This window comes from Carassius auratus, chromosome 23 (genome assembly GCF_003368295.1).
Source record: "Carassius auratus strain Wakin chromosome 23, ASM336829v1, whole genome shotgun sequence".
Classification (NCBI taxonomy): Eukaryota; Metazoa; Chordata; class Actinopteri; order Cypriniformes; family Cyprinidae; genus Carassius; species Carassius auratus.
In genome coordinates, this window is record NC_039265.1 from 13,123,753 (window position 1) to 13,263,950 (window position 140,198).

Genomic DNA, 140,198 nt, shown 5'->3' on the forward strand with positions numbered 1-140,198 from the left:
ACAACTGCACCACTCCTCCTCCTCCTACTGTGTTTTTATATAAATAAATAATTCTCTCTATTACTCTGTAGTACTCTCTAGTAGTTCATTACATGCAATCAGTCATCCTTTTAAGTGCAGACGTAGTAAGCCACTAAATGTAATGTCTTCTTTAATACTAACCAATGAATACAATGATGAAGTGTTTTTTTCTTCTTCTTAACACAGCAGGTTTAATGGAGATGACGTGTTTTTAATTCTGTATCAGAAGAGCTGGTATTATAATTTGAGGGGTGATCAGCACAGCAATCCTGTGTAATTTACATTTATGGAAAAAAATCTAATTTACACAAGGACACATGTACATTTGATTATCATTAAGAAGACTTAAAGGAAGCAGAAAGGTAAAACAGAGACCCAAGGACAAGTGTGAGACAGAGTCCCATTACTGACGTCACGGTGTCCCTTGACTCACCAGTGATTCAGAGCTGCTGCAGATTGGCTCTAATGGCTTCATTTGGCTTTCAGAGCATAATTGGTGTTCACGGTCACATATAGTCAAAAAGCTTCATACAGTTTAACAAGCAGAGACCCTGTATGATTATGATCATAACCCTAAATCTGATCTAGGGATAACTAGAATGAAAGGAAACAGGAAGTACATCAGAGGGCTGCTGAACATCTGTTTAAGCTCTTGTTTATTATATAATTTTGTATTATTGCTATATACGTGAACTCTAAAATAAAAGAACATAGTAGTTTGTATGGCATAAATGTATGGTCATAGTATGGCATAAATATATATATATATATCCATCCATACATCTTTTATTTTGTATTATTTAACAGGGACATTGCTCATTAATCAACAGTAAAATACTGTAAATAAGCCAATGTTAGCCCCAATTTTCATCTGTTGCCAGATTTTAAAAAACAGTAAATTATCACATAAATATACAATTACATCTGCTATTACATACAGTGGGGGAAGTCATGGCCTAATGGTTAGAGGGTTGGACTCCCAATCGAAGGGTTGTGGGTTCTAGTCTCAGCCGGACGGAATTGTAGCTGGGGGTAGTGCATGAACAGCTCTCTCTCCACCTTCAATACCACGACTTAGGTGCCCTTGAGCAAGGCATCGAACCCCCAACTGCTCCCCGGGCGCCGCAGCATAAAAAATGGCTGCCCACTGCTCTGGGTGTGCGCTCACAGTGTGTGTGTGTGTGTGTGTGTTCACTGCTCTGTGTGTGTGCATTTCGGATGGGTTAAATGCAGAGCACAAATTCTGAGTATGGGTCACCATACTTGGCTGAATGTCACTTCACTTTAGCACTAAGGGTAATAATGTCAGTATCATAAAGAGAGAGAAAAAAAGGAATTTAAACATGATTACAAATATGACTTCCTTTGAACAATTTCTTTAATTTATATTTAAATATTGAATTATTTGTAGAGTATTCCAATAATTAATGGCTCTAATTGAAAAGACTGACCGTACAAATGTTGTATGCTTAAACTGTACAGCACAGTCTCCTCTACTAGTTGCTCTTGTTCTGCATTATAAACTGGCATAGTGGGGGAGGTGCATAACCATTTAAAGATTCAGCTGATATTAAAACCGTTCTGCTTGCTTGTGACCAACTAGTAAAACAATATGTAATATTAGAAAAAAATCATAGAGTGCATAAAAGGTTTTGCTGCTTCTACTGTAAAGCATGGTCTTATATGCCTGAAGTTAGCCAAATTGAATTTAATAATTGTGGCTGCCTTTTTGGAATGCTTTTCAAATGTCAATTAGGAATCTAAAATTACTTTTAATTATTTAGAATCTGAAACAACTTTGAGCTTTTCTCCTTTAACAAATACATCAGGAGGAGGAGTCACTGTTGGGTTTTGTGAGAAATAAATACACATACAAACGGTTTTATTTACATTCAAATGTAAACTCAGCCAATCTGAAACCTGGATCAAAACCTCAGTTAGAATGCTCAGTACTCGTTTGTTTTTAGCATGCACATATAAAACTGTGTCATCAGCATACATTTGAATACTAATAGATGAACACACTAGCGGCATGTCATTAATATACAAAATAAAAAAGATAGGGCCCAGAATTGATCCCTGAGGAACTCCAATATTACAATTTCAGTACATTGATTGACTGTTACCAAGACACACACTCTGCTTCCTATTTGCTAAATAATAAGTCATCCATTTAATAGTTTCAACGGAAACATTTAAAAGTGTGAGCTTTGAAAGAAGTACCTCATGGTTCACAGTGTTGAATGCCTTCTTTAGATCCAAAAACACTGCTCCTACTACACCACCAAGTTTAGATAGCAATGAGCAGTTTCATTGAAATGCTTAGAGCCAAATCCAAATTGCATTGAATATAAAGTGGTATGTCCCTCATTTAAGTGAGAAATCATGTTTTGCTATCCATTTCTCAGCAACTTTGGTAACTGTAGGCAATATACAAATATTGCTACAAGTGTGATTGCATCATATAATAATTACTGTTAATAATGTTCATCGTCTGGTTGACAACGTCTTGTATTAATTTTTCTGAAAAATCCTGTCATATGCACACAAACTGACAGTTACCACTTATAAGCTTCTACTAAACATTGTAGAAACATAATTTTCTGTAAAGTTGTTTCTTAATGATTTGTATTGTAAAAAGCACTATACAAATAAACTTGAATTGAATTGAATATACTAATCAGTCTAGAGTTTACTACATTTGTTTGGTCACCACCCTTAAAAATTGGCATCACTATGGCTGACTTCCAAGCATCTGGGTAAATACCTTGCATAATCGAGAGGTTAATTAAATGAGTAATAGGAGAGGCTAAAATATCCTTATGTCTTTAAAAATGCCGTATCTAATCCTTATGCATCCTTCGCTTTTGAGGCTCTAATAACTTATAATATTTATTTCAGATATTTCACATTTTACACGCATATTGCACACAATATCTTTAGATGAAAAGCTTTTAGACAGTTCCAAAGAAAAATTTAATTAATTATATATATATATATATTTACTAACCTTTCCTGATCCTGAATTGAAAATTCTATTTATTTTAAGTTCTATTTCACTTTGTTTGTGGTCACCATTTCTTCCAATCAATTAAGATTTTTCCAAATCATCTTCCCATCACCCCTCAACATCATCAGTTATTCTAATAATCTATCTATCCATCCATCCATCCATCCATCGTCATATATAGTGTATGATGTTCTTGATGTTACTGTGCTGTGTTTGTAGGTATCACTGGTAGTGAATGTGGCCAGCGAGTGCGGTTACACTGACGAGCATTACAAAGACCTTCAGCAGCTGCAAAAAGACTTTGGTCCATTTCATTTTAATGTTCTGGCCTTCCCCTGCAACCAGTTTGGCCAGCAGGAGCCCGGCAGCGATAAAGAGATCGACAGCTTTGTACGCCGGGTCTACGGGGTTTCCTTTCCCATCTTCAGCAAGATCGCTGTGGTTGGAATAGGGGCCAATAATGCTTACAAATACCTCGTGGGTGAGTGGAATAAGCTTGTTCGTGAGATCCCAGCTAACAAAAATAATATGTCCTTTTAATGAAGGCCCTGTTTACACTAGTGAATTTTTGTTTTAAAACGCTTAACTTTTTGCTACTGTTAGGCCTATTGTTTACACTACTCTGGCTTTCCAACACTTGAAAACTGAGACTTTTGAAAATGCTACAGTTTTTCCTTCTTCCGTTAAAAAAAAAAATAATGTCCACATGACAATGCAAAAGCATGCTATGAAGCACTGTCAAGAGCATGCCAAGCCAACAGATGGCGATATAATCTCAACCGTAAAGCCATGTTGGCCAATCAGAAGCCTGATTTTTTTTTTTATGATGTTTGGAGAATGTTATTAAAGACCAGATTAAACGAACATTCTATTAACAAAAACCTGAAGAACATTAATTCATAACTTTGACAGAACCTTGCCAGGACGTTTCCTGTTTGCTAGGGTTACAGCGGTATCAAAAACTATTTAAACATTTAAATCACGCTTCAAAATGTCTGAATGTCATTGCATTAGATACAAAATATCAAATCAAGTGTTTCCACTCAAGTATCCACAAATGGTTCATCTGCAATGTCTCGTCCTTTCGTGATGTAAAAACAAAGTGCTTGACGAGGCATTTCATTTCCACACAAGGTCACAGTCTAGTGGCTAATTAACTTGACATGTTGCCGTCTCATCTATCACACTCTCTTCTAATTTCAGAGGCGTCTAAGAAAGAGCCGACCTGGAACTTCTGGAAGTACCTCATCGACACTGATGGCAAAGTTGTAGACGCGTGGGGTCCTGACGTCTCCGTCAAAGAAATTCGCCCACGGATAGCGGATATGGTTCGGAAGCTGATCATTAAGAGGAAAGAGGAGCTTTAGTCCTTTGAATCATCTTCAGCTCTGAAAACTGTAGACACTCAGACCTCAGAAACAGATCTCTTTGAAGAAACACATGCTAATTTAGGCCTATTCAAAGCACGAAGTGTGGGATTACACCAGCGCAACCCACTCTAAATGATCATATAGTCTCTCATCCGCTTCTTCAACTTCGTTGCATAAGTTTGTTTTCTTTCCACGTTTGTAAAGAGAAGCACTGAGAACTTGAGTAATAAAAGACCACTTTTATTAATATACACCATAATAAACACTTCATGCTTAATAACATAGCATATGCCATATGATATAGAGCTACACAAAATAATGCAACATGAGCAATGTGAACTGGTTCTGGAGTTGAAATGTTTTTATACTCCTGCTACCATTTTTGTTTCTGTGATCTGTCTAAAATCTGCTTTAACCTTCTCATGTTTTCGTTTGGTGGCTCCATTAAAAGGTTTTTCCCAAATATTTTTGTTTGTTTGTTTATTCAATGAAAACTTTAAAAAAAAAAAGGAATTCAGAAAAAAAAAACATGAGTGGTGGTGATCATGTTTGAGCACATTGGTGTGTTGTAAAACTAATTATCACATAAAAAAATGTTTATATATTAAAAAACCATAATAAAATTAATATATCTTTTTTTTTCTGAAGAAAATATGAGTGGTCCTTACACATGTAAAAAATGTTTTAATAAAATAAATGTTTTAATGTAAAGAATTATATAATTATATATAATATATATATATATATATATATATATATATATATATATATATATATACTGTATATCTGAAGAAGATGCAAGTAGTGTTATTAAAGTTATTGTTTAAAAGTATAAATTAATAATTACAAATGAATATACATATTTTTCTGAAGAAAACCTGAGTGGTGGCACTTGCCCATGTAAATCTTTAATTAAAAAAACATTGTTTTAATATTACAAATTTATAAGAAAAAATTATTCTTAAGAAAAATATTAAAGTTTGACTTGACCTCATGGTGCTTTTAAAACATTGAGCATAATCTTGGGTGTTTTAATCATATCACTAAAATATAAAACAGGGTCTAATGAGTGCACATTTCAATCCAAAACGGCTGCACCTTCGTTCTTTTATAGTCAGAATGTACATTCAAGAGCAAAATATTATAAGGCATGTCCTTCAATCATTTTTCTGCAGAGGTTTGAAGGACAAAACTTCTTTACAATTCCTATTTACACATTCATGGCATCCTCTAAATTAAGTTATCACCGTGACTCAGTAGCTGCATTAGCTTTCAGACATTTCATTAAAATGTCCTCGTGTGTGGAAACCAAATAAAGAACAGCAAAAGAATATAATTATGGAGATATAATTTGCAAAACACAGTTACATTTGTAAATACTTTTTTGCTTATAACTTCTAACATATAACATTTAAGAGGATATAAATAACCTTTTAACATATTTGAGTTATTTAGTATCTGAGATAATTAGTGTTGCTTGTTAATTCAAGAACAATTACTGTTACAAATAATCAAGTTGAGTGACAGATTAAAATGTGTAAAAATATTATAAAAGGAAACCAAATTAAGATTAAAGGTTTGATGAAATAGAATAGAATGAAACTCAGGGTCATGATGTGCTGTACTTTCTTTAGAATAAGCTAAACACTCAATGTACAGGCTATTGCGGACTTGGTTATAATGGCAGACAAATTATATCAAAGTTAGCAAGATCTCACATTTTTCAAATGTAGGTGTTTAACCACAATCAGATAGCTTTTATTTCCATGGCTGTTTCCAAACGATCAATTGCGCAACTGATGCATGTTAATCTCTAGAATATCTGTATACGTTTACTGTTCGTGTTTACTGCTATTCAACGTTTTTTTCTTGCGTGAACTTCAATATGATTTGGGAATATTCCGATTTCTTCACACCAATTTCGCTTCTTGTGCAAATTGTTCACATGACGTCACCACGCTAACAGAAAGCTGCTTGGTTTGAAGCGACTTGTGCGTGAGCTGAGCTTCATAAAACCTTACAGTAAGTCTCTATAATATTCTGGTCTCAAAATACGTCACTACGTCCTTTTTTCCTCGGACATAACTGTGATGTCTAAACAGTTTTCATACTTCCAGCAGATAATGACTGAAAAGCAGGCTGACCAATAGCGAGCAGGCATTTTACCTAACTGACCAATCGTGGTGTGCAAGAAGGTGGAGAGAACAGTCATATGTTAGCATGAGGACTCTGAGGCTAAACCTGGACATTTCACTCAATTTAGAAATCCCTGCCGGGAAATGTCTGAAAAATAAAATAAAATGTTGATTTTATATAGAATGTAGAATATAGATATAGAATGTAGTCATCAACGTCTGAACATTTATAAAAGTTATAGCTACACTGTTTGATATATTATTCATGCATTATATTAGTTTAACTCAAATCTAAGTAGAATAGTTGCTACTGATTTCTCATTTCTAATAATTTTTGCTCAAAGTAAAGTTAAACCTGGGTAGAAATAATCATATTTATTAGAAGGGAGATCAGTTTGGGAATTAAACAAATGCAATCATTCAAAGTGCTTACAAATGAATTTTTCTGGCACAAAGTAAGCTTTTCAAAAGCTTTTTCTGCTTGTTAAGAGACAGGTTACGTGTATTTTAAAATTTGAATGTGAAATTGACAGTGTTTCACCATTTTATTTTCTTGGTTCCATTGACAATGTCTGTCAAGGGTTATTTAATTCATGCTTGTGTGTTTTAAAATATGCCATGTCGAGATGATTTTAAGCTTTTTTATAACTTATTTGAGTCACACAGAAGAAAACATAAAGGGTTTTGAAGGGGAGTTTGAATGTTGTTGTTTTTTTTTTCATCAGTTTCTTTCCTTGTAAAAGATCAAGGCTGAGTGATTTCTTACAGACAATTAAATAAAGTAGTTTCTCATCGGATGCCATGACCTAATAATCAATGCATATCATAATTAACGTTATTAAGTTTTTCCAAATGCCTACACCAAAGGTTATCTCGAAAGATTGTATTATTTTCTCCTGGCTGGGACAGAGCAATATGCCTCTAAGACTTTATCTACTCACACTAAATTATTTTCTTTCTTCCGCAACTTTAGTTCACATGACCTCCTCAGCAGGTTACACGACCATCTCATATTCATATTTTCTTCTGAAAAAATATATGACCAGTGGATGCTCTGCAATGAATGGGTGCCATCATAAAGAGTTTGGACTCTCTTTATGATGGCACCCATTCACTGCAGAGGATACACTGTTGAGCAGGTGATGTAATGCTCTCCAAATCTGTTCCAATGAAGAAACAAACTCATCTTGAATGGTCTGAGGATGAGTAAATGTTTAGCAAATGTTCATTTTGGCTGAACCATTCTTTTAAAAACAATATATAAAAGCACCCTCAACACCATAGCAAATACAATGTAATTTATGTAAGAAATGACCTAAAAATCACATGCATACATTCATGTAAGTACATTCTACATGAAACACAAACCTGCAGAAGCGACAGCAGGGGAAACTCGCTGTCTGTTGAACTAAATGCATCTGCCAGAAGGTTTATCAACAGCGGAGCAGAAGAGGACATGGATGGAATATCTGAAAAGGTATCACTCTGATCATTAGTCAGAACAAAGCGTTTAAAGGTTAAAACACTCATTCAGAATGAAGCAGGAATTTTAATTTCCCTGATCAGCAAACATGACGTAGCCGCTGTCTTGTTATGCACTATTCAAGACCTTTCTGATTTACCAACGGCACTCAGAATATCAACTAGCACAGACTTTTATTTGTTTTACAGATACTGGCACACCATGCTACTGTAGGAAATAAAACTTCTCAAAACACATTTATCACTCGTTTATTTCATTTGTCTACCAACAAAATTCAGCAGTTAGCAAACATGCATCACATTTCAAATGATGTACTCTGTTTACTAGTATAATGACGATGATGGAAATGGTGTTTGGAAAACACTTGATATAAAAAAAAATAATAATTGTTACTTGATTGGAAATAACAGTATAAAAAATATTCTGTTAACATATTTAGCTTGGTTTTTCTTCTGTTTTCTCCACACAGCACATACATTTTTTATTAAACTCTATTAAAACAGGGTTAAAACAGGGTTATTATCCTTTATACTTAAAACTCAAAACATAAAAAACCACTAACTGAGATAAATAAATAAAAAAAAACCTTAAAAAATGTTTTGAGCTAGCTGCCAATGTAATATTTCAAATTTTTGTTTAGTTTAATATAAAGTACTGCAATAACTAAAATGAAGTTAAAAATAATAAATTAAATAAATCACAAAAATATAAATCATATATTATAATAATAAACAATACAAAAATAATAATAATAGAAATGACAGTAATATACAGCTAAATTACTAAAACTATAAAATTAAAATAGAAAATAAATTATATAATATTATACTAACGATACTAAAATAAAACGGTTTCAAAAATAATTTCAATGGTTTATACTTCACTTCTCTTTTCAATTATATTTTTAATATATAATGTCATATATTTTCAGCTTCAAGGTCTGGGGAAAGCAATACAATCTATACATTAAGTAAGTTAAACTGTCGAAAAACAAAAACTCGAATGCACTATAAGTTTGGCAAAGCAATGTCAATTTTAAAACCTGTTTTTGGCGATGACTTCTGTGAAGTCTTGACAGTGCAGTTCTGGTTTTTCTTGATTCCATGAGCAACTTTGAACAATACTGGTCTCATTTGCATCTATTTTTACCTAAATCAGTTCAGTTTGTCTTATGAAAGAGCAAATTCTGAGCAATGGAAGCTTCCTGTAGGAACTTATCTCAACCTGTTCATAAGTCAGCAGGTCTAACTCAAGCTAACTAACTGGGTTAAATTGTGCAGAATAAGATCAGAGCTTGTAATGATAGATCAGTCTTGACTTATTCAGGAAACTGCACATGACTCCACTGAGCAAAATCAATGGATTATTCAAAAATGTGAGTCATGTGACATCAGGAGCAGCAGCTCACAGTGAAATCAGAAGACAGTGCTGAAGGGTTTGAGCATCACTGAGCTGCAGCGTTTCAGTCTTCAGGAAAGTAGAGCTGACTTACCGTGTCTGCATATTAACCTGAGATCCCAGAAAACATCTTGAATCGAACAGAACTGAATGTGCTCTGTTGTTCCACTAAGGGGAAGTTTTATACTGTAGAAACATAAAACACAGACATAGAGTATACAGAATTCAAAACACAGTCTAATAATCTAATGAGACCGATTTTTACAACTGTTGAAAAAAAAGAACTAAAATGAATAAACGATGTAAAATACAGCAACAATATATACAACAATCATAATATAAACTGTAGTAAATAATAATAATAAAATAGACATGCACAAAAATATAGTTAAAAATGCATAAATAAATCTCAAGTACTCTTATTTAAAAGTCTTATCGAGGTCGGCACAAATGAGTTTCTGAAGTGCCTCAGTTCGCTGAATCTGGCTCATCTCCCAGAGAGCAACTCATTTTCTTAATGCAGAATATGAGACTGATTATATATAATTTTATGGGCTTGTCTGCTCATCTTATTTAATCTCACCCTATGTCCTCCATCTCATCTCATATCTCATGTCTCCTCCTCAGCAACAGCGAGCTGAAGAACATCAGATGAATCACGGTGCCCGAGGTGATCTTGAGGCGTCTGTCTCAAACAGCGTCAAAGAAAAACACATACAGAGAATACAATACAGCATTTCCTGACATAAACAGAGGAAACAATGTGCTTGATGCTTGAAAACCGCCTGTACTAGGTATTATCTGAGCAGCAGCTTCATATGATGACACAGAAATACAAAATACTAAAGAAGGTGTCATTAACCATTTAAAATGGGCAGCTATATTAAACACATCAGGCTTGTATACTGGATATTTGTCAAACGCTTCTGTGTGGAAAGTGCAGTAAAGTGCTGAGGAAAGTTTGAGACGTGTTTTATCACAGCAGACAGTGAGCTGCACATCCATAACCGGATTACGACGACTTCTCGCTGTCAGACGATTGTGAAACTGCTTTCATTTCCAAACCTTCAAAGCAAATGCTTCACAACCTGCTAAACGGATCAGACTGAAGAAGGCTATTTTATAAACGATTCAAAGAAAAGCATTATATTACCTCTTCGACTTTCAAGGTAGACTCAAGAGAGACTGTTTGTGTTCTTTTTTATCTAGCATTCGTACTACACAATATCTATTTAATTTCAGATTTATTTACTGAAGTAGTTTAAGTCTTTGGTTCTTTTAATTGTGATGATTTTGGATCACATTTAACAAAAACCCACCAATTCACTATCTCAACAAATTAGAATACTTCAGAAGACCAATAAAAAATTAAAAAATAAAAACATTTGAACTGTTGAATTGTTGGCCTTCTGGAAAGTATGTTAATTTACTGTACATGTATTCAATACTTGGCAGTAGCTCATTTTGCTTTAATTACTGCCTCAATTCGGCGCGGCATGGAGGTGATCAGTTTGTGGCACTGCTGAGGTGGTCTGGAAGCACAGGTTTCTGTGACAGTGGCCTTCAGCTCATCTGCATTGTTTGGTCTCTTGTTTCTCATCTTCCTCTTGACAATAGCCATAGATTCTCTTTGGGGTTCAGGTCTGGTGAGTTTGCTGACCAGTCAAGCACACAAACAACATGGTTATTTAACCAACTTTTGGTGTGGGCAGGTGCCAAATCCTTCTGGAAAATGAATTCAGCATCTTCAAAAAGCTGCTCAGCAGAAGGAAGCACGAAGTGCTCCAACATTTACGACAGGAATACAACAACTGTAGCCAAATTCTTTGACACGTCTGCCTTGACCCCAGCCTCAGTCCATTCCTTGTGAAGTTCACTCAAATTCTTGAATCAATTTTGCTTGACAATCGTCGTAAGTCTGCGGTTCTTTCGGTTGGTTGTGCATCTTTTTCTTCCACACTTTCTCCTTCCTTTCAACTTTCTGTTAACATGCTTGGATACAGCACTCTGTGAACAGCCAGCTTCTTTGGCAATGAATGTTTGTGACTTACCCTCCTTGTGAAGTGTGTCAGTGATTGTCTACTGGACAACTGTCAGATCAGCAGTCTTCCCCATGATTGTGTAGCCTAGTGAACCAAACTGAGAAACCATTTTGAAGGCTCAGGAAACCTTTGCAGGGGTTTTGAGTTGATTAGCTGATTGGCATGTCACCGTACTCTAATTTGTTGAGATAGTGAATTGGTGGGTTTTTGTTAAATGTGAGCCAAAATCATCACAATTAAAAGAACCAAAGACTTAAACTACTTCAGTCTGTGTGCATTTAATTAATTTAATACATGAGCTTCATAATTTGAGTTGAATTACTGACATGAATGACCTTTTCCACAACACTCTAATAAATAGAGATGCACCTATATATATATATATATATATATATATATATATATATATATATGTGTGTGTGTGTGTGTGTGTGTGTGTGTATGTGTGTGTATGTGTGTGTAAACCTTAGTTCACAAGTTCAAATAATATCTTACTTAATCAGTCTGGCTTAATTAAACATCCTCAAATCTGTTTATTTTTAGCACTAGAGGCTGTGATATACACCTCATACCTTCTGGCTGAATGAAATTATTCTGATATTCTGAGTGTGCTGCACAGATGGTCTTCTTCTAGTAATTAATATGCTAATAAGCACTGGATCCTGCTAATGTTCGTACCTCATGTGTGCTAGTCATTAACAAACGCCCAATGTTGATCACATGTTGACATGCATCTCAATCTCAGTCAGACTGTTAAACCATCAATATTAAATTTATATCCTTAAATGATTGCCAGATACCCCTACATTTGTAACTTCCTGCATAAGCCAGTGAAATTAAATGTGAGTGCATATGTGAAGAGAAAATGATGCATTTAAATGTGCTAGTCCTCAGAATAGCTGTTGAATTAAAATGTCAGTAATGATTACAGTCTGAAGTGTGATTTTGTGTAGTGCCAGCAGAGCCTATCACAGACAGAAATTAATCACTGACAAGATCAGTATGAATGAACTGTTCAGTAAATTAAATATCAGGGGTGACTCACCTGTGAAGTGGCTTTCATTAGAGCGCTTCTGAAAAAAGAAAAAAAAAAAAGAAAGAAACCCAAACCTCCGTGATGAGGATCAGTCAGCAACAAGAACTATACATGTACAAGTGTGAGGTGTGAGGTTCAATCCAAAGGTCCATTACACCTGACAACAGTGTTGGGGAAAGTTAATTTTAATAGTAATGCATTACAATGTTGCATTACTTTCTAAAAAGTAACTAATTATGTCACTTAGTTACTTTTTATTGAAATTATGTTACTTTTGTGTTACATTTAAGTGCTGTGTTTGCTTGTTTGCTATTCTATTTTTAAAAGCCTTTTGCAGCAAAATCCTCAGGCAGAAGGAAATGGAAATTCACGTCTGTACAGTAGAACGAAGAAGAAGAAAGTTCAACACCCTTCAGCCATAAAAAAAGAAGAATACATTTTAGTTTATAGTGTCATTTTTGCTTATTAATATGGATGAATTGGATCATTGAAGGTCAGCAGCAAATTGGTTAATTAAATGGAATTAAAAAATACATAAAGTATATTTGTATTATTTAACATTTAATTATTGCAACTTTGAGTCATATTCTGAGTTGCTTTGAACTGTTTTCATAAATTTTTTGGAAAAATCTGATTTATTTATTTATTTATTTATCTATTTTGTTTGTGAGTGAGATAAATTAATGCATGTTGACATTTATTCTTGATCATCTTACTCCCAATTTCTCTCAACAAGGGGACAGGAGAGCTTTCAATCGATAGATGGGTTAACAAGTAACTGGCATTACTTCTTTGAAAAAGTAACTCAGATATTTTCAAATGTAAAAAAAAATAATACTTACTTTACTAATTACTTGAAAAAAGTAATCTGATTACGTAACTCGCGTTACTAAAAAAAAAAGTGTGTGGCCATTTGTAAATTCACAAATCTGCTTCAAAGTTCCGATCTAAAACTAATGATTCATTGAACACGCCCTGAAGTTCTGATATGTATCAAAGAATTCACAAACCCACGATCTTAATGAAATGATTCACGATCCACACTCCGAAGTCCAGATCTGAATAATCATTTTAGATTGAAACTTACTTACTTACTGGAGTTCAACAACTATTGGCTTTTTCGCGCCTTCAGCCATATTTATACTAAACTGTCCTATTACTAGTCTCAGCCTCTGACATCATGGCCACGAACCGTTGGCAGAATGTCTAAGTAATGCATATGGCACACAAAAGTGGAAACACTTTAGGACTTTCAAAGTCATCTGTTGAATTATACAGGATTTCAGGGAGAAGTGCGTGTCGTGTTCTTTAACGTTTCGCCTGGAAACAAAGGGATGGCGCCAATGGCTCCAAACCCCCTCACGAAAGAAGAAAGCCATCGTGTTAACAACTGTAACGACGAGTGCTTATCAGGATAAACTAAATGCTGAATTCTCAAAAGTATGTAAAATATTTAAAATTCGCGGCATATAGATTTTGAGTTTTACAAACCAGTCTGTTATTGTGGCGACATTTCCACGCCCTGAAACGTGATGCTGAAACGAAACAAACTGTGATTGGTTGTTTGACATGTCTGTCAAATTGCCTTATGGGCGGGCCTTGGCCATTGAAAGCTGCCATGGATTCCAGACCTTCAGCTACGTGAGACTATTACTCGCTAGATTGCTGGTTTTATCACATTACCTGAAATAATCAAAAAGTATGATGTTTACAAATAAAATATCCACATCCAAATATCCATTTATTGCTAGTAAAAACTCCATTAATATTACGAGCTGCACCTCAAAATACATGTTAGATGGAAATATTGTGCAATATGATCAAAGCTTAATTCCCTATATTTTAAATAGTTTAACCACTGCAATTCTGTTGGTGACCGTTCAGTTGGACCAGTTAGCGTACCATTGAAGTTAATTTATCTGCATATTTAAGAAATTGTTGTACATGATTGTATTAGTCTATAAATTGTGATGGTCAATGTCAAAATAGCAAATAGGAGAAGCAGATGAACACCAAATTGTGCAATAAATTGTAAAAGAAAAAAATTAAATTGTAAAAAATAAATAAATAAAATTGAAAATGCTTGCGCAGTTCACTCCTAATGAGCTGCAGCATGTAAGACATCAACATCGAATGAGATCTGAGAGGTGACAGCTGAAGTGTCATTTTGTTAAATCAATAAAACTAAGCTGATAATTAAGCTGATAAACTACACGGTTGCACTTTATTTTACAGTACGTGTACTAACATGTACTTATAGTGTACTTACAGCGTATTTATCTAAGAAAGTTCTTGTAATACAAGGTAACTACGTGGGGTAGGGTTAGAATTAGGGGTAGGTTCAGGGTTAGTACCTAGTTATTACATAGTTATTGAAATTACTATAATAAGTACATAGTATGTACATGAGGAACAGGACTGTAAAATAAAGTGCTACCAACTACACACTAACAATTGCTGTAACAGCTACAACAGCCACATTCTGACATGCTGTTTTCAGTTAAAACTAACTGTAGAAAACAAAAATCCACTGTGGGCAATATTAGACTGCATGTGTTGTATCTTTAAAGTTTAATCTTTCTATCTAGCAGTCAGTGCATTAAATAAAGCAGCAGCCAGAGATAATTCTTTTCAAAATGTAAAACGAGACAAAAATAGGAACTTTTCACTGCTATAAAGCCAAGTCAACTGTTTATTTCAAGTCTTTCTAAACCAAACACCTTGACCTGCATCAGTTGCACTTCTCAAGTTTAGATTTCCAGAGCCGGTAAGAATTCAGTGGAGCTTGACAGACGATCACGCCTGGTCTGTTTGGATATAATATCCTGTCTGCCATCAGACCTCCTCTCAAACACTGGATGTTTCATCTGCTCGCTTCACACACACTTCCAGTTTCACAGAGCCACGTGCTTGACATGTTAAATATACTATATGTATGAGAGGAGAAAACTGACTGGGTAATACAGCTATTAGAAATTCATGATATGAATTGATATGACACGATATGCATTCATAAAATGTGCTTTGACCTTTTGAATTCAGCAAGCAATAGTTTTAACATTTTCACAACACACCTCTCAATGTTGTGTCTTTTTTTTTTGAGGTGTAAAGTATAATCAAAGTTGCTATTTTAAATTGGAAAAAAAATCTCTAGGTTTCAACACTTTTTTTACTCAGAAATTGCTAGCAAATATAAAATATATAAATAATAATAATTTCAAAGGAACAGCAAGCAACATGATTAGATTTTGACTGAAATGTGTGTGTGTGTGTGTGTGTGTGTGTGTAACATACTTAATAATTTAGTGTTATTTTAGTCCAATTTAATTATTATATTTGTATTAGTAGTTGCAATTAGTTTTAATTTTATATTTCCTCTTTTAATTTGATTTGAAACCTTTAGTGCGTTTGTTGTGTTTTAATGTGTTTGTGTTTTTTGTATGTTTTGTGTTTCATTTTTAGCCGTTTTTGATGTCTGCATAATTTATATACAATAAATATTTTAAATATATATAATTATAATGTATCATATATAATTGGAATAAATATCTTAATATTATACATTTCCATATATATACACAAATGTTTAAGTTTTGTTATTTTACACCAATATACACATTCACATACAAACTAAATGACAAGGCAAGAAACCTTCACTAACATTATAAGTGGAGTGCATGGGAACAAATAAGCTACTTCAAGTGTGCAATACGAGTCTCTTGAGCATCCCTTAACTGCTAATTAAACCTGTTTGAGCATGTATGTGGAGGAGGTGTTAAAAGAGACTCAATGCAGTATGCTGGCTTGAAATGACCATCAAATTCAAACAAGATGGGTTATAAAGATTATATCTTTAATGGTTTGTTCGAGGATTTCTCAGGATGCGTTAACTGGTGTTGAACCTGGGCGTGCTCTTGAATGAGCAGTCTTTGATCAAATGAAAAACACAGAAGAAAAGTTAATAGTCAAGCTCAGAGATGAAAAATATTTTCAAACTTGCATGGCATCTTGATGTCCTGCGGTAAAAGTTGAGTCGTTGTTGAAACAGATGCAATTTCTTAATTAATCGTGCTGAGAGGCAAAAGTTCTCATTTTGGAGCTGACGAGAAAGATATTATCAAAACACAAAGAGCATCATGAAGCATTACAGGCGAAAGCATCATAAAACAAACAAAGCCACCAACATCTCTGAAAAAAAATCATCTTGAATTGTCCATCAATGTGTCAAGCAGCTCTTTGGAAATGCAGCAATCTAAAACGGTACATCAATAGACAACTTTTTTCATCACAGCATATTAAAATCGAATCAATACAGCTCAAGGTTGCAAACCCTGACGAACTGAAGTAAATGATAAAGAAAACTAACCGGCTTACAAAGTAGACTTCAGTGCAGCTTTGGCCTTCAGCAGAACACAATAGATAATTCTCCCATGACAACGAATAGAAAGTCAAGAATTTCCAAACATTTCCTAGCCACACACAATCAAAAAAGAGGTACACGCCGTCACCGGGACAGTACCTTTTCGATAGACACCATATGTACCATTAAGGTTCTTGCACTCTTTAGAGGAAAATATGCACTCTTTAGGAATAAATAAGGTACAAAATGTGTACCTTTGGAAAGGATATTGCCCCAGTGACCGCTTTTGTACCTTTTTTTTCTCACTCTCAGAAAAAAAAAAAAGTGTAAAAGCTGTTACTGGGACGGTATCTTTTCAAAAGGTACTAAAATGTACCATTTAGGTATATGCACTCATAAGGGGTAAATAAGGTATAAAGGTGTATTTTTTTTAAAGGCACCCCTCTAGTGACAGCTTTTGTGCTTTTTTCTTAGCATGTAGAGTATAAAAGCTAAAAAGTAAATTTACTGTAACTTTGCCTAAAATGGTAAAATGTATTAGTTTAAAAGTACATTACCATTTTAGGGAGTTCCTTATAGGGCCGTTTGCACTGAATGCGTCCTGGCATCTAGACATCAGGAATGATTTTTAGAAAATGCACATAATTTCCTACAGTTTCCATGCCAACTTGCTACTGTAAACAAAAGCTTGCAATGCTTGCCCCACCTCTAGGGTCGTCTGATTGGTCCCCTCCTTAGGAACTGATATTAATGAGCGGCACATGTAAAAGTAGTTAGTTCAACTTGACACTGTGTCTTAAAAACATGGTGCTCATGTCCAACAGACGCAACATTCATCCACAAAAAACAATGGCAAAGTGGCACATTGCAATGGAAAAACGAGTTCTGTGTGAACAGCCCCTTATACCTTCATGCCATGTTACTTTTGGGTTAGATAACATTTTATAGTTCTCTCTCTACACATAGTGAGTTATTGGCTTAAAAGTATTGGGACTCCAACTTGTAGCTTGTTTAAGAAAAGTTCTTTTTAACACAATGTGATATAGTACGCTCAAAACCGGCAAACGAAAGCGTAAAAGCAAATTAAAAACGTGATTCTTGCAGTACGTGAATCGCTTGATGGTTCAAATGGTGCTCAAAGCTGTTTTAAAGGCATCGACGACTAGTGTCGGTGTAATCGCTTGGTAAACTTTGTTTGAGAGAAAGTTGAATATTGTAATTCTCGGGATTTGGAAACAACAATCTCTACGATTGAGTTCAATTCCGTCTTTGGTTCAATCTACAGACTCTCAAAGAGCTGAAATCTTGATGAATGTAAACCGTTAAATGTTTCTTGCGCCATGTAAAAAAAAGACCCTGTGTTTGATGATGTATGAAACTTTTTCTCAGTTTGTTACACTGATTTCAGTGACAGTCTGTTGAGGCCAAAATATTAGAGACCTTCAAGTGGTTCAAAATGTTACTTAAGTCACATGATGGTTGGGTAAAGCCGTTGAAAAGACTCCAGGGCTTTATGAAGGTCCTTCAACGTTGATGGTGGTGACCGTAGCCATGAAGCAGCGCTGGAACAGGCGGTCTGGGTCGGGCGGCTGGTTGTCACAGTCCAGTTTGCCCCGTAAGAAATGCTTGCGGAAACCCTGCGGTCCCTGTGCGGTGCTCGGCTGACTCAGACCCTCTTGAGGACTGGGCCCAGATCCTGAGAAACACATGACAGGAAACTTTAGACATTTGTCAGAAGAGTTTTCAGCAGCTTGCTGGTGTAACACTCCTTGGTAAGTCTACAGTCTATAAGTCCTTAAATATTGTCAGTGTGTTCTTCAAGACTTGCCAGTGAGTTTTGATATAAGTGACACTGGAGAACAAGTCGCTGGGGTATATTTTTAGAAATAGACAATTATTATATAGGATATTAAGTAAAGATCATGCTCCATGAAGATATTTTGTAAATGTCCTATCATACATATATCAAAACGTAATTCTTGTCTAGTGATATGCATTGCTAAGAACTTAATTTGGATAAATTTAAAGGCGATTTTCTCAATATTTTTTTATGTTTTTTGCACCCTCTGATTCCAGATTTTCAAATATACTTCAGATGAAGTATAAATCTCAATTTTCTCAATTTTTTTGTGACCTAAGACTGGTTTTGTGGTCCAGGGTCACATATATAAAAATAGCAAGCAAAGAGTGCTACATGAGTATCTCTGTTAATACATCCTGGTTATAAGGGATATTTAATTAAAGACAATTCAATTCAATTTGATTTCAGCATTAATTATTACCAAAACACCATTTAATAATATTAGATTTTATTTTATATTTTCAGTTTTTATTTTAGTTTTACATTTTAACAATTACATGATTTGTTTGCATTTGTATTATTTTTTGTTTATCTTTAATATTTCTATTTAGGCTTTTATTTATTTTTTACTTTAGTTTTAGCAATTTTATTGTCTTTTTACATTTCAGTTAGGCAACATTCAAATTTTGTGTCCGTTTTTAAAAGTATTTATAGATTATTATAATCTACATATGTAATATATAATATCACAAGTATTTAATAATGTCTTTATTATGTTTTTATTTTTTAGTTTAAAGGAACACTACACTACTTTGGGAAATAGGCCCATTTTCCAGCTCCCTAAGAGTTAAACAGTTGAGTTTTACCATTTTCGAATCCATTCAGCTGATCTCCAGGTCTGGCAGTAGCACGTTTAGCTTAGCTTAGCATAGATCATTGAATCTGATTAGACTGTTAGCATCTCACTTCTGCTGACTGTCATACATGCAAAGTCGTTCCGGCGGATGACGTAGAATGTATACTTCACTAACATGCTTGTGAGAAGTGATGAATGCAGAGGCACAAAGCAGGAGAGAGCAAAACAAAATGCTGGCCAAAGATAATATTTTCTATAACTCAGATTTGATTCATCTGAAAGAAGTAAGTCATACACCTATGATGCTTTGAAGGTGAGTAAAACAAGGGCTAATTTTCATTTTTGGGTGAACCAACCCTTTAAGTTTGAATAATTATGTGCTTTTGTAATTTTAAATACAAAAGAGAGTTTATATATACAGTACTGTGCAAAAGTCTTAGGCCAGTAGTATTTTCACCAACAAAAAATAGTTTTAAGTCAGTAATTTTTATGTTTTGCTGTAGTGTGTCAGTAGTAAATATCAGTTTACATTTCCAAACATTATATTTGCCATTAATTGTAATAATGCAGTGAGATTTGTGTTTGCACGAGGAGCAGCCAGTGACAGCAGCCAGTGCTCCACACAGAGATCTGATCTGATCATCATCAGTCTGTCTGAATAACATGAAGAAACAGAACAAACTGAGACAGACTCAATCCAGAAAAACTGTGGCAATGTCTCCAAGAAACCTCAAGAAGCCTGCAAAGCTACATTACTGTGCAAAGTTTTAGGCACTTGTGTAAAAATGCTGTAAAGTGAGGATGCCATCAAAAATAATGCCAATAGATTTTATTAATTAACTTCTATTAATTTAACTTAATTAAATAAACATTTGGTGTGACCACACTATGCGTTAAAAAAAGCTTTTGTCCTAGGTGCACTTGTGCATTGTTTTTCAGGTAGCTTTGCAGTTAGGTTTCTTGAAGTTTCACTGGTCACTTTTTTAGGTACATCTTGCTAGTACCGGGTCGGACCCCCTTTTGCCTTCAGAACTGCCTCAGTTCTTCATGGCATAGATTCAACAAGGTGCTGAAAGCATTCCTCAGAGGTTTTGGCCCATATTGACATGATAGCATCAAGCAGTTGCTGCAGATTTGTTGGCTGCAGATCCATGATACGAAGCTCCCATTCCAGCACATCCCAAGGATGCTCTATTGGGTTGAGATCTGGTGACTGTGGGGGCCATTTGAGTAGAGTGAACTCATTGTCATGTTCAAGAAACCAGTCTAAGATAATTTGAGCTTTGCGACATGGTACATTATCCTGCTCATCAGAAGATTGGTACACCTTGGTCATAAAGGGATGGACATGGTAAGGTAACAATGCTCAGGTAGGCCGTGACATTTAAACGATGCTCAATTGGTACTAAGGGGCCGAAAGTGTGCCAAGAAAACATCCCCCACACCATTACCCCAGCACCACCAGCCTGAACCGCTGAGACAAGGCAGGATGGATCCATGCTTTCATGTTCTTTATGCCAAATTCGGACTCTACCATCTGGATGTCGCAGCAGAAATCCAGACTCATCAGACCAGGCAACGTTTTTCAACATTCTTTTATTGTCCAATTTTGGTGAGCCTGTGTGAATTGTAGCCTCTGTTTCCTGTTCTTAGCTGACAGGAAACTTTTGAACATGATGAAGATGGCCAAATTTGTCTTATTTTGTTGAAATCTTTTTTTTTCCATTTAGTTCTGCCCTTCGTAAGCAACAGAAGATACTTGTATGCAGGACCTTAAAGATTTTTCTGAAGAACGCTGCTCAGTTTAACTGTTCAGAACAAACAAGGGACTCATGCACAACCATCACAAAACAGAAAGACAGTCGAGGATCATCAGGTAACAGAACACAGTATTAAGAACCAAGGGTTCCCAAACTTCTGAGGGGGTTATTTTAATAATTTCAGCAATTTTTTTGTCTTGTGGACTAAATGTTAATATCTTTTATGTACAATATCTTACTCAGGACAGTACTAAATAAAAAATAACATGCATCTAGTATGATCTCTCTTATTATTTGAAAATGACTCATATTTTCACAGATTCTGCAAGGGGTGCTCAAACTTTCGAGCCCCACTGTGTGTGTATATATATATATATATATATATATATATATATATATATATGTGTGTGTGTGTGTGTGTGTGTGTGTGTGTGTGTGTGTGCGTGTGTGTGTGTGTGTGTACACTAACTACAAACTTAATATATACTAATAAAAAACTTTATATATTAAACAATATTATGTCATTCATTATAATTTGACTGCCAAAACTTTGACATTAGAATACACATTCAAATTTATTATTCAAAATAAGGATGACATGTTCTGATGATACCGTTTGCTTTCTTGGATACATCCCTTCTTTTTGTTTTAGAGTAATTTGAGAGTTGCTTTGCATAAAGTCATCTGCTAAAAAGAAGAGATGCAAATAGTGTGCAGTTTTTGCAGTTGAGTCATTCTCTGGAGAAACAGGCTGTCAGGTCTCAGGTGTTCTGCTCGTCTCTGTAGTGTTACGTAAAGACTCCTGTTTCAGCAAAATTGATCGCTCTGCACTGCAGACTCTCAGAAATGACTGGGACGACCGTCTTTGGTGTTCACTATCTTTAACCTTCAGTTCTTTATGTTGAAAAGAAAATCTTGTAAATGACATACTTCACTACCTTGAAACGTTAAGGGTTTGCTTTAGAAAAAAACAAAAAGTGCTATGAATGCACACTGTTAAGCAATGAAATGTCACTTTGCTTTAAGAGACTGCAAAAAAAAGGGGAAACAATGAGGCATTTTAGCCACCTCCTTTTGAAATGGCAGCAACACTAGATGGAAGATAAATACCACACAACATTTTTTTAAAAGGTACATATTTTTATCTAAATGGTACATTTTAGTACCTAGATGGAGCAATTTATTACCTTTTAATAGGGTATCAACCAGCTTTTATCTTTTTTTTAAGAGAGTGCATATAGACAGAAGATAAAAAGGAGTAGAGTTGTGTAAGTTAATGACAGAATGAATGTAATTCTTCTAAACAAACTTGAATTAAATGTGCTGTGTAGATAAGGTGAAAGGGCCATTCTCTAAATGGAAACAGATGATAAAAAAAAAACAGCTATTAACCTTGATACCATATTTTATGTAATAAAATGCAAGAAATCGCATTATCCGCTTAATGAATCTCAAGTTTTTGTGGAAGACAAAAAAGGTCAGAGGATGGCAGTGAGATGAAAAGAAAAGAAAAACAACGTCTTGATTGAACAACACATTGATTTCTAGATCTCCTGTGAATCTGTTTCATACTGAAAACAAAAAACATAATTGGTCACTTTAAAATAACAAAAATCGATGTCACTTTGGTCTTTTTGCAGAGTTAGAGAAGAAGAAAACACGAGACGCTAAAGGCCACGGGAAGAGGTGCACTGCAGGTGAAATGATATCAATTATTTGTGTCCCAGACAGAATGGGGTGGGAATGACAATGATAAATGGAGGCGGTGGGACGGCAGACCGTCCTCATCCTCAAATCCTCCAGCTGAATGAGAAATTATATTGCGGAGGGTGTTTTAAAAGTTCATTTGTAATGGGTTGAGGTTTAGGTTTTGGATTTATATGTTCTGTGTGTCCAAAACACATCCAAAAGAAGAAATTTGACTTGGAAGGGCGGAAAATTCAGGAGAAATGGCAAGAAAGGTATTTGATCAATGAGGTGAACGCCCACTGTTTGATCACAACCCATGGCTGTGGTAAAAGTGGCTTCAGCGACACTGAGACACACTTGGGTGGAAAAAGTAAATGTGCGAGGAGTGTGTGATATTTATCGTCTACTATAATATAGTGATTGCTGTTTTAATGATGTGCGAGCTTGCAAAACAAACAAACAAAAACATGTCTTAAGAGTTTGCTGTGGGACAAAGGATATAAGAATGCTGTTATAAGATACGAAGGCAAAAAATGGCCTGTAAGAGTTTCTTGTTTTTATATTCATGCCATGATACTGTTAAGTAATATCAGCAAGAGTGCTGTTTTCCCGAATATCAGCGCGACTGCAGATGAATTGATTTTATATAACAACCAAGACATTAGTATTAAGTTAGTCACAATGATGTGTGTATTTCTAACATTTTATATGGTCTAAGGCAAAATAAAGTCATCATAATGTCACTGCAATGCAAGTTTTTATTGTCCACCTGGCCAAACTGGCCTTAAAGACAAAAAAGTCTAATCACTGATTTTTGCCTTAGCAATGTAAACACTTTCACTAGCACAGATAAGCAGGTCAAATATATTGATCCCTTTGTGATTCAGCACAGGGAAAAACATATTTTTGTTTTGCCACATCTCTGTAATTTATGTGAACTTAAATGTCAGCTTCATTGTGTGAACCAACTCTTAGCAATTCCCAATATTTGAGACTCATCACATCTGACCCAAAAGAAAAGACATTATCTTTTTTAAGTAGCCTATTATATTCGGTAGGCTATTCATCTTATTTCTCTGTTTGGATCAGAAGAAATGCTTCTTAGTTATTTGTAAGCTGTTGTTGCGTGAACAAATGACACACACAGAGACATGCACACTTAGGCACTGCCAGCAGTGAACTAATGATTTCTGAACAAAACGTGCTCAACGGTAGGTGAGGTACATTTGTTTGGTATCCAAAACTTTTGCTTCCCTTTGTCTACTTTGTCACAGTTTGCCAACTGCAGGTTATGCATCTCTGGATCTATAAAACAAGAAAGTGCTTGCCGTCACAAAAGTACAAACGCATTTTGCCAACTAATTTCAAAATGTGCTTATATGATCAAGATGCAACCAAAATTGAGATGCTTTGCAACAAACAGTGAGGTTACAGTTCGTATTTGTAGTGTATACTATTCATTGTATCATTTTGATGTTTTTTATTATTTTCATGACAATTAAGCATATTTTCCAGATGCATCTTTTTTTTATCCTTTGCTTTTGTGTTGTTGCATGTTATTTTTTTCTTAGGCATATGCAATGCACTATATACATAATCTTGCCTTGCCAATTCGCCTTACTTTTTCTCATTAGTGCAGATAAGGAGTCTCAATAGATTCTTCTTTTACAGTATCTAAATATATAACTGATTTGAAGTAATACAAATTAAAATTCAAGTCAGTACAACACATACTACCATGCTGTTTATACCATTTTAAGACATAATTATTATATAATGTTAGGGGCAAATTGAACTGAAATAAAATTAGCTGTCTGGATGCCAAAATGAAAAGAAATAATAATAATAATAATAAATAAATAAATAAAAAGAATAAAAGAGAATAAAATCCTTCATTATCTCTCACTCTTATAATTTTTTATAGTCATCACATAATTTAAACAGAGTAGCGAAACATTCTCAAGCATGTGTTAATGAGTTAACAGGAGTAATTATGACCCTTCAGCACATTTAATTGTGTTGCAATCATATTTTTGTTCAGCTCTGCTGTTTTTAAATGTGCTATATAAGTACATTTTCCTTCCTTACTCAGGATCTTAAGAAAACATTACTGCTCAACACAAAGAACTGAATGTCATCTAAACGTCTCATTAAATCCGTCCGTCTCCAAATCGTTTAATTTTCTCTCTCAAATCTCTACCCTTTTGCCAATGACTCATTATAGTGCATATTGTTAATAGACCTGCATTAAGTGCATGGATCTGAGCTCTCTATATTAGTGTGAGGACAAGATGGGTCACATTTAACCTCAAGATCAAAAGAAATATGCATTATGAACATTAAGTCTGGTTTCTGAACCATTAAGAATTTTTTTTTTCTGCACTGTAACATTTTCATGACATGGCATATAAGGTCGTTGAAAGCACTTAAGCAGCAAGTGCAGCAAATATATTAAAATGTAATTATGCAGAACTAAATTTGTCATCTATTTAATGATCTGTTATTAAGTCATATAATGGAGTTTTATTTTATTTAAAAAAAAGCAATGGTAAAGTATTACAGGAAAATGACTACTGGAGGTTCTTGAATCTGGTTGGGGGGGGTGTCATGGTTTTAATGATGCATTTCTGTAATACAAAGAGAACTGAGGCAAATCTACTAAACTCACTTTATGTAATTTGCTTTTAATATCCTATGCTATATTATAACAAAATGTTGTATTATATACAGCGGTGTTTTAATGACGTGTCTGTAAATGAAGATATGCACAAAGTTTTGTTGTTATTATGTCTGTATACAAAAAAAAGTAGACCCTTTACAGATTCGATTGATGTATTGCTCTTATCTGTACGATCAAAACTGAAAGTGTAATTTAAGTTCTTTCAGGGTTATCAGGAGAAAATCCCTCATAATGCGTATACGCATTAATCGACTTCAGAGGGTTAAGGTCATGCCACAGCATCTCAAGTCCGGACTTTGACTTGGTCACTCCAAAGCCATCATTTTGTTTTTTTTGAGCCATTCAGAGGTAAACTTATTGCTTTCTTTGGGATCATTGTCCTGCTGCATAACCCAAGTGCACTTGAGCTTGAGATCACAAACTAACATCCGGATAATCAAGATATTTTTTGGCAAATGTGAGACGAGTCTTTGTGTTCTTTTTGGTTAGTAGTGGCTTTTGCCTTAGAACTCGCTCGTGGATGTCGTTTTTCCGTCTCTTTCTTATTGTTGAATCATGATCAATGACATAATTGAGGCGAGTGAGGCCTGCAGTTCTTTATATGTTGTTCTTGGTTCTTCTATGACCTCCTGGATGAGTTGTCATTGTGCTCTTGGAGTAATTTTGGTAGGCCAGTCTCTCCTGGGAAGGTTTGCCACTGTTCCAAGTTTTCTCCATTTGTGGATAATGGCTCTGACCATGCTTCGCTGGAGTCCCAAAGCCTTAGAGATGGCTTTATATGAGATGTATCTCATCTGTTCTTGAATTTCTTTAGATTGTGGCATGCTGCGTTGCTCTTTAAGTATCCTTCACTTTGTCAGACAGGTTTTATTTAAGTGATTTCAAAAATGTTGGCCTACCAAAACTCCCCCAAGAGCGCAACAATGACTCATTCAGGATCCACCACTAATATAATTGCCACAAAGTAAACAACAACAGCTAATAATTTTTATGCAAAATATGAATAAACTTTTCATTAGATTTTGGGTGAAATATCACCTGGACAAGTACAGCATCAGTGCATGCTCCTGCAATCAATCAATCAATATATATAAAGACACTGAGAGTATAAAAATCCTGCATATTATTTAAACTTGCATCGTTACAAAAAATGTTTTTATTAGCAATGTTTTGGTTAAATCATTTTGGTCTAGTTTTAATTATACTGTAATTCAACTCAACTATGAGGTGCACAAGGCACTAAATTTCTTATTGTTAAAATTCAAATATATTAACTTCCCCCTCCTCTGAAACAACTTTTACTTTCTGCTGATGATGCAACAGGTGAAGAAATGCATTGCAAATTCATTGCAAGTCTCATGGACAGTGTTCATAAATCAAAGTAAAGGATTGTCAATTCGCATTTCCTGTCTGAAAACCCCTCCAGCTGTTCTTATCAACCACATTTTCTTGAGAAAACTACTTGTTTTGTCATCATTTCATGTGATTGCATGATTATTTAAAGTTTGATCTGGCACATAGACTTATTCACTGTACTTACAGCAAGTCATCCATTCACCCGACAGAGAAACCTGACTCACTTACACACAAAAGCCTGTTGAAAGATCTATAAAACCACCATTATTAATGCTAATTTTCCATTTGACTGGTTATTGTTGTTATATCTTTAATAAAAAGGCTCTAACAATGAACCAAGATGCAGCACATCCTACATGAGCTGCCAAGCCTTGAATCACATCAACACCTTTGCTTTAACTTTTTTCTGATTGGTGTTCAATGTATTTAACACACAAAACACACTATCGAACTGTCATATCACTAGATATGCTTCAATATGTTTCTTTATGCTGCTCAAAGCTTTTAAAAGCATTAATAGAACATTTCCCATACATGAAAACAAATATGTCCTTCAGAACCCAGACAAAAAGAGCTCAGGACTTTTGCTCTTTATGCATCTTTAAAGTAACTCATGTGGACACAAGCCTATTTGGTTTATTTCTTGACCCAGTGAACCACATCTGAGCTACATCTTTGCAGGGTTTCTACAGGTTACACGAAGGTTAAATTAAGACTTTGCAAACTTTTCTAAGTCCATGTAAAGATGGTTGAATTAAAGAGTTATGATTAAAACAAAAACAACAAATATCTGTCAGTGGGGTCAGAAAATTCTACTTAATTCAAAGGAAAAACAAGCTTTTTTAATGCCCCATTGACGGATATGTGATCACATTTCAAGCATAAGTTTATAAAATTTTCTCTGAAAACAAGACAATTTTCAAATGTTTTTGGTTAGCAAATGTTTTTGTGATAAAGAAACTAAAATAAAACCAAATTAATTTTGCAAAAATTAACCACTAGGATTGCTGACACAATCCTCATTCTTTGTCTCTTTAGAATCTGCATTCAACAAGCTCAGTTTATCTTACAATGCATCCAAAACAGAAGAAAGAAAATCCATTTTATGTTTTTTGTAGAGCAACCGAAGGGTCAACATTAAAAATATATTTATTTTTTTTCTTTTGTGTTTTGAATTGTTACCTAGATACTGCTAGCACTCAGAGTGGCACTATCACTCATGATGCAATTGTACTATACAGTTCAGAAAACAGTCAGGGGAAAAGAGCCTAAATCTACTAGCTTAAATTCATTTTCATGAATGCTAACAACAGGCATATGTTGAACTTTTACAGATGTCTATTACTAATTCCAATTGCTCAATTATGGCATTCATTTTGCATTATGTCTTAATAGAATAATTTCTCAAACCTTTTGGTCGCTATTTTAACAATCTAAGCAAAAGGTCTAAAGCCCACGGCAAAGGTGCACTCAGGGTGTGTACAAATCCACTTTTGCTTGTTTAATGACGGGAAAATGCTTGGCACGCCCAGGTGCATGGTCTAAAGGGGTTGTCCCTATTCTCTTTTTGAGTAATGGGTGTTTTTTTGGGGCGTAACGTGCAATAAACCAATCAGAGTCTCATCTCCCATCCCCTTTAAAAGCCAGTTGCGTTTGCACCATGGTGGGTTTGGAATGTAAAAATGGCGCACGCCAGGTCTATTTATCTATTTATTTGTAGAGTAGATGCACAAACAAGCAGGATTATTCCTTATGTTAACTAATTTTTTTTTTTTTTTTATTTATAATGATTTATAATCACATGAATAGAACTTATTCACAATACAAAAAAAGCACTAAATCGTCTGACAGAATCTAAATGAATAAGAAGAAGCAGATGATGCATGAAGAATAATTCCACTGATATTATTACTGCTACTAAAAGATCGTGATTGTAAATGTAAATGTCACTTGCCACATTATGCAATTAAACCACACTCTCATCAAATAGGCTGTAGCGTGAGATTGATGTCCTAGGCTTTTCTGAAGGACTTTCCTCTCAAGATGCTTTCATGTATAGAAATCGTTCTTTTGTTGAAGGTGTTTTCATACCTGGTGCTCGTAAAGGCAGTCCGTTGTCCAGCCCTCGAGGTTTAGTGGCGATGAACAGGTAGCAAAGCACGCAAACAGTGATGATGAAGGCTAACAGCACCACAGCAGCTATAGACAAACCAACCAGGGCTCCCAAACTAAGACAAAAAAAGAGATAGATTAAGATAGATCAAGGTTAAACAGCTGCAAATATTTTTTTTTCAACAGTTATACAAAGCCATCAGTACACTATTAGAGAAATTGTATTAATACACATTTGAGTAATCCTAAGAATGTAAAGTTGAATGTAAACATTCATGTGCAACATGATTCAACTCCCAAAAGTCAAAATTGGTGCAGAGCCATTTATTGTTTAAAACCACCAAATTCAATTTCAACAAAATATTTTCAATGAGAATAAATCTGGAGACTTAACAGGCCATTCTGATTTGGATGTACACTTTGGGATGATTGTCCTGAAGGAAAGTCCATTTATCATCATCTTCACAATTCTTGCCAAAATAACCTGATACTTCAAAGAATCCATGATGTCCTTCCACTTCCTGCAACAGTAAAACATCCCCATAACAGGACTGGTTCTCCTCCAGGTTTGACCATGGAGATAGTGTTCTTCTGCTAATTAGCTTTGCCTTTTTTGGACCAGACATACCGCTGATTCATGGGTCTAAACAGTTCTAGATGTTCACATCACTCCATAAATCATTCTTCCTGAGCTCCACATGTATATTCAAATTAGTTTTAGCATGTTGAGGTCGGCCTTTTATGTAATTCTTGGTCAAGAGTGGCATTCAGCAAGATGCCCCAACATGAAGGCCATACTTGCCTTGTGATCTTCTTATACTCTGCACTGAAATTTTTTTCCTCCTTTCATCAGGTCATCTTTCAAGTCCATGGAAGAATATTGCAGGTTTTTTTTAGTTGCTGTGATCAAACATTTCAGATCAAACAAAGGTTTTCTGGTCAAATAATTTTTTTGGCTAACAGTTGTGTCTCTATGATTTTTAATGATTTGGATGTATTTATGTTCCCTTAGACTTTCTAAAGTAATAAAACAATTTCTTCACTATAGCTTCTCTATATCTTATGTGAGAACTAAGATATAATAATTATGACTGTGGCGAGTGGGGCGGGGCCGAGAGGCGTGGGAACGAGGAGTGAGGCCAGGTGTAGTGATTGGAGATGAGCTACACCTGCGCCCCACCACCGGTATCGAGTCCCACGTAGGAGATGGAAGGATATAAAACTGGAGCGACTATAGTGAAGGACGAGAGAGGACCAGGCCTCGACAATATTTAATGTTTGCTTTTTATTTTGTGTGCACCAGTCGTCCGTGAGGGGCTGGTGCGCTGTTTTGTGTTTATTTTTGAATTATTAAAATGTTTTGATTGTCCGCCGGTTCCCGATGAATAGGAAGTTTTTATCATTACAATGACGTAGCTGTAATATGTGACCCTGGACCACAAAACCAGTCTTAAGTGTTTATTTTTTTATACACAATCTGAAAGCTGAATAAATAAGCTTTCCACTGATGTATGGTTCGGACAATATTTGGCCGAGATACAACTATTTTTTTAAATCTGGAATCTGAGGGTGTAAAAAAATAACAAAAATACTGAGAAAATCACATAAAAAGTTGTCAAAATTAATTCTTAGCAATGCATATTACTAATCAAAAATTAAGTTTTAATATATTTACGGTAGGAAATTTACAAAATATCTTCATGGAACATGATCTTTACTTAATATTCTAATAATTTTTGCATAAAAGAAAAATCAATAATTTTTTTGGCTTTTGCTAAAAAATATACCCCAGAGACTTAAGTTTTGTGCTCCAGGGTCACATATTAAAAATCTTAGACCTCAAAAATGTTACATTATATATTGACATTAACACTTTTAATATGTCAGTAAAGTGTCAAAGATGCAAGCCCTGAACCCTCAGAAAAGCTTGTATTTTTAATTTATATATTATTAGTCATACATAAATTATTAGTCAGAAATGTAGGTTTTAGTTACAAATTTGGCATCTCATTAAGAATAGAAAATATATCTAGTTAAAATAAAAATGTCTACACACACACAAATACATGCACACAAACACATTTGCATATTTCTGACTGCATAAAATCCATTATTTGATTAGAATAAAACACTATCAGTTATTTGGTTAGATGTTTTCCCACTTTCAAACAACCCCCTTCAAACATCCTTCTCCACCCCCACAAAATCATGGGTTGAAAGCACAAACAACTTTGTTTTAGATTATTAAAGCATGCCGTCACACTACTGCATGCCTGATAACAAATTAAAAGCAGTTTTGAAAGCAGTAAATGAGTTCTTACATGAATCAGTTAATGTTAATGAATCTTTCACATTAACTGGTGCATAAAAGGCTTCAGAGCAGCAGAGCATTAACTGTGGAGAAACTGCACTTAAAGAGCCACAGTAGGTCATTTAGACAACTTGTAAAGAGACAACCCTGTGCATCGCTCATTAAATATATAGAGTCATTTCTGCACCAGCAGACTTTAGGTTTAGACATTAGAACCATGGAAAACTTGCTGCCACAATGCTAAGGTGGTTGCAGTCAAGAACCTTTAACAATTATGGAACCTTTCCTTTGTGCAAAAGGTTCTTTGTAGAGGAAAAAGCTTCTTTAGATTATTAAAATGTTTTTCACACTAACAAAAAAAAAATGGTAACAGTGAAAGGTTTTTGGGGGACCCAAAAATGCTTCCTCTAGATCATCACTGCAGAAACTTCCATTTGGAACCTTTTTTTAAGTCTAGGTTATGAAACAGAGTTTAGGATTCTCATCACACACTTTTAAAACTCTATAAAACTTCAATAGGGCAACATGAGCAACTCCTGTACTTTACAGGGTGCCCACAGACTTCTCTGAAATGTCATGCTGTTAAATGTCATGTCACGGTGACATGTGAAGAGAACAGTCATCATTGAGTTCCCTGTGAGAGTGAAGAAGACGGCTTGACCTGATCACCTGAAGATCAGAAGCAGCTGCAAGAAGCGCATTACAGTAGGCACTAAGCAGTTTTAAAGGTATTACTGACAGCTAGCTGCTGAAATGTATGGAAGCCTGTATCCACCACTGAAAAAAGTCAGAAATGCATGACAAAGACGCAAATATGCTATAAAGTCAAAAGTGTGGGATATAAACAATATCCTTTCAGAGCAATAAAGTCAGAATCGCAAGAGTTGCAACATGCAATGGTAAGTTATAAACTCACATAAGTTTATTTCCCCTCAGATTTGGACTTTTTAACTTGCAATTTACCTATTGGTAAGCCCCGGCCCCCTTAGTTACTGTTCCTTAGTCACTTGGCTACTCTGATAAAAAATTGCAACCTACAACTAGAATTAAAAGTTAGTGAACTAACTTTGATGTTGGCTTGGCCATCTTGGCCATGGAGCAAAAGAGCCAAAGTACTTGTGTGCCCAACATTGAGTTGCCCCGCTGCAAAATTAATACACATAATAATGCCATAAAAAATACACCTGCAACAGTCTTTTTCCATGCTCCCTTGCTGTTTTCTTTTTTTAATAAAAAGCCTGGGCTATGATAACAGCTATGACAGGGTTGTCTAGCTGGATGTGAAATAAGTCATGCCTATTTTTCTCGTGTATGTATTTCACAGTCCTGCCACCGTTGCGTTGTGGGCAACGACACACAAGATTACTGAAACAATGCATTTTAAATCAAGGAGATCATAAGGGGTCCAAGCACAATGGTTTGTATAGATGATGCAGTTACACACTGTTTAAAATTGTTTAATTTGTACTGTATGTTCATTCTATTTATTTATTTGTGCTATTTACATAATGTTTACTTTTTTTAAGTTTGTTTTTGTTAATATAAAATAGCACTGCATAGTCTTCACTGTAAGATAAAATACACAATCAAACCAAAATGTATTCAGACACCTTCAACATTTCTCACATAATCACAGTTTATTTGCTGTAGTTTAGAAACTGGTAATAATATATGACAATAACTCAGAACAAATTCATCTTGATAATTTCGGATAACTTTGATAAAAAGATATGTAATGGAATCAACCAAAACTTCAGACTGTCAGTATGACAATATTTACACAACTATCAATACTTTGTTGAACAGTTACCAAGCAAGAAATGCTTAATTTGGTTCAGTCTGTGGTGTGAAAAGGTTGCATTAACAATTAAAGAAAGAAACACTTAAGCAAAACATGGGCAGGTCCTTAATTATTATTTTTTTTAAATCAATTTCACTGGTAGCCTACTGTATGAAGAATTAGTGGGTATAATATTTCACAGATCACTATTTTGCCATACTCACTTACATAAATGAACTAGTGGCCTGCACCCACTAGTAAAACAATTCTATCTGATTTTTGGATTGACTTTGGATAAATTCTTGTACTACAAGGTAATTCAGTCAAGAGCAGTGAGTGATTTACTTTCATTTTCATACATTAAAGACACTGACAGCAGAGCTAGTAAATTAGGCGCGGTCCCTTTAAGAGACAAACGCATCCATTATGATGATACACATCCGATTTTTTTTTTTGCAAATCTTTACTTTCACTTAAGACATAACCACATACTTATTCGAACACACTTTCCAACACGGGTATTTCGACATATTTTGTATGTATTTGTTGTCGGTACAAAAGCAAGAAGACTTTGAGACGCGTCTCTGCTTGCTCCCTGAACAACACCGCGCTGCTGAATTGAGCTCTTTTGCTTTTCGCTCTTTTTTCTGTTTATTTAAACTGCGATTTGAATTTGTTCGTTCAGGTCCAGGAGGAAGTGAACGTCCTGAACGACAGCTCTGGTGTTGCTGTCCCTGTCCGCGATACGCGCGGCTCTCTCTCGTGCACACGCGCCATCAGCTGCTCAGTTCAGTTTCCCGCAGCGCGGGGCTGAAGCCAACTTGATGTGTTGAATGCTCGGAGCACGTTATAAAACGTATTCTTAAAATACACATTTCTGTTTTAATAAATGGTCATATTAAATCATAGCATAACACATAAGTAGGTACAAAAATAATCAGTGATGCATGCGACCCTTTTGGTCTCAGTGTAGCTCCCTGCTTTACCATGCAACGCTGAGCAATCGCTGCGATGTTCAGCCTGACAGATAAATCTCACAAGCACATACAAACACTCATTTTCATATGTGTAATATATTCTTCTAATTGTTTTGTGCCGTTTCGCTGCAGTGTTTTAATGTGAAAGGCTGTAAATGTGTACTTCAAGTGTTCAGAGAAATACATCGCTAGCTCATCTGTGACGTTCAGCATGATGATTCAGTTAGAAACCAGCTAAGACCAGCGTGACAGTGGCCAAAACTACTTTAAAACCATATAATATATTATTCTAATTGTTTTGTGCCGTTTCGCTGCAGTGTTTTAATGCGAAAGGCTGTAAATTCTCTGTGGACTTCAAGTGTTCAGAGAAATACATCGCCAGCTCGCGGACATTTGGCTGCCGCGAATATATCATGTTATTACTTTAAACAGTTCAGAAACATCTGAATTTAGCTCTTGGTGTGTTCTAACGTGTGGATTGCGTGCAATCGCCGTTTTAAAAGGTCTTAAATAAGAATAAATTCGCTCGTTGTGAGCTCCGTGGAGACAGACTGAGCTGAGCAGCCGTGATTCTTCTCTCGTCTTTCTGACTGCTCTCTGCCCAGACATCAAGTATTCATAAGCTGTATCACGCTGTCAAATTATATTTCATTTTGCCCACATAAACAGTTAAAAAACACCTGAATTCTGCTATTGTTGTGTTCTAATGGGTGGATTAGTGCAATTCGCTGTGATATTATTTTTGGAATCTCTTAAAAAATGCTGATGAAGGGCTCATTTCTCTCTCGTCTTTCTCGCTGTTCTTTGGCCAGAGACATAATTTATAAATGAGATCTGACCCGGTAATAATAACATATGTTGGTTTAGCTTGTCAGTGTGAATGAAATGTGTAGCCTCTTATTATTTGTCCGATCTTGCCCCGAAACGCGGCTGTCATGTGGACTTCAAGTGTTCAGAGAAATACATTGCGGGCTCGCGGACATTTGGCTGCCGCGAATATATCATGTTATTACTTTAAACAGTTCAGAAACATCTGAATTTAGCTCTTGGTGTGTTCTAACGTGTGGATTGCGTGCAATCGCCGTTTTAAAAGTTCTTAAATAAGAAAGAATTCGCTCGTTGTGAGCTCCGTGGAGACAGCAGCAGTGATTCTCTTCAAGTGTTCAGAGAAATACATCGCGGGCTCGCGGACATTTGGCTGCCGCGAATATATCATGTTATTACTTTAAACAGTTCAGAAACATCTGAATTTAGCTCTTGGTGTGTTCTAACGTGTGGATTGCGTGCAATCGCCGTTTTAAAAGGTCTTAAATAAGAATGAATTCGCTCGTTGTGAGCTCCGTGGAGACAGCCTGAGATGAGCAGCCGTGATTCTTCTCTCGACTGCTCTCTGCCCAGAAATCAATTATTAATGAGCCCTAACCCCTGTAATAATCAGATATGTTGGTTTAGCTTGTCAGTTTGAGGGAAATTGTATTATTTACTTGGTATTTTTAACCGGTTTAAAAGTGAAACGAAACCCGACTCCTCCCTTTAATCTCGGTTATTGCAACTAGGGGCGCAATTTTTCTCAGATAATGTAAGTCTATGGGTAATGTATTTTGACATTTAAAAATTAATAAAAAAAAAACTTTAAGTCTGATCAGTCTGAAAAGATATAGCAACCAGCACCGCTCTATCCCGCAGGTGTCTGCCGAGTTTGGGGCTTGTGGCTTTAAAGCCCTAGGAGGAGTAGCGTTTAGAATTTCTGTCAGAAAAATAATAATAAGAAAAAGAGGAAAAAGAAGAAGTTTAAATAGCATAACAGTATGTTGGCTTGTTGCCAAGCCAACATAATAATAGCTGTCCATGTACGGAGCCCCGCACATGAAATGCAGGAAAAAATATAAGGCTAAATTGTGTGCACGATTTACTAATTTGTTCCCTCAATGTACTAAAACATGCACACCATTACTATAGCATTCCCTCGATTTACTATTGCGTTCACTCGATTTATAAATTGTGCGAACAATTTAATAATTCGTTCCCTCGATTTGCTAAATCGTGCGCACAATTTGGCAAATCGAGTGAACGCAATAGTAAATCGAGCGAACGCAATAGTAATCGTGTGCACGTTTTAGTAAATTGTGGGAACGAATTAGTAAATCGTGCGCATAATTTCTTTATTTTTTCTTGCATGTCATGTGCGGGGCTCCGTAGTCCATGTGAAAACATTGTCGTTATATCTTTTTGATAAATTTTGGGCACAGAAGGACCATCATTCAAGTTGGTTACATAAAATATTTGAAAATAAATAGTGTGGTTATTAATTTGGAAGCGAGGGTTGGTTTACAGTCTACAATGCAAACGGGAGGCTCATGTTACGGTCGACACGATCGCAGATAAAAACATCTCGGATCAACACTGTTCATGTATCGCAGGGTATGATTAAATAAATTTACATTTAACAAGTTTAATAATTTAAGAGACAGTGAAATGTAGACGTTCGATTATGTGTTTTTGCCATACACCGTACAAGACTCGAGAACAGTCCGCTACTTTGATTTGTACATTAGCATGAACTCACTAACTAACTTTAACTTAGGTAGTTTTAACCAGAAATACCCTGCTAAAGCACAATATGACATTAATATTCTGTTTGAGCAAATAAAAATTGTGTCTTAATGAGAGTTTTCAACAAGAAAACAAACGTTTTTGTCTTCATTGGAATTGGGGGTGAATGCTATGGGACATTTTGCTCTATTTTGTTTGGGTTTAGGAAATAGAATAAAATTAATTAAATTCCATTGCCTATCCTCTCAGGACACCTGGAATCACTGTTAAAAGTACCTCAGGCTCATCGTTTTTTCCATTTTTAAGCATAAATCCCATAAAACAATGCAAGCTTTGGATCTTCCAATGCTTCTCTATAGCGCCGAAACCTACAGATGTCCAAGTTCCGCTCCCCCGTGCAACTGACACTCGACTGCCATTGGCTCATCTGTGTTCGAGGGGAGGGGCTTACCGATAGGTCATTTGCAAGAATATTTCACAATTTTGTTAAAGAAGTCAAAATTGCAAGATAAAAGCCCACAATTGCAAGAATTGCCCATTTATATCACCCAATCTTGACTTTATTTCTAGCAACTGTGAGTTTATATTGTGCAATCCTGACTTTATTTCCCCGCAATTGCCAGTTTATTTCCTGCAATTCTGACTTTATAACTTGCAATTGTGAGTTTACATGTGAATATTCAGAGAGAAAAAAAAATTTCAGAACTACAAGTTTATTTTATGAAATTCTGAGGGGAAAAAAGTCAATTTGTGAGATAAAGTCACAATTACCTTCTTAATTTTTTATTCAGTGGTGAAAACTGACTTCCATAGTACTGCCAGACTGAGGACACACTGCAAGAATTATTGCAACTGACAATGGCCTTGATGTTGATTAATTGATGTATGCATATTCTAATATGCCTCTAGTCATACAGCATTTTAGATGGATACCTAGGCTTTTTAGGTAGGCTAGATCCTGTGAAGCAAAAATAAACTCTCCTTCGTGATCACCAAAACGAATTAAAACCTGATTAGAAGGTGTTCAGCCGTTTATAAAACCAGGTGTTGTGATTTGGATTTGTTTTTGCAAGTTTTCAACTAAACTTCAGTCATGAATATTTATAATGAATGCAAATTGTTGCCCTTATCATCAAACTTCATCAGAATTTTCAAGAACCACACATTTCTGCCTTTCTTGATGTAAATTGCAGCTTTTAAGTTACTGCAAAAATGTACATAAGAATTTATCTATGCACAAAAATTATGCCGTTAATAACATTAATATATTTAATGTTTTATTCTGATTACACATGATGGCATTGACAAGCGCAACAATTTGCATTAATTAATTAGTCATTTAATTTAAGTTTAATTTGTCAGTCAATGCTCAGGAGTTAATACCATTAAACGGACCCTTGTTTCATGAGAGCATCTTTATTCAAGTCTTTTGAGATCATTATAGGTTACTGTGCATAAAGTGTTCATCAAATTAACACTTGATTAAGACTCACGCATTTAATCATACAACTTGACTAAAGCTATCTGCTGAGGTTAATGCCTCATCAAATAATCAATGAAGAACCTTCACTCTTAAAAATAAAGGTGCTTAAAAGGTTCTTCACAGCGATGCCACAGAAGAACCATTTTGTCAAAGGTTCTTTAAAGAACCATCTCTTTCTTAACTTTTTATAATCTGATTTTTAAACAGAAATGTTCTTCAGATGTTAAATATATACAAGTTTTAATTTGTCAGTTACATTTTCATGTTACTGTTTTTTTCTAAACTCCTTTTTGCTCTATTTCCACCTCAGACTGTTTGTCTTGTGAAGATATATTTGGTTTTGTGCTTTGTTTAGCTCTTGGAAACACTGCATTGTATGTTTTATTTTCTCAAAATATGTTTGCAGATTATATTATCCATATAACAAAAGTTAAAGCTGGAAGAACGTCAGACACTTCCATCTCCTGAGATACATACAAACAAAGAAAAAACATAATCTTAAATGTTCAACAAAATATAAACTAGTTAAAGTTCTGAATGACGTGCATTAGGGTGAGCAAAATAAAATTTTGAACATGGACACTGAACATATTTTGAGATGTTGGTTACAGATAAAAATCAGCAATAAAGTTTTGTAAACAATTCTCATGTAGCCTACCATGATAAACAGTTTCACACAATATCAGTAATTGTAATTTCTCTAATTTTTACGTTTTTATAACGTGACTAGAAAGTTGCCACTAACTGCTACAACTAGTAGCCATACACAGTAGAATAGCCTAATTATTTTAAATTAGCGATTCATGACAAATAAAACACAAAATATCGGTGTCGTACCTGAGCCACCACATATATCCATACTCATAAGGGAAAAAGCTGTTGGGATCGTCGCAGCAGTATTTGACGTCACTGAACCCGCAGCAGAAGACCGCGCGCGCGTCGTTGTCGGTCTTTGGGCACGTGAAGGCGCTGACAAACACATTCTCCGTGTTGTAATATTCCGCGCATTCCGCGCTCATGCTGCCCACGACTCGAACCCTCAACCCTACCTGTTAAAACCTGAAGACCCCTTATAACATCCTACAGAGGTACAGTCCAGTAAGAGTAAAGAGTGACGTGACGACTGCCAAACACTCACGAGCATCTGTCTGAACGTGAGATGCTGAGAGCTTTATTTATGTGCTCTCTCTCTCTCTCTCTCTCTCTCTCTCTCTCTCTCTCTCACACACACACACACACACACACACACACTTCGTCGCTCTCTTGTATCCATTTTCAATTTCTCCACTTTTCATCCCCTGTATATGCTATACTGTAGGCTATATCCACAGAAAAACGTGAGTTTTCACATTTAGTGTGTTTTTCAATCATTAAAGAGTTGAACAATGTGTTTTATGTGCTTGATCAAAATATATGCAAAAACGATTATCTGTTCCCTTCAATCTTTCATCTTCTTTAAATGCTCAGATCCTAACATTACACCAGCACAAGAACAAAACTGTAGGTGCTTTGTGAATCAAGATGAAGGATTTTGTGCTAAAACAGTGAACAGTGTTTTTTGCTCCTTGTATTTTCTTGTGCTTTTATAAACCAGTTTGAATACTGTTGCTGCATTGTTTTTCCACTGAAGGCAACTAATTAAAGCATCCAGATACCTGAAGCCGATGCAGTGTTGCCACAGTAACATGACAGAGTCCACAGCCTGAAAGTTCTGTAGCCACAATCAGAGACGTAGCAATAGGGCAGGCAAGGTGTATGAGTGTTTACTATTGTAATTTTGCATCATTTACAATATTTTCCTAATTGATGCTTTACAGTTGCATTGACAATCCGTATTGTTAAAAGTGCTGTAAAAAAGTGAAGTGGTGTGACATAAAGCCGAGTATGGTGGCCCATACTCAGAATTCGTGCTTTGCGAACCCATCCAAAGTGCACACACACACACACACACACACCTCAAGGGAACCTCAGTCGTGGTATTGCCGGCCAGAGACTCTAATCCACAACCTTAGGCTTAGGAGTCAAACTCTCTAACCACTAAGCCACGACTTCCCCATGAAAAACAGTTTGTAGAGTACTGATCCCATAATTTATATAAATAAAGGTTACTATATCTGCATCCCCCCTAGTTGGCCCTTTCTCACCTTACGCTGGATGTGCTTGCTTTTTCCTCGTGACACATTGGCCGCCGTTTTCAAACTGGCACAGTGCTTACTCATGCATTTGCTAATTTAAACATAAAGAGGACTTCTCTGTCTGGCAGCCAGAAGTGGAAAAAACAAAGAAGAGGTGGAAAACAGGAAGCATGCCAGCTGGAAATGAAGAAGATAAGACTGGCTTAAGGATAATTATTATTTATTGTTTTTAAATGACATGAGACTTTGTGACTTCCTGGAATTGCTATGTTTCATAGTCATTTTATAATTAATCCAAAAGCCACCTACTGGATATAATGGTGGTTTCATTTCATTTTCATCTTAAATCTTTGTTTTCTACCAGTGACAAAATTTCCCTTGTCTTTTTTATGAATTAAAGTGAACATTTTAAGTGAATTTGGCAGAGTTAAAAAGAGTTTTTTTGCTTGTCTTTGTTAACCCATGATTCACTCATGATCAATATAAATACATTTCATTACATTTGCTTAGTTGACATTATTTAGCTCTTCTACAGTTAACATAATTAGTTGTCAAGTAAAGCTGATAAAAAATATACCTCAGGTGAAGAATGAAGAAGAGAGGCTGTCAGCAGCTGGCACTAATTTAAATTGATCAGAACATACAAAGATCTTTGGATATGAAGGACATAGTGACTGCATTCACTGTAGCTTAGGCTCATAAGCACCTTTTTTAAGGTGACAATCTGTTACTGTAAATATGAAGATTATACTTTATCTTCAAGATTGTATTTGTACAGCATTGTATCGTCTGCCATAAAGAAAGATTGATAATTTGATGAAGTATAAGCAATTTATTAAAAAGTAAAAAAATATATATGTTCTATTATATGTGTTTTAACTACTTTTTGTATGTTCAATTCAATTCAAGTTTATTTGTATAGCGCTTTTTACAATACAAATCGTTAAAAAGCAATTTTATAGAAAATTATGTTTCTAAAATATTTAGTAGTAGCTAGTAGTTTGGGCACCTTTGACAGGATTTTAGAAAAAATAAAAAATAATAATAATAATACAAGACGTAGTCAGCTAGACGATGAACTATCAATATTAGTAATTAGTTATTATATGATGCAGTCACACATTTAGTATGTTGTATAAAAATATATAGAAAACAAAGATATATTAATAAAATAATCTTTTAGAGGGGCCTCATCTATTAATTTGTTTGCCTCTGTTGATGACGTGACTTTGGGTTCAACCTTTGCTTTTACTGATTCATGCCACTAGAAGTTCTAACCATGCCTCGTCAAAATAGAAACTGTCTTTCTGAGTGCCTTTTCATCTCCTACAAAGAACTGTGATGGATAGACTCAACAGGAAAAGGAGAAAAACACATTTCAGCTCTGTGCCTCTCATTCATTGCGTACGAAACAGTGTAAACAATGCCTTTGAGGGGAGAACAATCTAGGCTGCCATGCTGGAGTTCCAAATGGCAATTAAATTTTTGAGCCCTTTGCTCTGCAACCCTCCAAAGATATTATAGTGAAAGCCTAGAAGAGGAGGCCTTCAAAAGTCAAATGTTTTTATTTGTGTTTTTGTTTTTTAGGTAAGACAGTAAGCTGGGACAGACCTAGCTGACTTCAAAGAACTAGCAGCGATGAAAGCAGTGTCTGGACCAAAAAGCTGTGCTTGAACACACAGCACAGACTACAGCTGACTGCAAACTAGCTTTTGCGATATGTGTCTACGTGTAAGGAATTAACTGACTATAACTATATCAAAAGAAGAAACCAAGTCAAGGATATGCAAGCAGTAGTTGCATTAGGGCAGGGCTAGCTTCATCAGAAACTTGCTGTTTCTATAAAGTGGGACAAGTTCAACTTTAAAAGGACAGACTGTAAGTACGGCAGGGGCGGATCGAGGAAAATATTGATGAGGTGGCAAGAAGGGGGCAGGAATTTTCAAGGGGTGGCAACATATGGCAGACGTATATATATATATATATATATATATATATATATATATATATATATATATATATATATAAATAAATAATTTAGTCACAGTTTGATGTTAAAAGTATACGCTATATTAACTTTTTTAGCCTACTTTGCACAGAACAAATGTCAGACCTAACTAACTAACTAAAATTAGCTCATAAGCACCTCCGCACTCACAAATGCATACAGTATGCATCGACATGTAATTGAGAGCATTATGAAAGATTAAGTGTGATCAACAAGCCAATTTATTATAAGAAACACAACACAACTTTAACAGCCAATGACATTTCCAGCTGGGGAGACTCAACTGATTTTCTACTGTTTGGTGTTAATCGCCATCTAACTCAACCAGTCAAGAGCTACATTTAGCCTTAGATGTTATATGAATATGGTCCCTGAAGCATAGGTTTTATTAGCTGACAATAATAATAAATAAATAAACATAGGCACAAATACAAATGTACTTTTATAAATTGTTTTTGAAAAACATGGGTGTTATTGTTTTGGCAAGTTTAAATTAAAACTTATGTTATTCATAAAACCATGGCTAATTTTCGTAAGGGAACTTGAAAAAAAAATTATACTTTATTTTAATATATATTAAAATGTATAAGGTGTGCATTGTAGCTGACACTTAAATGAACACATTACAATTGTTTTATGACTGCAAGTCTTTCTCCTCAAATGCTCTTGGGCTTCAAATTTGCGTTTGAACCCATATGAAAGAGTAGCATAATTTACATTTTAGCTACAGATTATTTTAATAAATATCAAACATTTAATTCAATTGTGCATTATAGCTGACACCTACATGAACAATTACAGTTGTTTTTATGAGTATAAGTCATTCTCCTCAAATGCTACTGACGTTAGAAAGTGTATACCAATATCGCATGTAACTTTAGAGAGGGTCCCTAAATTTGAGACTCTTCGAACGTTCAAAGTCAAGCCAACTTTATGTCTGTTTATTATTATTATTATTATTATTATTATTATTATTTTACTTTTAGTTTTATTTCCTCTTAGCTGGAGTGGATTCATCCATCAATTATGAACATTCAGCCAACATGAGGTGCGAGCGGTCGCGAGCGCGGATGGGAGAATGGAGAAAGTTTTTTTTTTTTTTTTTTTTTTTTGGAGCAACTGGGATGGTGCCCCCTCTTGGAGTTGGTGCCCTAGGCAGATTGAGTCAGTTTGGGAGTTCGGAGCGGGATCGCGAATCATTTGAGTCAGTTCGCGAGTTCAAAGCGGGTTCTCGAATCATTTGAATCAGTTCGGGAGTTCGTAGCGGGATCGCGAATCATTTGAGTCAGTTATGGGGATCGCGAATCATTTGAGTCAGTTATTGGGAATCGCGAATCATTTGAGTCAGTTTGGGAGTTCGGAGCGGGATCGCGAATCATTTGAGTCAGTTCGCGAGTTCAAAGCGGGTTCGCGAATCATTTGAATCAGTTCGGGAGTTCGTAGCGGGATCGCGAATCATTTGAGTCAGTTATGGGGATCGCGAATCATTTGAGTCAGTTTGGGAGTTCGGAGCGGGATCGCTAATCATTTGAGTCAGTTCGCGAGTTCAAATCGGGATTGCGAATCATTTGAGCCAGTTATGGGGATCGCGAATCATTTGAGTCAGTTTGGGAGTACGGAGCGGGATCGCGAATCATTTGAGTCAGTTATGGGGATCGCAAATCATTTGAATCAGTTCGGGAGTTCGGAGCGGTTACGCGGATCCTTTGAATCAATTCGAGAGTTCGGAGCGGATTTGCGAATCATTTTTCAAATTGGCCATAACCTTTATTTCCAATGCTTTATTGGCAATGCTTTTCTTTCTTTGGAGCAACTGGGATTGTGCCCCCTCTGGGAGTCTGCCATCACCCATAGCAGGAACCCTTACGAAAGGAAAATATATTTACCATTATATTTCTTAAAATATATTGTGATATATTGTAATATATTATTTTCCCTTTTTATTTCTAATATTTTATATATTTGAATACATTTAATAATATATTGATGACACATATATTATATAATATAATGCAAAATATACAAATGATTGCCGCTTTCAATATATTGCAATATATTGGAAAAAATAAATATATATAAGAATATATGCCTAATATATTACATGATATTTTCCAATATACTGCAATATATTTTTGTTTCATAAGGGAACAAATAGCAGTTTCACTGTGGTATGACCATCCATAGCTTCAATATCTTATGTAGAAATTGTCCGGTTCTCTCAATTTAATTAGTTTTTTTTGCAGCCCCTCTGAAATGTTAAGCCACCCCCATTTTAACATGAAAATATAACAGCCTTCTGTCTGTGCTGTCTTGACTTGCTTGCTCATTTTCATCACGTCCAGTCAAAGTTCACACTGTCACCAATGGCCCATACACCAATTCAATATGCCAAATTGCCACCAACACGAGGAACTCGTAACAAAAACTAGGCTGACAGACTCTGGCGATGGCCAAAATTGGCCGTGCTGCGTATGCTCTTCTGTGCTATTGAATAATATTGAATAATTATTGAATAAAGTCGTTATTTTTGTTTTCTTCGCATACAAAAAGTGTTCCCTTCACTTCATATAACCCAGACTGCACGTCTGATGGCAGATGGAGTATTCTGATGACGACTTTTCATACATTTTATGGACCTTGACACTGCTACTTACTTGGCAGTCTATGGGACAGTCTCAAGCCTCCAGATTTTCATCCGAAATATCTTAAATTGTGTTCCAAAGATGAATAGAGCTTTTACGGGTTTGGAACAACATGGGGGTAAGTGATTAATGACAATTTTCATTTTAGGGTGAAGTATCCCTAATCCCAAATTTCATCAGTTGATTGGAATGTTGTTCCAGGACCAACAAGGATGTTAAAGGGATAGTTCACTACAGTACCACAACGCATGCATGTGCATTACTCTGCTTGGACTCCAAGATATGTTATGATGTATTTAAGAGCTATTCAAAATGCTGACCAAAGCCCCATCTGTTCAAGGTAATCTCAGGACATTTCATATGAACACCCGTCATTACATTCCCCAATGTGTAATTCTCTAGCAACCTATTTCAGAGATTTTATATAGAATGCACATGCAACCAGTTGTTTCTGGGAGTCCAACAACCTGCATTAACTTTGCAAAGTTTTAGTATTAGAATCTCAAACAAAGTAACTGGATTTCAGATCTTTACTCTTCAGTTATGAGCATTACTTCTTTTTTCTTTTATTATTTTACACGAAGGACAGAAAAAAAATGTTCAAGTCATTTAAACAGCCAGAATCTGTGTGAAATTGAATGTTCATTAAAGTCTGACAGTCTTTTTCAGTGGGCTAAATTAAATTTACAGAATGACTTTGATTTGTGTAGAGCCTGGGGGAAAAAATGACAACATTTTTTGCAATACCATACAAGTATTCTTACATTTCCTTTAGTATGAGAATGTCCAATACTTAAGTAGTGATGTGGATTGCTGATTGTGTATGATGAACTATCTTGTCTGAACAAGCTTTCCTTTTGTTTTAGATTACTTAAAAAGAGTCTCCTTTGGGAAATCAAGAAGGCAAAGTGGTTAATGCATAAATTCCTGATATACTGAGCTGTAATGCCCATCAAGGGTGGGCGAAGATTCGAATGGACTGAATTGGCCTTGCACACAGAATGAGAGGAAGAAGAATTTAATGACTTGCACTTCAAAGAAATTCAACAAAGTCACACAACAGAGGAAACATATTAGTCGAGTTCCAGTTTTGTGACTAAGCTAAAATAATTGCTACATTAAAACACTATAGGGTACCATTCCATTTTATATTAATTCCGCATCTGTATAATGTCAAATCTGCCTCTGCCTAATTTAATTCAAATTCAGTAGTTAGCTTTGTATTGGATTAGTTCCCGAACCCAATTTCTCTCCCTTGTAGTTTCCTGTCACTCTTTTGTTGTCCTGAGGCATGTGGAAATGATCATAGTGTTAAAAAGGACCAGAAAAATGAGGTAATTTTGATAATTTGTTTCCTACTCACCACTTTGTCCAGGCTAAGCTTCTTTTCTAGTGGAAATATTAGCTTTGATGATGAACTATTGTGTCCAAACTGTGCTGCAAACCTCTTCCTGTGGTGAGTTTCTTTTGAGTCACTATCCGTAATTCAAAATTCTCTGCTAGAATGACTGATAATACTTAATTTGTCATTGCCATTATTCCCCAAAAGACAGACACATATTCAAACAGCATAAGCACAATTTGAAGATTACAGACCAAAAAAGTTGGTGTTCCAGGCAGAGCAAAAATGAACCTATTTGAACCTATGAAGTCTATTTTGGTCTCTAGATACTCTTCTGCTTGAAACCCAGTTTCAATATAAATCAATGAAATTTACCAATTAACCAAGACAAAGTCCTGTTCCTATCTGGAGCACAAACGGTGTTACACACCAAAGTTAAATATGTATGGTTTGGAGTTGAAAAATATAGCAACAGAAACGTGATGCGCTACCATTCTAATGACAGAACCACTAACGTCATTAATGAATGAGTGAATGTGCACACCAGCGGCTGGGCATCTGACTAATCTCTGCTAATCCTGACCTGATGAAACCAGATTGAGCAGAAATATTGGCAAAAGAGTGGGATTAGTGAGCATGGAGTCTGGGCAAACATGTGACGTGAGGGATGACGAGACAAACCGAACACAAAATAATCTCATGTGCACACGCAACCTTGCACACGCAGTCATTCTGCTTTGATTTGTTTTCTTCTACTTACAAAATAACCCTAAAACACAGAAGCCTGTAAAAGAGGTCATGTCCGGTGTGTGTCACAATGGTGGGTGCATGCAGAGGTAAGGAGAGGTCTATCTCAGTGTGTGTGCATGTGGGACGGCCAGACTGAGTCGGATTACTCTACCGGTAAACATCTGCTGGCGGCTGTCCGGACTAAAACACGATGCATGACGCACAGGTCTCATAACAGAGTTTTCTCCATTGGCTGAAAATCGCTCCCTTTGTGCCTTTCATCAAACAAGAACATCTGCCTCTTCCATAGTTCTCAGGCAACAGTTTGTCAAAACTGAATTTGTACAGTTTGTATAGTTTGGGACTTTCGAGGCTTTAAAATTTACAAAAACGTGCAGGTATGGCAGAATAAGTCTAGGCTTTTGAATTGCTTCTTTTTTTTTTTTTGCACTTTAGGTTTCAGAATGTCTTTTCAGACTCAGAGTGTATTTTGTTGGCAAAGGCTATTTGCACTGCACCATTGAATGGTTGAGCCAGACAAAACGAGTAAAGAATCCCGTATTGCAGCAGAAACATTTGAATCTCCCATTTCCCATTGCATCGGCTCTAACAATGCATTAACCAAATTTGACATTTCTGTTTCATTCTGGTCTTTGTTATGGATCACAACAGTGGAAACTTGGCACAAAAACAGGGATGTCCACATCTAAATGATACATCTAATAATACTAACTACACAAACATCCAAAAAGCTTTTCTGCATTTCAGAATGTCATTTTTGGAGCACTTTGAATAAAGCTTTTCCACAGCCTTTTGTGTACGACCAATGAAAGAAAGTAATACATGTTTGACATGGGGGAAAATAAATATTTATTTTGAGTAAACTATTATGAACTGAATCTTAAATGATGGTCAGTAAAAATAATAATAATTATTATTATTATTATTATAGTATTATTATATTCATATAAAAAAATTATCAAAATATGAAGCAACCTACAAAAGTGGAGTGAACAACAGTCCATTATAAAAAGATATACACTAGTAAACAGGAAATCACATCAGAAGCATTGTCGGTGCACATTCAACATGTGCTTGAGCAATTTCAATTTGGTGCTGCTAATGGTGCAGAAATAACACTTCAACTTTTATTATCCCAAGTTTATGGAGTTTCAAGCACATATTTTGACCCAAATATGACCAAAATCACCAAACTTTTTATCTTTTCTTTACAAAAATACACAGCTTATAGCCTGAGCCATAGTTTTTGCTTTATGACCTTGTGAGCCATTCTAGCAGATAGATATATACTGCAAAAATGATCAAGGGTATGTTTCCTGTGACATCTATGGCAGTATGCTTTCAAACCATGTTTTTATAGTCCCCAATGATCAACTGAGTCATAGATGCTCCTTCTGTTTTCTAGTTGATGGAAGAAATTCTGCTGTTACATTAAAATATTTTAAGGTTCACTGCTTTGACCACAGGCCTTTATGAATGTGTTCAATTATGGGAGCCCATTTCCGCCCCTGAAAATAAATAAAAATGGTAAATGCTAATATTTATTTTAATGCTAATAATATCAAACATACATCTCACAATTCTGCCTTTAAAAAAAAAATCTGATCTGTAAGATTTAAAGTTGTCATGAACTGCCTTTGCTTTTAAAGGGGTCATATGATGTGATTTCAGGTTTCCTTTCTCTTTGGAGTATTGCATGCTGTTTGTGAAAAGATAATATTTCCGAAGACTAAAGATATGTCCCTAATAAAGGTTAAACCTTGTCCAGAAATGGGCTTCCGGGGTCACCTTTCTTCACTATGAGTTGTATCAGCTTCATACTTAAAAAAAAAAAAAATCTTGTTGAATGTCAAAGTATGTCAAATAATGTCTGACACTTGTAGCGAAATAAATACGCACTCTGTATTTTTTCTGTTGTTGAATCATTACCATTTTTGAAGATGGGGTTGAAGTGTAGTGCTGTTTATTTTGACCACTAATGGACCTTTAGCTGTCACTTGAATAACGAGAGGCTAGGACATATGCTCATTTTCGCTCACAGGGTTCAATGAAGGGTTTTAATGAAGCATCTGACAGGCGTGCATTACTCTAGCAGATTTCCTCCAGATCATGCTCCGTTAAAAGCTCTTTATTGGTTCGCTCTATGAAGCGACTGACCCAGTGCTTGTGCATCTCCTGAGGGTCATTGATGAGTAAGACAGCTGGAGAGCCACACTTAGCCTTCGGTGCTTTGGATTAATTGTGAAAGAGGGGTGGAGATGTGTGTGGTGTGTTGGGATTATGTCATCTAACACTCCTGTGATTCTCTGATCTCATACGATAAAAAAAATAAAAGAAATCACTGACTGTGCACATTGCTTGGCATACTATATATTATTTTGCTCTGGCATTTTGATCTTTTTTATTGCTTCACACTACTGTTAAAAATGTTGGTACAATTTTTTAATGTTTTTGAGGTCTCTTCTCCTTATTTAAAGGTACAATTTGTAAGATATTAGCAGTAAAATATCCAAAAACCACTAGGCTAGTGTTCTATATTTTGTTCAGCTGATTACTTATAATATCTCTAATGTTTTCAACTACTTGTAAATTGTGAGAAAATTCCCATTCTAAACAGTGACACGGGGCAGTGCAGTCGCCTGTCAGTGACGTTAGTTATCCTTTGTTACCACCTTTACTGACGTAGAAACCACATGACAACAGTGTCGTGGACAAATGTGGAAGTAGTGACTTACGTCCAGCAAACCACTAGCTTGTTTTCAAGAAGTTCCTTATTTACATCTACTTGCACGTTTTATGGTGGATTGTGTTATTTATTTATGGAACTAAATTACTGTTTACCGTCTGCCGCTGGTTCTGTTTACAAGGACAGCTCCTGTAAACGTAAGTGTACAGGCCAACCAAATGACCCGAGAAGAGTTTGGAACAAGGGGAGAGAAAGAGCGAGGATCATTATCGTTGTTGCATTTTCTAGTTGGAGAGAGCTTCGCAACAAACTTCAACTAGAAAGAGATGCCCATCTCGCTTGTGTTTTACTCGACAGGTGAGTTGTTTTGATTCATATCTTTACAGAAAACGTACAGTATGCTATTATAATGATCAACAAGATTAGTATTATGGGGCATACACACCAAATGCGGAACATCGCGTCTCTAGACCTGCGCGAAGAGCGTCTGATCCATAGTCTGATCGCGTCTTTGCATTGACTTTGTACGTAATCTTTTCGCGCAAATCATTGAAATCGCGTTTGAAAATTATGACATCAAACACAAGATTTACAAAACTTTACCTCATCCGTTAAATCCATGATTTATCTTTCTGTCTGATCCATCAGTGGTTGCGTAGAAGACAACAAATCCCATCATTCTACGCTCCTCCTTAGCGTCATCAAACCACGCAATTGTTATTGTTTTGGTAGTGCGCCCTCTTGTGGCAGTTCCTACAAACTGTACCTTTAAATCTTTTTTAATAAAGAAAAAATACAGTAAAAACAGTAATATTGTGTAGTATTTACACAATTTATCATATTTGTTTTCTATTAGAATAAATGTAAAACTTTAATTTAATTTTATGATGCAAATCTGAAAGTCTTCTAATATTATTTGCTGCTTAAGAATTTTTTTCTTATCAATGTTAAAAACATGTCATTTTATATTTTAGTAGAAAATGTAATATATTTTTCTAATATTCTTTGATGAATAGAACGTTCATCCCACCTCCGTCTGTCAGTGGATCAACAGCTTCCTGACAGACCGGCAGCAGTTTGTGAGGCTGCGAAAATACACATCAAGCACCTGTATAATCAGCACCGGAGCTCCCCAGGGCTGCGTTCTCTCCCCACTGCTCTTCTCCCTCTAAACCAATGACTGCACATCTAAAGACTCATATGTGAAGCTCCTGAAGTTTCCAGACTCATCTGCCTCATTCAGGAAGGAGATGAATCTGCCTACAGACAGGAGGTTAAAGAGCTGGTGCAATATCAACAACCTGGAGCTCAACACACTCAAAACAGTGGAGATGATTGTGGACTTCAGGAGAAACACCTGACAATAACTGTGGAACACACAACACTATTTATACACTCATACACATTTATCTAACACACAAACTTAGTCTACACTTCAAATTTGCACATAATATACCTGTACATACAAAACTGTCTATTGTAATATACCTGCACATACAATTGTCAATTTGTATATTGTTATTCCTTACTTGTTCTAGTCTGTGTTGTTTTTGTTCTGTTGCTGTTATTCTGTTCACTGCAGAAGCTTCTGTCACGAAAACAAATTCCTCGTCTGTGTAAAAATTCCTGGCAAAAAAGCTCATTCTGATTCTGATTCTGAAAATAACACCATTTATTTGAAATAGAAATGAAATATTTTGTAACTATCTTTTTACTCTCAATATGTCTTTCCACTTTTTTCCACTGTAACTTTTGAATAATTTAATGCATCCCTGCTTTATAAAAGTATTAATTTATTTTAATAATTAAATATATCTTTCTGAACCCAAAGTTTGTTAACAGTAGTGTACAGTATTTTACGGCCCATGTTTTTGGGTTATATGTGTATTGTGTCTAAGACTACATTCTCAATATTTCTTAACATATCTCAATGTTTTCTGCATATTTCTGAAAAACTGGAAGAAAAAAAATAACTCTTCTGCTTACGTTTAGCTCTTAAAATGCTCAATTCAAAAGAGTGAATTCCTTCTCAATGGATTCAGAATCTACATAAACAAAGTTATAAATAAATAAAAATGTTGTGCTTTAACCCCAAAATGCACCTGATACATGCTGGTAAATATCCACACACCCATAAATGAAACCGTTTCCCTCTAACGTCATTTATGAACAGATCCAGGCAGTTTTATCTTCGTTTGATGATCTGTGTGTAATCCAGGCCACAGACCCCTTTACACAGCGTGCTTTCACTAATAGGATTGATGCTTTTGCTCGCTTCCTATTGGTGGAGCTGGAAGGTGGGTGGAGCTGTTGTGTCCCGAATGGGCTGCAAACAGTGGATGCTAGAAAAGTGTTATGATCTTCTTAGTCCATCGCTGCATGGTGAAGACAAAAAAGAGAGTATGACTGTTTTCTCCAGATCTTGAGCAACCCGTACTAATTATCTACACATTGTTATCAGTCAGTCCATTCTTTCTTGTCCATCTGCGTGGGTCGTCTCCCATCTGGATCTGGGCAGTGGATGTATGGAGATCTGCTAGTGTGGCTGGTGTTTTGTGGACGTGGGACACACGATGGCTGTGGCGCTGGATGCAGTTTGGGTTCGGGTTAAAGGGGTCTGTAAGCAGAACGGCCTGCTCATCCTCTCAGTGTTGGCCGTTGTCATCGGATGTCTGCTCGGCTTCTTTCTGCGCTCCAAAAACCTCTCAGAGCAGGTTAGTCTTCCTGTCGACCCCTAATAATGTACAACAATGAACGGTTGCAGTAGAAGCCACCGAAACAATGTAAAATTCTCACCAAAAACCTCCCATAAAAGCCTCTCCTTCTGTATATCCCTCAGTATGGGCCAAACTTCTCCTCATGGTCTTTTTTGAATTCTCAGTAGAAGCCTAAAATCAGGGCTTTTTTATGATTATGATCAAAATGGGTTTGATGACCTTCCAGCAGTAAGCTAAAAATAAGATTTTTTATGATTATTGGTTGGTCAATAAGGGCTTTTCCATTAAACCACCATGGTCTCATTTAATCCAAATCACATCTGGGTTTGCTTTTTATTGATGGCACCCCATTGAATTCCTTAATTTTATTATTATTATTATTATTGGTTGAAATCATGACTTCACCCCAGTCTTTAATAATTTGGTTAAATGTTAGTCTCGTTTTTTCCCCCTGAATATCTGTTTTTATTAGTCACAGCAATGCATTTTATTTATTGTTTGAACTGGTTGAAACTTTAAATAACATTAGGATTATTATTATGATACTGCATTTTTAATCTATATTCATTTACTTAAGAAGTTAAAGGACTTTTAAAAACTGTGACTTAATTAAAGATAGCCAGCGGGGTGAGAAAAATAAACTTAATTCAAAAGGAAAACATTATTATTTTTCTGACCCCACTGACAGACATTTTGTCTTGTTTTAAGCATTAATTTCCCTAATATTTCTATATTTTTTTACAGAAATTTTTTTTTCTTAATAATTTTATCTCTTTATTTATTTATTTTTTACTACATTTTTTATTCTTTTTGCATTTTGGTATTTTCTAGTTCTTCATTACATCGAAGCAATAGCGACTGAAAGAATGGACAAACAAAGAGGCCGTTTCTCCCTTTCTCATTTCGTGTACGCATTAAAACCTCTGATATGATTCTCAAACACACCTAAAAATAAAACCTCCACAGACCATTTGGTGTGACGGCCGGGGATTACAGTCCAATCATACAAATGCTCTTAGTAATTGTACATTAAGCAAGTGCTCCTTAGCCTCGCGGCATTTAAAGCAGGTTGGTGATGCTATCTACAGTTTCAGATAAATTGCAATGAGCTCTTTAAAAAAAAAAAAACTAATTGGCTTATTTTGCAAGAGAAACCCAGTTTGGACCTAAAAATAAAACAAAATCTTATGTGCATTTATGAATTTGACATCCACTTTTATCCAGAGTGATTTGTGGTAAATTGTCAGTACATGCATTCACTGGAAATGAACCCATGACCTTCATATTGCTACAGTAGTTAAGCTCTGTTAGTTGACCTACAAGAACATGGCAATCTCATTTATATAAATGTATGTTAAATGTAAACATTTTTGTGGTATCTCTTCCATCCTGAAATCTCAAAATGTGTTTAAATTGGCTGTGATTGTTTGCCATCACAGCATTTTCGCGTTCAATATTGAGAGATTATTTCTTGATGGTTATTATCTTCTTGAGACACAGTGTAAACAAGTCCATTGCTATTCGTGAGAGGAAATTATCTTAATGTTTAGTTCACTTCATACACCACTCTCTCTCTCTCACACTCAACACATTCACTCACTCACTCTCACTCACTCACTCACTCACTCTCACTCACTCACTCTGACTAACTCACTCACTCACTCTCACTAACTCACACACACACACTCACTCACTCACTCAACACACTCACTCACTCACTCACTCTCACTCTCTCACTCACTCACTCACTCACTCAACACACTCACTCACTCACTCACTCTCACTCACTCACTCACTCTCACTAACTCACTCACTCACTCTCACTCACTCACTCACTCACTCACTCAACACACTCACTCCCTCACTCACTCTCACTCTCTCACTCATTCACTCACTCACTCACTCACTCACACACACACTCATTCACTCACTCACTCACTCACTCACTCACTCACTCTCACTCACTCACTCACTCACTCACTCTCACTAACTCACTCACTCACTCACTCTCACTCACTCACTCACTCACTCACTCACTCACTCACTCACTCAACACACTCACTCACTCACTCACTCTCACTCACTCACTCACTCACTCTCACTAACTCACTCACTCTCACTCACTCACTCACTCACTCAACACACTCACTCACTCACTCACTCACTCTCACTCTCTCACTCATTCACTCACTCACTCACTCACTCACTCACACACACATTCACTCACTCACTACACTCACTCACTCACTCACTCACTCTCACTAACTCACTCACTCACTCACTCACTCTCACTAACTCACTCACTCTCTCACTCATTCACTCACTCACTCACTCAACACACTCACTCACTCACTCACTCACTCACTCTCACTCACTCACTCACTCACTCACTCACTCTCACTAACTCACTCACTCACTCTCACTCACTCACTCACTCACTCAACACACTCACTCACTCACTCACTCACTCACTCTCACTCTCTCACTCATTCACTCACTCACTCACTCACTCACTCACTCACACACACACTCATTCACTCACTCACTACACTCACTCACTCACTCTCACTCACTCACTCTCACTCACTCACTCACTCAACACACTCACTCACTCACTCACTACACTCACTCACTCACTCACTCTCACTCACTCACTCACTCACTCACTCACTCACTCACTCAACACACTCACTCACTCACTCACTCTCTCACTCATTCACTCACTCACTCACTCACTCACTCACTCACTCACACACACACTCATTCACTCACTCACTACACTCACTCACTCACTCACTCACTCTCACTAACTCACTCACTCTCTCACTCATTCACTCACTCACTCACTCAACACACTCACTCACTCACTCACTCACTCACTCACTCACTCTCACTCACTCACTCACTCACTCTCACTAACTCACTCACTCACTCTCACTCACTCACTCACTCAACACACTCACTCACTCACTCACTCTCACTCTCTCACTCATTCACTCACTCACTCACTCACTCACACACACACTCATTCACTCACTCACTACACTCACTCACTCACTCACTCACTCACTCTCACTAACTCACTCACTCACTCTCTCACTCATTCATGTGTGTGTGTGTGTGTGTTTTTCTCTCCATTGATTTCTTTTTATACAAAAGCAAACAGAAATATCGATCAAGAGCCTATGATGTGTGGTGCATTTGTATGAATTATGAATGAAAGTCATGAGAGGACAAAGAAAGGACTTAACTAACCTGAAAGCACTAGACATACACACAGCCACATTTCTACATGGTATAGACAACATGGTATAAATACACCTGCAGATAGACAATAATAATAATAATAATAATAATAATAATAATAATATAGAATTTTGTAAAAAATAATAATAATTTTTAAACAAATACACTCATATACTCACATATGATTTTTGAAATATTTTTGAAAGAAGTCTCTTATGCTCACCAAGGCTGCATTTATTTGATCAAAAATACTGAAAAAAATGCTAAATTGTTAAATATTGAATTTAAATGTTTAATTGTGACAGTTATATAAGTATTTAGCAGATAAACATTGATAATTGTTTAACACTGATAATAAATAGAACAATTTAGCACCAATAATAATTGATAACTGAATAACTGGGCAGTAAATCAGTATATTAGAATGATCTCTGAAGGATCATGTGGCACTAAAGACTGGAGGATACTACAATAGAAAGCATTTATTTTAAATTGTAAAAATATTTTACAGTATTTCAGTTTTTACTGTATTTACTGTATTCTTTCAGAAACATTGTAAAAAATATTGATTGTACTTTTAAAATTTGCAGTAGTGTATGTGCATGTGTGTTTGTGGTTATAATCATGAATTTCATGATTGTTTTTACTTTAAGAGTTTTAGGACAATATAAAAAAAAGAAAACAAAGCAGAGCAAAAGACAAGATCAACACAATAATAATGTTGAAGTGATTGATCTGTTTGAGTGTATAATTAATGGTGTCTTTTTATAAGCAAACAAACTGTTATTTGACATCAGTTTTTTTTTTTTCAGAGCCATTGGATTTTATGTTTGTTTTCCTACAATACACATTCAACTTTGATAAATGCAAAACCCTGCTGTCCTTCTTCCTGGACAGATTTGCAAACTTATTCCACAAAGCCATCAGACAATACAGACTCCCACACTTTTGTTGTTTGTATTGTGGAGAGCATCTGTTGGAATGGCTTTGTGTTTGTGAGTAAAGCTCAGCGATAGTAATGTAATGACTCCACGTAATCTCAGCGCTGGCACCAAAATAATACTGCAGGCCGCAAAGAGGTGATCATGAGTCATGCATCACATTAGTCTGAAGCGCTTCTGTTTTCTGTCAAAGCAAATGGGAGATGAAACACTTCCATTTGGACACAAAAGTGTTTACGGGAACTTTGAAGAAGAAGCTTTTTTGTTAGAGCAGTTGTTGTTTTATAAGCATTGTATTGTGCGTGCAGTTAGTTCAATCAGTGTGAGATTTCAGATGTGAGATTATTTTCAGGTTTACGTTGAATGAGCCAAAAGAAGACACAGCGTGCACATGTTCAACAGTTGCATTGAGAAATTCTAAATGTGTAGAGAGTGATAGTCACAGATGATCACAAAAATGTGTGCATGCTTACATAGTCTTAACCACGCTGGAAAATCTGGCCAAATCCAGTTAAAAGGAAACAGTGAATAGAAAAGATAATGTTCATTATTCCATTTTATTTCTTTCATGGAAGTGATGAAAGTCAATGTCAAGTCATCAAGCAAAAAAGATCAAAAGCAGTTCATACAATTTGTAAACCGTTTTCCATGTTGTATAATTGAAGCTGTTCACTGAAAATGCTGTTCAGCTTAATGCAGCTCCTTGGAATATATGCATTGCATGAGGACATTCTGGGATTAATAATGGGGACGAATAATGGCTTGAATCATGCAGAGGTCTTCAATGATACTTAAATGATCTTTTTGTCATTTCTTGAGTTCAGCTTTGAGTTCAAGTTTGAAAAGACATTTGAACAAATAGTGCTAGCTGGTTTTTACAGTTTCTAGCTGGTCCAAGAAGGTTATTTGTGGTCGTTATCATGGTTTATCCAGGCTTATATAGTTGACCAGTTGGACTACCAGCTGTTGGGCCTGGCAGACCATCTAAAAGACCAAACTGGACCAGGAAAACACCAAAAACAGCTTGACTATTAGCTCTTTACTTGATCCTTTTTTATACAAAAAAAAAAAAAAAAAAAAAAAAAAAAAAAAACAACAAGATTATATTTTGCATGCTAAATGCAATTAAATGAAAATGTATTACAGTTAAATTCTTTTCATCTGACGTTATCAGACTGTGCACTTTTTAAAAGTGTACTTCATATTATCTGCCAGCACAGTTTTTTTTAAAGATATATACACTTTTAAGATCTGAAGTACATTAAAAGTGCATATTCAGTACAATGAAGTGCACTTCTTTTCTTTGCAGTAAGATAAACTAGAGATGCTTCACAAAAATATACTACATGGAAAAAAAAAATTGCCCAATGATGGATAATTGTTTGATTTCTGATATTTTCGTACCTTATGTTTTTTTGCGTTACCAACAACAAGACAGATTTGGGAGGCTCTTTTGCTCGCTGTGTTAAAAGACAGAGTGCTTTACTGGGACTGGACTCATATCTCAGTGTCAAAGCATCTGAGCGTGAGCAGAAATGCAAACTCTGACTGAAGCTCAGCTGGATTCTGTTGTGTGCATTTGTAAAATACTGTTATAAAATCAATGTTGCATATGAAGTGACTGGAAATATCTCAAACATTCAGAAAGCCAGCTGGAGCTTTTGAAGGCTGCAGCTTGTGTGGCCCTAAATGAGATCCTGCTGCGATTCTGTTGTGTCCTTGAGCAAGACACTTGAAGAAGTGACATGTGCAACTTCTTTGTTGAGTTAGCGCTATATTGGATTTTTCATGCTTCAAAAAGAACTAAAAACACCTTAAAAGCATCATGAAAGTGGTCCATTTATCTGGTGTGCTGTACAACAAAAACATTATTCAAACTTATTTTATCTCCGGTAGGCAACATTTCTCATTTTTGTTTAGTTTAACTTTATGTACTAAAATAACTAACCCAAATGGAACCTTGTTTCCACCACACAATAATAATAATAATAATAATAAAAATTGCAACATTTTATATTTTACATTGTGACTTTTTCCCCCTCACAATTCAGATATATAAACATGCAGTTTTATTTTGTGATGGAAAAACAAAACATTTAAACTAAAACTAACTAAAATTAAAACAGAAAAAAGGGAATAATAGGATAAATTTAACATATATTTCTTCTGAATGTCTGGAAGAATTAATTATTTCAGTCAATAACTAATAACATGTTAATTTCTTGCTCACACATACAGGCAGCTATTGTATAGCCTTGGAAGCCTATAAGATGTGATACAAATCTGATTTTCCGTTGTTTTGTTTTTTTAGCTGGACAAATTCTAATGATGCTTATTTTAACTGTATTTTAATGAAAACCCAGAGAGACAGAAAGTCTTACATGTTTGCAAACAACATGAGGGTGAGTAAATGATGACAGAATTTTTATTTTGTGTGATTTACTCCTTTCAAGACGAGCTGTGTTTCCATATCTATTTATCCTGAGGGCCTCGCTGCACTTATAAAGTATAGACGTCATCACATATCCAGACAGAAAACATACAAAAGCCTGCAGGATATTTGAATACTTGTCTAATGTTTATTTATTTATTGGCCACATCGGACACCAAGGTGTCAGTGCTGTTTATATTACAGGAAACAAACTATGTAAATGTATTCACACTCATGTTGTTTCTAGACCTGTATTACTCTTTTTACCCAAAGATGATTTGAAGAGCACAGAATGCTCTTTTCCATGGAGCTACAGATGCTGAACATGATGTCACCAAGAACAACATGTTCCTGGATTGACATCCTTGTTTACCTTGAAAAACATTCCAATCAACCAATCAGAACTGAGGGATCGTTTTTCAGGAAATATCTGCTTTAGGCTTCCTATCTGGGATAGGTGCTTCTACACCCCACGTGTCTGTCTTGGCAAAACCACATCTGTCAGACTCTGAAAAGGTTAATCATCCTATTTATCCATTGCTTTGTATCCAAAGTCATTATCAACTTAGAAATCATCGTGTTCATCATGCAGTGCTATTGTATGATTTCAGAAAACTTTAGTGGGCTTTAAAATGACTCCGCTGAAAGTTTCTTTGTTTGAGGAAATATATTCTTTGATTCAGGACAATATTACCTGATTAGCAGCTGATCTTCAGCTCAATTCCTCTGATGAGTAATAAGTGGATATTTTCATACAGGTCTTGAGGAATCACTCTTTGCGTTGTCACCAAGATGTTAGTATTTTATCTGAACTATACAGAAAATCAGATCCACCCAAAATGAATGGATGGATGGATGGATGGATAGTGTTGAACTGGTCAGTAAGTTCTTGATCGCACACTGGTAGAAGTTCACCAGGATGGCTGAAGACAACTGGTCCTTCTTTTGTTTCCTAAGAACCAAAACTGGTGAGCCTTCATAACCAGACTGGAGGTGTTTGTGGTCCAGGTCAGGTAATCTGAGATGTGGGATTCCAGGAACTTGAAGCCGGAGACATGTTCAACAACTATCCTGTAAAATGTGGATGGTTTAATGCATGTTTCTTCCTGAAGTCCATAATGAGCTCCTTGTCTTACTGATGTTAAGGAGCAGGTTGTTGTCAGCGCACCATGTGGCCAGGTGCTATACCTCCTCCCTGTAGGCAGTCTCATTGTTGTCTCTAATGAGCCCATGAACCATGGTATCATCTGCAAACTTGATGATGGAGTTGAATCCATGCACAGGCTTGCAGTCGTGGGTGTAGAGGGAGTAGAGGAATGGGCTCAGCACACAGCCCTGTGGTACCCCGGTGTTGAGTGTGATGGTGGTGGAGCAGGTGTGTTTGTGTATATATATATATACATATGTATATGTATGTACATAAGTACATATACATATACATATGTATGTATGTATATATATATATATATATATATATATATATATATATATATATATATATATATATATATATATATATATATATATATATATATATATGTATGTATATATATATATATATATACATGCCATTTTCTAAGTAGGCTAATCAGAGCCAATTCTCCCTGTACGCAAAATACTCAAGCTGTGTAGGGCTCCCAAAACACCAGGGGGCCTCTTGCTTTCTAAGATGATTTCATTTTAGTTTTATGTTTGAATTTGGCCAGAGGTTATGAAAACATGAATGATAATTAATTTTACTGCGGTGCGCTGTCGCCCTTTCTACATAAAAATCTGTAAAATCATGTAACGTGAATGTCTTGCTCGAGACTAAAAAAGGATTTGAAAACGTACCGAGCTGCGGAAGAGACACACTTTCTCAAGTGTTTTCTTCAACATTGTGACATTGTAAAGGTACAGTACCAGAAGTAGGCTACTGGTCAACAATGTAAACTGAGTGAAATTCATTAGTTTCAGAGATTTAGTCTGAATGAGGCTCTGCAGTGATGGTTCAGATTTTCAGTGTTCAGGCTCCATGAGATTTTGCTCTTAAACATTTACTAATATTTTCTGCTTTGCAAGAGCACTGGAGCACTCATGCCTAAATTGCTTTTTAGAGTCTGACCAAGAAACACTGGAGTGGCTTTTAAAGCACATAGGCTACTGCTAGAAGGACATGTTCTTATTTTGCTCTGTAAACATCCCATAATTTATGGAGAAACCAAAAGTTAGATTATTCCTAATGATTAATATTTTCAAATTAATAAAATTCTTAATTTATTTGGCATCAGTGCAATGTGCTTTCTTTGTCTCCTCTAAGACAAGCAGAAAGAAAATATCCAAAATGTGCATTTAAATGTTATTACACTATCTATTCGCATCTGTAGATTTTAATTACAATACATAAAAGCTGTGAATTTTTTTGTCATGCATTGAGCCAGAAATGCCAAAATTACCAGCAGATAAATACAGAAGAGATAAAAGTTTTAGGCACTTGTATAGAAAAATTGTTAAATGAGGATGCTGTCAAAAATATTGTCTTGAACAGAAATTAACTTGTTATATTAACTAAATTAAATCAATGGGTGCAGTCAGAATGAGAGTCCAAACAGCTGATAAAAACATCACAATAATCCACAAGTAATCCACACCACTCCAGTCCATCAATATGACATAAATATGTTTTTGACTTCAGACTTAAACTTCCTGCTAAAATACAAGTTCATAACGCATAAAAACGCGCTGCCTCCAGTGAAAAAGTCCACCCCCTGTTGTCATCCCACATCGAAATACTCAACATATTTGTTCAGATCTGTTTTGGCTGGTAATCAGTGCTTGATCTGTGCATATTTCTCTCCTGATTCAAACGAGATGACTTTTTGATTTTTATTTCACAAAACATTAATTACTGGACCGAAGTGGTGTGAATTATTGTGATGCTTTTATCAGTTGTTTCTGCAGAGCATCCATTGGTAAGCAAGTGCTCAAGGGCACCTCAGTCGTGGTATTACCGGCCCGAGACTCGAACCCACAGCATTAGGGTTAGGAGTCAAACTCTCTAACCATTAGGCCACAACTTCCCCCACGTAGTGCTACATCACTACATATTTATTTAAATCTGTTAAGAGTAAGAAACAAACTCATTTACATCTTGGACAGTGAGTGAGGACATTTTCAGTATTTTTTTTTTTTTTTTGGGTGAACCATTCTTTAAAGCACTGTGTTTAATCAACCAGGAAAAGTCTAGTAACATCTGCTAATGTATTTTAACCTATGGTGTCGCTAGGCATTTTGTATCATATAAATTTCAGAATCTTGCATGATGCATTTGTATTGTTGTTTGGTATGCCACCCAGCCCTACTTTAATAATAAAATATGCACATAATATTCCTTGTTACACTTTGGGAGCACATGCATGCCATCCAGCCTCTGCTATCACACACAGATGAGCCACTTATGCACAAATCAATGGCTAATTTTTAAACAACTGCTTTGCAATTCTTTACAGAGTGAAGGAACAAAGGCATATCATTACAATTACAGCAAAAATTGAGCATTCAAAAACAAGCATGAGATGTTCTTAAAGAAATAATGGCAATCATTGTTGTATTGTAAATTATGGATCTGTACATCTTGCACCATGTGAAAAAAAAAACTTTCCTTTCATAATTTCTACAGTAAGACCTGCAATGAAGTGGCTTCCACTATAATTAAAGTTATCTAATCTATTCAGGCAGGAAGAGAACTTTGTTTAATGTTGTAGCAATCAGATAGTAAAGTTTTTAATGAGATAATATGCCACGTACCTTCCCAGAAGTTCCTCTTCAAAAATGAAATCTATAAGGATAAATGACATTAAAAAGAGTAATTACAATCTTTTGTACCTGATCAAGGTCATTTTGACTTGAAAAGCACACTTTTATATACAATATAGTTTTTTCCTGTTTCTGAGAATAACGCTAAAGATGCATAGGTCATACAGCAAGGGACCAGAATTTGCCAATTTTCCACATGATTGGCCCAGAGCGGTGACCAGCTAGTCAGTCTGCTGATTCCAGTGTTCTTCCAGGGGTACTTTAAAGCTGTTGCTGTAGGTTGTTGTTCATGTCTGCAGTTTGAAATGACCCCAATAATATGTTATATTTATTTATCCCTTGGAATGCAAATTTTACCAGGGGAGCCCCACCCAAAAAAAAAACATGTTGTGAAAACCTGGCAACCCTGGGCGATTCAACACATGCTAGTATGTCGTCGGCATGGAAGTTCTTCATCGTGAGCAAAAACGCAAAGTTCTCAATTTGTAATAAATGTAGGGCCAAAGTAAACTGTAGTTAAACCGCAGGGCCCAATTTATGCTTGTGTGGAACAAGTAGATTTTTATAACAAAAATAACTAGGGAAGCACTGAAACTTGGCCACCATTTTTTTTTTTTTGCGCAACAATTATTCTGATTTAATTAAATGCAGTGTAAATGGAGACACTTGATATTGTACTTATCGGGTTCTGAGGGATCCTACGTGTTTATTCGGTTGATTCCTCACGTATAGTGTGAGCAGTCAAATCGCAACTCGACAATCGGACTGTACAGTGAGCGCATAAAAATCGTGAGCTTTGGCTTTACATCGCATGCGATCTACTCGTACAGAGCGAAAAGTGTGAAGTACCTTGCCGAAATCGCACAGAAATCGCACAGTGTATGCCCGCCTTTCGGGGTGCTCTGGTAAATTCCCTCAGGTGCGTGATTCCACATAGAGCAGCTGTTACTACACAGAGCCGTTGTTAATTGAGAAGATGCGCAAATAAACACTTATAATGAACGTGGATTTGTGCAGCTTCTCAGTTAACAACGGCTCTGTGTAGTAACAGCTGCTCTATGTGAAATCACACACCTGATAGAATTTACCGCTGATTAGAGAACCGGCTTTACTGACGAGATGGCATTAACGATCGGAGCACCCCTAATTTTATTGTGTAAATATTTTTTTTGCATTTAAATAATGTATAGATTTTTGTTTGTACTGTATATGCTGTCAATTATAACAATCATTTATTTCCTTGAGATCTATTTTTTATTTTTTATCCTCACCCATGCCATCTCTATGCCATGCAAATCTAAACAGTCCAAAAAAAAATACCACACAAATTGATGCAACAGCCTTCAAGACTAAATCAATTATTTAAAAAGGGCAAGTTGTGATGTGGAGGGACATTGTATTTTTGCACATTGTATTTTTTTCACTTAAATTGGAATCGAACAGAAATCTAATTTGCATACATGAAAAAAAATTATCTAACAGGCCAATAGTGTAAGAAAAATAATGAACTTCTTTTGCATTGATTAAATCCATTCCCTTTCCACCGTCTGTGCCTGTATGCATATTTGCACTTAAATCTTTGTGTGAATGTATGCATGACAATAATTTTGACATTTAGATATTTAAATATTTGCATTTAATCAGCAAGCACTCATCCAAACAGAATTTAAAATAGTCTGAAATATTTTTATAATTGTGTGTGAGTCTGTGTGAGCAGTGCTGCTGTGAGTTTTAAGATGATTAATTTCTCGGCTCTGGCAGCCCTCTGCTCTCATAGCACGACACAAAACCAGCAGAGCTTAAAGCAAAGAGGCTTTCTCAGACTTCTGACCGCAGGCCAAGCATCCAACCACTGAGAGAGAGAGATTTGGGCGTTATCACTGGGCAGTTTCTTTAGTTTCAGACTGCGGTCACTGCTAGAGGGAGATGACGGGAAACTCAATAAGATCTGTCGATTCCTGCTGTTCTGGACTTTCTCTAGTTAAACTTCTTGCTGTGTTCAGAAACTGGATACCACACTGGTTTCCATGCAATTTGCCAAAAATCGGGTGTATAAAAAAAAAAAAAAAGCTTGTCAAAGCCTAAAAAGTACAAAATATTTGAGCGAATTAATTGAATTTAGTACTAATCAATTTATTTTTGTTCATAATAAGCAGCGCAGACACAAAATACTAAAAATTATAATCAGTATAGTGTCCCCATCACTACAAGGGGGTGCTAGGACCCACACAGACCACAGGGTGAGTAATTACCTTGAATCAAGATATATTTACTCAAAAAGCAAAGAGAAGATATAAAGTCTTATTTTCTACAAAACTGAACAATATTATTTCAGCTTATTCCTTAAAACTAAAACAAATATGTGTCAATGGTATCAATTATTTATTTATTTATTAAATTTTTTGAAAATCAAGAATATTTAATTTTTCTAAACCCATTGGCAGATATTTGTTGTTGTTTTAATCTGGAATTTAATTTTGTCCCTTTACAAATTTTCTGTCTTAAAAGTCTTAAAAAAAACTTTAATAAACAACAACAACAAAATTACTTTAAAAAAAACTACAGAAAACAGTCTCTAGCATTATTTCTACATATAAATATTTATTGCTATTTGCACATCCTCAGCCTTTTTTACATCGGGTTAAGGTGAGAAAAAACGTTGACAGATTTTTTGATTATGAAACTAAATTTGACACGGAAACAGCTGCATTTTTTAGATGATAATAAATCAGAAGATGAGTCTTCAATTTCCAGGATTTTTCACGCATTTCATATTTAAGTTTTTCAAAGTGCTGATTTTGGCCTCAACACAGAAGAGCGGCCTGATTAGATTATTTGTGCCAAGGGACATCATTTCTCAGTTGTGTGGCAAACTGGTGACCGGTCAGTGTTTTGTTGATTGCTGTGTCTCTTTTCTACTTTAGGAAGTGAAATACTTCCAGTTTCCTGGAGAGCTGCTGATGAGGATGTTGAAGATGTTGATTTTGCCTCTGGTTGTGTCCAGGTAAGACTTGATATTGCTCTCGATGGATAACAAGCTGGTTTAATGTCTATAGATTTTCATTCTCTGCTTGTTTAAAACTAATGCTCAGAGGTTTGGGGTCTCTAAATTTCAGTATCAATCCTCCAGTCTTCAGTGTCACATGGTCCTTCAGATTTGCTGTTCAAGAAACAAAAAAAAATTTGACCTGCTTCGTACATATTGTGGAAACTGTGATAGTATTTATAGTATGTGATAGAAGATCTTTGATGACTAAAGGACAGCATTTATTTGATTTAGAAACATATAGATGCCACTTTTGATCAATCTCAGCCACCTAAATTAACTTGAAACTCATAGAAACCATGTTCCAAACATTTCACGGTTTTAGCTATTTCCTGACGTTATTAATATAAATGGCAGCTTTCATCATGAATAGTAACAAACCCAGCAGTCTTGGCTTCATCTCAGATGCCTGCCATAAACTAGAAATAAACCAGCTTCTACTGTACCTCATTAAAGAAATTGGCCCAGCTGTGCTAAATAAAGAGCTTCTCATCCATCTATTCCTGAAAACACAGAGCTATTGGACGGGTGACCGTGATTTCACCAAGTACAGCATGTTCCTGGATCCACATCCTTGTTGATCCTGGAACAACATTCCAATCAACCAATCAGAACTAAGGGATAACCTTTTAGTAAAATATCTGTTTTAGGATTCAATCAGGGTTAGGTGCTTCTACACCCTTCTTAAAGCTATCATTTCTCTGTGATTTTAGAAATAAATTAGGCAAGGTTAGGTTTAGGAGTAGGGATTGGGTTTAGTCTATATTTTTGGACAGTAATGTTGATACAGTAACATGTCTTACCTGGCAAAATCATAATAGCCAGATATATCTTTTAAAAAAATAATCAGCTATCGATTATATTTTTTTAGTTTATATTATTATAGGTCTATAATTAATTTGCCCTGCTATAATTTCACAGCTCGTTATTGCACAATTTATGCAGGGACAATAAATGATCAAATCAGCTTAATCCTCATTGAAAACATTGATTTAAAACATTTAGACATATTACACAATGGGTGCTTCTCAAACGGAAATGCTAGAATGAGGCAGTAAGTTTGTGTGGCATAGTAAATTCAGAGAAGCTCAGTACTGACTCATTTTTCGTCAGTTTATTTTCATGAAATTGAATGGGTAACCTACAAAGCATTGTGAGTGATTGAAGGTTGCTGAGGATACATCCCATGCATGCATCCTTCAAATTCAGCTGAATGAAGAACCTCGAAATGAAGGCTTCCTTGCAAGGATCCTTCCGATTGAGATGGCCTTCAGTGACGTTTGATGACGTGGCAGCCGAGATATGCAGCCTTCTGTTTGAGAAGAACCCACTGAATAGGCCTATAATTAAAATTCCTCTAAAGTAGCCTATGTCCGAACACTGTAATGATCAGTCATCAATGAAAATATAAAAATTGAAAAATATTTCAATTCTGTTGATATTGTTGTTTCACTACGTACAGTAGGTTCTATATCAGCCCCATATGAGATCTTTTTTTATATACCCAATATGTCTCTTGTCTCTGAAAATATGTGCCGTTAAACATCAGATGCCGACAGCTAGGTCAGTTTTTACTTTCACTTTCTGTAGCTTAAAGTTGCAATAGGTGATTGTCTTCAGAAACCTTTTTTGCTATGCTGGTTGAAAGTCTTTTTGCATCCCGATTTAGCAATGATTAAGCTAAGTGGTCTAAATGTATTTATCTGTATTTATTTTGACTTTTTAAGGCGTAGTACCAGAAAATGTCCGTCCAATCAAAATGCTTGATCCAAGCATTTTAATTTGCTTTTCTACCTACAGAATACATCATTAGCGCGTTCAAGTACGCTCTGCAGACAGAGCCAGAATGAAAGGGAAAGAAAGTGACGTGAGTTGACATACAGCCAAATATGGTGACCCATACTCAGAATTTGTGCTCAGCATTGAACCCATCCAAAGTGCACACACACAGCAGTGAACACACACACACAGTAAACACACACACAAGAGCAGTGAACACACTCACACACTGTGAACACACACCCAGAGTTTAGAACGGGCATAACACTCATGCAGTTTGCACATTGTTTGTGTTGCATGCACTGGCTCACCTTCATGGCTTAAAACTGAAATATGTATAATTTTGGGACGTGTTTGTCTTTAGCACTAATTGCAAAATTGACAAATGGTTCACGTTACCCATGATAATGACATTATTTTATCAAAAGATCTTTTTGTTTTCTTTCTTGCAGCATTAAAGATTAAATAGTTCGAGTTCTATTTTCGCACAGGCGCAGTAAGAGAAAAAGCACTGAGTTTAGAGCAGTCTGTTTGTAGCTCTGCTTCAACTGTGCAATACCTTCATGAGGGATGACAAAAATTTGTGACATGTCAGAAATTCATCAGACCGTCTGATTTCCTGTTGGGAGAAACGTATCGCTTCTTGTTTCTCCCTGTACACTGCACGGATACTGCACGACAAACATCACACAACAAAGCAGAAAATTAGCCCAACTCAAAAAAAGAGTCCATAATTGGCTCAAAATCGGCTGAAAAAAAACATGGTGTAGGCTATGTGTGTCTCACGTACATGAGAAGAAGAGCACAACCTGGTATTCATCTGACCACTGACTTTACTAAATGAACCTTTATACTCTCTCTCTCTCTCTCTCTCTCACACACACACACACACGCACACACACACATTATTTCATGATATGGCCTTTTAATGTAATAATAACGTGGAGACTGGAGAGCCATAAACATTGTTTTACACATTCAGTTCTATTGTCTGAGATGTAATTGAATTATGTGCTGCATTCTCTTCATCTTATGAAATGTTTTAATCATGCAGACAGAGCGCTGCACTTGATCAGAATGTACTCGTATAATATTTCTCTGGGATTTTCTTCTTTTTCTCCTGATAAGCCTCAAATTAAAATGTGCCAGTATGACTGGTTCAGTTAAGTTTGTCTTGTACCGAATGCCTCAAATTCATACAGACATTCATTCCACATCTTCTAAAAAGAACTCATTAAAAACTTCATCAATGTCGGAAAAGTGTCTGTCCTGAATTAAGGAACTGTAATTGAAAAAAAAAAAAGTTAATGTTCCAGTATGTGGGACAAAATAATTTGCCAAGTGGGACATAAAAGTGTCAGACTTTAAATTCAACATGAAACACAATTCCTTTACTTTCATAATTAATGCATTGCTGACTAAAACAATATGTGATGATAGAAAAAAGTGTTCTCTCTTTCATCTAATTTAATTTTTCTTAGCCCATTGACAGTTTTTTGGTGTTTTATGGAAAAACTAAATTACGATAATTTTTCCGAACATTTTTCATCGAGTCATTTTGATTCTAAAGTAAATGTATCTCGATTTAAGAATGATAAGATGTTTACAGGTAAACTGTGTTTTCAGTATAAGACCAGGAATATGCATTAAGAAAGTAAACAGGGTGATTTTTAATGTCATTTTGACTTTGCTTAAAAACAAATACTGCGTGTCCTCTTTTTTTTGCAGTAGTGCATTATGTCAGGTACAGACAGAAATGCATGTAAGTACCACTGTGAAAAATACTTTGGATGTAGATTTCATCCCAAAGTCCTCACTTGTACATTTAAAAATGAAATAAATGATAGATTTCAAGTGTGCACTGGTTTTCATATCAGCAGATGCTGTGAGAATCCGAGATGAAAGTTTGTTGAAGAACATTTAAGGTGAGGATACATGACTAACAATATAATGCTGAAGAGTTCAGGAAAGGTAAACTGTTTCGTGTTTGTTTGTTTTTTAGCCTCTTCATTTTTGTCCCTGACACCCTGGCAGCTTTGTGAAAGAGGATTTTATTCGTGGTCTCAAACAGGTCCTTTGCTTCTAAAGTCTACATCAGCACACATCGCTAAAGTTCAGGTTACTTTTGAAACACCCACTAATGTCAGCAGGCTAAACAAACAGCTTTTTTCAGTCTTGCTATTCTGTACGATTGCTGATGTTTATCACACTGTAGTGGTGTATTCTGGTGGAGTATCAGACTGGGTTCATTTTAATACTAGGTGTGCTAATAAAACTACTAGAAGTTGGAAAACTACAGTAAAATCTGTGTCTAATAGCTTCAATCTATTAACAAAACAGCATTGCAGCAATTATGTGAAGGATGTCTTTTTAGGGCAAACTTTTTTCATGCATTAGTGAATTTTGAGATGTTGGGCTATTTGGCTTTTTATGCATTTTCATTGTTGTTTCAGACTACACGCTAAAAAATGCTGCTTACAAAAAATGTATGTAAAATGCACTCCAATGTTCCTTTGTTTTATTTACTTTGAACTTAGAAAGATTCATTCTTAACAACTGTATTCCTATCTATATTTTGAAGGCTTTTACAGAGGGTTTGGAATAACATTTTATTCCTAAAAACAGTTTTTTGGTTTTTTTTTTTGTAGTTTTTTTGGCTGTTGTCTGCTTTCTCATTTATAGAGTGATAAAAAAAAGAGAAATCCGAAAACCCATGTAAAAACCTTTAATTCTAATATGTCAATCAAATGAAACCCACATTTTTAATCTGGCTTTATCTAACATTCAAATTTAAGTTCTATAAATGAATGCATAACAGATTTGTCATATTTAATATAATCCATCAGCTGGGGAATGTTTTTATGTAGTGTTTGTATAACACAAACCAATTAGAGTATTAGAGTTTGAACAGTTATATTTATTCTAAATGGAGACAATTAAAATAAAATTAAAAAAAATAAAATGAAGTATAACTTACATAATTTGCCCAAAAGAATGAATTCGCCAAAGTTAGTAGTGTGACTAAAGACACATTTACAAAAATGATCAATGTGCAGAAAAGTGATCCTCTATCACACACGTTGAGAAATATTGACCTTTGACCCTTTTTCAACAAACAGTCCATCAAACATTTCAATATTACAGCATGTGCCCTGAGTTTGGATTGCTCATTTTTCTATCTCAGTCACAGAACATACAGTTTAATGACCTTAAAATATCTCTGGGCTATTTGGTGTTTGCAATCGGTTCATGCCAATTTTTCACTTTTTCATCACTTTGTCCATGACTTTTGGCTTGTTCTGTTCGTCTCCTACAAAACTGAGGGATGTAAGAAAACCAACCAAGTTATTTTTACCTATCTCAGCATTCTTCAGATGCATTAGATGGATTATAAAATCAATGTGAAGACTCTAAGAAACAAAATGAGAGGTTGTCTGATGCAGTTTGTAGTGTTTCTTAAATTACCCTTTATGTTCTTGCTTATTATAGCCTTTAATAACTCCTCTTTCACAAATTGGCTGAGAATATATCTTGCATGTGAGCTTCTGTTGTAGACCACAAGTGCACTTGTCATCTTAAAATCAAAATGTCCATCATTTGCATGTTTGGTTTGCATAAAATCATGTCAGACTGAATGTAATTGCCTTTGGTTAATATCTGTCTTTTGGTTGCACGTGTGGCTTTCCACATTATGGATCAACACAGGACATATAATGTTTTATAAAACAGCTATTTACAAGCAGTCTCAGTGATGAAGCAAATCCTGTCAATTACTGTTTTTAAGGAATACTGAATGCTCTGAAGGCTTTAATTAGTGAGAAACGGGACATTTTAGATTACTTTTAAACATGCATACTTTTAAACAAGTCTCTATCTTAAAAGACAATTAATATTCAGTATTATCGTCAATCTGACAGAACTGACACTATAGATGAGAATGACATCTGAACCAAATTGAACACAGAACTTGAGCTGAATGATAATAATGCTATGGTCTTCTGTAAAGCTGCATGTATCGCTGAATTGTACTCATTTTACAGTATTGAAATGAACTGAAACTAAATTGAGCTAAATAATGGCACTTTTAAAGCATCTTTTGCAGATCTGCTTTAGAGCTGAAATTTAATAAGTTTTCTCTGAAAACTGAAAATAGAAAAAGGTACAGGCAGAAATCTAAAAATGAATGATGTATCTCGATATGAAATGCTTTTTTGACCTACTTTTCATTGTAATAGATGAATCAGAAATAATGTCAGGCTTGACTTTCAGCATCATCTTTGACGTATTATTCAATTATACAGCCAAAGTTAAGACAATTTTACACAAAATGAGATTTTAAACAACCATCATTAACAAGGTCATAACTTTATATGACAGTGTTTTAATTGTGCGCTTTAAAAAATAGAATGCATAGAATTCCATTCTGAACTTAGAACTGAATGTATTGTGCTGGAAGTTTTAAAGCAAATCTATATCTTTTTTAATGCTGCACGGTGAAGTTCACAAGTATCAGATAACAGGAACGTCATTTGGAGAAATTGTCTCCTTGTTGCCATGCCATTCATAAGAGACACATCTAAAATAGATCACGGTTAAACTTAAATGAACTAAATCCTATTTCTGCAGTGCTTTCCAGCTCTTTTATTATTTCTTTCTGATTCTGGGTTTGATGAATTTCTGATGAAGGCTTAGGCCGAAACGCGTCTGTGTAAGACATGGTACGAATAAATTTATAAAAGGATATCTTCAGAGTGTTTTTTTTTTTTTCTCTTTTATTTCTGGATAACTTTATTACTCGCTCCGATTAAACGTCGTGGGAGTTGAGCGCGCTTATAATTTGATGAATATCTGCCAGGACATAGTGAGAGCCAGTAACTGATGTCGGTAAATCTGATTTCTACTTCTTGGCAGTTGAGCATGTCTAATCAAAACATGCAGATATGACGCATTTCCATAATCTAGTGGCTTTTGGTCTTGTACACTGTTTAACAGTCTTACTCTATTCAGCAGATCAGATGCTAGTGCAGTTTTGCTCTTGAAAGTGAAATGTATTTGGCACCAATATCTATAAAATAATTTTTTCAACAAACAGGTGAAAAATACGACTTTGTCTTTGTTTAATTTGCATACTGAACATGGTTTGGATTTCTTATTTTTGAACTCCAGAGTGCACCAGATTGATGCATTTAACTGTATAACATTTTTCCTTTTAATAATATTCCAGTAAAGTTCATTAAATTAATTCTGTTTTTAGTGGTCTTTAAACTTGTGAACTGTGTGTGTTTGGACTGTGTCACAATCGCATTCGTTTAATCCTTCAGCCCAAGGTGGAACAGCCTAATAGAAAAGGTCAACTTTTTAAAGCAATGAACCAAATGCAAATTTGATGACACAAGATGACGTATTTTTTTTTTTGTTCTTTGATAGTCTATTTACACCAGTCACGTCAACTATTCAATGCACAAAGCCTTACATATAAAGGCACATATGATGAACCCTGCGAATGATCCTGTATATGATAGTGTGACCTCCTTAACAATCAGAGGAGATGCACTGGAGCCAAATAAACAATTTCCGAATAATTCCATTCATGTGAGATTTGACACTGGAGTGAACCTCAGCTCAGCCGCTGACAGATGAAAATTCTGTCATCATTTACCCTCATGCCGTTCCATACCTGTATGAGTTGTTTTCTTATGTTGAACATAGAAGAAGATTGCTGATAATGAAACAGTTGGTGGTTGCCATTGACTTCTAAAGTATTTTTTTCCTACTATGGAAGACAATGGCAACCACCAACTGTTTGATTACCAGAAATCTTCAAAATATCTTATTTTATGTTTCATTTTTGGGTGAACTATCCATTTTAATTTATTAAAACAGTATACCACAGTTATACCAGGGGGAGTGTGAAATCTAATTCTCATAAAAATGAGATCTGTAACTTCTCATGTTGATCTAAATCAGCTTTCCTCTATGCAACACACACACACACACACACACACACACAAAAACTACATATGAAGACTATATGATGGTAAGTGTTTTCCACGCAATTGATGCTTTTAAGCAACCACAAATCCATAAACCAATATTTAAGTCATGTTTTAATTAAAATCGTCAGTCGTTGAATCTGTGAGCTGAACTTGAGTTCTGAGAACTGGGTCAAATGATTGATTGAAAAGATCTGACACAAAAGAATGATTTATTCATGAATCATCTTCTCTCTTGAACTCATGAATGAAGTCACAAGATGTCCATTTTGGTGTGTTCCTCATAAAAAACTCTCATATGTGAGAATATAAATAACACCTGACTAATTTAGGATAATTATAGGGCTTTTGAATCCTTGAAACACCTTTAAAGATGTGGCCTGATGACTTAATGTCTCAAAAGGTATATGTGTTTATGCATTGTACGTTGCTCTATTCTCTATTCAACCAATGTGCTCATCCATAGGAAAATACTCATATATTGAATATTTGTGATGTATTCACAATGATTGCGCTGACACTATAAAAATAATGAAACATTGCAATGAATGAACAGTAAAAATACAGTAATATTATAAAATATTATTACAATTTCAAAAACCTTTTTTTCTGTTTGAATATATATTTTAAAATGTAATTTATTCCTGTGCTCAAAGCTGTATTTTCAGCACCATTACTCCAGTCTTCAGTGTCACATGATCCTTCAGAAATCTGCTGCAATCTGCTTGGTTTGAAATAATTGATATAATTTTTCTGAGCCAATTCAAGTTTAATCATACACGCTCAAACAGCTCACTGCTTTGATTTGCATTTAAAGATACCAACATGAAAGGGTGTTAAACACACAAACAGAAACAGGATGAAGGAGAGATCCAACGGAGCTCTCAATCAATTAATTTGATATTCTTTCAGCACAGTTATGGGGGTGTATTTATCAGCTAATTTCACAGTTATTCCCTGGAAAAAAAAAAAATCCTTTAGTGAAAATCCTCAATCAATTTTAGAAACATAGGCTACCATCACCAGTTATTCTTTCTCATTTATAGACACCTTTCAAACACACACACACACACACACACACACACATTTTGCCTTCAAATCGCTACAGTAAGTCTATAATCATTATATTTGAAAGTGGTTTACATCAGTGTGTGTTTACATCATAACCATAAATAAAAGAAAGAAGATCAGGCTACTATACTGTAAGCAGTAAAATTAACTTGAAGCCACAACAACTAAACCTCAAACTGAAAACCAAATGCGACAGAACTCGTAATAAAACACCAGTTTGCATTTGATCATATTTGCAGTATTGACTAGGTTCACAAAACAATGTTTATACTAGTAACAATACCAAAACTAGTTACTACTTTGGTCGTTATGTCTAATGTCAGCAAAACAAAAACAAATCAAAACAACAGCGGCATAAACTATACTTTGCTCACAAGACAGATTTCTGATTTGATGTTGTTGCACCCCTCATGTTAGGCCCAAAACAATGTTCTTCCACAATAATTTGTCATTTTAAGCTTCAACCGCTAGAGTGTCAAAAGCTAAATAGTGTAAAATTTAGTCATTGCAACAGATTTCAGCCTACAAAACTGATCATTTATTCAGCTTGCGAAGCAGGTTTTATTTTTGCATGAATATGTTATACTTTATGTTGAAAATTAGTTACACCTTCAAACATGCTCAGTTTTGGCCAGGCTAATCGGGAGTCAAGAGGATTCCCTGTTTTGACGATTTGTGCTACCCACTCAGATTGTGCCTCCTATTAAAAAGATAGGTAGCATAAATCGATAGCGAATAATGCTAACTATCAGATTGTGCTACCAGCATCTTATTCATGTGTTTTGAGCCCTAAACCTACCTGTCCATACCTACCCTTACCGTTAAAACAATGCAAATATATTTTTGGTAGCACATACTGATAGGTAGCATGTTTGGTTGGTACACCCAGTCTGTTTTCTTTCTTTTTTATTTTGGCCCATATTATTATTTAGACCAGACCATATCTGTAACAAATTCTCAGTTGAAAACGATTCATTCTTTTCGTGCAAATCATTGTTTTATTTGCGAACTTGAAGCTGTTGTGGTCACGCCAAGACAGCATGACATCCGTCAAGTGTTGTCAAGTCTGTGGTTTTCCCATGGAATTGGGCTGCTTTATCACTGTTGCTGCATGTTGTTTTCATGTCAGCACTACAGGTTGAAGCGACCCTAATAACATGTATTTAAGCCCCCGGAACGCAATTTTTTACCAGGGGATCCCCTCAAAAACGCGGTTAGTTTAGGCTAGTTTCAGTAGCAATTGGGCAAGTTTTGTTGTGAAAACATGGCAAGCCTTTCCGTCAAATAGGCAACGTTATTATTGCTAAGAGTAAAATACATTGGCATACATTGGTTCCACAACAAAACCCGGCAAATTGCTACTCGAAACTAACCCAAAACTCAATCTGCAGACATGAAAAACAACCCTCGCCAACAGTGTTAAAGTAGCCCAATTCTGCAGGAAAACAGCATACTTGGCCACACTGTGTCTGTGTGTGGGTGATGTAAAAAAGCAAAGCAGGCATTTGATCTTTCAAAGCACTGTGAGGCTTACACAATTATTTGAAATACAAAACTTTGTTACTTATTAACAATATATAGCATGGTTTTTAATTATATATTTGGTAGGAACAACCCTTAGATAGGTTGTAGATTAGTGAAATATCTTGAACAGACTTCACAATACAAGAACGAGAGGTAATTAAAGGCAGCCATCTCTCCAGCCACACGCTTCATTTAAGAGTGTACTGTATGTAGATATTTGTGGAAGCTAAATCTCGGGTCACGACACGCTGCTGATCTGGCTGTCAGGCAGCTCAGGGCTTCAGAGGGGATTTGTTGTTCTGAAGTCGAGCCGCCGAGGCATGCGATCAGTCACTGACTGAGATGATGCTGATGGAGATGTGTCGGCCAGGCTTTCTTCCCTCTCACAGTAAAAGAGGCTGTGTGCGTTACCCTCTGTGGAGATGTGTTGGATGTGACATTTACAGGAGACCTGAAAGCCATCACTTTTGCCTTTCAAGTACATGTGAACATCTTATCTTCCCCTAAATCCTTTCATCCTTCAGGACCCTGCAATTATATTTAAAGATGCTATCAGTCATGCCATGCAAAGCCACTAGGTATTTGCAATGTCACCTCATTTTGTATATCACATTTATTGTTTTATATATTTGAATTTCAATGAATTTGAGTGTTGCCTAAAAGAATTCTTGCACAATGTTACATTAAAACAAATGCCAGTCAGTTTGACGTTATCATCTAATGCACTGACATTCATGCATTGTGAAGTGCATTTTTTGGCACTATAATGTTTTTTGCATCCATTCATTGAGATTATGACTGTAGGTCAACATATGCTTCATAATTCTGATTATGATTGTTTCCTCTCCACTGATAAAGGTCAGCGAGGGTCTAAAGTCACACTGACAACAGGAGCGGATATAGAGAAAGAGAAATAGATTTGCTATTTCCTTAATAAATCCATCAGCATGCAAGTCCAGATTGAAACGTCACTGCAGCTGGATGCAGATTACCCACAATGCTCATCAGGGTCACGACCTTGAACAAGAGGATGGACTGCATGCAAACATGCACATTACACTGACCTTACATCAGCAGAGCCATGTTAGCATCAGAATGAGAAGGACAAGGAAACCTCTATGGAAGCTTATTTTCTGCCATGGAATAAACATTTCAAATGTTAATTGTGAGTTTATATCTATCAATCATTCAATAAAAGAAAACTCTTATGCTCACCAAATCTGCATTTATTTGATCCAAAATAAAAAACGTAATATTGTGAAATATTATAAAAAATATATATAAAAAATATTTTTACATATATTGTAAAATGCAATTTAATCATGTGATGCAAGTTGAATTTTCAGCATCGTGACTCCAGTCTTCAGTGTCACATGATCCTCCAGAAATCATTTTAATATTCTGATTTGCTGCTCAAGGAACATTTTGTTTTATTATTATTGTGCTGAAAATAGTTATGCTACTTCTAGATACTATTAATTTTTGATGAATGTAAAGTTCAAGAACAGCATTTATTTTAAATAAAAACATTTTGTAATACAGAAGTTTTACTGTCATTCTTGCTTAACAAAAATACTTAGTTCTAAGTAAATTACTCATTAAATGTTCCCCTGAACTTTGAATGGCATCAGATAAATGCAGCCTTGGTGAACATAAGAGGCTTTATTCAAAAACATTCAAAAATCTTAAATATGCCAAACTTTTTATCAATAGTAAAGTGCACATCACTTGCAGTGATTCATGAGATGAGAAGCTGATTCCTTTCATAAAATACTTCTTGTAACTTTGTCTTTACTTCAGATTGTCAGATACTTTGTGCTTTAAATCAAAGTTTGTGAAGCAGCATTTTTATTTTATTTATTTATTTATTTTTTCTCAGAGCTGGTTGGTTTTGCTTTATGGCTTTGATTTTTTACTGAAGGATTAATGTGTAAAACATGTACAGAACACAGGCCATAAAAAAGTGAATATACAGCATTGAAATAGTGTTTCGGTTTCAACTCATCAGAGATCGTTTTTGCAGTTCTGTTTTTAGGTAAATGGCTCTTTTTTTTGCATGTGTGTTTTATGTGTGACACAAACACTTGACTGCAGAACAAAAACACAACACGACTCCAGAAAACTGATGTCTGTTTAGGATTGACCCATCCCGGCTATCCACATTCATTTATACCTCTTCTGTAGACAACTATTGACTATTTTAGTCATTTTAAGCAATGAAAGCCCAAAAGTTTTATCCTGAGGTTTGAAAGAGCATCCTCTGGGTCATGTAAAAGTCAAGATGTTGCTGTTTCTTACTGGTCCAAGTCAAAGGATAAAACTTAAAAGATAGATATTAAAAGAGAGAGCAGAATATTAATCTCAATTTCTCAACATCCTCATGTATGACTGTATGTATCAAAACATTACTGTATTCAGAATCATCAAGCCTGAAGCCATTCAGTGCAGGAAAAGACAATTATGTGAATGAGAAGAAGCTATATTTCCGCTGCAGTCATTAATATGTCATCTGTGTCTGATAGAGCAGCTGTTAAGAGGACACATTCTCTCTCTCCTGGTTTCCACCAAAATATAACAGCACACCTGTTTTTAACATGTAAAATAATAATCATCATATTAGAATAATTTCTGAAAGATCATGTGACACTGAAGACCGGACTAATGATGCTGAAAATTCATTTGAAATTTTAATAACATTTCACAATATTGCTGTTTAACTGTATTGATCTAATAAATACCTTGGTGATCACAAGACCTCTTCTTCTTCTTCAAAAAAAAATAATAATAATAAAAAATTAATAATAATAATAATAATAATAATAATAATAATGATGAAATATTTAATATAATATTTGTCAGCTATTATTACACTGAATTCATCCCCCCCCCTTAAATCCTTGTCAAAAATGCATGGTTGTCCTAATTTCTTTGCTCATATATGATATAATTAAGTAGTAGACATTCAAACGTGTGGAGAGAAAAAAACCCTACAATTAAAGCTCATTGTATTAAACCTCTATTGTTTTGACATGAACATGCGTCTGTCTGCTCTCTGTCAGTCTGATGTCAGGTCTGGCTGCGCTAGATGCCAAGTGCTCCAGTCGGCTGGGTCTCATCACCGTCTCGTACTACCTGTGGACCACATTCCTGGCCGTGGTGGTGGGAATCGTCATGGTGTTAATCATCCATCCGGGCGGAATGGCACAGAAAGAGGACTCCGAGGACAGTGGGAAACCCATCATGAGCTCGGCAGACGCTCTCCTGGATCTCATACGGTCAGACGTACTCCTAAAGACAACACAGAGAGAAAACAGAGTTAAAGGGTTAAAGGGATAGTTCCATATTGATTTGATACGGGGCGCATCATTTTACCTTAAAATAGGGGAAGATTCTGTATTTTATGGGACGTTTAGCTATGAATGTTCACTTTCACTGATTCCAAATTTAGTGCTTCATGGAATCAGGTCTAATGATGGAAAGGAAAGGAAAGGAAAGGAAAGGAAAGGAAAGGAAAGGAAAGGAAAGGAAAGGAAAGGAAAGGAAAGGAAAGGAAAGGAAAGGAAAGGAAAGGAAAGGAAAGGAAAGGAAAGGAAAGGAAAGGAAAGGAAAGGAAAGGAAAGGAAAGGAGTGGAAAGAAATGGAATGGAAAGGAAAGGGTAAAGAAATGGAATGGAATGGAAAGGATAAAGGAATGGAATGGAATGAAATAGAATGGAATGGAATGGAAAGGAAAGGAAAGGAATGGAATGGAATGGAACTGAAAGGAAAGGAAAGGAAAGGAAAGGAAAGGAAAGGAAAGGAAAGGAAAGGAAAGGAAAGGAAAGGAAAGGAAAGGAAAGGAAAGGAAAGGAAAGGAAAGGAAAGGAAAGGAAAGGAAAGGAAACGAAAGTTTACCCATTTAAGACATATGAAAATGCATTCACACACCTATTTTCCATTAAATATTTTGTGAAATCCATTATGGCTGTGCACAACTGCACTGTAATAATAATAATAACAACAATAATAATAATAACAATAACAATAATTTATTAAGATAATAAAAATATAATAATTATTATTATTATATAATAATTTATAAAATAATAATTAAACTTAAAATAATTTGCTACCTTACAGACTAAACATTTTCTAACAATTTTTCAAATTTACATTTTATTTAAATTAATATTAAGTGACAACTTAATACACATATTTCAGTTGACTAAACTTAAAAAAAGATGTCAGTGCAATAACAATTTTTTTTATTTTTTATTTAATAATTAAATCATAAAATTAAATTATTTCTTTATTTATTTTTACAGTGTTATTTTAGATAGCGTCTATTTTCAGACGTGCAGTACACTGAGACGCTTCTGAGAGTTGGTTATGAACATTTAATTTCAATTCCATAAAAGCATAAGAGGAAAACTGAATGGGTTCGGCTATTTTTCTGCAACAATACAGCACTTTATGCCTCAGTGTGAAGAGACCACACAAGCCGGGCCAGCTTTATTTACATAGACCCAAACTAACAGCACATTTGCATCATACTGAATTATCCCAGCATCCGCCTGCAGGAAACTCTATCAGATATTAAGACAGGACATTGTCTTGATGTGATTAGTGCACTGGGATCATGCAGAACATCTGGTCCTGCTCCAGCGGCTCTCACATGCACAGATTGTGTTTGGATGCTAATGAATGAATCTCATCCATTCATACAGCACAATATGACTACTGCCAATCCCGGCTGGTCTTATTAGATTTCACAGGTATTTGTATCTGAAGTATAAACATATACTAATATACTGCTTTGTGTGTCTTGTGTGTTTTTAAAGAGGTTCTTCAAATCAAATTAGTGTAACAGCTATGTTAAATTTAATGGTATTAAATTTTGTATCTCATTTATTATAAAAACAAACCAAATATATGGAATCTAAGAATCTGTTAACATTGCATATCCATAAGTACAAAAAGTACAAAATGTATGTGTTGTAGATTCTTCCTTTAACACCTTCTGATAACAATCCCACATCTTATTTCTTTAGAAAAGAAAAGAAAAATAAAAGCATGTGTGTTTCGACAGGAATCCTAGACTCTGGCTTCAGAAAAGTTTGTAGTGTATTATTTAAAAAGCTTTTGTTTGTACTCACTGCACATCTGGCCGTTGGGATCAACACTTGCTTCCGTATCTTGAAGATCTGAAATAGATAGAAAGTATTACAATTTCAGTTTTCAAACAAAAAAGCAACTCAAAAAATAGATGCATTTTTTATTTCAGTTTTGTGATGGAAATGCTGAAAGTAAATAAATATTGAATATCTTAAATCAAATTAAATATTATTTATTAAATATTTCATATAAAGGTGTACCGACATTATTCCATGCAAACCAATACATAATTGGTTTCATGAATAAATGATTATTTGTGAGTAGGGTGCAATTTTTTGCACTGAATAACATGACAAAACTGGTTCTAGATTGAATTCACCCTGTAATGGGTAATGAATAATTTTCTTTTATGGCCATCTTTGAAAATGTCAACATCCTTCAACAGCAGAAAATTTATTTTTCATTATGCATTTGTTGGCCTTCCATTATTATTATTTTTTTTCTGTCCTCGACAATTTTTTTTTATTTTTATATGTGCACACACCAAGGAACTGGCAAGGACAGTTGTATGAAAGTTACTATAAGTTGTGTACAATATATATTTTCAAGGAAAGTCCTATTGAAAGTATTCAGTGCAGTTCAATGCTGCTCTATGCACGTGTATAACTCTGATGATTTTTATGTCTCTAAACAGAAACATGTTTCCAGCCAACCTCGTTCAAGCCACATTTCAACAGGTAAGAATCCATAGATAGCCGTGAACTATTAGTCACAATCTTTAACTGTATGTAAGAAAAAATGGACAATGAAAATTCATGGTATAATGCTGTGTTTTACCATTTAAGATAAGGCAACTGATCTGCTTATCTTTTTTTATTTAATTATGTGTTAAGAAGCATTTAATTTATTTAATGATGTGTTTAGAAGCACATAAAAAAATAATAAAAAAAATTAAAAAACGAATATCCAAGATGAGTTTGTTTCTTCATCAGATTTAGAGAAGTGTAGCATTGCATTACTTGGTCATCAATGGATGCTCTGCAGTGAATGGGTGCCGTCAGAACGAGAGTCCAAACAGATGATAAAAGCATCACAATAATCCAGAAGTAATCCACACCACTCCAGTCCATCAGTTAATGCCTTGTGAAGAGAAAAGCAGCATGTTTGTAATAAACAAATCTAAGAATTATTATGATTTTTTTAATTCAAACCATTGCTTCTGACTAAAATATGAGTCCATAATCCATTATAATTGCTTCCTCCAGGGGGAAAGTCCATCCTCTGTTGTGCTTTCACATCAAAATTCATCCACATATTTGTTTAAAACTGTTTTAGCTTATCAACGATGCTTGATCTGTGCAGATTTCTCTCCCAATTCAGACAAGATGACTTTTTCCACTGCAGAAAGCAAAATTATGGATAAAGGACTCTAGCCAGGATTTTAGCCAAAAGCAACGGTTCAATTAAAGATTTGTTTCTTACAGTGGTGGACAGTAACGGAGTAGCTTTACTTCGTTACTGTACTTAAGTATATTTTTCAAATATCTGTACTTTACTGGAGTAGTTTTATTTTTAGTAACTTTTACTTTTACTTCACTACATTCCAAAGCATAAGATCGTACTTTTAACTTCACTACATTTCATAAAACATATCGTTACTACCTATAATATATCATGTGCTCCGACACGCAGAAGCGGTGTCTGATTCATCATGAACGAGTCTTTTCAAAATAAACTTTAATCGGATCGCGAATCGCACCAAACGATTCGTTTACGAATTAGAATGATCCGATTGCAGCTGTTCTGGAGTCGACCACTCACTGATTCAAATGAACCGTTAAGTGCGAGTCTACAGAAGTAAGAACCGGCAGATCTTGTGAGCGCGCGTGCGTCTGATGTTGCTAAAAGTAAGTTATTAATGTCGAAATTTAGGATTAATTATTGTAACTGAAAATCATATTTAGGTCAAAATTGTCAGTTGTTTGGGAACTAAATCCGCTGTAAAGAGTGATCTGTTTAAGCCCACTGAAATGCTCCAGTGCAAACGCAGACACATCAATCAGCTTCTCTGTGTTTTAGGTTAAAAAAATTAATTAAATAACCTTAAACTAACACAGATTAAATAAAATAACCCATGCATGTCCAAATTCCCCGCTACCGTAATATTAACAGTTTTATTAAAATGCTACCATGACATCTGTTTTTATATTGTGTATTAACAGTAACGTTATGCATATGTATATTGTTTGGATTAACTAGACGAGTAACGTTAGACAGACATGAATGTTTATTCATAACAGTACTGAAAATAAGTAAATATTGTAGCTGATGCTAAATGTCTAGCTAACAATAGAGCTGTAGTCAAGTCCAGCTTTGTCGAGTCCAAGTCAAGTCCAAGTCCAGGACTAGTCGGGACCGAGTCAAGACCGAGTCCAAAGAGGTTCGAGTCCAAGTCAAGTCCAAGTCCAAAATTTTCGAGTCCAAGTCAAGACCGAGTCCAAATGAGAGAAAAAAGGGTCTTCTTCAAGACCACACACTTAACTACTGATAATGTATGTGATGCGAGAGACAGCATATCTCTTATTCTAAGAAAATAATTTGATATTATTATTTGTAATGATCAAAAAGCATGTGCAAAGTAAAAACTCTGTAGGACAGGGGTCTCCAAACTACATCCTGGATGGCCAATGTCCTGAAAAGTTTAGCTCCAACTGGCCTTAACACACCTGGAAGATTAGTGTGTCTAGTAAGAGCTTGATTAGGTTCAAGTGTGTATAATTAGAGTTAAAGCTAACAGGGGCATTTCACAAGATCCCGGGCCCTATGCTTAGGCAGTCCTGATTGTAAACTTTATGAGTGAAAAGAGCGCAAATCAAACACCGCATTGTTGTCGCCTCTCTGTGCATCTCTCAGAAATCAGAGCTTTGCAAGAGTAATTTTACCTATAATAATACATCATACACGTTATAGTATTTGTATATATTTAAAAGGCAACGATTTAAAGCTTAGGCTACGATGTGAAACGAATGAATAAGCACAGCGCGCTCACCAATCAAACAGCAGCATTGCGCGTCTCAGTATCTCAAAAACCAAATCAGTTCAAGAGTAGGCTAATAATCAGCTTAGATACGGATACACTGTCTACTTGTCTTACATGTTTGCATCTTTACCTTTTGCTGGTTTGCGCGGCACACACCTCTGTTTAGTGAAGTTCATTAACATTAAGACTCGCTCAAAGTGTTATGTGTAATGAAAATGTGCGAATTGAATGGATCCAGTCGTGTTCAAATAATCACTTAACGTTTGTCATGACTCTCTGCTTGCATGATAAATATTATTTAAAAAATTAATAATTATATTAGTTTAACACGACATACTTGTTCAGTGATAACTACGAAAAAAAACATATATAAAAAGTCATAAGGGTCTTATCAAGTAACTGTATGATGTTGTATCCGAATGCAGATACGAAAAGTGTTGTGATTGTAACAGATACAAATACTGGCTGTTACATGAAAATTTAAATATGTAATTTCATAATTATAAAGTTTTTAAAATTTACATATGTAATTGTTGCATAAGACTATACATAAATATGTGTTGATTGATTAAAAAAAACTATTTAATGTGTTTTCATTTACAATAGCATGAACCACGAGTAGTCGAGTTACTCGCAGAAATCAGTAGTCTTGCAACCTCTATACTGTACAACAATAATTAGTATTTCATTATTGTAAAGGGTACGTTTAAGGCTATCTGGGTGTAGACGTAAATAAAACACAATCTAACAGGTAGAAAATTAAATTAGAAACTTCTATTAAGAACGGCACTTCGCAGCCTGTACGCGACTCGGTTGATTCAGATCGGAACTTCGGAACCTGTTCGCGACTCGGTTGATTCAGATCGGCACTTCGGAGCCTGTTCGCGACTCGGTTGATTCAGATCGGCACTTCGGAGCCTGTTCGCGACTCGGTTGATTCAGATCGGCACTTCGGAGCATGTTCGCGACTCGGTTGTTTCAGATCGGCACTTCGGAGCCTGTTCGCGACTCAATATGTATATTGTTTGGATTAACTAGACGAGTAACGTTAGACAGACATGAATGTTTATTCATAACAGTACTGAAAATAAGTAAATATTGTAGCTGATGCTAAATGTCTAGCTAACAAGCTTGCTGGTGCTAACTTGAGGTAATTTTTATAAATAATGTCCAAATATTTTTATTCAACCACCTATATATATATATATGTATATAGATTACATCTAGGGACAAAAGAAAGGATGTGATGTTCAGAACATGGTAACTAGTAATTATCAAAGAGGGGAAGAGATGCACCCCGTTTGGCCAGGGGTGTTTTTACACCACAGACAAGGTTTGAGAAGGAAAAAATCATTATGAAAATATAATTATATTTTCCTTAAAATGTTCTTCCTAACTTCAGGCCTTTTTATCATGTCATATATAACTGTGATGTTCTGTAAAACCACAAACTTTAAAACACTTTCACAGATCACAGATTCCAAAATAATATTTGGTAGCACAACTATTAATAGTTCTAATAATAAATCATCATATTTTCATGATTTCTAAAGATCATGTGACACTGAAGACTGGAGGAATGATGCTGAAAATACAGCTGCACATCACAGAAATAGATTGTATTTTAAAGGATATTAAAATAGAAACCATTATTTTATATATTTTATTTTGATAATTTAGAATTATTAGTACTGAAATACAACCTTTTTTTGTTTCAAACAGTTCAATGAACAATAATAAATGAAGTACCTGGAGCTGACAATGAAGTAAATGTATAATAATTAGCAAAGATGATTAATTTAGCGCTGTAAACGCGCGTGTGAGGGGCGGAGACGCGCCGCGGAGCGTCAGACGCGCGTGAGGACCAAACACAGCAGAACGGTAGGAAACTTCACTCCTCTTATTATTTCTCTTTTACTATAGCGATTTATTTTTAGACACGTGATCTGAGTCTTTCATAGATTTGTAGAGTTATTAGAGTATAGAGTTAGAGAAATTGAGTTATTTTTTTTTTTACATTCTTTGGTCGAAGTTTTCAGATCGGCAATTCGGAGCCTGTTCTCGACTCCGTTGATTCAGATCGGCACTTCGGAGCATGTTCGCGACTCGGTTGATTCAGAACGGCACTTCACAGCCTGTTCGCGACTCGGTTGATTCAGATCGGCACTTCGGAGCCTGTTCGTGACTCGGTTGATTCAGATCGGCACTTCGGAGCCTGTTCGCGACTCGGTTGATTCAGATCGAGACTTCGGAGCCTGTTCGCGACTCGGTTGATTCAGATCGGCACTTCGGAGCCTGTTCGCGACTCGGTTGATTCAGATCGGCACTTCGGAGCCTGTTCGCGACTCTGTTGATTCAGATCGGCACTTCGGAGCCTGTTCGCGACTCGGTTGATTCAGATCGGGACTTCGGAGCCTGTTCGCGACTCGGTTGATTCAGATCGGGACTTCGGAGCCTGTTCGCGACTTGGTTGATTCAGATCGGCACTTCGGAGCCTGTTTGCCACTCGGTTGATTCAGATCGGCAATTCCGGCACTTCGGAGCCTGTTCGCGACTCGGTTGATTCAGATCGGCACTTCGGAGCCTGTTCGCGACTCGGTTGATTCAGATCGGCACTTCGGAGCCTGTTCGCGACTCGGTTGATTCAGATCGGCACTTCGGAGCCTGTTCGCGACTCGGTTGATTCAGATCGGGACATCGGAGCATGTTTGATATTTTTTTAAATTCGGATCTGGACATCGAAGCAGGAAGTGTTTGTCAAACAGTTAATTGGTGATAAATGAATATTTGGACTTGAGGCTTTTTTTTACTTGTCGATTCAGCATGTGCATGGACCCACACACAAAGGTGGACACACTCTAGACTTAATCATCAGTAGAGCTCTAAACTTTTCATCCATTGTTATTAAGGACATTATTCATAACCGTACTGAAAATAAGTAAATATTGTTAGCTGATGCTAACTGTCTAGCTAACAAACTTGCTGGTTCTAACTTGAGGTAGTTTTTATAAATAATGTCCAAATATTTTTATTCAACCACCTATATATATATATATATATATATATAGATTACATCTGGGGAGAAAAGAAAGGATGTGATGTTCAGAACATGGTAACTAGTAATTATCAAAGAGGGGAAGAGATGCACCCTGTTTGGCCAGTGGTGTTTTTACACCACAGACAAGGTTTGAGAAGGAAAAAATCATTATGAAAATATAATTATATTTTCCTTAAAATCTTCAGGCCTTATTATCATGTCATATATAACTGTGATGTTCTGTAAAACCACAAACTTTAAAATACTTTGTTCTTACTGGAGAAAATCAAATGGTCATCTCTGTTTTCTCTCAGGTACATCACAGTGTAAGCTTCACAGTTAACATTACTCTCATCAGTACTTAAGTACATAAAAAATTTAGTACTTTATACTTTCACTTGAGTAAAATTGAAAAAGGAGTACTTTTATTTTTACTGGAGTAATATTTTATTATACGTATCTGTACTTTTACTCAAGTACTTGATTTGTGTACTTCGTCCACCACTGGTTTCTTACAAACACATACATTTTCACTTCACAAGATATTAACTGATGGACTGGAGTGGTGTGGATTACTTTTGGATTATTGTGATGTTTTTATCAGCTGTTTGGAGTCTCATTCCGACGGCACCCATTCACATCCATTGGTCAGCAAGTGATGTAATGCAACGTTTCTCCAAATCTGATGAAGAAACAAACTCATCTACATCTAGGATGGACAGAGTGTGAGTACAGCAAATTTTAATTCATTACAGATTCATTTAGTGTTTCTTCTCTGTAGTATCGTACCAACAGTGTCCCCATAATGAAGACTCCCAAGACGACAGTGGCCACCAGTCTGACAGAAACCACCACTCGGCGCGCTCTAATCTACGGGATTCAGGATGATAACGGGACGGACATCCAGAACTTCCCAGCTGGATCTGACACCACCTCCTGACGTGGTAATGCGGACGCTTCCCGGCACCAGCGAGGGCATGAACGTCCTGGGGATCGTCATCTTCTCTGCCACCATGGGTGAGAACACTGGCACAGAGACAACAAACGAACTGGATGATAAATGTGTAAATCGTTTCATATCATATCTCATATTTGCATATTGATGCTTTATTTTGCACAGGCATAATGTTGGGCAGGATGGGTCCTAACGGCAGTGCTCTGGTGAACTTCTGCCAAAGTCTCAATGAAGCAGTGCTGAAAATCGTCGCTATTGTCATTTGGTAAGACTATATTGAAATGAGCTAAATTAATAAATCATTTAGTTTATTCTAAAATAAATATTCATTTAAATTGTATAAAATTTTAATGAGTTGTATACAATAAAAAATTATTATTTATTAATTTATCTCATAAAAAAAGAATGCTAAAACAATATCTACTTAATCTAAAACTTGAAAAATTAATTTGTATTTATAAAAATAATAAATTTTTATAAATAATATTTATTTATTTTGTATTTTTATACTTAACCAAACAAAACATTTAAAAATATATATTTTAAAAGATACTTCAGACTTTTACAACTCATGCAGTACAATAAATTGAAAATTGATAAAAAAATAAGTTTTATTCAGAAGTCAAAACAAAAAAATATGAAACTGCAGTAAGACGTAATTCTGAAAGCTGTTATTGTAAATCAGCAAGATATTTACATAAAATGATATACTGTATACACCAGTCATCACTCTACATCTGCCAATGATACATCTTAGTGAGATGATAGTTAAATGCTTTATGATCTAAACATATAATGCACTGCAATACAATGATGATTAACATATTTGATATTCACTGATTTTTCTAAAATATGATGTCTGGATAATCAAGTAAACCTAAGTTGCTTCAGTAAGTGTTGGACTTGAAATATTACTAACAATATAAAACTTACATTTGCTTTATTAAAATCAGTAAAGATTTTACAGGCAAAAAGAAGCATACGCTGAAGTTATAATTACACAAAAAGGCCTTTTGCTTGCTAAAAATGCATAAACTATCAATCATAAGACAGAAGGCGTGAAGTAGATTCTGTGAAACAGGTTTTTCAGCAACAGTTTGATCAAGCTGATCATTTAGGCCTCAGAAATGTGTATCAATAATGATATAGTATGCTTTAATAGTTAATAGTAATATAGAATTAGAGGATATTTTGTGAATATACTTACAGCTACTTTACTGTGCAGGTACTTCCCATTTGGCATCGTGTTTCTGGTGGCTGGTAAGATCCTGGAGATGAGCGACCCGTCTGCGATGGGGAAGAAGCTGGGCTTTTACGCCATCACTGTGGTGATGGGCCTGATTCTGCACGGCCTCTTCATCCTGCCCAGCATGTACTTCTTCATCACCAAGAAGAGCCCCATCGTCTACATCCGAGGAATCCTGCAGGCCCTGCTCATCTCTCTGGCCACGTCCTCCAGGTACAACACACGCAAACACCGTTTCATACTCATCCTGTTAGTTTCATCATCATCCTCCAAGAAGTTACGTCAGTTTTGGTGGAAACAAATTTGATGGATTTTTTTTTTCTGGTTTAATTGATATCAACATTTTAGAAAATACACACACGCACAGGTTTGTTTTTGTGAAAAGTGGGTTCATCCCATAGGTGTAATGGTTTTTATACTGTACAAACTGTATATTCTATGGCCCTTCACCAACCCTACACCTAACCCTAACCCTCACAGGAAACTTTGTGTATTTTTACTTTCTTAAAAAAAACCTCATTCTGTATGATTTATAAGCGTTTTGAAAAATGGGGACATGGGTCATGTCCTCATAAGTCACCCTCTCCTTGTAATACCTGTGTCATACCCATGTCATTATACAGAGTTGTGTCCTGATATGTCACAAAAACATGCCCACACACACACACACACACACACACTAATGTTAAAAATGTTTAATGCTTTTGAAACTAAGGCTGCATTTATCGGATCAAAAAATACAGTAAAAACAGTAAAACTGTGAAATAGTATTATAATTTAAAGTAACTGTATTGGCATCATTACTCCGATCTTCAGTGTCAAGTGATCCTTCTGAAATCATTTTAATATGCTGATTTGATGCTCAAGAAACTGATTTTTATCAATGTTAAAAATGGTTGTGCTGCTTCATGTTTTGGTGGAAATTGTGATACAATTCCTTTAGGATTCTTTGATGAATAGAAAGTTCAAAAGAACAGTATTTATTTGAAATTTAAAAAAAAATAAACTTGAATTTGATAGTTATTGTTACTTTGATCAATCAGTCAATAATAATTATAATAATAAAATCTTACTGACCCCAAACCTTTGAAGATAAATATTAAAAACTTCAGCTCACTATTTCCATCCTGTTCAGTTTCTTGCCTTTGTGCAAGTAACTAAGCGAGCTGGCTAAAAATATATTTAAATTGCAAGACATTTCTTTTATTTTCCACTCATACTGATGTGACAAACAACATGTTTTCTCCCATCCCACGGTTCCTGACACAGGAAAATACATTATAGAGAGAGAAATGGAAGAGAGAAAACTAAATAAATATTGCACAGGCTCTCATCATGATGAATTTCATAAAAATGTCTTATGCTTTTGTCCACTGCATCCACTTAAAACAAAAATGCAGATACACACAAGCATAATAGTGTGTGTGTGTGTGTGTGTGTGTGTGTGTGAGGGTCTTGAAAATAAAGCTCCACAGCACAACACTCATCTGTAATTTATTCATAACACAATGTCTTACTTCAGTCTTTCTTGCAGTAGTCGCATCATTTCAGTGTTTGCATCCAGTATGAATAGAAGTCTTTTTTGTATTAAAGAGAAACTGCTGTAACAGTTGGTGAAATATCACGCAGAATTTGCTCAACATCTTCATTAGCATTTCTTACACTGACTAATATATGGATTTTCTCACATGGGATTAATGTGTTACGGATTCTGTTAGTGTTCTGGAAATAATATTGAACAAACAAACATGTAGATGAAATCTGGAAGTGTTTGAATATGATAAGAAATGTTTGAGTTTTTGCTTGTAGCCTTTGATATTTGGGTAAAACTGAGATCTTTTTATTCATTTGCAGTTCTGCCACTCTGCCTATCACCTTCAAGTGCCTGCTGGAGAACAATCACATCGACCGGAGGATCATTCGCTTCGTGCTGCCCGTGGGAGCCACCATCAACATGGACGGCACTGCGCTGTATGAAGCTGTGGCAGCCATTTTTATCGCCCAGGTCAACAACTACGAGCTTGACTTCGGCCAAATCATCACTATCAGGTATTAAACAATGAGTCTGAATGATTAAGTTTGAAAAAATAATGTTAGTTTGTAAAAACAATCGATCTCTTTGTTTAGTTTTTTGGTGCAAACAAAATGAAATGCTCATATATTGACCATATGAGACAGGTTTAGATAGGCATGTTAATTTATGTTTGATTTAACATTTTTAGTGCATAAATGTAAATACTTGAACTTTTCTGTTTTTTAAATCTTTTATCTAAATTATTTAGTATTTTTGAGATACTGGATTTTTTTTTTTTTTTTCACGAGCTGTAAGCTCTAATAATCAAAATTAAAACCAAATAACTTTTGAAATGTTTTACATTATTTTATCTTATAATATATAAATAATCAACACCAGAGTTTCATGCTGTGCTGATTCCGAGCTACAGTAAAAAGAGATGCTGTTGAAATCCACATGAAAAGAACTCAAGACCTCTTAAGATCCATCTTTGCATTGATGCATCAGAATAGATGCGCTACAGACACATCTAACGACCTTAACGGAAACATTCTCATTAAAAACAAAAGGAAAGTGTTTCTGCCATGCATTCTGTTATCTAATGATCTAGTGTTTGCAGGTGTTAAATGCCCTGTTTTACTTTTCCACTGCATCTTGTGTAAATCACATATTAACACGAATAAACTTAGTGAAACAAATAACACATAACACAAGTAATTAGTCTATGCATCTGCAGATTAGAATATGGTAATACCATTCCTTTGTTCGCACTTGCATGTAGGGTGTACTTATTTTGTCGCCTTAATTAACAGGTTAAAATATTCACTCTACTTGTTTAAGCAGAATGCTACCAAACAGCAGAGTGTCAATTTTTTTTAATTGTTATGCAAAACAGAAACATTTCATGACGCAATATATGCTGTTGAACTACTCACCCATTGTTTGAAGACATTTGTCAAGCTTGATGCAAGTTCCCTGCAAAATGCTGAATGTGACAAACTCACAGTATGCATTATCTAGTCCTGCATAAGAAATGTAAAAGGTCTAAATATAATTAATATAACATAACATAACATAATATAATATAATACAATATAATGCAATGTAAAACATGTTGAACCATTCTTAAATTCTTTACTATTCAAATTATTATTATTATTATGTTTTTTTCAGATCACTTCACATTTCCTCCATCCATGTGAGCGTGCACATGCTCATGTGGGGTGTATTTATGCATGCACAAGACATCCGCCACTGCACAGATGTGTTCATGAGATTATATGCCATGCAGCGTTATCTCAGAGCTTTTGTGTCGTCAGGTCTGGAATGCTACAGAATCATAAATGTTCCTGTCAGCCCGTCTGAACTAAAAGCAACATCAAGCGCATAAGTAGATGTGGATACTTCAGAGTTCACTATGTGCACTACATCACAGAGTGATACAAAGACCTTGCAATTTTTCGAATGGAAGGTCAGATGAAGAAATGGAGGGTGTAGAGATATAGACAGGGACGGAGGGCAAGAGAGCATTTGGGCAGCGCTGTTACAGGGATAAACACCGCTGTCACATGGCTGTTTTACCACTGGATTATTATGCAATTTTCAATTGTGCCTTCCCAAGTCTTCCCATCAGTCATCTCTCTCTCTCTCTCTCTCATATTTAGCTTTCATATGCTCTGTTGCCAGTGTTGGGATGCTTGTGATGTTTAATCAGGGCAATAGCAGCATGCATTTATTGCTGTAATTATATTAACAGGATATAGAGTTTACTGTATATTTATGCAGTGCAATAGCAGCATGCATTTATTGTGACACCTATATTAACAGGTCACAGAATTCAGTCTACACACGTAAGAAGAGCAATAGCAGAATGCATTTAATGCAACACCTATATTACCAGGTTACAGAATTGATTTTGCACACTTATGCAGTGTAATAGCAGCATGCATTTATTGCAGTGCTTCTTTTATCAGGTCACGGAATTTACACAGCATACGTAAGCATTGCAATAGCAGCATGTACTGTATTTCTAACAAAAAACTATTGACAGGATAAAGAAATTACTGCACATGCATGCAGTGCGATAACAGCGTGCATTTATTGAGACACTTATGTTAACAGGTTACAGAACTGACTATGCCCACCTGTGTACAACAGCAGAATGCATTTATTGCAGTGTTTCAATTAGCAGGTTACAGAATTAATTTAGCACAAATAAGCGTAGCAAGCAGCATGCACTCATTGCTACTCCTATATAAACAGGTTACAGTCTTTATTCTGTAATCAGTGTAATAGCAGCATATACTTATTGCATGTAAGCATTGATGCACATTTATTGCACTACTCTTACTACTGCAATCACTCAATATAATTATTATTTATTTTCATGCATGAGTAACAGTCCACAGCTTTTACACTGTCCACAGAAGCAGTGCAATGGAGACGTGCCTTTATTGCACCGCCCAATTAAGAGGTCACAATCACCCTAATGTTGTGATTCGACACTTTCCGTAATTAGTGATCTCTTATAATGAGTAACAAATTACTGTAGATGTTGTTCTTAAAATAACGTCGCTCAAAACTATTATGTCACTACATTTAAGCTTCGCTGTCAGTGGCTCTTTTGCACCGATCTACCTAAAATACCAAACAGTGTTTCTCATTAGAGACTCATTACTTCACTAGAGAAGGTCAGAGTATCTTTTATTCTTCCCTTTGCATTATAAATTGTGTGCAGATCAAAGTGTGACATTGATATACGTTATTCATCAGTGAAGCAGCGTGCATTAAACCCCGAACAAGCTGACTGATGTTACACCTGCGAGGGTGCATGAGTTGCATATGCATGAAAGCATTCATGCAAGAGAATGTTGTGTGCAGGTGCTCATTCTGTGTTTGATTTTGTTTGTAATTACTGTTTGCACAAAGGCTGGTTCTCAGTCATTCATTAAATTTGCATGCAATTAGTGCTATTATATCCAGATTTGCCAACCTAAATTAGCTTTTTAAAGAAAAAGCTTTACTGCGACAGTGTTGCTTGTCCTTCATAACGTTTTGCTTGCTGTGTAATGATTAACTGACCATGTTTTCCAGTATTACAGCGACAGCAGCGAGCATCGGTGCAGCTGGGATCCCACAGGCCGGCCTGGTCACCATGGTGATAGTGTTGACATCCGTCGGACTGCCAACTGATGACATCACTCTCATTATCGCTGTTGATTGGGCGCTGTAAGTATAGACATGTGCTTGATATTTTGATATCTTGACATTTAGGTAGACACCACTTTTTGTCAATGCACAGTTGGAGGCTGGTCACACACAGTATGTTTTTGGCATTCTACTGTGCTTTTTTTCCATTGTTTTTCTATTTAAAAATGTAACTGGGAATTGCCCTCTTTAGCTGCAAGAATGCTTTATATTTAAAATGCTGTATGAGGTACAAGAAGTTCAACTTTTCACAAGCCCTCGCATTTTTTTATTATGCCGCCCTGTATGCTGCGCTTGTACTGTAAATGCAATATCATGCTCTGTGTGAATGGCCTTTCAGACAGGAAATCAACTCAACAGGAAGTGACGAATGGTCACTATTATCATAAAAAAGAGTTTACTGGTGTCACACCAATCAGAGTTTTCAAAAAATAAAAAATAAATCTGTCTGACACAAAGACAAATAATCAATCACTCTTGGGCTTGGTTGTACATTTGCCATCATTTGTATTTATCCTGACTTTGTTTTATCCACCATTGTTTTTAAAATGCATGAAGTTAATTCTGTTGATCTGTCCTCACCTCTTCAGAGACCGATTCCGCACCATGGTCAATGTGATGGGAGATGCTCTGGCCACAGGAATCATGGCCCATATCTGCAGAAAAGACTTCATTAAAGAAGGAGATGGGGTGAGTTACCTGAGAGAGAATACAACTGACAAGTTGACTAATAATCTGCTTTATTTAAATTAGGATAAATTGTATAACTATAGTAGTGTCCAAAATGTTTTTTTTTAATTAGTATTGTTTAAAATAGTAAATACGTTTATTTAAAAGAAATATCTGTACTATTTCTAAGTCACTACTTAAATGCACTACACCTGCATATATTTACACAAACACAAAGACTGAATTTGGTCCTCGCGAGATTATTTCTTTATCATCTAAAGGAGTTTTTTCCCTAGCATCGTGTCTTCTCGGTGGGGTTTGTGAAGTGCTGTTTTCAAACCCTACAAAGAAATTTCACTTAATTTATTCAAATCAAAAATTACAAGTTGCATGGTCACGGATCACAATGAATGACATTTCATGTCTTTGTCAGCGTCTCATGAAGACATAAGTGTAAACGTAATTTCCGACAGTTTTTACACAGATGAATAAAGGCATATGGACATTTGAATGGAAAACAACAATTCCCTGAAACACAGAAATCTGAGAGTGGGTTTCAATGTATTTTCCTTGACAAAAAGGACAGGTCATTTAATTTATACCTTGCTGAAATAACAAAGACATCTCAAGGATACTGAGGTTTTGTAAATCAGGACAAACTTAGTGACGAGAGGAGAGATCGTGACTATTACAAGCAGATATCGACAAACAGAGAGACCGGATAGTCACGACAAGGTGGAAAAACATTGTTTCATAAGAAAAAAAGAATGTAGATAATTACAGATGGATCCAATATAGACACATAGGCTTCCGATTTATGGAAAAATGGCTTGGAAAACATATTTGTCTTGAAGGCTTATGCACACCATATGTTGTTTTACCGTTTCTTCAGGACATGTGAGTGCTTCTGTGACAATCTTATTTCTCCTCTCTTGATAATTAAGTGGTCATTCAGAAGACAGATTTAACTAAGAGCCACTTGTAGGACACTTACTGGACAAATTAGCTCAAGAGTAAAATAATGATAGCTTATTGATTCCTCATTACAGAGCTTGAATCTTTATTACATGATCTGAGATTTAACCCATTCACCACACCACCAAAAGATGTGAAGCATGTTTGTTTATTGTGTATTAAAAGACTGTAATATAAGCAATACAGCAATTCTTTGCTGTTTAAGTATTATTTATCTACTTCTTTATGTATGTTTTTCATTAGATTTTTATTATTTTAGCTTATTTCTTTTATAATTTCATGTGCTTTTATATATATATATATATATATATATATATATATATAAAATTACTTTTTTTGTGTAAATTAAATTTTTAGTATATTTTAGTCATTTGTTCTCCACTTTTATTTTTATTGCCATTAGTAATTTTAGCACTTTGATTATCTAATATTTATATTTTATTTAAATTAACAAGAATGCTCTTAAATATTTTTGTTGTTAATGATAACAACGCTAATCTGACGGTCCTGTAGAGAAACCTTGATTCCTTCCCCAAATAGATATAAAATATAATATCTGCGTTCTTCTACATCACACCTTAAATGTATATATTGTATATTGCTGATGTCATTAATCTAAAAGGAATGTTTAATTTTTCAGTTTGAAATTGTTGCACAAGATCTCATGTTCATAATACATGCAAAACAGGAGCATTTTTACTTAAACGTATTTCAGTTATTGCTGAGGCAACTTTTCCAAGTTTTTCAGCTACTATTTATATTAGCTTTGTGTCACCACAACACCACTCTGGTAGGCTGACTTGAGTCAGAGATTTGAGTTAAATGGTGCATAAAAATAAATACTGAATCAGCATTTCCCTGTTTCTCTGTAGGTCCCTCTCGTCTGCGAAACAAAGCCCATGACTAACCAGGGTTTGCCGAACTGTCAGCAGAACAATGGTAGTTTCCAGTCCCCGCCACCAGGGGGCAAACCTGAGCACATCCCTCCAGATGTGGCCCGTCTCATGCAGCTGGAGGAAGGGGTTCGTCCGCCGCCGCCCGATCGGAAAAAGCCGCCCGTACCACCACGACACCTGAAACACAGAGACAAGGACCATTGTGCCATCGACATGAATGGTCTGGAGACTAACGTATAGCGACCGTTGAAATCGCAGACTGAAATTGATCAAACAAAATATAGGAATGGACTACGGGACATGAATGACTTCCTTTGCAGTTTTTCTCTAACAACCAACACATGGTCTGACCCTGCTCACATGGGCCACTAAACCAGTAATGCCATTCTTGGCAGCACATCCCGGTTGACCCATTCAGTGTGTTAGATAATGCCGGGATGGGATGAGAAACCAGGTCAAGGTCCACAACACAAAGCCAGCTGGTTTCTTTGGGTCGTAGCGCGATGCATTCAAGGCCTTGAGAATTAAACATATCCTGTAGCGTAATGCTAGACTGTCAAAATCACAATTGAACTGTAAATACAACATAAATATGTACTCTAATGTGTTTTTTATTGTTATTTTTTTCTCATCATTTATATACAATTTTATATCTTATGTCTTGTATTTTTAAGCAGGCCATGTAAAATATTTTAAAGCTTGCAGGTGTATGTGAAGATCAATTTTGACTGTCATTTTAAACTACTGAACTATTCTTCTGTGATGTATCATGCTAAATTAGGGCAGAAACATACTTTGCCCGATTACTAAAACAAAGCAAGTTATATATTGTACTGACTCATCAAAAGCACATCCTGTTGAACTTGCATCAACCTTTGTTCACATTAAAGAATAGTACACCCAAAAATGAAAATCTGCTTAAAATGTACACCCTCAGTCCATCCAAGATGCTCACCAATATATCATCTGCAGTGAATGGGTGCCGTCAGAATGAGAGTCCAAACAGCTGATAAAAACATCACAATAATCCACATAACTCCAGTCCAGCAGTTTTTTTTTCCAGGTTTGCATTGCACAACATCAGAAAGATCAGGCCCTATCTAATTGAGCATGCTGTACAACTTCTTCTCCAGGCCCTTCTTGACTGGACTACTGCAATGATCTTCTGGCTGGACTTCCATCAATCACAATCAAACCTCTAAATGATTCAGAATGCAGTGGCACTAATGGTCTTCAATTAACCCAAAAGAGCCCATGTTACACCTCTCTTTATCTCCTTGCAGTGGCTTCCGGTTGCGGCTCGCATTAAGTTCAAGACATTGATGTTTGCATGCTCGCCTACTTCCACTCTTTATTACGAATCTTCATCCCCTCCAGAAGTCTGAGATCCACTAGTGAGCGATGCCTCATGGTGCCATAACAGAGAGGCTCAAAATCACTTTCCAGAACATTCCCATTCACCATTCCTGGCTGGTGGAATGATCTTCCCACCCTTATCCGCAATGCTGAATCCTTAATAATTTTCAAGCGACAGCTGAAATCTCAGCTCTTTCGAAACTACTTGGCTTCATCGTTAAAAAAAAAAAAAAATCTCTATTTATTATTTCTTTTTTCTAGCTTGTACTTATTTGAACAATGTCTAAAACGTGTTATTGCCATACAAGCACTTCCTGTGCCTGTTTAAGAAGAATCGCTTTATCTACCCCTCAGTTGTACGAAAACCACAGGTTATGGATAGATTTGGATAGCGTCTGCAAAATGACTAAATGCAAATGTAAATATAAATGTTTTTATCGTTCAACCCATTACTTCTGGCCGAAATACGAGTCTGTTACTCATGATAATGTATTTTCTAGTGAAAAAGTCCTTCCCCTGTTGTCCTCCTCTCACATCAAAATCCACCCACATATTCATTCATAACTTTTCTGCTTGTAAACAGTGCTTGATATTCTCTGCTGATTCCGTTGAGACAACTTTATCACTAAGATGAGAGCAGCATTTTGAAGTTACAAATGCCTTGTCTTACAAACACACAACTTTTCCCTTCACAAGATGCTAATTTATGGACTGGAGTGGATTACTTGTGGATTATTGGGATGTTTTTATCAGCTGTTTGGACTCTGATGGCACCCATTCACTGCAGAGGCTCCATTGGTGAGTGACTGAAGTTTATTTTATATTTCTTTCAGATATGAAAACTTAACTCTTTTTTCACCAGATGATGGCAATCCGGCAAAAATACATAAGGGGCTTTCTTAATAATAAAGCATGGTTGAGTTCCTAGAAAACCAATTTCTCCCATGGGCCATTTTCCTGCTTGAATTTGCACCGGCAGCAGGAACTCTGAAACGGCCGACAGCGACTGTGCAGCATTTACAAACGTCAACAACTAGTGAATGGAGGATCGATGTCGTGATCTGAGCTGTTTTTCGTTGTGTGCTGTGGGTTTCTTAACAGAGATGTAATGTAAACGCACAATATATGTGACTGAAATCTGCTAAATCTCCTAAGACAACTTGCAGTGTCACATATCATCGAGACTAAGAAACGAACACAATGCTGCAGACAACAGGTAAATGCCTTTATCGTTGAGTTCCATGTTTGTTAAAAAAAGTATTTTTAACTTTTACATTGTGTTTCGTATGCGTTCGGCCAATCATACACTGATAGTTCCTATAGAACTGTTTTAGACCCTACTCTGAACTGAGGCCCTGTCCACACACGTGGTTATTTTAAAAACACAGCTTTTTCTATGCAATTTGACCCTTTGTCCACAATCAAATGCAGCTCCAGGTCACTGAAACCGAATATTTTAAAAAAATGTGTTATTGTGTAGACCGCGAAACCGGCGTTTTTGGCTTGTGACGTCAGCACCAGCACTGTAATCTCGATGCAAACATGCCAAAAAGTGGGTATTTCTATCATTAGTTCTAGGAACTATGAAATGTTCCTCTGGCTCGAAAGCCCCTTTAATTTCTATAAATTTACTTAAGTGAGCACTTAAGTGATTGCACATCTTGTGGAAATAATGAATATGGAACCTATAGGCCTAGATTTCATAGCCAAATGAAAAACACATACTTGTGTTAAGTGTATTTCAGGCTTCTCTCTGCGGTCAAACATGTGTGTCGTGGTCTGTCATGGTCTCTAATCTCTGCTGAAGCATGGCTCACTCTCATTTGTGCTGATTATGAAGGCCCATCTCAGTAAAGCCGTGGCACAGAGGACGGTTCATGGCCGGCTGCTGTCTTCTCTCAGTGCTGATTAAAGCGCTCAGCTGTACTCACAGCTTTTCTCACTGACACACATAGAGTGCTCCATGTGCTCTTTGTGATTAACTGAATTAGGCTGAAATCCCTCTCTCAGCATTTGACATTGATGCACAGGTACAGAATCTGTTCTCCATGGATAGACGTCTTGAGTTCTGCTCCACCTTTGCAGAGAAAAGACTTGTGGATATTCATACTGTATGACAGCAGCTTTACTGGAAATGTGTAAATGGTGCAATTAAAAAAAACGATGGAATTTTTTTTTTTGTGATCTCAACTTTTTCATAAGGAAATAAACTAAATATTACATCACTCACCGTTTCAGATATCAATTCAAATAATCAACATTGTTTGAGTTTGTGGGTGATAAAATTAAAGTTTTACGCACTGATGTGGATGTGCATTGCTAACAGCCATGGTTTCTCCTTTAGTAAATACACTGAACTTAGAAACGGCATTATTTACCTTTAGATCATTAAAATACTGATATATATATACACAGCAAGACAGTAAAGAAAAATGTATTTCGTTGCATTGAAGTTCCTACAAAAGACAAAGAAATTAACAGGAGATAATTAAGTCATCAAATCCAATATTTACTTTCATTTTGTTGGTTAGGGAATGTTTTTTTTTTTTTTTTTTTGGACCCTGAGCATGACACATAAAGGACCATCCGTGAACCAATAAATATCCCCCACTTCCTCTGTACTGTATGTAGATAATTCATGATAGAATTCATGGGCCAATATTTTGATAATACTATGGAAAATAATGCATCAATAAAGTATTTTATATACAATCTTTTGTTTGTGATGAATCGGGAAATAATGCAGGACTCCATGTTTCTTACCTTTCAGATAATCTATCATATTTAATAAACATCACTAATAAATGTGTGTGGTAATACCCAAACCTTACTTGCACAATCTGATGAGTTAGTAGCAGTTATTGCACAATTAGCACTGGTGATTTGCACAAACCACTAACCTCAAACAAGCACATAACGACAAAAAAAAAACAGGAACCGAAACTCAAATATATGGTCTGTTAAGGGAAAAATAGCAGGGCTGCTATGCCAAACACAAACATGTAATTATGCACAGTTGGGAGTGTAAAATTAATTTAGAGGTAGGATAATAATAATTTAAAAAACCTTATCTTTTGTTGGTGGTGTTAAAGGTTTTGTCCAAACACACACAACAGTATTTATATGTAACTTGTTTGCAACTAGCGAAATTAGATGCTAATGCTTCCTGGAAAACACGCCAGTAAAATAAAATATGACCTCGACTAAATTAAATAAATGTAACTTTGTGTAAAGGATAAATATTTAGGTGCGTCCAATTATTAGCTGAGAGGAGAAATAATTGAATTTAAATTTAGTTTCTCATTTATTCAAATGCATATTAATGTTGTTTCCCTCAGCTGTTATTTCATAAGGGATTTTATTACAATTAAGACTGCAAAATGTAGGCCTATGCTGTTGAAGAGAAAAACAAGGTATGGGCTACATCTGCTCGTGTTCATCTTCTCCCATTTGCTCTTTTTACATCAACTATAACCCTATGCATACTAACACAATCAGATTCAACAGCAATTTCTCATTTTTAATACAATATATTTATCAAGTCATCTCATACCATTTAAGTATAGCCTATAATAAATACTGATGAATTTAACATTCACTTATAGGAGATAGACTGGATACTTTGACTTTTTTTTTTTTTCGAACTGTCACCAACTGAACTGGTTTAAACTATTTAAAATACTACAGTGAATTAAGCTTGATCATAATATAATGTTTCCATCTAAATGTATTTAAAGGGCAGTTTGTCATTATGGAGTTTTTGCTAGTTATCAGTAAATGGGTTATCTCAACTGAATGAGCCCTAATTTACATTTAAATTCACATTTAATCATTTAGCAGATGCTTTTATCAAAAGCGAATTACAAATGACAACAATAGAAGCAATCAGACCAACAAGAAAACAACAACAGCATTAGTGCCATGACAAGTCTCAGTTAGTCTAGCACAGAACACGTAGCCAGGCATTATTTTTTAAGAATATGATGGACAAGAAAAGAAAAGGTAAGTACTAGTATTCGTTGGTTAAAGCTGCAGTCTGTAACTTTTGATGCTCTAGCGGTTAATAAACAGAACTGCTTGCGTCTTGCGTAAGAACATCGTAGCCGGAACTACTTCTCTCTGTTTATGTCTATGAAGAATCACAAAGGTACTGGGTTACTCCGCCGCGGTACCCCCGAAGCAATCTAAAATAGTCCGAATATAAACACTTATTATAGGTGCACCCTAGTGATTCAGGACAAGCTAAAAACACGGTTTGGAAAATGGATTCATGGTGTACTCGCTTATTATATACATTTTTCTACATTTTGAACACAAACAAAGTTACGGACCGCAGCTCTGATTGGTTGTTTTTTACCGGGAGTGATGTATTTCTGCAAATGGCAATAGGACACTGGGAGGAGCCAGAGGAGCTTGATTTATTAACAGATTATCTGTCTCATATTCTACTGTCAGGACATAATGACAGGTTTAACAAATATGTAAAAATATATATTTACAGAAGTTACCTACTGCAGCTTTAAGTGCTGTCGAAAAAGATGAGTCTTTAGATGTTTTTTGAAAATGAGTAAAGACTCAGCTGTTCGGATTGAGATTGGGAGGTCATTCCACCAGCTGGGCACAGTCCAGGAAAAGGTCCGTGAGAGTGGTTTTGAACTTTTTTGGGATGGCACCACAAGGCGTTGTTCACTTGCAGAGTGCAAACTTCTGGAGGACACATAAGATTGAACTAGTGAGTTTAGGTATGTTGGTGCCGTGCCAGTGGTCGTCTTGTAGGCAAGCATCAGTACCCTGAATTTGATGCGAGCAGCTACTGGTAGCCAGTGTAACCTGATGAGGAGAGGAGTAATGTGGGCTGAATGACGTCATGTAGATGGAGAAGAGAAGTGGTCCAAGTACTGAGATATTTGGCTTGGCCTTGATATTTGGAAGTTGCTCTTGCCAGTCGCAGGCTTTTGAACCCAGACTGGTTGCTGTCCAGGAGGTTGTTCTGTACAAGGAACATAGAGAGCTGGTTGATCATCATCACAGCTCGCTCAAGTGTCTTTGCAATGAATGGATACCGGTCTGTAGTTTTCAAGAAGCGCTGGATTTAGAGACGGTTTCTTCAGCAGTGGGATTACTCGAGCCTGCTTAAACACTGAAGGAAATGTTCCAGAGTGAAGAGAGGAGTTGATAATGTGAGTAAGTGGCAAGCACAAAGTTCTGTATGCATTCTGTATGCACCTCTGAGATGACGGTACCGGACTGAACCTAGCAAACACAGTTTTGCCAGGTGTATGATAGAGCCCAATATGTGTTGGATTTGTAAACATCAAGCTTTTTATGCTTATTTCAGTTAATGCCATAAAACAATTGAGCTAGTACTGTCATGGCTAAAGCCTTGGAGGAACAGACACAGATTCAGTGAGTGAGTAATTTATTATTTAACCGCTCTGATTGATTCAAACTCTTTGATTCACTAGCCAAAAAAAAAACCTTTTCAAAAGAGGGGGTCCACTTTTTAAAACAGGTGAAACTGAGCTTTTAGAAACTCTGACTTGCTTCACAAAATGATTCACTCTTTTGCACTCTGATTCAGATGGCGACTTGAAGCGAGGGACTTCGGAACGGGTTTGTGAATCTTTTAATTCATATCGAAACTTTGGATCTCGAAGGTTCATGATAATTGTGATAAATGCACTTCGAAGTCCTCATCTGAAATGGTTTGCAAATCATTATTCAGACTGGGAGTGTTCAATACATGTTCAATGCAATGTATTGCGAGGATGACAGGCTCACGATCTTGAGCTTTTAGTAGAAGGAAAAAAGTAGAGCAAATTAGTACTGTGGGCGAGATTTCTGTCTACACAAGATGTGTTTGTCCATGTATTATATACAGTTACCCACCGCTTTACGTTCATTAGTTCAGACAGGAAATAAACATAATAAACATATTTCTGTGAAATGACTACCAGTTCATACACCCCATCTGCTACAGAAGAATTTTCCATTTATTACGCTCTGAAAACGATTTTCCGAGAAAACCACCACACACTATGATGAGTAATGCTGAAGAATAGATATGTCTGAACAAAATGAAGAGGTGTTCAAATTTTCCTGTAGATGATGATGAGGAAAATTATCAGTTATCAGACTCAAAAGGTTGTCAAACTAGGAGTCGGTTCATCTAAAAATGAAAATTATTTTTACTCACCCTCATATCATCCCTGTTTCCCAACAAGTCCAAAAAAGGAGAATTTTTTAAATGACCAAAAAAGTTTTCAAATCGAATAAAATTGGTGTAACCTGACAAGAAGTTGAACTAAAATTACAGAAAGTGAAATTCCATGTAATTAAAACAAAATAGTTTTGAGTGCATTCTTGGGAATGAAGTGTTTTTCAAACCTTCAAACCATAAATTAAAGTAAAATGCTCAAACTTTCTGGACTTTTTTAATTAATTTAAACTGGATTGGAAACGGGCTTCAAAGTGAAAGTTATACCATTATCATCTCGATGTAAACTACAAAAACACAAAGTTGTGAGAACAGTGATGTTATGAATATGGCATTACATGTATGTGTCGTTTTTCTTTCCAAGCTGACATTGGCAGCTTCTGGTTGGACATGCATTGCTAGCATTTCGTTATTTTCGCAGATCCGCGTGAACAGGGATCAATTTGCCAAAATTGTCTGAATGCAGAAAACACATTTTTAGTGCACTGTTGTGGTGTAAACACAGCTTGAGTTTGATTCTAAATGCTTCTGAATCCAGCGGTCAATCTCCAATCAATCAATCATTCAATAAAATCACAGAAGTTAAATGTAGCCCATATCACCTGAGTGATATATTACAAATCCTTGACAGACCTCTAAGAGTATCATTATGAAATTGAAGCTGTTATTCATCAAAAAAAAAAGAAAACTGTCAACCATCAAACTATGATATCAAATGTGATCCTAGACCACAAAACCAGTCTTAAGTGTCAATTTTTCAAAATCGAGATTTATACATGAATAATCTGGAATCTGAGGGTGCAAAAAAATCTAAATACTCAGATAATTGCCTTTAAAGATGTCTTAATGAAGTTCTTAGCCATGCATATTAATAATCAAATATTTAGTTTAGATATATTTACAGAAGGAAATTTACAAAATGTCTTCATGACAGGATTTTACTTAATATCCTAATGATTTTTGGCATAAAAGAAAAATGTATAATTTTGACCCATACAAGGTTTTCTTTTTTTTTTGGCTATTACTAAAAATGATACCCCAGCGACTTAATTGGACTTTGTGGTTCAGGGTCACAAATGTAGTGTTGCACAATGATGCACCATTTTTGAATATGAAATTAGATGTAAGAGTGTTAAGACTTAAATTCACAAAACTATTATATGACTTTAGATAAAAGCATTTTTTCCCTTATAGAAAAAATACCCAGAGCCTGTTCTCTGGAGCAAGAAATTATAATTTCATAGCACAGCAGAACAGCTTTATGCATGTAAACACAATGAGCAATGAGCCATGACTGAGAAACACCACAAAAACTAAAAATAAAAGACAACCAATATAGTTTTCCAGCATCCTGCACCAGATATTAATCCATATGACTTTGGTTTTCTTACTATTGCATCTATTACAATATAAAGCCACATTTTTGAAATTAGTAGACAGCAATTCATAGTAGCACAATTAGTATTTTCCTTTCTCATGTCTTAAAATATCTTCCAATGCACTGGGATGTAATCAAACACTGCGTTTGGAAATACTCACTTTCTGTCAGCTGCCACAATGAATTTATAATCTCAAACCGGTTGTCATTTTTGTTTTATTTTTGAGTGAAGGAAAGTTCAGGGCATGATTTTTTTACTGTTATTTCCATCCGTGACTCATGAAAGTTTAGCCTCCTCTTCCTCCTCCACCTGCTCCTCGGCCTGGCCTCGGTTGGGAGAGATGTTACCGTGGCCAATGTCCAACACCCGAAGCTTGGACAGGTGGGAAAAAGACTCTTCGGACACCGAATGAACTGAGAGACGATTAAATCTGAAGGAGAAAGCGGACGAGATGCAGAGAAAGAGTTAATGCACATAAAGGCTGGTTTTCAAAGTCATCACAAATGAAACCTGCAAATCAAAAGCAATTTGGAGGTTTAAACGGTCGAGTGGAGCAAATTCTCAGAAAAGATGAGTGGCTTCATCCTGAAACGTCACATGTTCTCAAATCAAACAGGAATCCAGCGAGGACGAGCCTGTACTCTTATAAACAGACTAGCTAAATTGCCCAAAAGTTACACTGACATGGGTTGTAATGGCTCGGGCATGTCCATTAAGAAACGTCCATCGAGTTCATGTCTGTCCACTTGAAACTGAGCACAGAGTGCTTTATTGACGCACATGAATCCATTTTTTCATTTTCTTCCATCTTTTTGTTGATGGACTGTAGAAAGCAGACAGGACATTATGTTCGAGAGGAATCGCCTCTCCCACGTGAGTATTAGGTTTGGGAATCAACTCTATACATCACAATTGAACAATTATGTTCACTGTTATTAATGCTTCTTGAAGATCTGCCTTCTTTTTCCAATGCGGATGACCATTTCAATTTTTGGACAAACTTTTCCTTTTATATTGCTCCTGCAAAGCTGTATTGTTATTGTATTTTATTAAAAACTCCTGAAATGTAACAGATTAAAGGACAATGTACTGTAGGTCTACACTGGTTAAAAAACAAAAGTACTGTTAATTTTCTGCCAGGACATTATCAAGCAATTTAAAGGACATTTTAAGTGCAAAATTAAAAATTTTTAGATCAAACACTTGTAAATTAAATAAATAAATACAGAAAAATCCTTCATATAACTACAGTACATTGTGACCCATTTTTACAGATTAGGTTTTTTTTTTAACTAGAGACATTAAAGGGTTAACATTTTACTGTAAACTGAAATTTGAAAAAACCTGATATCGTATTTTCAATAAAGCTCTTTTCATTACAATAATATATTTGTTTATGGTTTTCTCAGTAAAAACTTAACATTTTCACTGCTTAAACCATTTATAATTTTAAAAACAAATCAATTGCAGTATGTTTCCTCATTTTCAGCCTTTCTAAACAAATCCATCTTCAGAATGCATTATTAAAATACATAAACTACTCAGTATTATCCTCAACACCAAAATTATGAAATGCAACCACACTTATGGTGGATTTATTACAAGTATGAATTATTATTTTAATTCTAACGAATAATTTAGTCATAGTAAATATTTAGAAGTAGTTTCACTGAGCTACATCTGTTTTTATTATGATTTTTACTGCACCATATACTGATGTCTGAAATATACATAATGTTCATACAATTTTATTATAAGCTATACACAATGTATTGTTCGGACATAGTGACCTATTTGCTGAAACGTTGTCAAAATGTTACATAAACAGAGTGTTTATAATTGTAAAATATATATTCTGTTAAAACCCCAAAATAACTACAATACTGAAAGTCATTTGTTCATCTGCCGTGGCACCTGCTGGTTTTGCAAACGCACAACCATCTCCTAAAATCTCTGCGTTTGCATGTTTCTGAAACCGATAATCAGATCAAGATGAGAAAACTTTTTTGTCCGTTCTTTCATTCACTCCACATGTTCTCAGTCTCCGTTTACAGTCTGAATGCTGTTACTGTATGATTTTATGGGAAATGTTCTTGCCTCACAGTATTGTGGCATTAAGTGCAGCTGTGAAAGCTTCGATATTGAGTCTATTATAGCAGAGCAGATCCAATTTCAGAAAAAGAAACACACAATAAAACCCAGATCTGAGCACACGCATGATCTGCTTGCTTGTGTGTTTATATATGTTCAACAAAATAATGACAGCTATTAAAATGAGCTCATAAAATCCAATGTGCGAGAAAATCACATTTACATGAGTGTTTTTATCCAGTTTTGACACCAGAACATAAAGATTATGTGTTTGCATTTGCTTCTGCATGTCTAAAAAGAGTTTGCAAAATCAGGATAATAGACAAAATTCTTCAATGTGCTAATCAGGTTTTGCTAAAACAGTTTATGACTTTTAGCTAAAGGATGCAAAAGACACAGTAAAATGAGTGAAAAGGACCGGGGAGTCACCTGAGGAAGATGCCTTTGATGTTGGGTGTGTTGAGGAAAGCTGTGGCAGAAACGGAGCTGATTCTGTTGTTCTGCAGGTGGAGGAACTCAAGAGACTCGGGCAGGTCAGGAGGAACGTGTGACAACATGTTACCGGAGAGATCCAGAGTCTGAAGCACACATAAAACATGTTCAAGCATCCGCTTTCTCCATCTATCAAAGGGAGATTCAGCTAAGCCTTTGAAATGGGAAATTGGACATTACGTTCTGGCAGAATCTTTCCTTGGCTGGAAACAGATCTCTAAGGAAATCATGCAATGAAAGAGACTGCTTCTTTATACATCTTATCTTTTTTTTCTCGTGTAAGAGCAGAGGGTCTGCATTTCTCATCCAGCTGATAACAGAAAACAAGCTCTCTTTGTGATTACGTACTCCACAGGCAACAAAATAAAATATATCAAAACAATGAAATAAAATAAAACAAAACAACAAAATAAAATAAAATAAAATAAATAGATTAAATAAAATAAAATAAAATAGATAAAATAAAATAAAAAATAAAAAATAGATAAAATAAAATAAAATAAAATAAAATAAATAAAATAAAACCATTTGTAATCTAGTTGAACGCCTGACAAACTTTACCCCATTTTCTTATAAATTTGCTATTTATTAAGAGCAACTGCTTTTCTTATACATCTGATAACAGAAAATCAAGCTTTTACTATAGGGAGGAAAACAAAATAAAATATATATATATATATATATATATATATATATATATATATATATATAAATAAAAAAATAGAACAAAAAAGAAACTGAAAAACTATAGGCGAAAATATATGACATATTTTTATTTATTTAGACCATAGAGTCTGTTTTTTTTTTTTTACTACAGTCTTACCCCACATGCAAAACAAAATAAAATGCAAAACAAAAGCAAATACACAATAAAATAAACTTTTTAAGTTTTTTGATGTTTATATTTTTTTTGTCAGGGTTACTTGCACAGAAATAGTTGTAATGTAGTTGATCACTTGAAAAACTTATATCCCATTTTTCTATAAATCTATTGTTTAATATTTATTAAGAGCATAGAGTCTGCTTTTCTTATCCAGCTGATAACAAACAACATACTTATCCCACAGGCAAAACCAAACAAAACAAATAAACAGAAAAGAAAAATATTAAATATCAAAAATGATAAAATAATATGAAATAAAATCTTAAAGTAAATTATAAGGTTCACTCAGAATTTGTCAGAATTTATCATGTGTTATATTATTTTTAGGAATAATTATTATTTTTTATTTTATTTTTATTACAGAAAAACTGAATTACCGGAAATGTCTCAAGCACCAGCACAAGCCCCAAAATGTTCCACTCTCTGTACAATGCATTCCTAAATTTTCATTCATACACGGTTGCCACACTTTGCTCGAATCATTAAAGTAACAATTATAAAATGTCTCGAGTGACGGATGATCTCTCACCGTGAGCGCGCTCAGCTCCTGCCATGCTCCCTGGTAGATGGAGTTCAGCTTCAGCTGGTTGTTGGTCAGATAGAGCTCTCTCAGCGAACTCATTCCCATCAGAGCTCCTTCCGGTATCTCGGTCATCTGATTGTCATTCACCTTCAAAACCTGGAGACTCTTGGGAAGACCCAACGGCAGCGTCTGCAGCTTGTTTCCCGACAGATCCAGGGTCTCCAGGATGCGGAGCTTCCTGAAGGCCTCTCTGTGGAGCTTGGCGCTGCTGAGGCGGTTGTAGCTGAGGTTGAGCTCCGTCAGGGTGTAGAGCATGATCAGATCGTTGCGTCCGATCTCACTGATGAGGTTGTGGAGCAGCATGAGGGTCTTGGCGCGGCGAGGAAGGCCGCGGGGGACGCGCTCCAGAAGGTTGTTGTACATGTGGACGGTGTGGAGACGTTTGAGACCCTGGAAGGCGGCCGGATGGATGGAGCGGGAGCGGAGCCGGTTGTTGTGGAGCAGCAGGTACTCCAGGTTTCGAATGGACGACAATGCGTTCACTGTGATGCTTTGGATTGAATTCTTCTCCAAATGAAGCAGGATGAGATTTCGAGGAAGCCCGAGAGGAACCGTGCTCAGGTTGTTATTGGACAAATCCAGATATTCCAGACTGTTCAAGTGACTGATGAGAGAAGGCATAGTTTTCATCAGTTACAGCTCAGGTTGTGGTTTTACAAGAAGGTTAGGAAATAGAGAGCCATGCAGAAGAAAGAGTGCGAGGTACATGAGTTCTTGTTTTGTTCAGTCATGCTGACCTGAAGGTCTCGTTGTCCATGCCGTCATTGCTCAGGAAGTTGTTTTGCAGGTAGAGTTCTCGAAGATGGAACAAATTATCGAACGCACCTGCGGGAATCTTTTCCAGCTTGTTGTTCTGCATAGAAACAGACAAAAATAAAAAAGTAATCATAACAACTGCATTTGAAGTGCATTGATGCAATGATTCCATTATGTGTCTTATATAACACATATCTGCTTTTTGTTTTGATGTCCTGCCGCAATTAGTTTTTTTTTTGTTCACCCAAATTAACAATTTGCATCAAAACGTATAATGCCTGGTTTGATGTCAATATACTAATGACATTTGCCATTAACAACTTTTAATTAAAAAAAAAGCATCGATGGTGACATTTTGATCACAAAATAAAATGAAAAATGAAGGATTTGCATAAAATAAATTAAAAAAATTAAGTTTCAGTAGATAACTTTTTTTATATCATGGCTGATAACTGGAAGATTGCTAATATTTTAATTTTACAAGCAAAAAATAGTGGTTAGAGAGTTTGACTCCTAACCCTAGGGTTGTGGGTTTGAATATCGGGCCAGCGATAACACAACTGAGGTGTCCTTGAGCAAGGCACTGAACATAAATGGCTGCCCACTGCTCCTGGTGTGTGTTCACGGTGTGTGTGTGTGCACTTTGGATGGTTTAAATGCAGAGCAAATTTCTGAGTATGGGTCACCATACTGGGCTGTATGTCACTTCACTTCATCTACAATCTCAATTAGGAGTATCAATGGTCCACTTGACAGAGATGGTGGTGGTAATGCACTTATAAGTCTGCCGTAAAGCAAGAAGAAGAAAACAACGCGTTAGCTGAAGAACAAGAAGTGAACGTTCTCTCAGGACAGTTCAGATATTGTGGTGAATCAGAGGTTAAAAAAAAGTTCAGTTTCTTGCACAGTCTGATGGTCTCATGTCTTTACACATCAATGTATCGCCACGACCCCTGGGGTTTTGTTTGTGTATTTTTTTTGTTGTTGTTGTTTTGTCCTGGGGATAAGCAGATAAACATCAAATTGTAATTTTTGGGCAAACTATCCCTTTAACAAGGAGACAACCACATCATGATGCAGCATATTTGAATAAAACAAGACTGTCCGTGATGAGCATTAATGAGATGTGAGATCTGCACCCTAAGACACATTAGAGAATCAGGAGGGAACTCATCTCTTTTTACTCAAATTTATTTTTGGCTGCACCAATGACTAACCCTACTTCAGATTATTTTCAAAGATTGCATACGGGACGTGCTTGGGGAATTTGGCAATTGAAAATACAACATTTTAATTGAACTCTTCAAATGTGCAGAATGACACGAATAAATATTAGTTCATTTGGCTGAAAGAAAATCCAAAAAAGATCCAAGTCATTAATTTACAACCTGCATTCAGGTCATTCTAGCAGGCTGAACAACGGGAAACCACATGGAATTAAACTCGAACAAACTATTAAATGTAAGAGCACAATCAGTCTCAAATCCGCTCAAAGCAGTCCTTTCTCTAAACTATCTATAGCTTCAGAAGATTTGAAATATAGTGCTTACAGGCCACTTTGATGGTGCTTTTTATGAGAAAATACCACTTTAGACCTTGTGCAATGTATAGTTGTATTTCTTAGGAGAACGAAAGTGGTTTAAAATGACATAAGACTGACTACATGGTGACTGTACTCATGTTTTCACCTTTTAATGAGCCTCGCAGTGGTCTTACCTTCAGGTGTAGGCGGTTGAGGGCGGTGGGGAGAACCTTAGGGACATAACGGAGGAAATTACTGGACATAATGAGGATCTCGAGATTGTCTGATCCATTAAACATGTTCTCTGGCAGACCGGCATCTGTTAGCTTGTTGTTATGGAGATACACTGACCTGAAGCACAGCACACAGTTAATACGGAGTCTCAAAGCAACACACAAACCTTGTGGAGAGAGCGCTTCAGGCTTACTTCAGAGCCGGCTTCTGGCCAAACGTGTTGGGGTAGATTTTAGTGAGCTGGTTAGCAGCGAAATCAGCGCTGACCAAAGAGGGAGGGAGATGTCTAGGAGCTGCTGTGAGCTGCAACAAGTGTAAAGGACCAAACAAGTCACTTATTATGACTAAATAAACACTATGTAGTGGAATGGCTTCTTTATATGGAGTATTACCAAATACAGCAATAAGTGGACATGAAAGATTGATTTGGGTTGAAATATTTTCATTATGTGAGAAGAAAGAGAGCTAAACTAACACAGCTACAGTTTAGAGCTGGCCAGATTTTTTATGTTTTTAAAAGACATTACTTCTGGCATTTATTTGATTAAAAAATACAGTAAAAAACTGTAATATTGTAAAATGTTATTCCAGTTTAAAATAGGGGTTTCTGAGTATATTTTAAAATTAAATGTATTCCTGTGATCAAAGCTGAATTATTTTGCATTGTTCCTCTTATTATTATTATTATTATTATTATTATTATCATCATCAATGTTGAAAACATTGATAATATTATTGTGGAAACCAGGATTGTTTTCAGACTTTTTTTTTTTACAAGAAGGGAATCTACTGTCAATTTCGATCAATTTAATGCATCTGTGCTGAATAAAATTATTATTATTTTTAACAAATGCAAAGCTCCACTTTTTTTTTTTCCTTTTTTTTTTTTTTGTGGCTTCAACATGGTGTTTTTGTTTAAAAAGAAAAAATAAATCCAGGCACCATGAATAAAAAGAACCACAATATTGCATTGAAAAGCCTGGCTCTCCTTTGTTATGCAACTCAAATGTTGCATACTCACTGTACTTCACCGAGAAATATTTTGTCTTTAAAAAAATATTAATAATAATAATACATTTTTTGTTTATGTTAAAGTTATGTGTGCAAAATAAATATTCCATTCAGAGTTCAAGGAAATCATGAACCAGAGCCTTTGAAAGAGACAAAGTGTGTGTTGTGCCTCTTAGTGCTGTGACCAAGACCTCCAGCGAGATGAGGGTCTCCAGAGATCCTTCTGAGCATAACAGTGTGAAGTGAACAGAGTGAAAGAGAGATGGTATGAGCAGAGAGGCGAAAGAAGATATAACATGCTGCAGTTACTGAGCTGCACAATCACATTTATAGTGGTGCATGTGTCATATTTGGCCATTCAACTATTTTCAGTAATGAGCTTTAATTATATGTTTCATATCGACATTTCACTTCTGAACATTGTACTTCAGATTCAGCTAGGCAAATTTTGCAATGCATAATGCATTGCTTTTTTTAGGGTCACTACAGTATGCATAAAGTACTCCTTCCACAGTCAGTTTTATCTCCCAGGTCAATAAGTGTCATGGAATCATGCCAAGCATGTTCAAGTTGTAAATGGATTTTTCACTGAAAATGTACTCACCCTCAGTCCACCAATTCATGTTTTAGGAAGCCAAAAGCTGTGTGTTTGAATTAAATTAATAATCTGCTCACAAACATGCTGATAAGTGTGCATTGAACAAGTTTGAATACCTTGCATGTATTTTAAGCCACAAAGCTAGCAAAATTTGCCAAATTTACTGACTCAGTACAGCAAGAATGAATGTTACATGTCCAACGAAATCATGGCAAACATTCGCATCAGCGCGGATGATTCTTCTGTGTGCTTTGGCTCTCATTGGTGCGTCTTTGTCTTGCTTTTCCAGCAGGACGGTGAGATTACACTGGCCAGTGTCAGATAAAATCTCAGTAGGATCTCTTTCTCTTGCCGTTATCCTTTTTTAAGTCCATCAGCTACAAATCTGTCCAGCGCATGCTCTAGAGGTCGCCGGGACCGCTTTAGCTCCCGCCGCCTGGTGCACACAGCTGGGTGATTAACATGGAAAGCTGGCACGGTATGTCCAGAGAGCATGTGTGTGTGTTAAAGCCTTGCCATCGCTGTTACCAGCTGGCATAAGAACAATCCACAGCACTGACGGAACGAGGGATTGACTGGAGCAGCTCACACCACACTGGCTGCCAATGACAGAACACGACTGACCATTATAAACCAACTTATACATCAAACTCCAGCTCCCACCAGTCAGCGTTAAACAGACCTGGGAAAGGCTTCAGTCTTGGAAAGTGAATGTCAGTGAGTCACTCTCAGGGGCCGTGACCGAAACCCCTGGCATTAAACAAAACTCTATATTTTACAGGTTTTAATTCTAGAGACTCCTCTAATTCTGTTATTAGTTTGTAAAAAGCGTGCACTTTGCAAAGAAAAATGTCACAATTAAATCATACCACAGCAAGTCTGATTACATGATAAATAGAAACACAGATTTAGTTGCTTTGAAATGTTTTGAGGGCATGTTTTCTGGGTCATGTGAACATTAAAATTCCATAAAAAGATTTTGGAAGCATTAATGGAATGTTACTTTTGAATGTCTTCTGAACATTCCAAATTCCATTTAAACTTGGAAAAATGTTTGTTCATGACTTTGACTGAACCTTGCCAGAACGTAAACAAAAATACTGGGAATCTTCCCTGTTATCTGATTAGCAATATGCTGATACATGCTGGCAAAATAATAACATCTACAAAGCAATGCCCTGCCAACTACTCAAGACTTAAGAGTCTGAAAGGTACAGCAGCAAAAACAACTCATTCTAAGCATGGAAAAATGGTGGTGGAAAACTAAATTACAACTGATTTGGTGCAAAACCTTTTCTTAAAATGATATATGTTCAGGGGAAAATGTAGGGTATAGCCTCGTTAAACTCAAGCCAGGAAAGCTTCACATCTGAGCCTGTGATCTGCATTCAAGTTAGTGAATGAGAGAGAGAGAGAGAGAGAGAGAGAGAGAGAGAGAGAGAGAGATGAGAGTTTGAGAATAAACATTGATGACTCACCTTATTATTTGCCAAGTATAAATAACTCAGCCTTTCCAGAATATGAAACCCTTCATCGTCAAGGCCTGCACAGGCACACACACACACACACACACACACACACACACACACATCATTGCTTGTACGTTATTGACCTTCATTTCATGTTTCACTTAAATAATTACTAATGTTTATCTAACTTATTTGATCAAAGATACAGTAAAAACAGTAATATTGCAAAATGTTACTACACTTTCAAATAACGGTTTTCGTTTTTGTTTATATTGTAAAATGCTATTTATTTTTCAGCATCATTCCTCCAGTCTTCAGCGTCACATGATCCTTCAAAAATCATTCTAATATACTGATCTGCTGCTCAAGACACATTTCTGATTATTATCAATGTTGAAAACAGTTGTGCCGCTTCATATTTTGTTTAAGACTCTTTGATGAATAAAACGTTTGAAAGAACTGCACATTTCTGAAACTGAAATCTTTTGGTACATAAAAAAAAATAAAATCACTTTTGATGAATTAAATGCATCGTTGTGTGCATGTATGGAACAACGTGTGTTTGAACAACTTGAGAGGGGGTAAATAACTTCAGGAATTTCATTTTTGGCCACACTTATGTTTTAAAGGAATGTATTCTGATGTTTCTGCCGATTTATTGAATTCAAAACTTCATTTCCACTTCAAACAGTCATGTTGACCACACATGCAAGAGATCCAATGATCCGAAGCCAGCAGCTCTTTCAGCACTCTTCCCTTCTCTCTCTCTCTCTCTGTAACAGATTATTCTGTGCTGTTTTCAGCTGCTGTCCTGCCCTGACCCTCTCATCGACCGTACCTTGCGTCGTGAGCCGGTTGTTCTGCAGGTTTAGGGTCTCCAGCTGCTCAAGACGTGACAGGTGCTCAAGCGTGACCTCAGTGATTTGGTTATTCTGGGACAGCACAGAAAAACAAATCCCATTTAACCCTGTGACACCAGCCACATATCAACATGATCAAACCATTGCTGAAAAACCCGTTCCACACAATCTACTACATGCCTCCTGACGTCTGATTGACAGTTCTCATCTAAAGGCCTTTTAGTATAATTGTACAAACACCCACATCAAGCGCGGGCTTCATATGTATTTTTGCTGTCAAATCTATACTGAAGGTTATTAAATAAACGTAAGAATAACTTTTCTAGCAACTTGGGTTCACTTGCTCAAACATACATCAGTCATCATTGTATTGCATATTGCATGGCATTATGTTTTGATCATAAAAGTAAGCATTTAAATTTCATCTTACTAAGACATATTGTTGGCAGATATGGAGTGAAGACTGATATTTGTCATTTTATCTAAACATTATACTGTATGAGACATAAAAGAATGATGTATCAAATGACACTAAAAAAAAAACACATATGCAAATATTTCTTTTAGATATTTTGACTAAAGCTTTGATAAACTGTACTTTTTCAATAAATGTAATTTTTTGGATTATTATTTCATATGTCAGGCTTTAGAGGGGTTGTCTGTCATCATTTACTCACCTTCATGTTGTTCCAAACCCTTACAACTTTCTTTCTTCTGTGAAACACAAATGGAGAAGTTTAGCAGAACGTCCCGGCTGCTGTTTTCTATACAATAATAAAAGTTGCATGAATGGGAATGGATGCTTTCAAGATCCAAGAGGACAAAAAAAAAGCACCTTAAAAGTTTTTCATACATTAAGTTTTAAGACTTCTGGAGCCGTAAAATAATTTAGTCTGCTTTGCGATCTTAATTGCATTTCCATATTCAGACTAGTGCATCATCAGTTATCAGACGGTCTATTATATTTCAAATGAATAATTTATGTAAAGAATTACAAAAGAGTTTGATTGAGTTGAAGTGTCAATTGCTAAAACAGCGGAAGGATCCCTTAATACAGAATTTGTGTGATTAATTACAAAGTTTGTTTTTAATTACATGCACATTTTTAATTAAGCAGACCTTTTTATGCAACTATAGCAACTTTTACATTTAAAACATCACAAAGTGTGATAATTAGCGTGTTTCTTTTAATCATCCTAATTAAAACCGTTAAACTGAAAGGGCCTAGTCAAAATACAAGCACCATCATATTTTCTCATTGAACATTGATATGACTTTCATCTGTTTATCACATTTAAGCTGTAATATGACATCTGAAGAACTGAAATATGCACCAGCCGTTTGAACTGTTATGGCGCATCGTATTTTTGAAATTCAACAGCCTTGAAAATAATCTTGACATTCTGCATTCTGTCTTCATTTGTATTTCTTAAAACAAAGCAAGCATACAGGTTGGAAATAACATGAGGGGCATTTTTTAGGTGATCTAACGCTTTAATGTGTTGGGAAAATATATTAACTAGTTTATATATGTGTGTGTGTGTGTGTGTATATATATATATATATATATATATATATATATATATATATATATATATATATATATATATATATATATATATATATATATATATATATATATATATATATATATATATATATATATATACGTTTGTTTGTTTTGTGTGTGTGTGTGTGTGTGTGTGTGTGTAAACTTTGAAAGATGTCTCTTCTGCTAACCAAGTTTGCAATTGTTTTATTTTAAAAAAAAGTAGTAAAAACAGTAATATTGTCAAATATTATTACGTTTTAAAAAAACATCAGCTTTGTACCACAATAATAAATTATATAAAAAAATGCATTCAAATAGAAAAAAAGTTATTATTTTAAATTGCAATAGTATTTCACAATATAACAGTTTTTAGTTATATTTTGTTTAAATAAATGCAGCCTTGCTGAGCATGAGACCTTTAAAAAACAATTAAAAATAATTTTAAAATTAGTTTTTAAATGAGTGACATTTTTTATTTATGAATAAATTAATCAGTTGAAGAGGAGCAGAGCTCCCAACTCTAACATCGCAAGCATTTCAGATGCTTACGGCTGACAGATCACCAAATAAACAAGAAGCAAAAGATTCAGGAGAAGTGTGCATGGGGAAGCGCTCTGAATCTGGAAACAAACCCACGCACCTGCAGGGACAGCTGACGGGTCAGTTCGGATAAATCCTGTGGGAACTCTGTGAGACTGACTCCATTACAGTCCACCGCTCCCTCCTCGCCGCAGCTGCATTTCTCCGGACATGAGATCTGTAGCTCCACATTTCTCACTGTTACGGGTGGGTCCTCCACCTCTCCGTCCTCCTCATCCAGCTTTATGTCCGTTGTTTCCACCTGACCTCGAACCAGAGTCCAGCCCAGCAGAAGCAAACCCAGCAGCTCCAGCAGGCCGCGCCGCTGACCCATGGCTTCCCGGCCTCGGTGCTCTCCCTCGGGTCAAACAGATCTGAAAACCCTCGCCCCTCTCTGAATGCTTTTTACAGATCCAGCTAGACACTTGTGACCTGTGATTCAAAAGAATTGATGCTTCCTGGATTCGTTTTTGTAAGAGTATTTAAATGCTACAAAATAAGGAACAAAAGGACAAAAGTTTTCCAAAAAGAATGGAAAAAACACAAATAACATCTCAAATCCTGCAATTATAAGTAAAAGTCCTCTATATGAACTAGAATATTTTACATCATTTATCCTACTTACACTATCAGAATTCAATTTACATATTTATACTCTTATTTTCAGTCAAAAAAGTACTCTCTGCCCCTTCAAAGCAGCATAAATTTCCAGGTTTGTTTGACATATGCTGGCCATTTAATGTTAAAACACATTAATAATGGTTTAGTTTTTTATTTTTAACATGCAGCTTTTCTCTTCACAAGACATAAACTGATTCACTGCAGAGGACTCATTGGTGAGCGAGGGATGCAAGCAAACATTTCTCTAAATCCAATCCTCCTGAAGAAACAAACCGCATCTTGGATGGCTTGAAGCTGATTAGATTATCAGCAAATTTTCATTTTTGGGTGAACTGTTCCTTTAGTTTCTCATAGAGGAGTTCAGAATTTTTTATATATATCTACAGTTTAAATTGGGTTGATACAGGACAGTTGCATGGGGTGATTATTTTTTGACATTAGCGAAAAGCCATATACAGTAAAACAGCAATTACTGCGGTGCTCCAAATGATAATGTGGTTTATTTGCATCTCAGCTCTGGGTTCATCTAGCACCGAACCAGTTTTCTCCAACGTGTTCATAAAAACCCCAGCATTCCCACCTTGAAGCCCAGCATTCCCAAAGACTACTGAGAAATTGGAAGGAAAATGTACTGGGAAAAAATTCAGGAATGAGTTCCAACAATCATAAACGGGTGTCATCTATCTATGGCTTTCTCTAGCCAACATGAGTGTGTTCATAAAAATTATTTGAATGTTTCAGTTTATTGAACAATAACAGCACTGCTCCAAACCCCTTACGACCATCATTTGTTTACGGCATCCTAGTCAAACAGGATAGTTGACTCTATTCCCAACCGCAACCATTATCTAAAACCAAGAGAAATGCTAGCCTGATGTGAACATCGGTCGGACTTGACCTGACAGGAATTATTCCAGTAACAACAAGGATGTTGATCCAGGAACATGTTCTACTTGGCAAAATCATATTTTTCATACTTAAATATCCATTTCAGTGACTCATCGCATGCATATAGGAGGTAGTTTAGGAGGTCAGAGATCATAATAAATTAAAACAAGAAAATATGGTGCTGTAAAATCCACTCCACAGAATCTTAACTTTTCACATAAAGTTATTTTTAGTGGAAAAAAAGTTAGGTTACTCTTTGTTTAAATGTGTCCTTGCTACAGTGTAATTATACATTGAAGAACTGAGTTAATTAACTAAATGTATGGTTAGGGTTGGAATTAGGGTTACTTCCATGCAAGTATGCTTAAATTATTGTTATTATAATAGTAAGTACATGTAACATGACTAACAAGTTCTTCACACAATTTTTTTTTCTCACTTAAAGGTTCTTGGGAGAACCATAAACCTTTATTTTTAGGATTTGCGAATAACAAATAATTGATCGCGAAGACATTAACCATGTGATTTCTTTTCTTCCCCTGAAGCTCTTTTAAACATCTCAAATCATGCCGATCAAGCAAAAGAGACACCAAATACTAAGGCGTTCTCATAAAACCACTCAAACTGCTATCAGTTTGTTAAGAAAAGCTATAAAAAAGAATACAAAACACAACGTTAGGACCACACTATTCTTTGCCAAACAATAAAAGTCTCATATTAATGCATAAAATCTTGTTTCTAAAACAAAAACAGACCATGTTTTCCATAAAGTTGAGTGTTATGTAACACCGACTGTAACTCAAGAACATCATCCTCAGGTCAGCTCCTAAAACATATGCTACTATGAAAAACACATGACTCTAGATAACCTCTAACACACCTGTTTAACATCAAACCGACTGGAATCCGTTCACATGCCAAGTATAGAAGTGTAAATTCATACCTCCGCTTCTCCTGAAAGTATCCAACAGAGTTAAAGCCGAAGTCCAGCGTACGAAAGCTTCCTAAAACAGCGCAGACACATCCTAAGAGCAGCAGCGCTGGAGAGAGACGCTCGGCTGTATTACCTTCCAGATGTGTGAAGAGCCAGAGAGGGAGAGAACGCAGAAGAGGAAAGAGGAAAGTGTTGTCGCCAAGAAATTAACGTCTTAGTTCTGTTCCTCTTGAAAACAAACTTTTCCATGATTGCAGTTGAAATACGAAGCCGGTATGGATTCTGGGAAACCTACAGTTCATTTTGCACACACTGCAAGTAGCTGATTGAGAAATGTTCTCACTTTACTCTATAAACAATATTATAAGTTTGACATTCACATTAAGAAAGTTCCTGAGCCTTTAGGAAGCAAATAGGTCAAGCCAGAAGAACATGTGGTTTTTATTTGTCTCTTGGGCTTGAACTGCATCACTTATCATACCCAAGCATCTGTAGATCTCGATAAATTGCTGATTTTATTCATTGCCAAGTGAAAATTCACTGTTAGTCAGCAGAGATATATTACCAGTCAAATGTTTTTGGAAGAAGTATTTTCTGCTCAGCATTTATTTGATCCAAAAATACAGCAAAAGAAGTTAAATTGATTGCAACATTTTTTTTTCATCTTAATATAATCGATTTCTTTTTGAATATATTTTAAAATGCAATTTGTTCCAGTGATCAAAGCTACATTTTCAACATCATTACTCCAGTCTTCAGTGTCACATTATTATTAAATTAATAATAATAATTTCAATATTTTAAACAGCTGATTTCAGGATTCTTTGATGAATAAAAAGATCCAAAGATCAGCATTTATCTGAAATAAAAAGCTTTTGTAACATTATACACTATAGAATGCAAATGCTTGAAACCAGTATGTATATTTTTTTCAGATACCTGAAATCTGCTGTTTTCAACATAATAATAATAATAATAAGCAAATCAGCATATTCCCAGTGATTTCTGAAGGATTATGTGACTGGAGTAATGATGCTAAAAATTCAGCTTTGAAATCATAGGAATAAATTAGATTTTATAATATATTCAAATATAATTTTTATTTTATTTTAAATAAAGATATTTTAGAATTTTACTATTTGGCTGTACTTTGCCTCTAAGGCTAAGATGAAATAATTAACTGAATATGTTCTCACCTTCAGGCCATCTAAAATGTAGATGAGTTTGTTTCTTCATCAGATTTGGAGAAATGTAGCACTCCATCACTTGCTCACCAATGGATGTGAATGGGTGCCGTCAGAATGAGAGTCCAAAAAGCTGATAAAAACATCACAATAATCCACAAGTAACTCCAGTCCAGCAGTTAACATGTTGTGAAGCCAAAAGCTGCATGTTTGTAAGAAACAAGACATTTTAACCTCAAACCTTTCTTTGGGCTAAATGAGTCCATACAGTATAATAATGCTTTCTGCAGTGAAAAAGCCATCTTGTGCAAATCAAGAGAGAAATATGCACAGATCAAGCACTGTCCATTGTAAAGTAGGAAGACGACTGAAAAGAAAAATGAATTATTATTTTTGAAGTGGCATGCATAAATTCACAAAAAAATTGTACTGTTAGGAAGCAAATAGAACTCATTTTGATTTCATACTGAGGTTTTTTGTGTATTAATGTACAAAAACTGTCACATGCAGAGACGAGCATTACAACTATGAAAGTGCATAAGTACACAGAAAGAACAAGAGCGGATCGAGAATTCCTGATGCCTCCAAAGACAAACTCTAATGTTAAAGACGGGGAGCATCTCTCATGTGAACACATCTCACAGTCATTATCTCAGACAGTTGCTCTGGCAGACTTTTTCAATGCACTGAAATGTTTCCTTTAATGGCTACAAAAGGATACTATGGGCCAGACAGGAGTCACTGCGGTTCAGCTTCAGTCTGATTTGTGCAGGAGGAAAAGGCACTTAACCACAACCTGAAAAACTAAGGCACTCACACACACACACATGAGTGTTTGTTTCGGCGAATTGTGGGGACTTTCCATAGACTTCTATTACTTTTATACTGATCAAACTATAATTTGTATCTCCCCTTACAGAAAAATCTGTTTGCATTGTTACACTTTCAGATTAACATAATTTGCTATTTTAAATAATTTTTCCCCCTTGTACAATGTCAAAAATGTCAGGTTTTGCTATCATTTTGGGAACATTTGGTCCCCACAATGTAGCATAAACAAGTACACACACACACACACACATCTCAGATTGCTTCCTAATCTGTTTTTTTAGATTGTATGCTATGAATATTTATGAGATTAGATCTATGTGATATTCAGATTAAATGTCTGCTATCTGGATAAAAGAAAGTGTAAATCTAACACACGCATCAAACAGGGTATTTACAACTTACAAGTTTAACTACATGCAACAAACTGAATCATTGTTCCTATTCAACAACATTATTTTGAGTAAACTCAGCTTTTAAATGTCATTTACTTTGACCATATTCTTATCATATAGTTATGCTTTATATAATTTATTCTAAACTTTATATCATTATAATATTTATAAAAGAAAAAAATGACAGAACAATAGAGCGACAGAACAACATGATCACCTGGTTATTATTTCCCATCTGATCAAGAGCAGAGCATCTTTAACTGTTGATGAAGATCGCACAGGTCTTGCAATCCAGCCATCACTAATTAAACACACTGCACATCCTGAAAAGACTATTGATGGTGGGGAAAATCATTAACACATATTTGAGCGCATGTTGCAGTGAGTCAGACTCACACTTCAAACCTCGCATGAAAACTGGTGAAACCGGCGGCAAGCACACTCACCTAACCACCTCCGCCCCGTCTAGACACGTCTTTCTCTCAGACATATACAGTGGACAGAAAACAGCTGCATTTGTCCATCCGATCATCTGTGACAGTAAAGAGGAATCTACAGTATACATGAATTATGACTGCAGAGTTTAACAAATGTTTCCTCTCTGCCACAATTTAAAAGATTTAAACCGATAGTTCACCTGAAAAAAAAAATTTTTTTTTTTTATTAACTTTCATGTTGTTCCCAACATTTACTTACTTTTTTGTGTTCTTGATTCTTGCATCATTTCTGCGGTACTATACAGAGTCCTCATTCTTGTGATGCTGAAAATGTGAACGATGAAAAATATTTCCTCAACCTCAGGCCATCTTAAGATGTAGAAGAGTTTGTTTCTTCACCGAATTTGGAAAAATGTAGCATTGCATCACTTGGTCATCAATGGATGCTCTGCAGTGAATGGGTGCCGTCAGAATGAGAGTCCAAACAGCTGATTAAAAACATCACAATAATCCACACATAACTCCAGTCCATCTTCAGGAGAGAAAAACTGCATGGTTTTAATAAACAAATCCATCATTGAGAGATTTTTACCCTCAACCCAATGTGTCTAGCTAAAATGAGAGTCATCAATCCATAATATGGATTTTTTTTTTTGGAATATGGAAGTTGTTGGTCAGATATTTACACAGATCGAGCACCGTTTACAAGTGAAACCAGTTCTAAACTAATATGTTTTTGTGAATTTTTAATAAGATATCAACAGGAAATATGTGTTTTTTTTTTTCCACTGGAAGATATGTTATTAAGGATTCAGGACTCATATTTTGGCCAGAAGCAATGGTTTTAAGCGAGAAAAAAAAAAAAAAAAAAAAAAAAAAAAACATCTTACTGATGGATTTGTTTCTTACAAACATCCACATTTTGCTACACAAGATGTTAACTGATGGACTAAAGTGGTGTGGATTATTGTGATGTTCTTAGCTGTTTAGACTCTCATTCTGATGGCACCCATTCACTGCAGATGAAGAAACATAGTCATCTAAATATTGGATGGCCTGAAAGTGAGCAATTTTTCATTTCTGGGTGAACTATGCTTTTAAAACGAGGATAGGACAGAGCAGGGGTCACCACACTCGGTCATGGAGGGCTAGCGTCCTGCAGAGTTTAGCTCCAACTTGTTTCAAGTATACCAAGCAAGAACTTGATTAGCTGCTTCAGGTGTGTTTGATTAGGGTTGGGGCTAAACTCTGCAGGAACGAGATTGTTGACCCCTGGAACGGAGTATTTCAACACAGAAGGAAAACAACACGCTTCAGCTTTAAGCGCTTCAGGTGGCCAACACCTGCTCAGAGCTGCAGTTTAATACAATTCACTTTCCTTTTTATCCCTCTGCTGTGTCTGGTGGCTGTTATGTCGGACATGAGGAAACAGACAATAAAATTGAAGGCCTAGAAATTTATTGCCTCAAAACTCTTCCTGGAGAAGCGCAACGGAGCGTTTTGAGTCAGTCTGACGGCGAACACTCCCCGAGGTCAGACAACAGATGAGACCTACAGCACACGCTGGCAACCCGCTCTCAAACTCAATTCGCCTTCTTTTTAGCTCATCTCTCCTCTGAAATTCAGAAAACAGGACACGATTTAAATACCAATATGAGTTCATGAGAGGCACTTGGAGTTCAGCTCTCAGGAGACGTGAAGGTCGACGAGAAACATGGGATACAATACAATGCCTGCAGAAATCCACAGGACTTTTAACAGCTCTAGGAGGCTTTCATGAGAACGAAAATCAACTGCTGCTTTTCTAGAAAACGTTTATTTCTATACAGCATTGCTTTCTCTGTTTTCTCTGAAACCAGTGAAAAACAACATTAACTGTAAATGTAGGAATCTGAATCATGTTCTTCATTCCACTCGTTTTACTCTACTGCTCATCCATGTTTTCTGTACGTTGTTGAAGTTTAAAAGCACCTAGACGTGTTCAAAACTCAAGGACTTTAACGACTTGTAATTATATCAATGCGAGAGCACTAGAAGGTGCAGCGAATTATATAAAGCTACTTAGTAAAGCAAACAACAACTCTAGTGTTTTTACCATTGTAGGAGCTGTTATATGCATCATACAATAAAAACAATCATAACCAAGATTAAAAAAAAAAAAAAAAAATCACTGTAAAGCGGAGACTCAAGTCGATTACTGGGGTAAAGAAAATACAACAGGAATAAATCAAAGATATGAAAATACTAAGATTACTAATCATATACAATGGTTTACTTCGTTAATATGCAACATGATATTTTAAAATGAATCTCAACTGATGTGCATTATATGATAACTTCATAATAATGTGACTTATAAAACTATGATACGATAATAAGCATTGAGAACTGTAATTAATAATGCATATGACACTGAAGAAATGAAGGTTTCAGATTCAGGACAGAGAGAGAGTCTGAGCTGAGGAATGTAGGTCAGAGCTTGTTAACAATCTCAGGGATTTAGTGTTTCAGCTCAAGTTTTCAAAGGAAAAACAAAAGCGTGGCAGGCTGGACATCGGCCAGTAGATTTGGGTGGAAACGTCTGAGCTTTCCATGAGCGCTGGAACGCACACATACACCGGAGCAAGAAATCATATTCAGCCAAACGAGCTTCAACATGATCTGAACACTCAGCAAAAAGAAAAGAGTTATGCTGGTTTATGCACGAGTTATTTCAATGTTAAAGCATTGGCCTCCACATTTGTTATTTAACAGGCCTGTATCATACACACTTTGTTTGTGATAATCAAATTAAATTGATCCAATTAAAAACAGACACTTCCCAATTAAATGAGAAAGATTAGGTTTATTTAGTACAAAAGTAGTTTAGCATCTGATGGGAAACACTCAAAAAACATTGATGTGACGCTACAATTATACCTGCTCCCAATAACCTAGAATAACTGTAAAGATGAAAGAGAAAGAATCACAATGCTGTCGTACATTTAAACCAGACATCTGTCCATCAAAGCCCGGTGTGTAAGTTTATAGTTCACAGGCACTTTACCAGGCTTCACTTCCAGTTAACCCCTTCAGACCAAACAATCAATCCACACACACATACAATTTAAACCATTATTGGTGCTAATCAAATGGAAAAAAAAAAAACTATATTTTTAAACATTATTAATACAGTATTTTTTTAACCATCTATCAGACTCCTGTGATTCATTTAAATAATTCACCCAAAAATGAGACTTCTGGCATTATTCACTCAAAGCATTTGAAGTTTACTTTCAGAAAAAGATGAAGAACAGTCAATGGTTTACATTATGAAGCAACGACCAAATGTTTTATTTTTGGGTGAACTATCATTCATCTTGTTAGAAAGAGGATCAAACTACAGCACAGAAACTCATTTGGTGTCTGACTCCTGCAGCTACTCTAACAGAGTGAACTGGGTGGGAGGGGCTACTCGAGGCTCCGCCTTATTGGAGGCTCCGCCTCTCACAGCTTGGCTTTGCCTGGCTGCAGCTGCAGGTTTTGAAGCTTCATTGCCATGCCCATGTTTCCGGTGATCTTCAGTTTGCCCTGGAAGAACGCCTGCATGAACGAGAGAGCACAAGAGAGTGATTAACATTGAGTTTTTACAAAACATACCCCCTGAGAGGATAAGCTTTTCATTTGTGTCCCAGAAATGTATTTGTGTCTTGGCAGGAAACATTTGTTTTTGTGAAGTATTTTTCTGTGACCTTACATGCTGCACTTCGGCGTCTCACAAACCACATGCAAGGCTATTCAGGGCTATTCAGATACTAAATGGGGCCCATGAAAACATCCTCTGCCTGGTTTTTTATTCAAATGAACAAAAACAGTGATTGGCATTCAGATTGATTCTTGTGAAAGCCTCTCAGAAAAATAACAGTTTATAAAGCAGAAAATAATTTTCTTTTTCAAGTAAATAAATTCAATTTATTTATTTATTCATTCATTATAAATAACACTTTGGGCATCAAAAGGACATCAGGAATAAGCATATAAAATAAAAATAAAAATAAAAATAAATAATAAAATGTTATATTAAGAATATATTATGAAATAGATTAATATAAATATTAGACTATGTATGTTTTTACTGAATGGAATAACACATTATGTAAAGAGTAAGTAATTGAACATTATATAAAAAATGGTTTTTGTATGTTTAATGGAAGTTAACATTTATGTGAAAATGTGGAAAAACTAATTATATATATATATATATATATATATATATATATATATATATATATATATATATATATATATATATATATATATAAAAAAATAAAACGTATAACTAATAAATTTAACAAATGAATGCATAACTCTGTATTAAATATGTACATTAAAATAACAATAAATAAAATACTCTATAAAATATTAAATATTTACATCAATGTATTACACACACACACACACACACACACACACATACATACATATACATTATATATATACATTATATATATATTACACATATATACATATGTATATATTACACATATATACATATGTATATATATATATATATATATATATATATATATATATATATATATATATATATATATAAACACATTAAGTCAAAGTATATATTGTTTAAGCAAATATTTTTGCAATACCTTTCATAAACTAGTTAATTGCTATGTGGAAAGTTTGGTTTGTATATTTAATTGAAGTTAACATTAATGTTAAATAACACAGATGAACATGCATACACTAAATGACTGAATGAAGGAAGGAATGAACGAATGAATAATAAATAAATGAGTCACACATCTCATTCAGAGGCATAGCACATGTGACTGTATATCAATATAAAAATAATCCAAAATTAATTCTAAGATTTTGAGGTTATGATTTTCTGAAAGAAAAACCATTCACAAAAAACTCAAGGTACAATGAACCTCGACAATATAATTAACCTTCATTAACTGAATTCTCTCATAAACTGCTCTCTAGTTGTGACATGATTGTGCAAAATCAACAGCAGGCTTTAATGACTGCTCTTTAAAAGGGCAGAAATGCTCCTGGCAGAAGGGATGAACCCTGAAGCCATTTCAGTGAGTGCCTCATTAAAGCTTTGTTTGTAATCGGTGCACACACGCACTCCTCCATCCCTGCTAACAGGACGCACTAAAACAGAGCCACCAGAACAAACACGCTTAATGACTTCTCATGCCACTCGGTTCCCAAACATTACAGAATACAAAAATGATTTAAGGTCAGGTACTGGTCACTTGCTCACCAGTGGATGCTCTGCAGTGAATGGGTGCCGTCAGAATGAGAGTCCAAACAGCTGATAAAAACATCATAATAATCCACACCAGTACATCAGTTAACATCCTGTGATGCAAAACGTTGCATTTTTGAAAGAAACTAATCCATCATTAAAGTGTTGTAACTTTAAATTTCACATGAACTCATATTTTTATCACTTCTGGCCAAAATGTAAGTCCATAATCCATAATAACGCTTGCTCTAATGAAAAGGTTAATCTCCTGTTGTCCTCTCATATTGAAATCCACTGACATATTTGTTTAGAGCGTTTTTTGTGCATATTTCTCTCCTGATTCAGAGAAGAAAACTTTTTCAGTGGAGAAAGCAATCTTATGAATAGAGGACTCATATTTTCAGCCAGAAGCAATAATCTGAAGTTAAAAATGTCTTAACGATGAATTCGTTTCTTACAAACACACAGCTTTTTGCTTCACAAGATGTGAACTGCTGGACTGGAGTGATGTGTGGATTATTGTGATGTTTTTAATCAGATGTTTGGACTCTCATTCTGACGGCACCCATTCACTGCAAGTGATGTAACGCTACATTTCTTCAAATCTAATGATGAAACAAACTCCTATACATCTCAGATGGCATGAGGGTGAGGACATTTTAACACATTTTCATTTTGTGTAAGCTATTTATTGGCTTTGTGGTGGCGTAATATGTCAATATTTTAAATGGTGTAAAAATCTGAACTCCACCGTGGCTTTTCCATTAATGGCGATGAGGTGTAGAAATTTGAAGGAAACTCTCTCTGTTCCAGATGGGATGCCTCTATTTCTCAATGTGGGCCATAAGCTTGTTGTTTTTGAGCATCTGTGCAGAAACTGTTCATGGAAAACAGGACGTGGATCGAGACAATGTTCAAAAAGGAGGGTGGGAGCTCATCTACAGAGAAAGCTTGAAATAGAAAATGTCTTTGCATTTCCTTCATTCAATAGTGAATCACAGACTGATATAAAAAGGCCCTCTCCTAGCTAAAAAACAATACCGCTTTCAATTCACCACCACATGCAGATCTTAATGCATCCAAAAAACTACACAGGACAGTGTAAAGGAAAGAGAAACATCTGGGTTCATGTGGGATGAGTCTCTGTGGTACGTCCAAACAGGAAAACTGAGACTAATCAGCCAAAATCATAACTATAACCATACAAACCACTTGGAAATGTCAGGGATCTGCTTTTTCAGACATTCTAGGGCTCAACGCTTTTTTTAAAAGTATTATGTTACGCAACCTATGTTTAAAAGTCAGCATTTTAATTGTATAATTTGACACACACTGTTGTTTGGGGTAGATAAGATGTTTTTATTATTATGAAAGAAGTCTCTTCTGCTCACCGTGGCTTCGTTTATTTGACTAAAAAAGTCAGTAAAATTGTGAAATATAATTACAACTGAAAATTACTTTTTTCTACATGAATATATGTTAAACTGTAATTTATTTCTGTGATCAAAGCTGTATTTTCAGCATCATTCCTCCAGTCTTCAGTGTCACATGATCTTCAGAAATCAGGAAAATATACTGATTTGCTTTTCTAGAAAGATTTATTATTATGCTTAATATTTAAAAAAAATCATGACATGCTAGTGTACTTTCAAATGAAAAGTTTATAAGTAAAAAAAAAAAAACATCACTTTAAATATCTAAAAAATTCCTAAAACTGCTTACAAGATTTTAAAAGTAACTTTCAAAGAATATGCCTTGAACTAATGACATTTTCCTTGATCCACTAGCAAGTTGTTTCTTATTTAAAAACTAAGACTATACTAGCTTGTTTTATAGATGCTTTTATATTTTTAACGGGTGGAAAACAAACTATATCTGGCTGCATTCGTTCTTTGCAGTCTAGCTTGTAACTGAATAGTATCATAGATGGTTCATATTAGAAGCGAGGGATTTCTGGTGATTAGTCTGTCTGCTTCATCAGCACTTACGGTCTGTGGATTCATCTTTCCAGTCATGAGGTCCAGCAGGTCTGAGTCGGCCATGGCAATGGTGCAGTCTGCTTTCTTTTCTGAGAGAGAAGAAGCCAAAACATTTATGAGGAACGGGAAGCAGGCCGACACAGCAGCACAAAACTCATTAGTTTGGTGTGTTTTGTTCTCGTTACAGAATGATTGAGAATCTGGCACGTGGGAGCAGCTTTGATTCTGGTCATTAGGCCACACACACACACACATATTCACACACACTCTCGCTTTCTCATTTCCTCTCATCCTCCACTCAAATCTCCTGGACTCACACACCTGTGAATATCTGTGATGTCACATACCCACACATCATTAAGAGGGTGAGAAAGAGCACAAGAGCTTGCACTACTGGAGAAACGGCACCGAATGCCTCCAGACACATCCTCAGATGAGGTTTCACTTCATATCAGAGATGATTTGAGGAATCAAATCAAGTGGCTTGTTGGGAAGATGTACTGGCACAAAAAAAATGTATTTCCTGAATGCACTGTAATTGCTTTGGATAAAAGAGCATGCTAAATGCATAAATGTACATGTAAATGCCGTGATTTTCTGATCTAAAAGAACAGATTTATGCCAACATACTGTTTGAATTTGATACCCCCTGTGTCTTGATCTGAAAAGCACATTTTTTTAAAGTAACACTTGAAAACACTCACGTGCAATGACTCACTGTGTCATTAAAAACCTCAGTCTGCTTTTACTACTTAAAATATTTCAAAAGCTGTTATTCTATAAGTACTGCTGAAGGGGTTAGTTCACCCCAAAATCTCATGAATTATTCACCTTCACGTCGTTCCAAACCAACACCTTTGTTTACAGTAAGACCGTAGCCTGCTCTCGATAATGGCTGCAGATGGTGTGCGGGAATAAAAAATAAAACAAAGTCATAATTTTTGTTTTCTTTGTGCACAAAAACTATTCTCGTAGTTTCATAAAATTACAGTTGAACCACTTATGTCACCTGGACTAATTTAGCTATTAGGCTAGTGACAAATGGTCAAAAAGTGCTTTAGTTTTCGAGATACCCCTACCGGAGGTAGAACTAAACCCAACAATGTTTTTCTTCATCTCTAAGGTCTCCCATATATGAAATGGATTCTTGGCTAAAAATATTTTACTGCTAAGATTGTTAAATTAACAGATATTGTTATACACCACAAAACCAATAAAGGACTAAAATATAGCCTGTCCGTATGGGAGTTAAGGCATATAAACTAATGCAGATCAATCACACAAGCTCTGAGAGCTTTGAAACTTGACATGTTTGTAGTCAGGAAGTTGATTTAACTACTAGAAAAGACTGGATGTGAATATCTTGATGTATGGAATAAATAGACACATGTAAACACATATCTAAAATAAGCGGACATGCACAAATTTAATATCTATGCAGAATGTTTTCATTTACTTTGTGCTTGCTTTGCCTGGCATTATCATAGAAACACATATGATGGCTTGTTGGAAAGGTGGGGTTGTGCTGAATCCAGCAATACCAAATATGTAAATATATGATAAAAGAGAAGTGTTCTGTCACTCAATGTATGATGTGTCCAAAATGAATGAAAATGGAACACTGACATAATTGAGTCCAAACCCATTCATTATCAGTGGTGAGAAGAATGTTGAGAAATTCAAATATAAGAGACATCAAAAAATATTTAATATGGCACCTTGTACTATATGGAAATCGAAAGATAACACCTTACCATAGCACAAACAGGAGACCAGGAGTTTGAACTTTTTAATAAAACTATAACTTAACTTCACACAACACAACTTAAATTATTCAAGTCCAAATCACATTATCAGTGGTGAGAAGAATGTTGACAAATTCATGGTTACTGCAAAGTAACTTACATTAGGTAAGTGCTGATCTATATTTATGATACATTTACTAATAATACATTTCATAAGGCACAGTATACTATACAATTCATATGAACCACAGATCCAATTGAATCAGGTTAACATTGGAATGGAACACCTTTATTAAAATATCGTCACTGACAGGCAGAATCCTCGCATGTCCAAATTTTGTCTATTTCATATTTTTTCACAATTCAATGCTATTGGTCAAACCCCACGTGGTAAACAATCTAAAGTGTTGAAAATAGATTGAGAGCAAATCTCTTAACTCCATTGGACACTTCAACTGTCTGAGAATCCTCGTAACGCCACCTCTTCTTCACTCCACGGCAGGAGCTTCCACGGCATTTTGTGTCCTCAGGATTTAAAGTCGCAACGATTGAGAAATCCTCATCGAGCAACACATAAAGCAAGCCTTAACTCAGATTTTATCTATTTTAAACTATGATATCAGTTATTGATGTATTTTAAATGTCTACTTATTACTAGGCAAGGCAAGGCAAGTTTATTTATATAGCACATTTCATACACAATGGTAATTCAAAGTGCTTTACATAAAATAAAGTAAAATAATCATGAAGAAAAATAATAAAAATAAAGACAAGCAATTTTAAAACTTTTAAAATTATGAAAAAAACTACTTAACTAAAATGAATTTAAAAACAGTTAGAAAATGATTTTACATAAAAAAAAGTGAAAATATAGTGCAATCAGTTCGGACATTGCACAGTGCTCATTTAATAAATGCACAGCTAAACAGATGAGTTTTGAGTCTAGATTTAAATGTGACTAGTGTTTTAGCACATCTGATCTCTTCTGGAAGCTGATTCCAACTGCAGGCAGCATAGTAACTAAAGGAGGACTCCCCTTGTTTTGTGTGAACCCTTGGTATTTCTAACTGACTTGATCCTAGTGATCTGAGTGCTCTGTTAGGTTTATATTCAGTGAACATATCTGCAATATATTTCAGTCCTAGGTCATTTAGTGACTTATATATGAGTAAAAGTACTTTAAAATCAATCCTAAATGTAACTGGAAGCCAGTGTAAGGACCTGAGGACTGGTGTGATATGCTCAGATTTTCTGGTTCTAGTCAGAATCCTGGCAGCAGCGTTCTCGATGAGCTGCAGCTGTCTAATGGTCTTTTTGGGAAGGCCAGTGAGGAGCCCATTACAATAGTCCACCCTGTTGGTGATAAAGGCATGAACAAGTTTCTCCATGTCTTGGCTGGAAACAAAACCTCTAATTCTTGCAATGTTTTTGAGATGATAGTATGCTGATTTAGCTACTGCTTTGACATGACTACTGAAACTCAGACCGGTCTCCAGAATCACACCAAGATTCCTGACATGATTTTTAGTTGTTTGACCCCTAGAGTCAAGGTATGCATTCACCTTGAACACTTCATGTTTGTTTCCAAATGCAATGACTTCAGTTTTTTCCTTGTTTAGCTGAAGAAAGCTCTGGCACATCCAACTATTAATTTTATCAATGCATTGGCAGAGGGAGTCAATAGGCGGATCTTTTGTGACGTCATTGTTTATGTTTGTCGCGTTGCATCATGGGAATCGTGTGGCAGGAAACACCGCTAGATACCTGTAATTTGATTGTTTTGCACATTTGGAGGAGGATTTAGAGAAGAGGATGGTTCACTCTTGCTGTGTGGTCGATTGTACGGTTAGTTGGGGGCCTGATAAAAAGTTTTTTCGAATTCCCTCCGAAAAGGATAGCGAAAAATGAAAGAAATGGTTGCGTGCAATTAGGCGATTGAACCTGGACGTTCCGAAGAAAGCCTGCAGCTTCTGAACGAGTTTGTGAGGCACATTTTGTTCATGGTAAGTCTTAGTGACTATGTATTTATAGAAGATTGAATAAAAATAAATAAAACTGAGTCAAATCAACCGAGTCATATGTTTTCGCTTTCTGATTCAGGTGTCCCAAACCGCAATCCACAGCACCCAGACTATGTTCCTCACATCATTCTGTAGCTGTGCTTTGCTGCAAGCCTCACTAGTACATGCAGCATTTGTAAGTCCTATCCTGACAGCTGCTTCTACTTTAAACATTAAAGCTGCTACACGACTGCATGTTTCTCCAAGACTGGATTTGAAAGAAGGAGAAATGTGTAAACTGTGATATACAATTTTTCACCATTAGTACAGACGCCATTGAAAGTCTCACACTGAAAACAATTGAATTGGTACAACAGTCACTACATTTTCAGTAAATAAATAAGTAAATAAGAACACTGATCAATGAAGACTTACCCGGATTTGCAGTCGCAGTGAGCAGTGATTATTTCGCCGTTCTCTTTGTCGAACACCCACGGGAGATGCAAATCATGCTGTGACTCTGCTTGGCCAGATCTAACCTCTGCTTTTAGCACGATCACTGCTTTCTGCTTGGCAGAAAAGACTGGCCCAACTGTTCAAGAAACAAAATAATCATAGGCCTTCAGACTTTTGAAAGCCTTTAATCTTTCATGAGTAAAGGGTCCAGGGGTTTCTAATAAATAAGAATAAATGTCTCCCCAGCAGATTCGTGGCCAAGACACGGGCGAGTCGGACCAACGTTTTTTGTCATCCCAGATCTCATATGGGCTTTGAATAGCTTCGATTTTGTCACCAATACAAATTTTGAGCTTCTCTCCAAACCTCCTCCGGTCTTCAGATGTTAAAGTGCTTATATATTGAGGATTTTGCCCGCTAAAGGCCCGTTCACACCAAGCACGATAACTATAAAGATAACGATAAAGATATAGTTCTAAAAATCGTTCTCAATATTAAAGAATAGCAGAGTCCACACCATAACTATAACGATAAAGAAACGATATCGTTGGAATCACTTTCAGAACGATTTTTCCCCCTGATGAACGATAAAACATTGCCAACCAATCAGAATCAATCCTGCTGTAATGAGCTCGAGAATTTAAAGCAGCAGACGTGCCGCGTCCGCTTCAAATACACAGACAATATCGTTCGCTGGTGTGGACGCTAATATCGTTATCTTTATAGTTATCTTTATAGTTATCGTGCTTGGTGTGAACGGGCCTTAACTCACTTGAAAGTGCTCGTTGCGTCTTTACAGCCTGCCATACTGTTTGTTTTGTTGCCACACAACCACTCGCGTATGCGTACAAAGATGTCATCAAAGATCCTCCTATTGGGCTGTAGTAATTTGGAGATATGGCTAGGTAAATCTGGGTATCATCAGCATATCTGTGATAGGCAATTTGGTTCTTTCTCATTATTTGACTTAGTGGAAGCATACACAGGCTAAACAAGAGCGGTGAAAGAATTGACCCTTGTGGCACTCCACATGTCATGGGCGTCCACTTAGACTTATGCTCTAATAGACTCACATAATAGCCTCTCCCTTCTAAGTATGACCTGAACCATTTGAGTACCATCCCAGAAAGCCCAACCCAGTTTTCCAGTCTCTGTAGAAGTATGTTATGATCGATAGTACTAGGGTTATTATTACTAGGCTTATTATACATGTGCATTGAAGTTTTAAAAATGTATCGAATTTCTAATTCTACTTGTATTGAATTAAATGTTTTGGATACCAGCATTAAATTATTGTTTTTATTATTATTTTACTGACTCAAAGTTGGCACTGTGCATGTAAAATGCCCCAAGTAGGCTAACAGGTTTTATTTATGGGAGAAAAAAGGTCTGTCTACTGGCGCCAAGTAAGCCTATCTTTGCATAACTCTTTTTCATTACTTACAATAACGAATGAAAATCGTTAGGTTAGATACATTTGAGTAGGCTTGTTTTGTTAAAAATCCATAGCTGTAATGCTTCGGTAATGCTCCACACAGCTGTAATGCTCCACACAGCTCACGCTGAAAAGTGACGCAGTGCCTTACTCGGAGACTGGCCCATTCTCTCTTGCACGGCTGCTTCGCTAGCATCATCGGATGCCTATCAGAATCCGGGAGTTAAGACCGCAGTTTGAGCCAGTGGCTTGAATTGATATGGCTCAGGCCCTGGCCCTGTGTCCTCAGACACCTCGACATCCTCCACTTCAGGTGAAGGTGGGGGAGAAAAGTCCTCTACTTCAAATGAACGCTCTGTAGCAAAACTACTTGCGTCACTAGAGTCACTCTCCATTTTAGCGACTCTAACAGCAGCTGTCAATTAATCTGTCACTGAGGGTCTCAGGTTCACGCCCCACCGGCTCAGCCCTGCCCTTGGTTTGTCCCCTCTATCTCCGCTGTGCTCTGCCCACTTTTCAGCATTTTTCAAATATTGCCAGTGGGTGGAGTCAGGCTCTGACCAGGGGTTTAGTTACCCCTTAAAGCCTTATCTCTTGTCAAAAGGCTCGACACTACCGCAGACTTTGATGAACACTGCTGGCAGCAGCGACGTCTGTGTCTGTATCATTCTTATCAATGAGTGCATAACCTCGTATCTCCCCGCTCCCAAGTCATAAAAATCTCGTATCTCAGATTAAACATGATTTTGTCCCACCCTCTTGTTTTTTTGATGATGGAAGCATAAAGAAGACAACAGCAGCTGCCAAGTGTAAAAGAACCATCAGCATATATCATTGATGGCATGGATCTTCTTCAAATGCTCAATGATTCAGCCTTTCAAACGTTCAATGACCTGGGTGAGTGTGTCTGGAAAAAGATCGCAACTTTAATGGGAAAGGAAGGTAACAGCTGTGTCGTTATAGTTTTTGATAGATATTACCACCAACACTCAATCAAAGATCTTGAAAGACAAAGAAGAGGCACCAAGATGGGCATCCTAGCACCAACCTGGATGAGCTGAGGTGTCAGCAGCAAATCTACCCCCAACAGAAGATGGCTTCCAGCAACATGTGCTGAGAGCCGTGTACCAAACAGTAGTGTGGCGTCACAGCCACCTGGCCAAACCTCTTCTCTGGAACCCAGTTGGTAGAGGATGGAGGCTCAGAGAAGGTGGCTGCATTTAATCTGTGATGTTCCAGAAGGCACCAGCACCTAAAGGAGTTAGAGACCTCACCCACCTCTACTGTAAAGATGGAAACTGCACCGATGCCACCAAATGCCAGTGTCTTTCTGTGGGCTTGACCTGCACAGGGTTTTGCTCTTGCCCTGACTGTCCAAATATGACCCACTTTGTCACTGGTGACAATGTGGATGAGTGGTGTGTTGCAGTTGTAACATCATGGGGGGTTGACCCCAAAATGTTTCAAGAGGGTCTGGCTGCAGGCTTGTACTTGCACTCTCAGACTTGCACACTCAGACATTTGTACTTCCGCTAGTGACATCACTTGCAGTCTTTATTTTTTATTTTGTTTATTTTTTTTATTACTTTTCGTTTGAATTTTCCCAACATTTTATAAAGCCAGGTTGTGAAGACAAGAAAAAAGAAACTAAATTACAATGTCACTTGCAATTGCTACTTGAAACTCTCCTCTACCTGTGACATCACTTGCAATCAACACAAATCGTGCATGTTGCCAATGGAGACAAGACGCTGTGGTGGTGATTAAATTATTAAAACTAATTTAGTACTATAACGTACAGGGTCCTGCAAGAAAAAGACAAGATCCGCAAATCCATGGCCAGAACACCAGAATATGAACATTTGCATAAAGTCTCTAGCTAAGCATAGAAAAAAAAACACTTAACATGGCTTAATATATTAAGATGCTATTAAAATATCAAATTAAATGTACAGTTCATTAATATAAGGAATATGTATATAGTATTTTCCTCACATACCGCAAAATGTGGCATAATGGACATAGATGAGAAAGGCCAAACTCATGCTTCTCTACTTTATTAAAATACATAACTAATATGTACAGGCAAGCATGTGAGCCCAGAATAAACGAAACACGCAAAGTTTCACATTAAGCATTTTTCCATATAGAATAAACTGTCTACAATTTGTTTATATCACTGTCTTTGTCCATTAACCTACATTATGTGTTTTATTTATAATGATTTTCTATAGGAGGAAAACGTTTAATGTACAATTTAACGCACTGCGTTCTGTACTCGTCTGCTTGCCTGTACGGAGTTGATCCTTTTAAAATCACTTAATGCATAATGCCCGTTCATATTAGCTGGTCTGTATATACTTAGAGTCAACAACAAGACATATAGGCTAGCCTAGGCCTACTAAATTGTCTTTATCATCTTAGTCTGTTATTAGGCCACATTAAGCGTTATTGTATGGGAGGACAAAGTTTGCACATTGTGTTCATAGCCATCTGCTTGACTTGCAGTACATTGAATAATAACTATATATCGAATTTGATCTTTTAATTGAACTTAATGTGTCTGAATACATTATGCCATATTAAGTGTTAGTTTTTTTCTACAGGAGGAAAACGCTTAACGAAAGACTTTGTGCACTGCGTTCATATTCTGCTGTTCTGTGGCCAAAGGTCTGTGCTTGTCTTTTTCTTGCAGGACCCTGTACGTTATAGTACTAAATTAGTTTTAATCGTTTAAATCACAACCACAGCGTCTCGTCTCCATTGGCAACATGCACGATTTGTGTTGATTGCAAGTGAAGTCACAGGTAGCGGAGAGTGCAAGTAGCGATTGCAATTGACATTGTAATTTAGTTTATTTTTTTCTTGTCTTTGCCACATGGCAACTGTTATAAAATGTTGGGAAATTCAAACAAAAAGTTATCAATAAATAGAACAAAATAAAAAATAAAGACTTCAAGTGGCCTTGCTTAGCAGAAGCAGTGTCTGAGAGTGCAAGTGCAAGTCTG

General features: G+C 35.9%; 3 protein-coding genes and 1 pseudogene across 5 annotated transcripts in view; 2 read left to right on the forward strand and 2 right to left on the reverse strand.

The window, feature by feature from the left end:
- LOC113041382 (glutathione peroxidase 7-like) overlaps positions 1 to 4,864 on the forward strand; it is a 6,190-nt gene extending 1,326 nt beyond the window's left edge. The window contains exons 2-3 of the mRNA XM_026199858.1: positions 3,251 to 3,512; positions 4,235 to 4,864. Coding sequence (XP_026055643.1) covers positions 3,251 to 3,512; positions 4,235 to 4,398 — 426 coding nt within the window. The 3' untranslated portion in view covers positions 4,399 to 4,864. The remainder of the gene's footprint in view (positions 1 to 3,250; positions 3,513 to 4,234) is intronic.
- An 11,475-nt stretch (positions 4,865 to 16,339) lies between these two features.
- On the reverse strand, positions 16,340 to 39,346 carry LOC113041383 (protein shisa-like-2A). Its single transcript, XM_026199859.1, has 3 exons — positions 39,051 to 39,346; positions 29,089 to 29,225; positions 16,340 to 18,551 (listed from the first exon to the last, which is right to left on the reverse strand). Exons 1-3 carry the CDS (start codon positions 39,230 to 39,232, stop codon positions 18,367 to 18,369), a joined length of 504 nt encoding a protein of 167 aa, XP_026055644.1. The 5' UTR covers positions 39,233 to 39,346; the 3' UTR covers positions 16,340 to 18,366.
- Positions 39,347 to 52,171: 12,825 nt separating this feature from the next.
- Positions 52,172 to 98,329, forward strand: LOC113041384 (excitatory amino acid transporter 5-like; annotated as a pseudogene).
- Positions 98,330 to 106,214: 7,885 nt separating this feature from the next.
- LOC113041385 (podocan-like) lies at positions 106,215 to 121,674 on the reverse strand. Of its 3 annotated transcripts, none has more exons than XM_026199861.1 (10): positions 121,487 to 121,674; positions 119,096 to 119,523; positions 116,882 to 116,975; positions 116,053 to 116,117; positions 113,159 to 113,268; positions 112,926 to 113,082; positions 111,191 to 111,306; positions 110,400 to 111,057; positions 108,925 to 109,073; positions 106,215 to 106,834 (listed from the first exon to the last, which is right to left on the reverse strand). In XM_026199861.1, the coding sequence occupies exons 2-10, from the start codon at positions 119,366 to 119,368 to the stop codon at positions 106,681 to 106,683; spliced, it is 1,776 nt and encodes a 591-aa protein (XP_026055646.1). In that variant the 5' UTR covers positions 119,369 to 119,523; positions 121,487 to 121,674; the 3' UTR covers positions 106,215 to 106,680. The 3 variants fall into 3 exon arrangements, with proteins under 3 accessions (XP_026055646.1, XP_026055645.1, XP_026055647.1); XM_026199860.1 differs by having other exon boundaries at positions 119,096 to 119,466; positions 121,487 to 121,673; XM_026199862.1 differs by lacking the exon at positions 121,487 to 121,674 and adding an exon at positions 117,581 to 117,617 and having other exon boundaries at positions 119,096 to 119,216.
- Positions 121,675 to 140,198: the final 18,524 nt, after the last annotated feature.

Coding starts and splice junctions, on each gene's coding strand:
- LOC113041385 (XM_026199861.1), bottom strand. CDS start 119,368: ATGGGTCAGCGGCGCGGCCTGCTGGAGCTGCTGGGTTTGCTTCTGCTG. Junction 109,074..110,399: donor AGGAGCTGAGCGCGCTCACG/GTGAGAGATCAT, acceptor TGTGTGCTTCAG/ACTCTGGATCTCTCCGGTAA. Junction 106,835..108,924: donor ATCAAAGGCATCTTCCTCAG/GTGACTCCCCGG, acceptor TTTCTCCTTCAG/ATTTAATCGTCTCTCAGTTC.
- LOC113041383 (XM_026199859.1), bottom strand. CDS start 39,232: ATGAGCGCGGAATGCGCGGAATATTACAACACGGAGAATGTGTTTGTC. Junction 29,226..39,050: donor GGATATATGTGGTGGCTCAG/GTACGACACCGA, acceptor TTTTTGTCTTAG/TTTGGGAGCCCTGGTTGGTT. Junction 18,552..29,088: donor ACTGCCTTTACGAGCACCAG/GTATGAAAACAC, acceptor TGTGTTTCTCAG/GATCTGGGCCCAGTCCTCAA.